At 41.5% G+C, this 144,179-nt stretch overlaps 7 protein-coding genes across 10 annotated transcripts in view; 3 read left to right on the forward strand and 4 right to left on the reverse strand.

Annotated features, from left to right (window-relative positions):
• The first annotated feature begins 14,837 nt into the window (after positions 1–14,837).
• LOC137298282 (cartilage matrix protein-like) lies at positions 14,838–60,957 on the forward strand. Of its 2 annotated transcripts, XM_067830470.1 has the most exons (11): positions 14,838–15,036; positions 43,028–43,049; positions 51,058–51,343; positions 52,735–53,027; positions 54,719–54,781; positions 54,923–54,973; positions 55,654–56,088; positions 57,027–57,155; positions 57,887–57,919; positions 58,770–59,327; positions 60,072–60,957. In XM_067830470.1, the coding sequence occupies exons 1-11, from the start codon at positions 14,992–14,994 to the stop codon at positions 60,077–60,079; spliced, it is 1,923 nt and encodes a 640-aa protein (XP_067686571.1). In that variant the 5' UTR covers positions 14,838–14,991; the 3' UTR covers positions 60,080–60,957. The 2 variants fall into 2 exon arrangements, with proteins under 2 accessions (XP_067686571.1, XP_067686579.1); XM_067830478.1 differs by lacking the exon at positions 60,072–60,957 and having other exon boundaries at positions 14,868–15,036; positions 58,770–59,335.
• A 2,381-nt stretch (positions 60,958–63,338) lies between these two features.
• LOC137298293 (uncharacterized) lies at positions 63,339–66,705 on the forward strand. Its single transcript, XM_067830490.1, has one exon. The coding sequence runs from the start codon at positions 63,374–63,376 to the stop codon at positions 64,802–64,804; it is 1,431 nt and encodes a 476-aa protein (XP_067686591.1). The 5' UTR covers positions 63,339–63,373; the 3' UTR covers positions 64,805–66,705.
• On the reverse strand, positions 66,292–93,642 carry LOC137298261 (eukaryotic translation initiation factor 3 subunit C-like). 3 transcript variants are annotated; one of them, XM_067830441.1, is made up of 24 exons: positions 93,475–93,642; positions 88,453–88,552; positions 87,919–87,987; positions 87,129–87,205; positions 86,551–86,663; positions 85,841–86,086; positions 85,355–85,485; positions 84,551–84,686; positions 83,590–83,852; positions 82,281–82,377; positions 82,053–82,165; positions 81,596–81,719; positions 80,983–81,222; positions 80,565–80,690; positions 79,977–80,130; positions 79,191–79,384; positions 78,296–78,499; positions 77,410–77,572; positions 73,388–73,420; positions 72,021–72,059; positions 69,971–70,006; positions 68,698–68,739; positions 67,826–67,861; positions 66,292–67,171 (listed from the first exon to the last, which is right to left on the reverse strand). In XM_067830441.1, exons 2-24 carry the CDS (start codon positions 88,542–88,544, stop codon positions 67,140–67,142), a joined length of 2,760 nt encoding a protein of 919 aa, XP_067686542.1. In that variant the 5' UTR covers positions 88,545–88,552; positions 93,475–93,642; the 3' UTR covers positions 66,292–67,139. The 3 variants fall into 3 exon arrangements, with proteins under 3 accessions (XP_067686542.1, XP_067686551.1, XP_067686559.1); XM_067830450.1 differs by lacking the exon at positions 72,021–72,059; XM_067830458.1 differs by lacking the exons at positions 68,698–68,739; positions 69,971–70,006.
• A 222-nt stretch (positions 93,643–93,864) lies between these two features.
• On the forward strand, positions 93,865–116,211 carry LOC137298311 (pre-rRNA 2'-O-ribose RNA methyltransferase FTSJ3-like). The gene is made up of 19 exons (XM_067830514.1): positions 93,865–93,991; positions 94,337–94,489; positions 95,196–95,275; positions 95,663–95,762; positions 96,758–97,070; positions 97,879–97,987; positions 98,416–98,516; positions 98,734–98,820; positions 101,243–101,344; positions 102,402–102,537; positions 102,873–103,084; positions 103,616–103,697; positions 103,855–103,948; positions 110,721–110,933; positions 111,483–111,573; positions 112,177–112,261; positions 113,337–113,429; positions 113,823–113,917; positions 115,109–116,211. The coding sequence occupies exons 1-19, from the start codon at positions 93,925–93,927 to the stop codon at positions 115,308–115,310; spliced, it is 2,415 nt and encodes an 804-aa protein (XP_067686615.1). The 5' UTR covers positions 93,865–93,924; the 3' UTR covers positions 115,311–116,211.
• Positions 116,212–126,528: 10,317 nt separating this feature from the next.
• Positions 126,529–129,619, reverse strand: LOC137276542 (A disintegrin and metalloproteinase with thrombospondin motifs 9-like). Its single transcript, XM_067808230.1, has 4 exons — positions 129,337–129,619; positions 128,292–128,579; positions 127,550–127,728; positions 126,529–126,820 (listed from the first exon to the last, which is right to left on the reverse strand). The coding sequence occupies exons 1-4, from the start codon at positions 129,617–129,619 to the stop codon at positions 126,674–126,676; spliced, it is 897 nt and encodes a 298-aa protein (XP_067664331.1). The 3' UTR covers positions 126,529–126,673.
• A 7,562-nt stretch (positions 129,620–137,181) lies between these two features.
• Positions 137,182–138,699, reverse strand: LOC137276558 (uncharacterized). Its single transcript, XM_067808231.1, has one exon. The coding sequence runs from the start codon at positions 138,697–138,699 to the stop codon at positions 137,182–137,184; it is 1,518 nt and encodes a 505-aa protein (XP_067664332.1).
• A 4,329-nt stretch (positions 138,700–143,028) lies between these two features.
• The window catches only part of LOC137276574 (uncharacterized), a 1,548-nt gene continuing 397 nt past the window's right edge, over positions 143,029–144,179 (reverse strand). The window contains exon 1 of the mRNA XM_067808232.1: positions 143,029–144,179. This exon is cut by the window's right edge and continues 397 nt beyond it. Within this exon, the coding sequence (XP_067664333.1) occupies positions 143,029–144,179 (1,151 nt within the window).

Genomic DNA, 144,179 nt, shown 5'->3' on the forward strand with positions numbered 1-144,179 from the left:
AAGAGCAGTGAAAGCATTGTCTGCTACAACTAAGTGCAGTGAAAGTATTGTCCACTTAAAGTACGTGTAGTGAAAGTATTGATTAATAAAACTAAGTGTAGTGACAGTAGTTTTGAACAGAACGTAGTTAAGTGAAAGTATCGTCCTCTGGATTTAAGTGTAGTGAAAGTATTCTCTACTACAACTAAGTGTAGTAAAAGTAGTGTCGAATAGAACTAAGTTAAGTGAAAGTATCGTCCTCTAGATTCAAGTGTAGTGACAGTTGTGTCTGCTACAACTTCATATGTGGTTAGCCTTCTCTATTACAACACAGTGTGTTGAATATCAAGAATGAAATATGACTGTGTAGTGAAAGTGCAGTCTAATACAACATTGTCGCTTCAACACTTATAGTGACAGTCTCATCTACGGAGCGTATTGCGAGATTTGCCTACTACAACACAGAGTGGAGATATACTCTCGTCTACTGAGTGTAGTGCGAAAATTGCCTACTACAACACAACACCTGTCTCCTACAACACAGTGTAGTGTATTTACAATCCTGTATCTAACGGGCCCTCGGTTAGCCCTATAGTTCAAGCGTTTGCTCAAAACACGAAATGTTCAATCCCATATACAAACCCAATATATTAATCCCACTTTGGTCATCCTTCCGTACTAATACGGGTACATTGTTAAAGCAGTACAAATGCAATCTGTAGGGCTTAATTCGTAAAATACCCATAGAAAGTTTTCGACTGGTCTAAAACCGATACTGGAAATCAAGTCAGCCGGCGTATGTAAACCAGTGCCCCAGAACCATGTAGTTACTTGATATCCAGGAATACAGCATGACGAGCGAACTGCCCTAGACAGAACAGTTAACGCCCATGAGCCAAAACGTTTTTTGCTTATGGACGAGATTTTTTTTTAAAATCGCACTATATTAGCCTAATCAAATCAACATAAATTAACATTTGTGTCATGATACTTATAAACATATTTTCATTCATCCACAACCTCCAAAACATAGGAAAAACATGTACTTCGAAGTAAAAGTAAATATTCATTCCCATCCCATGATGGCTCATGGGCGAGATTTCTTTTGAAATCACATGATACTTATAAACATACTTTCATTCATGCAAAACCTCCAAAAGATGGAAAAGCATGTATTTGGGTAAAAATATTTTTTCTATCGAGCAAATGTAAATTATGAGGTTTCAAACATTTTGTTTCAGTTTTTCGTCGTTAGCATATATTCATAACAAATGCATGCATAATTTTGTCCAATCCCTTGTCAGAAAGTGACCATAGTGCGGAGAGTTACTGGACTTTTTTGTGAGTCTAGATTTAAATTGTGAAGTGTTTAATCTTTATAAAGAATTACAGTGATAATGTTATTAAGCCTTTACCAAACTAACGGTCACAGGGAACTGATTTGATTCTTGACACCTACTGTAAATGTTGTCCAACCTACTGGTTCTTTTATGCTTGTTATGACATGTTTACATGTAACTGTGGAGTTGGACATTCCAGGATATTTTGGTCTACATACTCACGTGGGGAGAGTAAGCTGTGTTACTACATTATTACACAGAAGAGATTCCCGCACAACCTCTCTTCATAACGTATGATTCCCTGCAATGTTATTTGGGAATCACTTACAATCTTTATTACACATCTATCATCTATCGTTACCGGAAGATATTCCTGTTCAGTCTAAAATCATTATATAGGACTGCTCGCACTATGCCCGAAATAAGTAACTTACAATCTTGTGTTATTACACAATACAGGTTTTCGTATAATCTAATATTATCATAGAAGATTACCTTTCTATCATTAAGTTATTTACGAGTAACCTGTAGTCTCGTTTTATTACAACGTAGTGGTTGCCGAGCAACTCACATCATAATTTAAGATTACTCTTCAAGGATATTTAAGAATACCGTGCATCGGTGTATTGTTACACGGCAGAGCTTCTCGTACAATCTCTCAGATTGCCGTCAAATGTTATATATCGGATGAGTTTCCGCACAGTCTCTGACAAATTACCTTGACTAAGTCATACACCATGACATTATGTTAATCACAGGAATGTCTTCAATTTAACTGTATCAGGATGGTCCGGGAAAGAATTCGTCTTCAGCAAACCATGCTTGTCGTAGGAGGTCACTAACGGGATGGGACCCGTGAAGATCCCACGGTGGAATAGGCCTTCAGCAACCCATGCTTGCCATAAAAGGCGACTGTGCTTGTCGCAAGAGGCGACTAACGTGATCGGGTGGTCAGGCTCGCTGACTTGGTGGACACATGTCATCGGTTCCCCGTTGCGCAGATCGATGTTCATGTTGTTGATCAATGGAATGTCTGGTCCAGACACTATTATTTACAGATCGCCGCAATATAGCTGGAATATTGCTGAGTGCGGCGTAAAACTAAACTCACTCACTCACTCACTCACTAACGGGTGTTCAACCTAGCTTGCTGATTTGATTGACTCACTAACGGCATCGGGTGTTTAGCCTCGCTGACTTGATTGACTCGTGTCATCGTATCTCAACTCAAACTCACGATGTTGATCACAGCACTGGCTGGTCCAGACGATTATCTACAGACTCGAATGTGTGAAATATGATTGTGTGCGGCGTAAAACAAAAACAAACAAACAAGAAACAAAACAACAATACAAGGTCACTGCCACAGTTCAGTTACAGTACAATATTGTTCACTCTAAACTTGGCAATAGATCGTATATGATTAATGAAGATCTGAGTTAGAACTGATCTTCAGTAACCCATGCTTGTAGTAACTGGCCAATAAGGGGATCGGGTGGACAGAATCGCTGACTTTCTTGACACATATTATATCCTAATTGCGTAGATCGACGGTCATGCTGTTGATCACTGGATTGTCCGGTCTATTTGTGGACCGCCGCAAAACAGCTGAAATACTGCCGAGTGCGGCGTTAAACAACAAATCAACCAAATACATTATAATACAACATTTCCCACACAGTGTATCGGTGTTACACAGAAGAAGTCGCCGTACAATATTACACCATTACTCTGATAAGGGTAAGTCTTATCATCTTGTTTATTAGCAATATATAGGAGTGATCAAATACACAGTCTGGCACCATAATGACTGCTATACCTCCAGGGTGAAACTCTATGCTTTATGTTGCACTTCCAGATGAGTTCTCTCAGCACAAAAACATCCCAGAGGTTTAATTTCATCGAAGTCGGTGCTCGAGGGGATTAATTCCAAACCTACTGCTTTAATTAAGAGATGTTTTGATAGAGGCTTGCCTACAATAGCGGTATGTGACTTTGACATGGGTGCTGCATCACTGCACTAATCGGGCGTGAAACATCGTGGCCCAAGTCCCGCATAGGGTTCCCAGTCTGAATAGAGCGAAATGGGTATGAAATATGTCCCACAGAGCAGACAGGAAATGATCTGCACGCTACTGAGCCACCGCGGTCGCGCAGCGTACTTTAAGCTCCTTAAAGGGATGATCTCCCGGGTATCAATACTTAACTTGAGATCTTATTTCATTTGATGTTGTTTGTCAGGCCACCGTGACAGTCCCGCCTTGTCTTCTTTGTGACCTGGGCTAAGATTAGAGGGCATATCACAAGAATGTCAATGTTATCAAAATTTCAGTGGACAATAGATCTATTAAGAACATGTTATGCTTAACGCCGGGCTTTTTTTTTCGTTCTTTCATAGTGATACTAAAACCCTTTATGTGTACCTGCGAATGTTTATACCCTATTTTCTTCGAATTGTAAGAAAACAGGAAAGGATCGAGAATGTTAACTACAAACGCGCATAGTCAGGGGAAACGGAAGAGCAGTATCACTTGAAATTCACTTACCTTTTAAAATTAGATCGTACACATCTGTTTAACGGTTTAGAATTTTCTTGAGACTTGCTGAGAAGCAAGAAAGTAAAATGAAACGCCACGTGTGGAGATCCTTTGGGCGGGGAGCGATATAAACTCAGATATGTTTCATTTGCAACTGAAAATATGAGGGGTGGTGGGGTAGCCTAGTGGTTAAAGCGTTCGCGCGTCACGCCGAAGACCCGGGTTCGAATCTCCATATGGGTACAATGTGTGAGGCCCATTTTCTGGTATCCCCCGCCGTGATATCGCTGGAATATAGCTAAAAGCGGCGTAAAACCAAACTCACTCACTGAATATATGAATTGAATGCTATCCGTCTATTGTCAGATAATGATAATGATGGTGATAATGATGACGTTGGTGATTATCATGCTGTAGATAATGATGGTGTTGACAATCATAGCAATGACGACGACGACGATGATGATAATAATGACGGCCCAATAGATGCACACTCTGTGCCTCGAACCATGTTTTGTGTGTAGTGTGATGCACGGCTCTGTAGATAGATAGTCTGTAACCATGTTTGGTGTGTAGTGTGATTTGCGTCTCATTAGATGTACACTGTGTAATTATGTTTGATGTGTAAGGTGTTGCACGACTCGTTAGATGCACATTGAGTCACCATCTTTGGTATGTAGTGTGATGCACGGCCCAATAGATACACACTGTGCAATCATGTTTTGTGTGTAGTGTGATGCACAACTCATTAGATGCACACTGTGCATTAATGTTTTGTGTGTAGTATGATGCACGGTTCATTAGATGCACATTATGTGATCATGTTTGGTGTGTAGTGTGATGCACGGCTCACTAGATGCACACTGTGGAGCTATGTTTTGTGTTTAGTGTGAGCACGGCTCTCTAGACAGACGCTCTGTAACCATGTTTTGTCTGTAATGTGATGCACGATTCTCTAGACAGACACTCTGTAACCATGTTTGGTGTGTAGTGTGATGCACGAGTCTCTAGACAGACACTCTGTCACCATGTTTGGTGTGTAGTGTGATGCACGATTCTCTAGACAGACACTCTGTAACCATGTTTTGTGTGTAGTGTGATGCACGAGGCTCTAGACAGACACTCTGTAACCATGTTTGGTGTGTAGTGTGATGCACGATTCTCTAGACAGACACCCTGTCACCATGTTTGGTGTGTAATGTGATGCACGAGTCTCTAGACAGACACCCTGTAACCATGTCTGGTGTGTAGTGTGATGCACGAGTCTCTAGACAGACACTCTGTAACCATGTTTTGTGTGTAGTGTGATGCACAACTCATTAGATGCACACTGTGCATTAATGTTTTGTCTGTAGTATGATGCACGGTTCATTAGATGCACATTATGTGATCATGTTTGGTGTGTAGTGTGATGCACGGCTCACTAGATACACACTGTGGAGCCATGTTTTGTGTGTAGTGTGAGCACGGCTCTCTAGGCAGACCCTCTGTAACCATGTTTTGTTTGTAATGTGATGCACGATTCCCCAGACAGACACCCTGTAACCATGTTTGGTGTGTAGTGTGATGCACGGCTCACTGGATGCACACTGTGGAGCTATGTTTTGTGTGTAGTGTGAGCACGGCTCTCTAGACAGACGCTCTGTAACCATGTTTTATTTGTAATGTGATGCACGATTCTCTAGACAGACACTCTGTAACCATGTTTTGTGTGTAGTGTGAGCGCGGCTCTCTAGACAGACGCTCTGTCACCATGTTTTGTTTGTAATGTGATGCACGATTCTCTAGACAGACACTCTATAACCATGTTTTGTTTGTAATGTGATGCACGAGTCTCTAGACAGACACTCTGTAACCATGTTTGGTGTGTAGTGTGATGCACGATTCTCTAGACAGACACTCTGTCACCATGTTTGGTGTGTAGTGTGATGCACGAGTCTCTAGACAGACGCTCTGTAACCATGTTTTGTTTGTAATGTGATGCACGAGTCTCTAGACAGACACTCTGTAACCATGTTTTGTTTGTAATGTGATGCACGATTCTCTAGACAGACACTCTGTAACCATGTTTGGTGTGTAGTGTGATGCACGAGTCTCTAGACAGACACTCTGTCACCATGTTTGGTGTGTAGTGTGATGCACGATTCTCTAGACAGACGCTCTGTAACCATGTTTGGTGTGTAGTGTGATGCACGAGTCTCTAGACAGACGCTCTGTAACCATGTTTGGTGTGTAGTGTGATGCACGAGTCTCTAGACAGACGCTCTGTAACCATGTTTGGTGTGTAGTGTGATGCACGAGTCTCTAGACAGACACTCTGTCACCATGTTTGGTGTGTAGTGTGATGCACGAGTCTCTAGACAGACACTCTGTAACCATGTTTGGTGTGTAGTGTGATGCACGAGTCTCTAGACAGACACTCTGTCACCATGTTTGGTGTGTAATGTGATGCACGATTCTCTAGACAGACACTCTGTAGCCATGTTTGGTGTGTAGTGTGATGCACGAGTCTCTAGACAGACACTCTGTAACCATGTTTGGTGTGTAGTGTGATGCACGATTCTCTAGACAGACACCCTGTAACCATGTTTGGTGTGTAGTGTGATGCACGAGTCTCTAGACAGACACTCTGTAACCATGTTTGGTGTGTAGTGTGATGCACGAGTCTCTAGACAGACACTCTGTAACCATGTTTGGTGTGTAGTGTGATGCACGAGTCTCTAGACAGACTCTCTATAACCATGTTTGGTGTGTAGTGTGATGCACGAGTCTCTAGACAGACACTCTGTAACCATGTTTGGTGTGTAGTGTGATGCACGAGTCTCTAGACAGACACTCTGTAGCCATGTTTGGTGTGTAGTGTGATGAACGATTCTCTAGACAGACACTCTGTAACCATGTTTGGTGTGTAGTGTGATGCACGATTCTCTAGACAGACACTCTGTAGCCATGTTTGGTGTGTAGTGTGATGCACGAGTCTCTAGACAGACACTCTGTAACCATGTTTGGTGTGTAGTGTGATGCACGATTCTCTAGACAGACACTCTGTAACCATGTTTGGTGTGTAGTGTGATGCACGAGTCTCTAGACAGACACTCTGTCACCATGTTTGGTGTGTAGTGTGATGCACGATTCTCTAGACAGACGCTCTGTAACCATGTTTGGTGTGTAGTGTGATGCACGAGTCTCTAGACAGACGCTCTGTAACCATGTTTGGTGTGTAGTGTGATGCACGAGTCTCTAGACAGACGCTCTGTAACCATGTTTGGTGTGTAGTGTGATGCACGAGTCTCTAGACAGACACTCTGTCACCATGTTTGGTGTGTAGTGTGATGCACGAGTCTCTAGACAGACACTCTGTAACCATGTTTGGTGTGTAGTGTGATGCACGAGTCTCTAGACAGACACTCTGTCACCATGTTTGGTGTGTAATGTGATGCACGATTCTCTAGACAGACACTCTGTAGCCATGTTTGGTGTGTAGTGTGATGCACGAGTCTCTAGACAGACACTCTGTAACCATGTTTGGTGTGTAGTGTGATGCACGATTCTCTAGACAGACACCCTGTAACCATGTTTGGTGTGTAGTGTGATGCACGAGTCTCTAGACAGACACTCTGTAACCATGTTTGGTGTGTAGTGTGATGCACGAGTCTCTAGACAGACACTCTGTAACCATGTTTGGTGTGTAGTGTGATGCACGAGTCTCTAGACAGACTCTCTATAACCATGTTTGGTGTGTAGTGTGATGCACGATTCTCTAGACAGACACTCTGTAACCATGTTTGGTGTGTAGTGTGATGCACGAGTCTCTAGACAGACGCTCTGTAACCATGTTTGGTGTGTAGTGTGATGCACGAGTCTCTAGACAGACACTCTATAACCATGTTTGGTGTGTAGTGTGATGCACGAGTCTCTAGACAGACACTCTGTAACCATGTTTGGTGTGTAGTGTGATGCACGAGTCTCTAGACAGACACTCTGTAGCCATGTTTGGTGTGTAGTGTGATGCAAGACTGATTAGATGCACACATACTGTTTAAGCATGTTTGTTATGTTGTGACATGTACGGCTTACAGGATGCACGTGAAGTTACCTGTTTGTGAGTCACCAACTCATCTTTTCTTTTCACAACAGCCATTCTTAGCCTAATTAAAGAATCCCGATGGTAATCACTCTTGAGAAGGAAGTGCAGGGTTTTGAATAAAGTATTAAATGCCCAAGTTCGTGCACAAGACGAAGTGCAGGCCTCGTCATGCATCTGGAACTGCCAATCACTGCCATGGTGTTGACAAAATACAGTGCTTTCAAGTCAGTGGCCACGGCTTCACGGATGTGAAACTTCGTATAAGAAAGTTAACCAGTTGCCGCATCACGAAACAGAGATACAGTTACTTGCTTATTTTGTTTTGCTGTGGAATGCTGAAAAATGTTCTTTCACTTACACGCCACTCCTGAAGTTCTCGGCGGTGACGTGCCTCAGACAACTTTCACGTGCATTGCCCGTGCACCACAAACCATATTGAGCAGAGCGGTGTGATAGTGAGGCTATGTTGTCTACATGCCACGCTGGACTGACATTCATGCAGAGTTTAAGGCCAAATACAAACTGAAGTAGGCTTATGTCTCTCTCGCTGACAGTGGGAACGCAGACGCTGAATGTGCAGTGGACATGCATTGTGTGTCTGCGTCTGTACAGATGACATGCAGACAGTATCTTTGTACTGGGGACATGCAGTTAGACATTATCATTGTACAGAGGGCATGCATACTGCGTCTGTGATTGTACAGAGGGCATGCTTACAGTGTCCCTGTACAGAAAAAATGCAGACAGTGTTCTTGTTTAAGTTGACATGAATTAAGACGACGTTATTTAGGCAAACATGAAGATATCGTCTAAGGTGTTTAAAGTGTGCACGAAACCGGTGTAATTCTGCAGAGGACATTCACCGCTATTTAAGGGCACATGGAGATTCTGTCATTGTTTACGGGGGCATGCGGACAGTGTCATTGTAGAGGAGGACAGGCAGGCAGTGTCATTGTGAAGAAAACATGCAGTCTTATTGTTTACGGGGACGTGAAGACAGTATTTATGTAAGGGGTCATGCTGATACTGTCATTGTGCGGAACACACAGACAGTGTCGTACTAGTTGTCACGTCTACGGTGACACTTATACAGTGTCACCGAGCAGGAGACATTCAGATACTAGTTGTCATTTCCAGGGTGACACTAATACAGTGTCACTGAGCAAGAGACATTCAGATATTAGTTGTCTTTTTCAGGGTGACACTAACACAGTGTCACTGAGCAGGAGACATTCAGATATTAGTTGTCTTTTCCAGGGTGACACATGCAGTGTCATTGACCAGGAGACATTCAGATACTAAATGTCATTTCCAGGATGACACTAACATGGTGTCATTGAGCAGGAGACATTCAGATACTAGTTGCCATTTCTAGGGTGAGGGGCGGTGGGGTATCCTAGTGGTTAAAGCGTTCGCTCGTCACGCCGACGACCCACGTTCGATTCCTTCACAATGTGTGAAACCCATTTTCTTGTGTCCTCCGCCGTGATATCGCTGGAATATTGCTAAAAGCGGCGTAAAACTAAACTTCAGATACTAGTTGTCTTTTCCAGGGTGACACTAACACAGTGTCACTGAGCAGGAGACATTCAGATATTAGTTGTCTTTTCCAGGGTGACACTACCACAGTGTCATTGAGCAGGAGACATTCAGACACTAGTTGTTTTTCAGGGTGACACTAATACATAGAGGATACCAAACGACCTTCCGTGTAATACCATTTTTATTAAACGAGTTAATGATTTGGTATCAAACGAGAGAAAGCGAGTTTGATACTAAATCTTTAACGAGTTTTATAAAAATGATGTTTCACGGAAGCGAGTTTAGTATTCTGTTTATTACTCGCAAACATAAATTGACAGAAACAACCGTGAAATTGCCTACAGTGTGAGGACTCTCAGCTTTCCGCGAGTCAACCAAGGTCTAGTAAAATTGCGACATCGGCATTAGCATTGTGACGTCACAACTTTAAACCATTTTGACGTCATACGCCAAGCGGTATTACACTAGTGCAATATTGCCGTAAATATATTACACTGCAGTATTTTCAACGGGCGAGTAGTAAAGTGTCATTGAGCAGGAGACATTCAGATACTAGCTGTCATTTCCAGGGTGACACTAACACAGTGTCATTGAACAGGAGACATTAAGATACTAGTTGTCATTTCTAGGGTGACACTAATACGGTGTCATTGAGCAGGAGACATTAAGATACTAGTTGTCATTTCTAGGGTGACACTAACATGGTGTCATTGAGCAGGAGACATTAAGATACTAGTTGTCATTTCTAGGGTGACACACACAGTGTCATTGAGCAGGAGACATTAAGATACTAGTTGTCATTTCTAGGGTGACACTAATACGGTGTCATTGAGCAGGAGACATTAAGATACTAGTTGTCATTTCTAGGGTGACACTAACACAGTGTCATTGAGCAGGAGACTTTAAGATACTAGTTGTCATTTCTAGGGTGACACTAACATGGTGTCATTGAGCAGGAGACATTGAGATACTAGTTGTCATTTCTAGGGTGACACTAACACAGTGTCATTGAGCAGGAGACATTAAGATACTAGTTGTCATTTCTAGGGTGACACTAACACGGTGTCATTGAGCAGGAGACATTAAGATACTAGTTGTCATTTCTAGGGTGACACTAACACAGTGTCACTGAGCAAGAGACATTAAGATACTAGTTGTCATTTCTAGGGTGACACTAATACGGTGTCATTGAGCAGGAGACATTAAGATACTAGTTGTCATTTCTAGGGTGACACTAATACGGTGTCATTGAGCAGGAGACATTAAGATACTAGTTGTCATTTCTAGGGTGACACTAACACAGTGTCATTGAGCAGGAGACATTAAGATACTAGTTGTCATTTCTAGGGTGACACTAACACAGTGTCACTGAGCAGGAGACTTTAAGATACTAGTTGTCATTTCTAGGGTGACACTAATACGGTGTCATTGAGCAGGAGACATTAAGATACTAGTTGTCATTTCTAGGGTGACACTAACATGGTGTCATTGAGCAGGAGACATTAAGATACTAGTTGTCATTTCTAGGGTGACACTAACATGGTGTCATTGAGCAGGAGACATTGAGATACTAGTTGTCATTTCTAGGGTGACACTAACACAGTGTCATTGAGCAGGAGACATTAAGATACTAGTTGTCATTTCTAGGGTGACACTAATACGGTGTCATTGAGCAGGAGACATTAAGATACTAGTTGTCATTTCTAGGGTGACACTAACACAGTGTCATTGAGCAGGAAACATGCAGATACTAGTTGTCTTTTCCAGGGTGACACTAACACAGTGTCATTGAGCAGGAAACATGCATATACACTCATTGTTATAATGTAGACTGGGACAGTGTAAGGGGACATTGTTTAATGGGATACGAAGGCAGTGTTGGTGTCACCATTATTTCAGGGGATATGGTAGAGAATGGCTAATATGTCAGTGTAAAACATTTCACATTGACTGCCTTATGTCGTAGCAACATTAATAACAATGACATTCTGATGTCATAGTATGATTAATCGTCGTATGTCATCGATCATGATATCGTGGTTTCACTTTTTCATTTTGATGCTGTCCCGATACACATATACTGGATGGCACCTTTCGCAGACAGACTGATACTTGTGAAGTCGCATGTGCTCAAAAATATTAACGGGTACTTCTCTCTTAGCACTGTGACCCTACAACGTAAACAGAACCACACAATGTGTCGTAATCATGACAAATTTGTACGATGCATCGGCCAGACGAGGCACTCACACCCAATAACAGTCAGTATTTCTTAATGGCACAGATACTGACACAGATGTTGAGTGTCTGCCATTAGCATCTGACTGATCTTAGTGCTCGCTACAATGCACTTACACGTGATACAGAGCAGTAACGCGCCCTGTATCAGAAACAGACATTGTATAGTTATGCCGCCATCTAAAAACACAGCAACAACGACATAAACTCCATCCCACTCAGACGGCCCCCATGCCCTCAAAGACACTCCTCGCTCGTATCTAACTTGTTTGTTTTAACCTTTTTTAGCTGTATAACTGAATTATTAAAACAGATTTTGACATGACACATTTCCACCCATGCGCACCTCTGATGCTCGCATACTTTACTTGCGAGACGACACACAGATTCGTCACAGTCATGATATTTTGGAGCAAGAAAATCCGACAATCCTCTTCAAGCATTTTTCCTATACAGGGTAATTTTAATTTGTTTTTAGTTCATCACTGATGCAAGAATGGGACACGTATTTCTCTCTGTATAATGTTTCCATGCCTCATTAAATTGTTTTTATTCAGAATGTATTCATTCTTGCTAAATATATCATTTCGAAATGTATAAACACTTTACTTATATCTTAATGATACGGTACGAAAAGTACCCCAGTTATGTCGTAGTGCATATTCTTTGCTCGCTCAATGGATACAAAAGAAACGTTCTGGTAAATGTCACCAGCTGGGCAATATCATGGCTAGACATAATGGCGTCATTTGTACATGACTGAGACAACGTCGACACTACCATGTTGTTGTGCCGATGTCATTGATGTCTTCTTTGCTGTTGACATAGCTGTTACGAGACTGAAAGTAAGTCCAATGTTTGCAAAGAGAAATGAGTGCTTTTGATTATCCGTCAGGTGGCTATTTGGGGAATTTCCTTTAACCGTCGAATAACATTCCGCCCACAGTCAAAATATATAACTGTGAATTTTCATCTTAAATTACAAATAAATTTTAATTAAATTCCGCGTCTTTGTTAAGTCATGTGTGTACATTAATGGGTAGGGTTTGACGTCGGTATAAGTGATTGAAGGAGGTTAGTTCAGATCAGGACGTTTCTAGTGAGGTGGAGGGTGTGATATCACTATTAGTTTGTCTAGTGATGCAGTGGGTGTGATATCAGTGTGTGTGTCTTGTGATGTTGAGGATGTGATATCAGTGTGTAAATGTGTGTGTGTGTTTGTGTGTGTGTGTGTGTTTAGTGATCTCTAGGGCGTGAAATTGGTATGTGTGTGTCTAGCGATGTGGAGGGTGTGATATCAGTATGTGCATGTCCAGTGATGTGGTGGTTGTGATATCTGTATGTGTGTGTCTAGTGATGTGGAGCATGCGATATTGGGATGTGTGTCTGTGTGTGTGTGTGTGTGTGTCTGTGTGTGTGTGTGTGTGTGTGTAGTGATGTATAGGGTGTGACATGGGTATGCGTGTGTCTAGTGATGTGGAGCGTGTGATATCAGTATGTATGTATCTCGTGATGTGGAGGGGGTGGTATCGGGGTGTGTGTGTGTGTGTGTATGTGTGTAGTGACGTATAGGGTGTGACATGGGTATGCGTGTGTCTAGTGATGTGGAGCGTGTGATATCAGTATGTATGTATCTCGTGATGTGCAGGGGGTGGTATCGGTGTGTGTGTGTGTGTGTGTGTGTGTGTGTAGTGACGTATAGGGTGTGACATGGGTATGCGTGTGTCTAGTGATGTGGAGCGTGTGATATCAGTATGTATGTATCTCGTGATGTGGAGGGGGGGGGGGGGGGGGGTATCGGTATGTGTGTATGTGTGTGTAGTGACGTATAGGGTGTGACATGGGTATGCGTGTGTCTAGTGATGTGGAGCGTGTGATATCAGTATGTATGTATCTCGTGATGTGGAGGAGGGGGTATCGGTGTGTGTGTGTGTGTGTGTAGTGACGTATAGGGTGTGACATGGGTATGCGTGTGTCTAGTGATGTGGAGCGTGTGATATCAGTATGTATGTATCTCGTGATGTGGAGGGGGTGGTATCGGGGTGTGTGTGTGTGTGTGTGTGTGTGTGTGTGTGTGTGTAGTGACGTATAGGGTGTGACATGGGTATGCGTGTGTCTAGTGATGTGGAGCGTGTGATATCAGTATGTATGTATCTCGTGATGTGGAGGGGTGGTATCGGTGTGTGTGTGTGTGTGTGTGTGTGTGTGTTTAGTGATGTGTAGGGTGTGATATCGGTATGTGTGTGTCTAGTGATTTGGAGGATGACATATTGGTATGCACGTGTCTATTGATGTAGAAGACGTGATATCGGTATGCGTGTGTCTAGTGATGCGGAGCGTGCGATATATGTGAGTGTAAGTGTGTGTATGTGTCCGCCTCACACATGAATGCACCTAGCGTCTGTCGAACAACTAGCTGCTAGTTATCACGCAACCGTAATTCCCAGTGTGCTAACCACATCACCAGGATAGATTCACGCCTAAAGATAAGCTTTATTATTCTTGAAAGTCAAGTGCAACAATAACCTCATCGTCTCGGCCAGAGGGAAGTAATCACCGCGTTAGCTCCGTTTATTAACACACACGACCCTCGCAGTTGCCTTATCCATTCACACATAGGCCCAGCACACGAAGGAGTCGAGTTTCCCATAGAACAACCACGCACTATATCGTTTTGCTTTTACCGGTACAATTCCTAGCGTGGATTAATTTCATATGTATATGTAGTCATAAATTGATACCATTGATCCGTGTAAGCCCTGACGTGGTGGGTATTCCACTTGAACAACGTGTAGCTTGTTCAAGCCTCTCTCTGTTATGCCATATATTGCACATTTCAATTATGAGAGAGTATCTCACAGATTCGTGAATAGCTCTGACCACGTTTCAATGCATTATGCGGTCCGTGAATGATTCTATTGTAGCCAGTCCCTCATAGGTCTGGACGAATGCCCGCTTGCAACTCTGCCTCGCATTAGGCAGATATAAATAGATTGTTCACCGAATGATGAATGAACGAAAAGCGAATATTGTATGTTCCATATTAAGGAAGGCCAACAGCCAATCAGCGACGCGTAAACTTTTAGCCACGCCCACCCAAGTCCGCCGGGAGAAGACAGTCTCCCCGTGTACGCTACAAAGTGTAGTCAGTGAGTTGGATTGAGCTAGACCTCGCTCGCGTCTGATACTGGTCGCCAAATCTTCGGATACCTTGCGACAGGATTACCAGAGCTGTGGTTTCCCGTGTGATATCTCGGATAACTTCAACATGATCAGGATAGCTACGTGTATAGTGTTGTGTGTTGCGCTGACGGTAAGTGTTCCTTTGGACTTAATTAACACTTTTACCTTTCAAACATTAATATCTGTATCCTGGAAATCCATCTGTGTTCATTAGAATTATGGCTGATACGATATATGCATTAGAAAACGGAGAAGAAATAATATGCCGACAAACACGTCCCCTTCTGTCGAAGTTGAAGGGACCTACTTTCATACTTCGGGTTATCCGATGTTTTCGGATTTGCATGTCAAATAAATCTGTATGTATTTCAAATGTGACTAAAACGAAATAAGCAAGAGAAAAACATGAAAATAATAATATACAGTCAAACATCCTTCTGTCGAAGTTGAACTAATCTTCATACGTTCTTCGAGTTATCCATTATTTTCAAATGTACATGTCAAATATATGTATCCTCGAAGTCTATGTATAGATATTGGAAATATGGCTGATACGAACTAAGCACAAGATAACAGGATAGTAACGATTAATGATCTGCATTGAAACACCGATCTGTTGCAGGGACCTTCATCAATACTTCGAGTTATGCTTTAATATTTACATTTCAAGCTTCCATAACTTATGTTTTTCTTCACAATCCATGTGCATATAACCGAAATGTGTTTGGTAAAACAGAAAAGAAATTATACAGTCAAACAGCGCTCTGTCGAAGTGGAATAGGCATTCACAAAATACTTCGAGTTATCCAATGTTCGTCACATCCGCACCACGACTAAAGAAAGACGAGAAAGGAACCATACCTCAACGAACTAACCTAAAATGAGAGTACGTCATCTAAAACGCAGGGAACTCACTTTTAGTTTCCATTTAGATCGTGTCAGCAATATATTAAAACATATTTAACCAGTACTACTTTAAAACACTTTAAAGTTTAAGAGAGCAATCCTTGTTAAACCTCATTTTGATCGAGCAACATTAACGAGCTACTTAACAACTGTCACCTTTGCAAATCGTTGACGATGGAAAAAATCTCTTCTTTTTACGCATACGAACTTTACACGGAGTAACAGAAATTGATTGAGTTGAAAACTCCGAGGGCTTACGTTAGAGATAATATCTGCCCCTTGATGACGGCAGATGGAGTCGCTGACCGGACTCGCCCTGCACTTAAACAACAATCGTCAGTAATTTCCGCGGGGATTCTACATCTATCAACTTTCGGGTTAATATTTGATAAGCTCTCCTGCTCCCTATTCCATTATTTATGATGAATATCATTGTGATGAGCCCCCTCTTCTCGCCCTTCTGTTCCTTGTCAAAATATTTCACTCCGTTATCTCCGTGATGGCAATATGCGGCTGAACAAAACCATAGTTTGAGTGCTCTCCTCATCACCTAGGTGTTTGTTGACGTGTCGCCTCATCAGATGTAACGATTTATCACCTGGTCGGTGAAATATACCCACCTACAGGGGTATTGAGTTGTCTTGGAACAAGCATTGATGAATCAGTTCTTGCACAGAGGCCAAACGTCTCTTTCAGTTAATGTAATACGCACGAGCCTGTCACTCCAAGCTTGAAACACACACGCTGATATATACATCAGGTGTGGGATGATACATACATATATATATCCTCATGAAAAACACAGGTAAATATCAACATGTAATTGGTACTCCTAAGAATATTCTTGATATGCATTCATAAAGCAAAAAGGGGTGAGTGAGTTAAGTTTTATGCCGCTTTTTAGCGTTATTCCAGTAATACCACAACGTGGAACACGGCGGAGATGAAGTTTACACATGGTACATTATATGTGGGGAATAGAACTTTGGACTTAGGCTTGACAAGCGGAAACATTAACCACTTAACTACCCTATCACTCCCCCCCCCCCCCCACCCTCCCCTCCCCCCTGTAACAAGGAAGACGTGTGATAAGTTGTACAAGTAGTATATCTATCAATTATGGCGTCTAGTGTATAATATTATACAGTATAGCACAGCACAGCATAGAACAGCACATCACGGCATAGAACATAGTACACTACACCACAGTGCACTACAGTGTGAGATGTATAATATGATATATATGATCATATCCTATGATCAAACTGGACAGGAAATGTCCATCCGGGCCAGCTGTTAATGCTTCAGTTTAAAATTGATATTTACATTACGTGTGTTCCAATCTCAAACATTACTCAGACTGTTCAATCTTTTTGAAAACAGCTATCGTTTATTATAGTATAGTATGGTGGGGAATAATTACGAATATACAGTATGACTACGTATTATACATTCAAGTATGATACGAATATGCACCATCATGGAATATACAAAATGGTGTATACATGTACATCAAGAAGGGTATAAAAACAACAACACGCATGACACGTTTTAGAATGGTATACACATATCTACATGAAATAAGACGAGTGTACCAAACATGCACCAAATGTACCACTGTGATAAAACACAATATGATATGTACATCAAAAAGATACAAAAACATATATACACATCTCCATGAAATGAACAATATATACACATCAAGTATGGTTTAAAATACACATCACCATGAAATAATGTGATATGATAGTATGAATCACGTATAGTATAAATGTCAAATCACCATGCATTAAGCGAGTATAAATCTCACATCACCATGAAATAAGCAAGTATAATTCACACATTATCATGGGTGAAATAGACGAGTCTTATCAAACATGGTGTAAAATACACACCACCATGAAATATAGAAGAAGATATATACAGCAAGGGTGGATTGAAATACACATGACCGTGAGATATGAAAGGCGTGTATCACATCCAATATTTAATAAGCACATGAAGTAAGCATCGGATATGCTGTAATCTGCACGTAATGAAAGCAACTTCTCAATGCAGATAAAGCTGTGATATGTAGGATTTACACCTGAAACGAAAGTTGAAGGATGTGGGATTTCTCCCCGAAGATGAAGCTGAAACATGAAATATTTCCACCTGAAGATAATGTTGGAAAATATAGGATTTCACCCTGAAGATAAAGTTTCAGCAAGTAGGATTTCTCCCCGAAGACATAGTTGAAACATGTAGGACGTTCCCCATGAAGATAAAGTTGGAAAATGTAGGCTTTCTACCTGCAGACAAAGTTGGAAAATGTAGGCTTTCACTCTGAAGATAAAGTTGAAACATAAAGGATATCTCCCCGAAGATAAAGTTGAAACGTCAAATTTCACCCAAAGATACAGTGGAAACAAGTTGAATTTCTCCCCGAAGATAAAGTTGGAACGTGTAGGAGGAAAACCGTGTGGTATCTTACTTTTGCGAATTTGAACAAATTGACACGTACGCAAAAACCGACACGTACATGCATGCACGTGTCTGTCAGTACCGCTCAGTTTACTGCCTGTACTCCGCCTACAGATGGTGGAGCTCTCTGAAGTCAGACAAAAACGTGTCTTGACAGAACATGAAATTAGAAACAGACAAGATAGATGGTGGTGAAATAAAAAAAATACAACGTCCACGTCCATCCGGAGTTAGTCACAAAACAGCAAAACACGCCGATGTTAAAACTAGATGTTCTCATTTTGTGCTTCAACACACCACATTTAAACACTTACCCAAGTCCTTTAGTGGTCAAAAAATGTTAAATTACTTGAAGTTATAGCTAAGGATATCGCTTACTGTCTGTAACTTTAGATAGTTAAGTTCCATCTCTGAACAAGGGCGTTCTACCAGCAGACCGGGTTTTAAATTTTTCAGTTACAGATTTTCCTCTAGTCCCCGTGCTTTGATAGACGTGGCCAGACAATCGTTGAAACTGGAATTTACTTTGGTAGAGGAACATTACATGTTTTTATAATGCCTTTATCTACACAGTGTGTTTATCAGTTCCCTGATTATCTCACAGCAATAACCTCAAATTTTCTTTTCTTCTCTTCAAAGTGAAGTGTCGTGAGATTTAGAGCACCAGATTGGATTGCTTGGATACTATCTCACCGACAAATGCGAAAAAAGTTGGGTTTTTCTTAAATTTAAAACTTCAAAAACATCAATCGTAACATTTCCGTTTAGACCGACATCGCATGAAACGTCCGATTCATTTCTCATCACCAGTATGGGGAAACCAGGGTTAAATTCATGCATGAGCTGTCAGTTTCCGTTTGTAAAATATTAAAGCAAATATATCTTTCATTCTTGTAGGATGAAACCTTCTGGAATCTGTTCTGGTGATGATTGAGGGTGTACGTGCGTCGTTCGGGAAGCTCTTTTAGTGTTTCTATTGAAATACCACATCAGAAAAGCGTTGTGACCAGGAAGTTCTTACATGTTTCTGTTTGGGCATGTACTTGTTGACGATGAAGCAACGCGTACAACGTCACTGACTGCATGCTTAAAATAATACCCGGAACAGCAACATAATGCTGGTCAGTTAGTATTATTGGACCTGTGGGTTAGCCTAGTGGTTAAAGCTGTCGCTCGTCTCGCCGAATAAACGAGTTCGATTCCCCACGTGGGTACAATGTGTCCTTGGAATACTGCTAAAAGTGGCGTAAAGTCATACTCATGCACTCATTCACTCTCTAGTTTCACTCACCATACGACGTGATTCGAATGACTTTAGTGAGTTTATAATACAAGACTGAGGTGTTAGTGGGTTGACGTCAGACCGACGGTTAGTGACCGAAATATAGAATTCTAGGGAACCAAAAAACTCCATTTAAAACAGAAATAAGCTCCCGAATTGAGAAGCTGAGGACTAGAATCTAGACTTCGCTCACATAGGGCTTTTGTATAATAAATACTGATAGGACTCGGGGAAAATAGATTGGGTCATGGACATGGAGACCCAAAAAGTTGACCGTACTTTACGTCTCTCCAAATATGACGTCAATCAACGGATATCAGACTGGAATTTATTTAACATTTACCTTGATATCTAATCAGACAACAAGGGGTAATTTTCCAAACACGGGCCATGCAACACGTTATGTATACTTTAATTGCATATATACCCCCTGATTTTATATGCACATTATCATGATGTGAAAATCGGTGTATCCAAAAACCCGTCCACATCAGACGTTGACCTTCACCTTGATGTTTTCTCGCCCAGAAGCATTCTGACAACTTTGAAGGTATTCGAAACAGCTTTCATCACAGAGCCTGGATTGAGCTGAAAGAACTCGCTCCAACAATCTAGATAGAATACATCGACGATCTTTCACCAAGTATGTCAGCCTACTCGTGAAACAGGACTCTACCACCTGTATGTCGAGTATACAGGAGTAGCTGGTCCACAGATACAGTACTCATGACCTATCTCATAAACACTAATGGACATTTTCCCTGCTGTGTAACTGAACATTCTCTCAAAGATGAAAAGAACTTGGCTTGACCCTCAGTGGCAGGATTAACACTTAGTCTCTGAAAAAGCATATTTTTCTCAGAACGTAGGAACCATATACATCGATAAGCAGGCCTCCTGGGATAATGATATTATTAATATTCTCCGGAACGTTCATGGTAGTTTAGACTAGGCAGCGCTTCCTGGTAGAAGTCTAACTGCCTGGACTGCGTTTAGAGGCGGCGAAGGGTCCCGTTTCACAACGCTACCGTAGCGCTACGATTGTCGTACCTCCTATACTGTAACACAGACTTACGACAGTCGTAAAGCTGCGATGGCTTTCTGAAACGGGTCCTGAGCTTATGATGAACCTTACCCGCCTGAATGTGGAGGATCACCCGAACCATTTTCTGCTGCATTCTATTTTTAACCTGTAAAACATAATAATATTAATAATTTATATTTATGTAGCGTGTGATTCCAGTCCCTGAAAGTCTTATCAAAGGCTCTTGACAAGAAAAACACCTCTTACATTCAGTATTCAGAGTAGAGTGGAAGCTGTCTAAACCGGCATCTGTCCAATTCGGCAAGTTGTCAACACCAGTATAAAGTCTCAGTCCTACCGCTGACTTGTACACTTAGCATCAGTTGTACAATCCAGCACGCTGTCTTAACCGTACTATTTCTTCAGTCCCAACGAGACAGCTTCCACTGTATGTGGTCCTGGAGGAGCACACTGCATTTTGAGCGTTTGTATTACAGAAGGTCGGGGCCTGGAGGGAGGGAAAATAACATTGAGACGATGGAACAGAGTTGGGGTGTCCTGCCATGGTCACTATCACCATTCTATGAAACCTGCGACATTAATTGTTGCTGTAGAGCTGTACTGTTTAAGCGACCAGGCGAGTAGTGTATGGAGGTGTTAATTATTTCCTGACGGCGAAGTACAGAGGGAGTAACGGCGTGTTGTCGAGTGCTGGCCTTTGATGGTGGTGTTAAGTGGTGCAGATGTTGTCATCGATGTCACCACCGTTACGGGAGTAATGTTTGGACGACTGACAGGACAAATTGCTCTGAACTTTGAACGTTTTCACACAGAACTTGGCAAATAATCTACGTAAGTTGGTAGAAACGTGCGAAATAATGCCAACAAATGGTGAACCTCTGACCTTCCGATCGAGGTGTTTCATGGTTAAAAACTTTCTGTTTGTTCGTAAGTATGGGACGGTTGGTTAGCCTTGTGGTTGAAGGGTTCGCTTGTCATATCGAAGGCCTGGTTTGGATTCTCAAATACAGTGGATGCTCGCAAAACCGGCATCTGTCAAATCCGACAAGTGTCAACACTAACATAAAGTCTCAGTCCAGTCTGAGGGTTGTACATTTATCGTCAGCTCTGCAATCCGGCACGTTGTCTAAACCGGATTAATTCTTCAGTCCCAATGAGTCACGGTTTAGACAGCTTCCACAGTAGGTTAACATTTAGCTCCGAAACCGGTGTCACTATGACATTACTGGAATATTTGCGAGTGAATTCATATCATACAACGCATCGGCAATGTTGCAGCCATATATAGCTGTAGACAACGGTGTAACCATCGGAACGTTTTACCGCAGACCCAAATTCAGTTATAATTGTTGAATTGCGTCTATTCCGTATTTCCCAATGCGTGAGCAATACTTATGCGCAACAGACAATGTCCTGTAAAACGGAATGTTTGTGGAAACGTCGTAAAAAAACATATGTTTGCTCATTTATGTAGTCTTTATACCCATGGACGTAGAACTCGAAGCAAAGTAAGCTCTGGTTCTGTGCAGCTTGGCTGTATAAAGAGACCACTTATCCACAGTGCCACTTGACGTTCAGATGAAGTCTTAAATATCAGCGTGAAGCTCATTCCTAAAGAAACCTAATCTCACTCACTCACTCACTTAGATGTCAAGTACACCGTGGGAAGCCTATGTTTGGTGTCCTAATGAAATTGCGCTAAAAGCGGAGTAAAACACATTCACTCTTTCACTCACTCACCTGCATATCACCACTTCTATTCAAACCTAAAAATCAATTTTGGATTAACAAAGTTTCATAGTTGCATTTTGAGCTTTTATTGCAGTGTTTTCCGCAAAAGAAGCCGACCTCAAGTATACGACAGGCCCAAGTTAAAATAGAAACGGTCATTTGCGTTTATCTCGCATTTCCCAGCGTGTGAGAAATACTTTTGAGCAGCAAACAACAACCAGTTAGTTACGGGTTATTACTTTTAAACGATAACGGTTGTGCGCGCGACCTTCGCTAAGGTGATAAATCGCTAAATGATTTACGAATCTAAGGAAATGGTGACTGTTTATCTCTTCACCTATTTCTGAAATATAAAAAACAACGTTCCTGACTCATAACACACCACAAAGTCATAATGGCTATCTCTTTACGACCCTAGGTCCCGAGCCACAAAGCGTTCGTAACTTTACGACTTGTCGTAACTCTATAGTTTACCAGAGGCTCACGGAAGTCGCGGCGCTACGAATGCTTGATGGCTCGCGGCCAGGTTTTACGGAATCTGTTTGAGAAATCTCACAAATCAGGAAGTACAAGACTCCCATCTCGGGTGTAAGTTCACACACGTGTGACTTGGAATTGTGTTGTTATTACACCGTTGAGATGGGAGGTGAAGATCTCACCTGGAGACAGGTGTGTTTCAGTAGGGCAGTTGAAAATGCTCGGTATGCTCCCTCAGCGTGTGGAGAGGAGGCTGGGGAGAAACGGGCCCTAGAATTAGTTTGTGATGGAGAGAGAGTGTGTAGCTCGTTATATAACTGCTGATGGCAATGGCAGAACGCTGTGATGGAGGTGAGTGGAAGAGTGGATGTGTTACACAGCCCCCTGTCGGGTTTGTCATAACACCGGCAACAGAGGATGGAGATTGGTAAAGGAGAAGGAAGCCTTGGATGTTGTAGAGATGAGATGCAGTTGGTTACAATGCTTGCAGCATCTACACGGGACTCCTTCGGCTCGTGTGGTTTCGGTGATTTGAAAATAATAGCTGTCGTCTTGTGTAATGAGAGGCGAAAAGAGGGAGAAAGGTGATAGCAAAGAGAGAGAGAGACAGAGCGGGTGAAGGAGGGAAAGAGCGGGAGAGAGAGAGGGTACAGAGAGACAGAGGGGGAGCAGAGAGGGGGACAGAAAGAGGGAGAGAGAGGAAGAGAGAGAGATACCCAACACATCGTGATGGAGAGGGCCAAATATAGGGGAGAGAAAATATATGTATGATAAAAAAGGATAGATAAAAAGATTGAGGAACCACTGGAGATGTACATGTACATCCTGAGGCCGAGGTAAGATAAAGAAAAAATAGGGCGAAAAAGAAAAGAAAATATGATTAGATTGTTCTGATAACAACGAGTGATAGAGAGATAGCTGAAAGATAGTCGATAGAGCGGGGAAATAAGCGAATACAGGAGTAGTATGTAAATGAAGAGATAAGCGAAGTGAGACCAATCACACATAGAAACCGGGTTAAAAATATACAGAGAAATACAGAGAAAAATAATATGACAGAAAAAAAGATTATCGGCGATATATAAGGTTCCGAGGTGACGAAGTGATGACAGACAGACAGATAGATAGATCGATAGATAGATAGATAGTAAATAGACAGACACACGGATATATACAGACTAATACCACGTAAAATGTTTCTTATTTTGTTCATTATTAGCCACAATCAGACACTGCTAAGCAGTATCGTGTCACCCGCAGTGTAACATATCAACATATTCCGAACGCTACCTTCGCTTACAAGGAAGTCCCTCAGGGACTCCTATCGTATAGCCTTGGTCCAAGACTGTTATGGAAAGTCCATGGGTGTGTCGCAAATCTATCTTAATATATGTTCAGATAAGCCGATCTCAGGGACACCTTGTTCGTTAAGTGTATGCAAGAGGTTTTGAAAGTCAAGAATACAAGTAAACAATTTTGTTGTTTAACCGTGTGCCCAGCAATATGACAGCGGTCTGTAAGCAATCGAGTCTTAAACCAGAAAATCAAGTGATCAGCACCATACTTATCGAGGTACCTATTTGACATACCCTTTTCCAACCCGAATCTTCAGGGAGATGCAGTCGGGTTATACATATAATATCAGTTTCTTAGTTCTTTTTCATTCACGATCCGACACGGTGCTTGCCCTGTTTTGTCCCGTGGACTAGGTGTGAGCACGCCTTTGTTTACGAGAATATGAGAATCTGGCTCACTGGAGGGTATCAACACAGAGGAAGCGAAACGTCATAAAAGCTTATATTTCAACTCCGAACGTCCAGCTATGTCAAGTATGCTCTCCACTTGTCCCTTGGGAATTATATCGTACTTAAAATAATTAATACATAAAGGGACTTTCTAAGCAGAATTACCAACTCGGGCGGTGGGAGCTCTAGAGCCTCAACATTTGTATCTAGTTACAACCGTCTGTTTCGACGTTTCGCCGACCAGATCCACCGACTATAGATATCACACATGTACCTCGTAAGTGTAACCCGTATCTATAGAGAATTGATGCGTGAAGACGCACAGATACAAACACGTCAGGTGTTGCCGAGATTTAGCATTAAACTCTGAAAATAATATCTCCAATAAGGATTGAGTGAGTGCAGTTCTCGAGATAGCCACTCATGTCGTTTTGGTTCGTGAAATGTAGACTGGTTGTGATTATTTACTTCGTGTTATGAGATCAAGTGCTTAAATCACACCGTCAAGCACCGAGCAGAACGAACTCAGCGCATGATGAATGTGAGCAATGAATCTATGCGATGCCAAGTGCCGTTTCCTGTGATTGTCAGCGCCAGATTCAGTCAGGATTTCCCTTTCTCTGATCTCTCTTCCTTATCGGTTGATCTGTTTATATCGGGAATTTCATATTTGGTGAAAATAACTAACAAAAGGAAGATGAGTGATGATGGACGTCGAAAAGTGTAATTTCACGCTGGTGAAGATCCAGGTTGTAACTGATCTTCAGCATCCGTGCTTGTCATAAGAGGCGAATGATATGATGAACATGGTCGATGTATATTATCGTATCCCAATAAAGTAGATCGATGTTCATGTTGTAGGTCACTGGATTGTCACTTTATTATTTGCAGACCGCTGCTATTTAGCTGGAATATTGCTGAGTGCAATGTAACATTCAGTCACTCACACTTACACAGATTGATGCTCATGCTGTTGATCACTAGATTGTCTGGTCCAGACTCGATTGTTTACAGACTACCGCCATTTGGCTGGAGTATTGCTGAGTGCGGCGTACCACTAAACCTACTCACTCACTCTTACACAGATTGGTGCTCATGCTGTTGGTCACTAGATTGTCTAGAATATTGCTGCGTGCAGCGTTAAACAACAACCAACTAGCCAACCTGTTTCCCACGGTACAGGCCATGTGACACTTGTCCGCTCAAGTGCATAATAAAAACTGTTTCAGTAGGCGCCCCTGAATCATCAAAACAAGTTTGAACTTTACAATGGATAACATTTTTTAAATTCAGTGCACATAACGACCCTGTTCTCCTTGCGCCTGTCTCAGTAGGTCAGGTCACATTGCCTGCCGGAAGTTCATTCTTTGTAGATTTGTACCCTCTCCGCTTCAAAGGGTTTCGACTGTTTGCTTATTACATTGACATGCACTTTGTAATGGTGATATCATTTACAGATCACACTGGAGATATTATAAGTGCCTTGTGAATCACTTAATTATAAGAGACACCTTATTACTGAGATCGGCTATGGCAACACAGACAAATAAAAAACAGCGTTATCTATTTATTACATGCAGAGGTATTTACATAAGCAGGTTTTGTTTGTTTACTGATCGGGATTTTTTAACAAAATATAACCAATATAGTCACCATAATTGAAACCACCCACTTTAAGGTCGTTTCTGACACATTGCAGAGAGTGTGAACAGATGAGTCTTTGAATCTGTCAAAGGTAATGAGGTTCATAAACATCTTGCTGTTTTATGCCGCTCTCAGCAATATTTCACCTACAGTTGAGTTTTGACCAGTCAGTCAAGTGATCGACAACATGAGCACGAATCTACGCAACTGGGATACGATATATGTCAAATATTTCAGCGAGCCTGCCCGCCCGGTCCCGCTAGTTGCCTCTTGCCACAACATGGGTTTGCTGAAAACAAATTCTAACTGGTTCTTCACGGGTCTGTTTTTAAACAACCGATACCAGTCTGACAGTCTCCAAGTTCATTGTCGGCTGAAACTGTTTTCAAAACCGTCATAAAATTTACAACATTAAGAGCATTTTCAAGTTAAGATCAGGAATGTTTTTCGAATACTCACGTTTTATTTCTATTGAAGTCGAGGGAACACACACATGTATAATAAGTAAGTAGCCGTTTGGTTAAAGTGTTTGCTCGTCATACCGAAGGCACGGGTTTGATTCCCCACATGGATGCAGTGTGTAAAGTCCGTTTCTTGTGTACCCCGTCGTTATATTACTGGAATATTGCTAAAAGCGACGTAAAACCATACACACTAACCTTCTCACTCACTCTAGCCTTTCAAGATGTAAGCGGAAAGTACATCTGAAGACGCCAATGTGTCAAAGAGACAATTTGCTTTTCTAGTCCTGTTCCTTGAAAGTTCTTAAAAGCCATTTAAACTATTACAGATTACCTAGGAGACTTGTACAAATCCAATTTTGACTCTGCTGTGTCTCATACGTCGGTCCCAATTACGTATGACGATGCTCATGCCGTTGATCACTGTATTGCCTGGTCCAAATTCATTTATTTACAGACCACCGCCATGTAGATGGAATTAACATTGCGTTAAATATGCTACCAACCTAAAAAGAACCTCAGACATCGAATGCTTTGTGGAAGGGTTGGAGCTATAGAAAGTCCATCTGGTTAAACCATTCTATAATCACCGTCTGAACATACTTTCAACTCTTTAGACTAAGAAACAGTATTTTAAGTCTCTCTGATATTTCTCTGTTCCAGTTTTCTCTGAGGTACATTCCAGACTTAGAATGTTGGTCTGTCTCACAACTCCTTAAATATATTATTTCCTTCCCACCAGCCATAGCTTTCAAACGAAGCAAGTATAGATTCATCTCGTGTACAGAAATATGAATGTCACACCACACGGAAGTTCCTCTTAATGTTAAATGGGGCTACGTATTACCACCGTATTAAGAGACTAGTGGATTTCGCCACGTGCAGTTGTTTTATTTTATTATCAGGGATGGAACAAGATTAATTCATATATCGTAAAAGTTAACAACAGTTTTCCGGTTTTCCAATCCGAATAAAACCAAATTGACTAGAAACAAAGTCATACCCTGTACATATAAGCGCTAATGTTTACAGCCGTGATATTGATAAAACAGGGTATTAAAGACAGTTATATCACCAAACAGGAGTCTTAAATTGCATCTTCATCTCAAAATAGCGCAGACTGAAGCACAGCAAGTAGAGCCCCTTAAAAACCTAGCATCATAAACGTTGCAGTTGTCACGACCTACATCTGACAAAAGTACTTGATGTCGATGGGTGTTTGATAAGTGTACTGAGGAAATCTGCTTTGAAACCCGGGGATTAGTCATACTGTGAATGCATGGACGGATCTTTGACGTGTGTGGGAAATGTTTCAGATCTTACACAGTCATAAAGTAACATATATCCAGATATTCAGTCCGGTGAAGCGTGTGATTTCGTGCTACTTTTAACAAGCAGGTATCTCTGCACAGAGACATACCCCGACAAAGAACCCTATGATTACTATCGTATCTTTACCTATGTTTAGCTGCTTTTTACGTGGAATGACGATCGGACCCTAATCTGTCGCCATAATGCCTGTTTGTATATATATTCTACTGGCGAGCTGTCTGTATAATAAACGTTATTTAAAGAGGGGGTTGAATTTGCAAAATATCGTAGAGGAGTTGACGCCGCTGTTTAACATGCCACTGTTCACCCGATCGTGAATGGGTACCCGGTGGGGATGGTGGTGCCGTACTGTTAAGTCTTGGAATCTCAGGCAGCTTCCCATCATCGTCGTCGTCGTCGTCGTCGTCGTCGTCGTCGTCATAATAATAATAATCTCCCATTTGTAAATGGTCAGATTGATCTGAATAAGTGTTTCTCATTCAGACGCTTTAATGACAAATATATTCGAATGCAAACCTCAGGCAAGTATACACTACTTGGATAGGTCAAGATTTTTTCCCCATAACGGGCAGTTTTGATAAAAGCGTATTGTATATCAAAACAGACTTTAATTTTAAAATATTTTCTTTCAAGAGACCAAACGTTAGTACTCTGAGGCCAATGCGTACCTTTGCCTGTGATCATTGTTAAAAAAATGAAACGTCACTCGAGGCGCTTTAGCGAACCGTATAGAAAGGTGAACGTTCTGTCATAAATACACAGCACAAAGAATACCACGGTAGCTGCGAAAGAAAAATTGCGTTTAATATTTTAAACGTGTCACAAGAAATGCATAAGATATATGTGCATTTGTGTAGCAGCACTATGGGTACAATGACATAGGGTACACACCGCAAAGCGCCATATTGTTGCACCGTAGTCCATAGGAACATTACCTGACACAGAACTTGAAGAAAGTGTTTGTGTGCTTGTATAAAACAGCGTGTGGCGGCTTTCATCCTATTTAAACTTTCTGTCATTGATCTGATTGAAGTGGAAAATGAATGTTTTTCCAAACATATGTTCATGCAATATTCATGTTGGTTGATATAATCAACATATCTCACGTCACATACTAGGTGTTGATACCAGATCAACAGTTTTCGATCTTCGCTTTTGAGTACATCGTCGTTAGATTGAGGGGTTGGGCGTTTCGGCACGGGAGTTGGCTTTGGTCGGATAGAAACATTCTCATTCATATGTCATTAACGTCATACAGAAGGAATATGTCCTGATTGATATTTGAACTGTAAAGATATTGCTTTGAACGAAGGCTGAATGTGCAGATTTCAGGAATATTCCATTTCATTTGGTTTGGGTTATCTCCCCTCTGAACCGAATTTCAGTCTCGTCATAACATTAGACCCTGGTCACAAAGGAAACCCTTAAATAAATCGTAGAAAGTGTGAGTGAGTTTATGTTTATCCCAATTTTAGCAATATTCCAGCAATATTACGGCGGGGATACCAGAAATGGGCTTCACACATTTTTCCCACGTGATAAATCTAACTCGGGTCATCGGCGTGAAGAAAGAACTTGGATACCCGTTCGTCCCATCAAAGTTTGGATGTTAAACGATTTTGAACTCGGGAATGTGTATAGTCCGGTCAAGCGAAGACACATAATGATGACAGGTGACTTGGTGACATAGTGACATGGTGACATAGACGACTCGACCTACTGTGCCAGTTGTGGAACTAATGACATGAAAAGATAACAGATGCGAGTCAGAACCAGCTCATACTTTTGTCATCTCCACATTGGTATGACTCATTGTAAACAAATTAGTCTAATGCTTAGTTTATGAAAATCTATAATTTTCAAGAAAATACAGCTAAGTTGAAAATGACTTCCACTGAGATGGAAGGTTCAGATTTAACGTGACACAAATGGGACTCGAGTCATATAGAGCTTTTATATTAAGGAAAGTCTAGGGGAGAAAAGAATGTAGTTCAATGACTTGAACGACAGACCAAACTCTTTATAACAGTGACAATGTGGGTATTTGTATAGCGCTACATCCAGGTACTGATACCCGTTCATGGCGCTACAAATATATGCAGGAGAAAATAGTCAAAACTATACACAGACAAAGAATAAGAAAACATAGAAAGTGTAATAATAGGCGAGACAGAAAAAGTGGAATTCTGGAGACGATTTAAATGTGGCCAAAGATTTAACATTCTTGATGTAAGCGAGCAGGTTGTTCCAGAGGCCGGTAGCCGCGTGTTGGAATTAGGCTGTCCTGCAGACCCTGAAGCAAATATATCCAAGAAAACCCACGCAAGTCTAGAAAATGTGTCAAGTCTAGATTTCCCTAGCTTAACTTCTAAAAATGAAGAAAGCCTCAGGACCCCATTTCATTACATATTTTTAATTATGAACTTTTGTCAGAGACTAGCTGTTAGTCTATGTTGGAATGATCGTTTCCAACAGGATGACAGTCGAACTTTAGGCATGACAAGTACCTTGTGCTCCAAGACAATCACGTATCTGGAGAGCAAGTCTCTTCGGGAATGGTTCCACAGGGTACGATACGACTTGGGAGGTAAAATAATTCATCATCACGTCTAGTGATTTATCATAGTTAAACGTGCAGGTAACGTACGTCTGAACACATCAGTCACCGTGACATACAACAAAGGATGAGGCAGCGGAACCATCATTTGTTCCAATGTTTCTTCCGGAAGAAACGTAGCTCATAAAACTAATACTGCTCCCAAAAATGTTTTTAGCAATTAAACTGTCACTTTGGACAATAACAAGTCTCCCCATCGTTAGGTCTGCTGCTTGACTACAAGCGCCTGAGACAGACACAAGGCCTTCACTTCACCCTTACCCCTCTCTGAATGGCTTTACGAAGGGAGCTAGCTTCACGCTCGGTGAGTTTGAAAACCGTGGTAGGTGGCACTCCGCCACAATATAGAGCACACATAGTTCCCCGAACGTGTATAGAAGATAAAACCACATGTCTAAACTGTTAAACAAGACTTGCTTGGTTTGAGGTCGTCAAAACTTGGCCAAAACGTAAATACGAGATTTCCCCACAGACTGGTGTACTTTCTTATTTTACAAGCCTGGCACTTGGCCTGGCCTGGCCTGACTGATGTTTAAAAACAGTTGTTTAAAACTTTATACCTATAATAAATAAAATAAAATCTAATCCAAAAGGAACAACGAATAATTCTTAATTACAGGAAACGAGACAAGTTAAACGTCTCAGTCCGGTCAGACTGGAGTTAGACATTTTGAAGTTGTTATCAATGTTTTGGAAAGAGACTGTAGCGCTGGCGAAGCTGTTCGCAATATATTTTTTTTCGATATGGCTATTCTTAGCACAATCCTGTCAAAACTTAGTTTGATAATATTTCATGAACCAAGTTTGTAGCTCTATTGGCAACCTATCTGAAATTGTTTGTTTAAACACTCATTATCTGTCAGCGGTATGTATATTTATACATATCTAGAACGTTCAATGTCAGGGGCTAAGGTTTAACCATTTTAAAATGAAGTTTTTAGTAGATGAAAGAGCGTCTATAAGCCCTCCAAAGTCCTTTCCATATGTATGCATAACCTCGAGATTAAGACAGCACGTTTTCAGGAAGAGATGTGAATATGTTGCCATATTACTGGTGGCATCATTTGAAACAGTTCATCGATAACTTGCTTATTCCAGAGACGTTCACCTGAATAAGTTACTTTCTGCATTAATATCGCCAAATTGATGTGGCACGTGGGATAGCCTAGGGATTAAAGCGTTCGTTTGGCACGTCGAAGACCAGGGTACAAAGTGTGAAGACATTCCTATTATGCTGTTTCTGACCTCCGTCGGAGTATCCCCTGGGATGTAGATATGCCATTAAATGTGACCGTGATTTTTCAGCCTTTGTTGTGATTTATTTACTTTCGGCAATTTTCTTTTAAAATCAGGAACAAAATAACTTCTGAGAGTGTGCCTCAGATTTATAGGTTTGCTAACTTCTTCAACATAAACAAGCTAAGAAGCAATAGAGATACAACAGCGAACAACCCCATCTGTGAATATAACCTTAATGAGGACATGAATCCATGTATTTTTGGTTTGCGACAAATATAATCCAGACAGAACTCTATATATACAGTCAGTCTACACAGGTCCACTAACCATTCGTCGCAACACATGCACAGCATCTAACAGCTCTCTATCTGAAATATGTAAAATAAGATCGGTATGAAACTCAGATGTTTATGATCACTTGTAATTCGTATCGTATTTGTTAACTACACGATAGGCTTTGTGGGCCAAATACTACTGAATGTACTTCTGTTCTGTACTCTATTTTGTTTCATGATGAACCATGTAAGAAGTTCATCATAAGGGCTTTATGAGAACAATACATCAAGGTATATTGTCATGGCGTCAAGTAGTGGTGCCCGCCTTGTTGTTACGTACTACATTTTCTTTCATGATGAACCATGTAAGAAGTTCATCATAAGGGCTTTATGAGAACAATACATCAAGGTACTAGTACATTGTCATGACGTCAGGTACTGGTGCACACTTTGTTGTTATGCACTTTCTTTTCTTTCATGATGAACTATGTAAGAAGTTCATCATAAGCGCTTTATGACAACAATACATCAGGGTATATTGTCGTGGCGTCAGGTAGTGGTGTACACCTTGTTGTTGTGTACTGTGTTTTCTGATAATGGTTTCATTGTAGACAAGAGACGTTTGGGAACATTCCTGTGTCCCTCTTCCCAGTAACAGTTAGATATGCACCTTTATCTTTTATATGACAATTAGTACCAGAGTAAAGTTAAATGTTTGAAATTTAGATATTGTGAAAATGAAAAAATGGATGAATGAATTGATGGATGAAGGAATGACGTTATTGATGAGAATGAACAAAATGTTGGATGATAATGAATGACTAAACAGAGGGATGACAATGAATGAATTTATTGATGGGAATAAATGCACTGGTTGATGAGAGTAAATAAACAAATGTATGATAATGAATAAGTGAACGATTTTTCATGAGAATGAATGAATGAACTGATCAGAATGAATGAACTGACGGATATGAGTGAATGAATGAATGAATGAATGAATAAATGAATGAACAGATACCAGGGTAGTTCTTCATTTCTGGCAAGAGGTGAGGCAAGCTCTTTCATTCTAGATGAGCTGAACCCGTTTTCTAAAATATTCTCAAGGATCTAATAAAAAGACTAGCATTTCCCATTAAAGACCATGAACAACAAAAACCAGTCTACGAAGGGGATATACCAGGATTACCTTAAGAAGCGAAGTTAAGCAAGCATTGCTGCAGAGAATGTCAGGGCGGACACGGAGTATCTGGAAAGAAAGGAAAGCTTTGCACAGTTCGAGGAATATAATAAATAGCCAGGCATTTCACTATTAAATCTTAATGGAATCCCACGTTGTGTTGTATACAAACCACTGAAGTGTTACAGGGCTGCACTGAGTGTCCGTGGGGTTTGAGTCTATGCTAGTAGATGTATCAACTCATGGCCCACATTTTCTGGAGTATTAGAGCCATAAGGATAATCCTTACAAAGAATGGATGCGACCTCATAAATAGTGCATTATCGACGAAATGGGGGCAATAGTACAAGGGCAATAGGTGGAACGTATTTTTTTAAATTTCGAAAATTTTCCACTTAGAAACACCAAATACACGTTACCATTCACAGCAAACTGATATTATAACGGACTCGAAGAAACCGTTTATTGCAGTTCGTTGTTACTGTCAGTGTAATCATAATCAATATGCTTCAGTCATTTCATGGAACTTAATCTACAAAAGTGGATCAGAATTTCGACTTAATGTTACTAAGAGTTAAAACTATTGTGCCATCGGCTGTTGTACTTCAGCTTGACTTTAAAGCATTTACAGCTGCTTGTGTGACACTTGCTGTGTCCAGGGTAGCCACCCTGTCCGTCTCACATACATGAAATGAAATTTCATGAAATGATTGAAATAAATTGATTGTTGTTACACAAAATAAAGACAAATGGCTAAACCTCTTAGTAATGTCACGAAATGACTGACATTTGAGTCATTACACAAAGTGACTGTATCATAAGCAATTCAGCGAAAATAATCAGCGAATGACATGGACCGAACAAACAGTTCGTTATATTCGTAATGTCGTTATCAGTGGGTCATGGTAAACGCTGTTTACTGAGTATGATCCACGTGACCTGTTCATTTAAAGATCAATACATATCAGATTAAATCACACCTACAATAATACTGAAGTTTTTGTAAAACATAAATACGCTATATAATTGTTTATTAATTATGTGAGCGTTACGTATTCATTATATTAATTGTGTGAGCTTTACGTATTCATTATATTAATTGTGTGAGCTTTACGTATTCACATCTGTAAAGTTATTGTATAAAATGCATATGATTATGAACTGTGTAAACCACATTAGATTATCTGTAGTAGTACATATGCCACCTCTGACGTTGTTGATAAATACGCTTAAAAGTGCATAAATCGCAAGGGATTATGCCATCTTCTGAGCATTAAAATGTGAAGTGTAATTAATTGATTAAGTTTTAAATCATATATTAACTCAAAAATTCAACATCATAAACAGCTGCTCATGTTTTAAAAAATCATCAACGTAAGCACACACACACACACAAACACACACACATACATACATACATACATACATACATACATACATACATACATACATACATACATACATACATACATACATACATACATACATACATACATACATACATACATACATACATACATACATACATACATACATACATAGTGTAAGTATTCTGAAAGAACGGTATGGAGCGAATACGCTGACGTGACAGAATATGTTGTTGTTTAATAATGAAATGTATTAACTGTTGTAAAGCTGCATTCAACACTGCAAACAATGGTCCCGAACTCCATGAACAGTGTGAATGGAAAGACCATTAAAGGTACTAATCTGTGCTAATCCAGCTTAATGGATTACCCTACAGCACGACGCTGAACGCACAGGCCAATTGTCGCCTCGTAAGTCCTTTATTGCCCTATAAACCTTAGAGAGGAATATGATGTTATGCATATATACTGCTGTATTATATCTACAAATTTTCTTCTGTGTGAATACGGTTAACATATGCCAAGCTGTTCAATAAGAACTGCTGCCGAAAGGTAAAATGTGTGTGCGAAAAGCGTGTGGAAGCGTTCGTCATCATTTCAGCAAGGTAACACGGGTGTTGTTTTCGTGTACTGTTCTACAAAGACATTCACGTGCTTCAATAATCACCAGTCTATGTTAAAGAAAGTGCGTAACCTCAGCTCTGAGCGTTTTGTGAAGCGGGCATCCGGCATGTAAATCCATCCCTCCATTGGCCCACTCATGCACCCTTAAACATCTATCCATCACGCACCAACAATTCACCCATCCACCATTCATCCATCCAGCATCTATCCATCAAATATCCAACCATCCATCCATTCCTTAATCCATCCCATAATTCATCCATCACCCAAGTACTTGTATAGCACCCATATCCGTAAACAGCTCAAAAGCCCTTCAGCTCTAAGATGATATTGATGTGACATTGAGGTAGATGCTTCAGTACAGAGACATGTCCTTAGATTTGATTTATAAACACTTAAATCTGGTTGTGTTCTGAGGTGAGATGGAAGATTGTAGTTGTAGGCTGTCAGCAGTTCAAGGTGGCCCCGTTCAAATGGGCGATGGTCATACGTTTGTGTTACAGTCTGAGCGTCACACGATCCTTGGCCCTATTACATCGAGCGATCTCAGAACAACGAGTGAGTGAGTTTAGTTTTACGCCGCACTCAGCAATATTCCAACTATATGGCGGCGGTCTGTAAATAATCGAGTCTGGACCAGTCAATCCAGTGATCAACAACATGAGCATCGACTGTAGGAATTCACTGACGAAATTCCAATGCAATTCACTATTTTGATCTGTACATACATACCGAGTTTTTCCAGGTGAACAATTGACTAGACGGTGCTTATGTTTAGGAAGACGCGACAGGATACGCTCACCTTTTCAAAAACACCTGGACCCTTATTCTCCAAACGTTCGTAGCCCTAAGAATTCTTAACCTTGATGTGTTAGCCAATGTGTTAAGAATGGGCTTAAGAAGTTCGTTGGGCTACGAACGTTTCGAGAATAGCTAGTCAGGTATCATCGCACATTTGATAGTGATTCATAAAGACATGCTCTGTCATGGTGTTAGTCACTGAATTGTCTGGTCCAAGCTCGATTGTTAACAAACTAGATCCTTTACTCTAATACTGATGAAACAAATACATTCTCATGACATAGTCAGAAGACTGACTCTCAGGTATTGGCAGAGCTTCTGTTGGATGCTGAAAGGATCTGGGTGCTTCTATTTACAGTTACGATAAAAATTGTGAGCACAGTGTTATGATCATTAAGTCGAAACGGGCCGTGTTTCATGAGGCCTCACAATGGTGTCCTAAATGCAGCGCCTAGAACCCGACTCCAGTTGCCATCGAAACCTACGGCTGATTTCAGCGTCTTCACCATCTACAAGCCTGCTCAATTAACTTCTTTTTACCATTCACTTCATTTGACACTTTCTGTTTTTCTAAGTTCCTTCCTACTTGTGTTCCACTCTTCGTTTTGTATTTTTAAAGACAGCAGTCAGACAGTTTGCCAAATACCGCGTGTTTTCTCCCAAACTTTAGGTAGAGATGGAATGTTTTCGAGCACAGCAATGTTCCTTCAAGTATAGCAACAGGAACGTTCCATGTACTCAACCTATTTGGTGTGTTTTCGTTGCCAGAATGAAATAACAAAACCCCTTACGTGATTTCAGTTACATAGTTTTTTATTTCTTCCTTGGTACTGGAAAAACGTTTCTCAGTCACGTTTATTGTCCCAGAAAATGCAAGTGACATTTCTGGAGCTTTAGAAAACACGAAAAGTTGTTATATTTTAGCATTTTATTTTCAGTAAATCAGATTCAGTGATACTCCGTCACTTCCCTTACTTTGTCTACCATGAATTATGTACAAATTATCAGAAGTATGGCAGACTGTTTTGTTTGAAAGGGAATATATTTCTGACAGGTCTTCAAGATATACAGTTTTTCTCTTAAAGAAGGTGAGGTGAGAAGCGACATATAGAGGGAGACACAGTATTTTTTACAGCATGTTGTCTTTACAGGTCTGTTTAACTGAAATATACCGCCCGATGTTCTCGACACAAGTGTCACCCATTACATGATAGTACATCTCGCGGTCGTGTTGAGGGCCCGCAGGCAAAGACGTCAGAACAGCTATATGATTGATGGTCTCCCAGTAGGTTACAGAGAGCTGATATTGTAGGGACGGGGGTCTTAGGATTTTGTGTGGAGAGTAAATATTGTATAAGCCACATCTGCAAAATCGCATTTGAAAAAAATAACATCAAGGAGCCTATATGTGTTTTACAAATAAAAACTCTAAAGTTATATTTTTTGTAGCAGTCGATATTTTTCTTTTTATATTTCAACAGTCTTAAGCGTGATCATTTTTTTTCAAATATTTTTGTAACACGAATATCGAAAAGTGTGTGAGTCTCCAAACCGACGTGTTATGTCTTTGTGAAGTCATTTGGACGTGTGTGAGTCTCAATGCAATGTTTCACCAGCAGGTGAAGTACATACGTGTGTGAATCTCAATGCAATGTTTCACCAGCAGATGAAGTACATACGTGTGTGAGTCTCAATGCAATGTTTCACCAGCAGGTGACGTATATACATGTGTGAGTCTCAATGCAATGTTTCACCATCTGGTGAAGTCGTATCTACGTGTGTGAGTCTTCCCACCAATGTGCGTGTGTGATTCCCCATACAGCGTTATACCAGCTGTTGTAGTCTTACGTACCTGCTTGTGTCTCCCAACTAATACGTTACAGTGTGGTGATGTTGGGTGGATATCTGCATGCTCACAACATGATTAATACATAATCCCATTACTGGGAGGCAGTCAAACTGGCAATCTGCATTACCTGGGATAACACATTGCTCAGGCTGTCTATCACAGTTGCAAACATCATGAACCGGGAGTAAGCATTAACTAGTACTGGTCGACATGTTTTTAAACAGCAGGGTCAGTGAGTAATTCATTTCACCGAACACACTGCATCATCGAAGTGTAGCTCACTACTCGGGTAGATGTATGCACAATGTCACCATACAGTAAATACAAGCAGTAAAACCCTTTTCACCTTCGTAAGAAATCTCGATTGTACAATTGTGACTATATCATGAACAGATATGTTTCAACAGTATTACAACTGTATGATGTGGTTTTTTTTGTAAACAAATCGGGTCTGAACCAGACAATACACTGATTGATACGATCTATACTCACAAAAATATACGACTTTAGTTATAAATGTGCTCATGTAACCACGATTCTACGACAGGTCTGAAATGTTAAAAAACCCCAAATAACCCAGGGCTGAAAAGAAGTTAAGATGGAATAGAAATAGTGGATTATTAACCTCTGCCCTTGACTATTCTCGACGAACTATATTGATATGCAGATTTTCTCTCTCTATCTCACAACGTGTGAAGAATTTTTAAATGCGTGGAGTTAAAGATGACATTTGACCTTGTATATATCATTATGCATTAAACAAATAATCTAAAACTGTTCACATCAAGTGTTTATTAACTGGCATTAAATCAAATTATCATAAGATGAATAATATTGGAATTAGGTCCAAAGTAAACTGCATATAGGTAGGGCTAAGATGTTAAATGTCTCCTTAAGAACAATCTAAGTAAAATGTGACTGGCAAACACTGTTGTTTGAGATGATTCTGTTGTCTATTTGACTTCGTATCCTGCCGATTTTCGCAATAGTTTTGTGTTCTTAAAAGTACTGTCACCATTTGACGTATTCCACGCTCCTGTGAAATTGAATTCAAAGACACTCGCATATGATACAGATTGCCAGGCCTAACAGCGAAGATGGAAGGGTGTTGCTCTAACAATGAACAAACAAAGCAATTAAATGTGAAAAAAATTGGTATTAGCTTCATAGGCTCAGACGGCTTCGCTCCCCCTGCTGACATTTTGATAGGACTATGTTCATAAATACGGTGTGGTCCTTTCATACAAGAACGGCCAGCTGGCAATGACTGTATATCTGATAACAACTTTTAACTTACCCACATTCAAGGAGCTTTGTCTCCAGTTAACCCCCAAGGGTTCATTTTGTAAATTACGTACAGTAAACTTCTAGCGGGTATACGGATTTTTCCAAACATTACATGATAATCTCGTATAACTTCCACCACAATCCTTAACGTGTTATGGCCTTTCACTGTGACACGAGTCTTTAGCTTTGTGTTCATGGTGTGACCACGTTTTCATGAAGGTTTACATACAGACATTGCATTGTTCTTGATACAACAGTAAAGAGCTGAATTGAAGTTTTACTTTACGTTATGATGTGAACATACTTTTTATGTCTATACACAGGCATTGCGTTGTTCTTGATACAACATGAAAGAGTTGAGTTGAAGTTTAACATAATTAAATGAACACATTTTGAAAGTCTTTGTACGGGCATTGTGCTGGTTTTCATACAATATGCAAAGAGCTGAGTTGAAGTTTTGCGTATGTGAAGACATTTTGAAGGCTTATTCACAGGCATTACGCTGTTCTTGATGATGCAACATGTAAACTGCTGAGTTCAAGTTTTGCATATAATGTGAACATTTTGAATATATATATATACAAGCGTTGAGTGAGTGAGTGAGTGAGTGAGCTTAGTCTTACGCGGCATACAACAATATTCCAGCTATATGGCAGCGGTCTATAACTAACCGTGCCTAGGCCAATATTCCAGTGACCTCATAAGCACTGTACTACGCAGTTGACAAGCCGTCGTATCCTAATTACGTCGGTCGATGTTCATGCTGTTACTCACCGGTTTGCCTGGTCCAGGCTTGATTTAGAGACTGTCGCCATGTAGCTGAAATATTGTAGCTGAGTGAGGGTGGGAGGGAGGGAGGGAAGGAGGGAGGGAGGGAGGGAGTGACTTAAAACAACCATCTAGTCTATTCTAGGTTGTATCTACTCGAGTTGTTGTGGTGAAGTTAACAGTTAAGTGTATCGAAAGTTGTGCTCTTAACCTTGTATAGAATGCAAGTTATGTGATTGTTTTGTTTCAAAAGTAAGCAAATAGGAGTTAGGCACTCCACCGTTGCTTAGAACAGTGGCGTAAACATACACTGGGTTGTGAGTGGGAATTGATTTATATGTTGTAAAGTGCATTTAAAAATCCTCACAAGGCCCGGCGTTGTCTCGAAATGACAGGACACACTTGACAAGATGTATAGCAGGTTGTGCGGAGGAGTAACGTAACAGAACAAGACCGCTTCAATCTCGATACGGGGCATGACATCTCTGTAGAACAGCGTTTGACAGCACGTACGAGCTGAATACAAAACATATATCTCTGCAGGAAACACACGTTGTCAGGAAAAGGAGTCAAGGACTTCAGTGTTGCGTAAACATCTTAAATCTCATGTGTGTTTTGTCTGATCAGTCTGAATATTCAGCTGGGATCTTGCATGTTTCAGTAAAGGGTCAGGATGACCTCCATAAATTGTGTCTGATTCAGGCAGACCAGTGATAAGTAACCTTAGGATTGAACTCGACTTAAGGTAACGGTGACTTACAACTGTTCAAGGGAGAACGTGGCTGTTTGGAGGAATGGGTACTTGACGTCCATACATCACGTCATGGATTATACTCACGTCATCCAGTATACGATCCAGTCTGAGACACCAGATCTCCTCATGGAAGATCCGTACCCGCCCTGATGCCCGTGACAACAGATCGCGTCATGGAACGTAAGAATTCCACTACGAGATCGGCTAGATCAGCTATGGGCTATGGCGTCCGACATTGCTTTTTACGTCATGAAATGCAATGTATGACGCCCGAGACTGCTGATCACGTCTTGCAAGCTCAGCTACAAGCCATCACGTCCGGACTACAGAAGATCGGTTCCTGCTATGATGTCCTAGAATGCAGATCATGTCATGACTGCAGATTGCAGATACCGTCATGGAAGATCAGTACCCGCCATGACGTCCGAGGCAGCAGGTCATGTCGCGGGATCGTCAATTCTAAACACTTAACATCTTCCTCTGGTAGTGTGCAGGTAGCCGTGTGATCCCAAGGCAGACATCTTTCAGGGAAAAAAGAAATGCTGTTTTCACGCTTCCTTCTATACTTTAACAGGCTCTGTTGCTCCCCTACCTGACCTTCATGAATATTTAGGCATCCCAGCCTGACAGGTGAAAACATCTTCGTGTTAACTGACCTTAAATTATAACATGATTTATAGCTGTTAAGGCAGAGTCTGTAACAGACGCGCGTACCGGATTAACGTCAGTCGTGCACTGGATTAATCATCTTTAAATCACATGTGGATTAATAGTTAATCAGGGGATGTTCCGTTCGTTAAGGACACATCACATGTAGTGTCAAATTCCATACTGAATGGCTTGACAATTTGTTTACTTTAATTTGTTGTCAGATACCCTTTTCCCAGGGCAAACTGTTCCGATGTGTCTTCTCATTCTTTTCACAAGACAACGTGTAATAACATGCCCTGACAAATGCTATTTCTGATTTTTTCTGATGTTTTCGAGGTAACTTGTCCGATTTGTCAGCTGGTGATATGTTCTGGGTCACATGTCCCGATGTGTCTACTTGTGACATTTTCTAGGTAACAGGTCCCGATTTGTGTGCTGGTAATATTTTCTGGGTATCATGCACCGATTTGTCTGCAGGTGGTATTTGCTGGATAACATGTTCCGATCTATCAAACACGTCTACTGGTGCTATATTTTGGGTAAGATATCCCGACGTGTCTACTGGTGGGATGTTCTGGGTAACATGCCTAGATGTGTCTACTGGTGGCATTTTCTGGGTATCATGCACCGATTTGTCTGCAGGTGGTATTTGCTGGATAACATGCCCCGATTCGTCTATACTGGTGGTATTTTCTGGGTAACATGTTCCGATCTATCAAACACGTCTACTGGTGCTATATTTTGGGTAAGATATCCCGACGTGTCTACTGGTGGGATGTTCTTGGTAACATGCCTAGATGTGTCTACTGGTGGCATTTTCTGGGTAACATGCCCTGATTTGTCTACTGGTGGTATGTTCTGGGTATCATATCCCGATGTGTCTACAGGTTGTGTATTCTAGGTAACATGCCCAGATGTGTCTACTGGTGGTATTTTCTGGGTAACATGCCTAGATGTGTCTACTGGTGGCATTTTCTGGGTAACATGCCCTGATTTGTCTACTGGTGGTATGTTCTGGGTATCATATCCCGATGTGTCTACAGGTTGTGTATTCTGGGTAACATGCCCAGATGTGTCTACTGGTGGTATTTTCTGGGTCACCAATTTCAGTTCACTTCTGATGATCGCTCACCTTGTCACATGTCCACAGATCAACATTCACAAAGTTATACATGTGCACAATGTATTAACAATGTTTTGTCATATATATTTGTCATCATATATAATATGTAAAAGTATTTCAGTGTTTGAATGTGTTGACTAAGCAAAATGAATACTAAAGTTAGCCTAAAAATCACTTGCCTGAAGCCAAAAAAGTACTGAGGCAAAAAATTTGCAAAATTCATGAATAATTCCACTTTATCCAGATCATTTCAAGTATTCACAGTTCACATGATGCAGCAATTTCACCCAAAATAATGTTAGTGAAACACGAAGCAACTGCCAGTGTACATGGTTATTCTGGAATTCACTGCAAATATGCGTGCATTGCAACAGTTACAAAAATAATTGGCTCCGGCAAAAACTCAGAGAATTTTTGTGTATGCTGGCAATGTTAGTACTGAACAGGAATTCCCTCCCGACATGTTTCAATGGCAATATTTTTTCTTCTCTTTCCAGGGATGCAATGGAGTCCTACAGGGTGAGTAGTGTTTACCAGCCTGCGGGGAACTTTCACGACCTTGTGAGGCCACGGTTATATAGCTAGAATATTCTGAGGGTGGCGTTTGCCAATAAACACATATCAACTATCAAAACTTCAGAGCTAACTCAACTGGAGGGTGCGATACACCGCTCTATGAGTCCCGTGAAGATCCTGGTTGGAAATGGCCGTTAGTAGCCCATGCTTGTAGTAAAAGTCGAATCTGAATAAATCGATGCTCATACTGCTGATCACTGGTTTGTCCGGTCCAGAGTAGAATAATTACAGATTGGTGCCATTTACCTCCAGTGTTACTGAGTTCGGTGTTAAGCAACGAACAAACAAGCAAAATCATTCCTCAGCACCATATCATCCAGGTATGTCTACTCTTCCCGACATTCTAACTGTGTCGTAAAAAAATGTAACGGTTCTTTTATTTATACCGTTCCTCATGTCACGAGACGCCAATATTCACATGACTGCAAGGGCAGAGTTGATGGTAGTGTGGTACGGAAAGAGCTTAAGAGTTTGTTAGCTGTGCCGCTCTACATTCGGAGACTGCGTGCATCAGTCACGACTCACGCTGTTGGCGGCGTTCCTCGCCACGAAAAAACGTCAGCCCCGATGCCCGAGGTTGTGTCTACAGAAAGTGGGCGCATCATGTGAATAATGTTTACCTAAGAACAGTTTTGACAACAGTATTACAAAACAACTCACCCACCAAAAGATTGTTCTGATAACGAATCCACGTCTTTTTAAGTGAAGGCCCACTCAAGAGAATCAATTAAAAACACAAGTCGAATCCAAGGTACACAGGCAGTTTAATGATTTAGCTTATCACCTCTCAATCTATCGTCGGACGTGCGGCTGATAATACTGTCATAAACAAATAAAGACGGCATAGTTTGGATTGTAAAACGTACCTAGGAGCATCAATTATATGCTAAAACGGAAGTAATATATTACACTACAATAACTGTAGCTGTACACTAGCTCACACTTTGAAACTGCACATTGTAATGCTTACCAGTGTCTGTCCTTCCTGCATTTGGAATACAATAACTGACGACAATGTTCTGACCCACCTTCATTGTACTGTAACTATACACCAGTATCTGGCCCACCGCCACTGTACTGTAACTATACGCCTGTATTTAGGCCACTCTCGCTGTACTGTCACTAAACATTGTATCTGGGCCACCCTCACTGTGCTGTAACTATACACCAGTATCTAGGCCACCCTCGCTGTACTGTAACTATACCCCAGTATCTGGGCCACCCTCACTGTACTGTAACTATACATTGTGCCTGGCCCACCCTCACTGTACTGTAACTATACACCAGTATATGGCCCACCTTCACTATACTGTAACTATACACCTGTGCCTGGCCCACCTTCACTGTACTGTAACTATACACCAGCATCTGGCCCACCCTCACTATACTGTAACGCCCACGGTGAGTGTGCTGTAACTACACACAAATATCTGTCCCACCCTTACTGTACTGTAACTATCCACCAGTATCTGTCCTTCCTGCATTTGGAATACAATAACTAACGACAATGTTCTGACCCACCTTCATGGTACTGTAACTATTCACCAGTATCTGGTCCACACTCGCTGTACTGTAACTATACACCTGTTTCTAGGCCACCCTCACTGTACTGTAACTATAACTAGTATCTGGCCCACACTCGCTGTACTGTAACTATACACCTGTTTCTAGGCCACCCTCACTGTACTGTAACTATAACTAGTATCTGGCCCACCCTCGCTGTACTGTTACTATACACCTGTATCTAGGCCACCCTCACTGTACTGTAACTATACACCTGTTTCTAGGCCATCATCACTGTACTGTAACTATACACCTGTTCCTAGGCCACCCTCACTGTACTGTAACTATACACCTGTTCCTAGGCCATCCTCGCTGTACTGTAACTATACACCTGTATCTAGGCCACCCTCACTGTACTGTAACTATAACTAGTATCTGGCCCACCCTCACTGTACTGTAACTATACACCAGTATCTGGGCCACCCTCACTGTATTGTAACTATACACCTGTATCTAGGCCACCCTCACTGTACTGTAACTATTCACCAGTATCTGGCCCACCCTCACTGTACTGTAACTATAACTAGTATCTGGCCCACTCTCACTGTACTGTTACTATACACCTGTATCTAGGCCACCCTCACTGTACTGTAACTATACACCTGTTTCTAGACCACCCTCACTGTATTGTAACTATACACCTGTTTCTAGACCACCCTCACTGTACTGTAACTATACACCTGTTCCTAGGCCACCCTCACTGTACTGTAACTATAACTAGTATCTGGCCCACTCTCACTGTACTGTTACTATACACCTGTATCTAGGCCACCCTCACTGTACTGTAACTATACACCTGTTCCTAGGCCACCCTCACTGTACTGTAACTATACACCTGTTTCTAGGCCACCCTCACTGTACTGTAACTATACACCTGTTCCTAGGCCACCCTCACTGTACTGTAACTATAACTAGTATCTGGCCCACCCTCACTGTACTGTAACTATACACCTGTATCTAGGCCACCCTCACTGTACTGTAACTATACACCAGTATCTAGGCCACCCTCACTGTATTGTAACTATACACCAGTATCCGGTCCACCCTCACTAACTGTACCGTAACCTGCATCTGATCCGCCGGTCATTGACTCTATGTGTACCTCACTATCTCAACCACAGATCGCGCCCACTGAAGCAAACTTCATGTTATTGGTGCAATATGTCAAGAATGTTCTGCACAACTTAAAACATGTGTTGTTGAATTTATGCCGCTTTGCTATTTTAGGTCAAAGAGATAAGATTTGCTGAAAAATGGTTTCCTGATAGTGAGTACAGCATACGGCCCGTGGGACGGGACTTTTTTTTAATAGAACAGCCATAAAATGTACCACCTGAATACTTGAGTATACCTTACCCTGCCTGTACCATGTCTAAGAACCAGTGATCATTGCGTTTCCAACCGTTCACGTATGATGACTGGAATTACGATATTTCCAGGCTGATGTGATTAATGTAAAGCACCATTTAAGAAGAAATTATTCAGACGAGCGCGCTGTATCGCCAGAGGCCAATATATCGCAGACAGATAGCAATAAACGGCCAAAACTCTGAGTCACTCTTTCTATGGTCAAATTAAACCTGGTTCAAATCCCGGGTGGGTCACCCCATATGAATACTATTTCTGTTACCCCGCAGAGTTAGATATTCAGGCGAAAAAGGGGCATGGGCTAATGGTTAAGATATGAAAATATATGATTTTAAGAAATGACCCAATTTGATTTGAAAAGGAACCTACAAATTAACCTCGGTGCTGAGGTCCGAAGCCAACTGAAAACTTGGACAGCTTTTGCTTCCTGCAGGACCTTTGGGTTGACAGCTGTTTCATCCTCAATAACTAGCATTATTTATGTATCAAAATATATGGCCTACACATTCTGATCAGGACCCACAACTTTTTATGGTTACAGTTATCTGCCCTTAAGACTTAAGCTTTTCGGGGTTAAGGACAAGCATCAGTGAGAGCGAACATGAAGAAAATTTGGACTTTACAGAGCATTGGCGTTACTGAAAGATCTGGCGGCTGGGCAGATGATGTCATTCAGTGACTTTGAGACAGATTAGTCGGCTCAGTCACACGTGGGGTGTTCATGTTTCCTGCGGCGTGTCCCAGGGGAATAGTTCTACATAACCGGTTCGGACCAGTGTACAATACTAAAAAGTCCATGGTGTGCGTAACATAGTACGGACATTGACAAGAATAAAATACTTCACTGTGCTTCACCTGATCGCTAATTAGGTCGTTCATTGACAGTCTAGGGTTACATTGATGAGTCAACAAATGAGTCAACACGAAGTTTGCTTGAATTCATGGGTGCTCATTTCGTAAGGAAGGAAAGCGGTTTGTAGTAATGATAACAAAATTGAAAGTGAAACTCATGAAACTCATACAGTTTCAGAAGATATCGTGGTTGGGTTACATTTCAGATGCAGAAATCTTCACCCTGTGATGTTATTTTAGGAAATATTTTAAATAATAGCTCTGGAAAGCATAGAACCTGGAACCCAGTACCTAGTACCCGAGGAGTTACCTCCCTTGTATCGAACGCCTGGTCATGTTTTGTTCCACGTGATTATTCGTGGCCATTTCGTCATCATTTTTGTATATCCACAATAAACATGCAAACAACTGCACTGTTACATCTAAATAGATACAAATTGCCAATTCATGTTTATGCAATGTTTGCATGGAATTTTCAGCCGAAAGACGCCGAAAGACATTTCGTTGAGAATTCCGCAAGCAATTATATTTCAGAACAATCCAGTTGGAACGTCCCGAAAACTGTTTTAGTGCATGAGTTTCTCTGTGTGCGCGCGCGCGTGAGTGAGTGAGTGAGCGTGGGCGTACTTGCGTGCCTTCGTGCGTGTGTGTAAATGCATGTGTGGAAACTTTAGTTTTTATCGTTTTCAGGTAAAGGTTTCATGTTGCGAAAACACAGGTACATACATACGTACGTAATCTCTCAAACAAACGAAAACCACAGCAAATGCGTCTCGATCAGTTGTTGTGCCAAGAGAGTGGCGAGCGGAACATTATGAGCAATATGTGTAATCCCGATTTAATATGTATTAATTTGTTTGTGTTCACGTATGTTTGTTTGTTTGTTTGTTTATCTATTTGTTTGTCCTAATTCTTTGTATATATTTATTTCAGGGCTGTCAGGTAATGTTGAGAAACTTAGAGATTTAGTTTCACACCCTCAGAGTTTGCTTTTACTGCATTCGAGTGAATGTCCACATTGATTGGCTTTGTAATTAGTTCGGCTAGTTATTTTCGACTTCGGCGACGTAAGTCGACTACAGCAGAAGATACTACACGGAACAATGCCACGAAACAAACGTCACAAAGTCTCCAGTATATGCACGTGAATACGTCCACAGAAGGAATGTATATCACTACACTGACCATTGTCACAAGGTCTCCAGTATATGCACGTAAAAACATCCACAAAAGGAATGTGCATGTTCCAAATACACCTCGAGTACACCTCACATGTACACTACAATACATGTGCCATATGTGTGACTACACTCTTCAAAAAAAGAAACGCACAAGTCGTTCGACGACAATGCATTACACTAAAGGATTCGCTTTGTAACAATTTGAACAGGCGTGTCACGTTTTTATGTTTGTTCACATAACAAATTTTCTTCTCGGTTTAGGATTTAATGGAATATGTATAAAAACCACGATATAATTCATGATATTGCTGAATGTCTCTCTGCAGACAATTACAGTTGCAATAAACAAGTAGTTGGAAAACTTTAAAAGGGACAGAAATGATAACTTGATGTGGACATTAACTTGGGATAATTTATATGATCTTTTTGTCCGTTGTATATACGTCTATCACTAACAGTGACAGGACGATAACCGTCCGACGTTACAAACGTCTTCACATAGCCGGAACATTGCTGTCTGCGGCTGTAACAGCACTCACTCACTATATCTAGCGTTATTAGCCAGCCATGACTTTGTTCTTTATTGTAGATATAACACGTTCATACAACAGTAGGGGCGTTGGGGTAACCTAGAGGTGAAAACGTTCGTCCATCACGCCGAAAACTCGGTTTCGATTCCTAATATGGGCACAATGTATGAAACCCGATTCTGGTGTTCACCATGATATTGCTAAAACTAAACTCCCTCACTCACCCACTCATATAAGAAACCATATGTATGGTTATAACAAAGCCATGGTTAACACAAATTCTCCTCTGGATCTCTGGGGTAGTCTACTGGTTAAAATTTTGCTTGTCACACCGAAGGACCGGGTTCGAGGTCCAAAATGGGTACACTGTTTGAAGCCCATTTGTGGTGTTCTCTGCCGTGATGTTGCTGCAATATTGCTAAAAGTGGCGTAAAACCCATACCCACTCACTCACTAATGTCGGTCTAAATGTAAACACTAACACTAAAATTTTAGTCCTACCAGTTGTATTGAGTATATAGTTGCATTTCTAGTCCTGGAATATATGTCTCTGGCATATTTGCTGTGCCTGAAAAGCTTCAGGTTTCAGCAGTCAATTCCATTTTCAACAAAAACACACGTTTACAGTGTTGATATTTCGCATTGTCGACATGTGTATGTTATCTTTACATCTACAAACGCAACACGCACAGCACATTGACGTCAAACCAGACAGAAACAAAGATGGCGAGCCTCCAATACATACACTGCGCATGTCACAAAATGGCGGCATGGCATAGTGTGTTATGTCCTTAGTGTGCTGTCTGTGCGGGTCGGTGGCAAAGGAAGACACAAAAAATGTATATTATCATAGTCTAAGGTCGCTAGGTCGACCCTACCAGCAGTACTACCCGTTAAACTTTAGAGTACAGTTTCATATTGTTTGGCTTCTAACCAATTAATATTTTTCCAGTATATTTAGAGGGTAATAATACAATAGATCCCAACAAACACATGACGTCATTGTGTTTTTTATTCTGTTTTTATTCTCTTTTGCCACCCCTGTCGTGTTCTGTGTTTTGTGAATGTTGTGGAGATGTAGTGATGTAGCGCGTCCCAAAATGTCGTGGAAAGCCATGTAGTGTTCTGAGAGTATGTCCAAGTTGCTATGCCAAGATCTGTGCATAACATCATGCGACAGTCTATCTCATACACTGGGAATCTATAGACAAGACGTTAGACAGGATAGAGACATCTCCAACGGAATTAGGCAAAGGGCACTACATATTTGACAGGTCTTTTTGTGCACAGTGACACTATCTGAAAATAGGTTGCTTTAACAGAAATATTCCATCTGTCAGTTAATGATTTTTTAAGCAAGGGTAGACAAATATCATATAAGTATTATTTTTAAATATCGAAATTCCCTAGCAGACTTTGTTATTCGTTATTTTATTCAATAGCTATACACAGACTATCTAACTCATCTGGTGACGGTCACCTCGATATTCAAAATGATGTATCTTTATATACGGAATTCTCCTGTATTTCCATTTTTGGAATCACTACAGATATCTCTTTCATTTTAATCCTAATTTCAGTTATCGACTCACACATTATTTTTACATATTTACCGCTGTTCGTTGTATATTACGTAGAGAATTGGTCGGGGAATTTCAAATAGTTATAACCGACACTGTTCGTTCATTCATTCAATCATTCATTCTTTCATGTATTATTCATTCATTCATTCATTCATTCATTCATTCATTCATTCATTCATTTATTTATTTATTTTTATTATTTTTTTATCAACACATGTATCTGGGTTCGGGTATCTGGATTTACTGTAAGGTGTTCTGCACAGACCGTGTGTGTGTGTTAGCCGCTGCGTTAGCACCTATACATAACACGTACTTCCGAATATTAAACGGCTATTGAATTTAAGATACAGCTGGTGAATCTGGTGATGATTCCAGTATTGCAAACTGCATATAACGTAACTTGCACTATTATCTCTGTAACGTAAAGGACCCAGTACTGTATTCAGCATCGTAATGTTCTAAAGGAATGAGCTCTGCGATTTTAACAGCGCAAAAATGCGAATATAATATTTCTGTTGCAAATGCTATAACTGTGCGTCATTGTATCTACGTTGTCCCAAATATGTTATGTCCAGGGTCAGTTTCGTAAAGCAATCTTAGTGTTACGACGTCTTAAGTCTGTGATAGGTACTTGGGTTACGACATCGTAAGCTTGTGACAAATACCTGGGGATATGACGTCGTAACTCTGTGATATGTAGTTGGGCTTACGAACGTCGTAAGTCTGTGATATGTAATTAGGCTTACGAACGTCGTAAGTCTGTTATAAATATTTGGGCTTACGAAGGTCGTTGCGCTAAGATGGCTTTGTGAAAAGGAGCTGTGGTGGGACAGCTGAGAATTGTCAGTCTATATCGTGTCTTACCATGTTGTAGAGGCTGTGTGTCAACGTGGTGTTCCCGCCGACGTCGTATTCCTGCTCGACTCCTCCAACAGCATCTGGGGCCCTGACTTCACCAAACAGCTGGAGTTTGTCGGCAATGTCGTCAGCATGTTTCAGATAGGCGAGCGATTTACCCGCGTTGCCATAGCAACGTTTGGCCGTTACACGGAAACGCAGTTTCATCTAGATGACTATTTCAATAAGCAGGACATGATTGATGCCATTCTGAATATCAGGGAGACGAATGGTGATGCAACAAATACTGCCCAAGCTATCAGGTACGGCTCATTCACACAAATGCATCACGTCAAGAAATATTGTACAAACATCCATGCATCACGTCAAGAAATATTATACTTACATTCGTTCATCACGTCAAGAGACTATTGTACCTGCATTCGTGCATCGCGTCAACAAAAAAAACTTACTGTCGTTCATCACGTCAAGAAATATTGTACTTACATTCGTACATTACCTCAAGAAATATTGTACCTTCATTCGTGCATCACGTCAAAAAATATTGTACTTACTCCCGTTCATCGGGTCAAGAAATATTGCACTCACATTCATGCATCACCTCAAGAAATATTGTACATTCGTGCATCACGTCAAAAACAGTTTACTTACTCTCGTGCATCACGTCAAGAAATATCATAGTCACACTGATACATCACGTCAAGGAATGTTATAGCCACACTGATACATCACGTCAAGGAATGTTATAGTCACACTGATGCACCACGTCAAGAAATATTATAGCCACACTGATACATCACGTCAAGGAATGTTATAGCCACACTGATACATCACGTCAAGGAATGTTATAGTCACACTGATACACCACGTCGAGAAATATTATAGCCACACTGATACATCACGTCAAGGAATGTTATAGTCACACTGATACACCACGTCAAGAAATATTATAGCCACACTGATACATCACGTCAAGGAATGTTATAGCCACACTGATACATCACGTCGAGGAATGTTATAGCCACACTGATACATCACGTCGAGGAATGTTATAGCCACACTGATACATCACGTCAAGGAATGTTATAGCCACACTGATACATCACGTCAAGGAATGTTATAGCCACACTGAAACATCACGTCAAGAAATGTTATAGCCACACTGATACATCACGTCAAGAAATGTTATAGCCACACTGAAACATCACGTCAAGAAATATTATAGCCACACTGATACATCACGTCAAGGAATGTTATAGCCACACTGATACATCACGTCAAGGAATGGTATAGCCACACTGATACATCACGTCAAGGAATGTTATAGCCACACTGATACATCACGTCAAGGAATATTATAGCCATGGGTTCTTTTAAGTGCATGGGGTTGTGTACTGTACACTAGGGGTCGTGTCAACACTGAAAGAGTCAACATACAAAGTTGACTCCAAGGTTTTCACACCCAGTCACATGTGGGGTCGATCCCGACACCTCAACTTCGCTGGATCACTAGCATTAGCCAGCTCACCCTCCGCGTCCCATGTCTTACAATGAGGGGCAGTGGTGTTGCCTTGTGTCTGAATCGTTTGATCGTCACGCCTAACATCCAAATTGGACTCACTCACTCACTCATAAAAAAAGAACCAGTAATTAGTCTTTTTTGTAGGTAAACCTAATCTCTATTATGGTACAGGTACATGCGGAGAAAGATGTTCAACCCCAGGCACGGCGCAAGAAGAGGCGTGTCCAGGGTCGGCATCGTTGTGACCGACGGACAGTCTCACAACATCCTCAAGACCGTGTGGGAGGCTTCCAAAGCTAAGAAGCAGAACATCAATATGTTTGCACTTGGCGTGGGGTCGATGACCAACCTGCGGGAGTTGAAAGGGATCTCCAGCAAACCGTCCATAGACTACTTTTTCCAGGTCGGGGGATACTCCGCACTCGACCACCTCAAGGAGAAGCTTGCACTTAGAACTTGTCAAGGTGAGTGCTTAGCGGCCGAACCAGGAAACATCCGGGTTAGAACGGATTTTCAGCAACCCATCTTTGTCGTAAAAGGCGACTACCGGGATCAGGTGGTCAGTCTCACAGACTTCATTGACACATGGCATCGTATCATATTTGCATATATGGATGTTCATGATGTTGAGCAGTCTGGTCCATACTCGGTTAGGGTGCGACATTAAACGGCAAACAAACAAAGAAAAATAAACTTATATTGTTAAACATTGTACAACGCCTAACACCGATGGCACACGCTGTACACGACTAACTGTTCAGACCCTTACATTGAAAACATGCGTTGTACAAGGCTGACTGAATAACATTTCATGAGAGACGCATGGTGGTATATTGTCTTTCATGGTGGTATATAGCAATATTCATTGAGAATACATTTAGGCCGATAACATTATTTCACAAAATGTAACTAAATGAGATTTGATATAATCGTTCACGTTGATGTATCTAACGAATGGATATTATTTGGTTATTTTTGTTGGTTCCCAGTGTTGTTCCACACAACCATAGACGATATGTTTATGTTATTTCTGTTGGTTCTCAGTATTGTTCCACACAACCATAGAAGATATGTTTATGTTATTTCTGTTGGTTCCCAGTATTGTTCCACACAACCATAGACAATATGGTTATGTTATTTCTGTTGGTTCCCAGTATTGTTCCACACAACCATAGACAATATGTTTATGTTTTTATCTGTTGGTTCCCAGTATTGTTCCACACAACCATAGACAATATGTTTATGTTTTTATCTGGTGGTTCCCAGTATTGTTCCACACAACCATAGACAATATGTTTATGTTTTTATCTGGTGGTTCCCAGTATTGTTCCACACAACCATAGACAATATGTTTATGTTATTTCTGGTGGTTCCCAGTATTGTTCCACACAACCATAGACAATATGTTTATGTTTTTATCTGGTGGTTCTCAGTATTGTTCCACACAACCATAGACAATATGTTTATGTTATTTCTGTTGGTTCCCAGCATTGTTCCACACAACCATAGACGATATGTTTATGTTATTTCTGTTGGTTCCCAGTATTGTTCCACACAACCATAGACAATATGTTTATGTTTTTATCTGGTGGTTCCCAGTATTGTTCCACACAACCATAGACAATATGTTTATGTTTTTATCTGTTGGTTCCCAGTATTGTTCCACACAACCATAGACAACATGTTTATGTTTTTATCTGGTGGTTCCCAGTATTGTTCCACACTACCATAGACAATATGTTTATGTTATTTCTGTTGGTTCCCAGTATTGTTCCACACAACCATAGACGATATGTTTATGTTATTTCTGTTGGTTCCCAGTATTGTTCCACACAACCATAGACAATATGTTTATGTTTTTATCTGGTGGTTCCCAGTATTGTTCCACACAACCATAGACAACATGTTTATGTTTTTATCTGTTGGTTCCCAGTATTGTTCCACACAACCATAGACAACATGTTTATGTTTTTATCTGGTGGTTCCCAGTATTGTTCCACACTACCATAGACAATATGTTTATGTTATTTCTGTTGGTTCCCAGTATTGTTCCACACAACCATAGACAATATGTTTATGTTATTTCTGTTGGTTCCCAGTATTGTTCCACACAACCATAGACAATATGTTCATGCTGTTTCTGTTTGCGTCGCAGTGACTGGGCCCCCGGAGAAAACGACACGGGCTGTGCCGAAGGCTCCCACTACGATCAGGACAAGTAAGTTAAACATAGCTCTTTAACGTTTTCACAAATCCGCCAAGTCCTATCTACAGTAATGGCCGAGTTCTTCGGATTTAGGATAACGTCTTTCTTATGTCTGATCCCGGATGATGTAATAATGTTTCCACTTTCTTCCAGCTACGACAACGCCGTCAACAACAACTACATACTTGGACACGCTGCAGAGATGTGAGTTTGGTTTGGTAGTTAAATATGAATCACACCGAAGTATTTGTGTATTAGGCTGTCTTTCAATACAATTTACTGATGTTTGTAACTGAGATAAAAGGCAAGTAGTATATACTATCTAGAATATGGAATTGTATCCAAAAGATTACTAGCACAATACTGTAATTTGCGTCTACCGTTCCGTTTTTTTAGCAAGGGTAGGTCAGTTTATTGGTATAAACTTACCTGATAGTTGAATGTTATACATAGCAGCCAATCAAACTCTGATATCTACCAGACTCGAGTTAGAAGTAATCTTCAGCAAACAATGCTTGTCGTAGCAAGTGACTAACGGGAATGGGTGGGCAAGCTTGCTGATCATCGTGTCCCAATTGCGAAGAGTAATACTCTTGCTGATCACGGGAATGTCTGGTCTAGACTCGATTTTTACTGACGGTGGCATATAGCTGTAATGTTGCTGAATGCGGCCCTAAACAATAATCAAAGAATATGTTTAAGTACCACATGACCCTTGGTATATTCAGAGACTCAACTACTCCTGGTCTCTGAACCATGTCAGAAACGACAGACTCACCTTCACGAATGTGGTTCCAGTTCTCGTGTCTATATTGATTTGAGTGCGATATTAAAAAACAAATGACACAGAAATAAACTCAAAACTAACCACCTTCTCTCTTCAGTGTGTTTGAACAAGAAAGCAGACATTGTGTTTGCCCTGGACTCCTCCAACCAGATTAGCACTCAGGACTTCTGGAACCAGATCCGGTTTGTTCGCGAGTTCGCAAAGAACCTGGACATCGGTCCGAACAAAACAAGAGTTGGCCTCATCGTCTACACCGACCAGGTCCTTGAGGGATTCGAACTCAACACGTACCAGGATGTACATGACGTCACTACCGGTCTCCTGGCTGTGGAGAGAAGCGCTGGAGGAACCCGAATTGGGGAGGCTGTTCGATATATCAGGACCAAAAGCTTTCGGAGGAGTCTTGCTCGACGCAATGTCGCGCAAATCGGAGTCATCCTGGCAGCGAGTCAGTCCTACAATATCGGCAGGACTAAGAAGGAGGCGGACATGGCCAGAAAGAGTGGTATCAAACTGTTCGCCATTGGTGCAGGTAAAATATAGAATATATAACCCAGTCTCGACTATCAGTAAAGTATATACATAGGGATGCATCAAGGATTTTGGAAAAGAGGGGGTGCACAAAGATAATTAATTCCAAAGATTAGTTCGATTAAAGATTAATGCTTCTTGGGGATTTTTCCGGGGAAGAGTGGTGCGCCCATGAATTCAGTTTGGTGTAAAGGAAAGAGTAGCTTTTGAATTGAAAGAAATGATCTCAGAAAATCAGTGATGACACCACGTGTTTGCGTCACGGTTAAGCATGTTCTGTCCTACCCTGCCTGTAGCACCAACCATTCAAGTTCTGCCTAAAATGGAAGTAGTTTTCCGGTACTCCTGCCTTGCGGACGGTTTATTTTATAAACGGACTGTTTATTTGTCTGATATACATTGTCCCCTCAAATGTTATTTTCCTACCTTATAAATGAATTCAGAATCCTGGCTGTAAAGTCCTGATTGCTGATTGGACACTTCCAAAATCTCGATCAAATCGTTTGACGTTGTCCGTTTGTCATACAGATCCCGAAACAGATGTATCCAAGAAATCCCATGCAAGTCTAGAATATGTGGCAAGTCTATACTTCCACAGTTTCAGGCTGAACATGAAGAAATTCTAGTGGCTCCTTTTCATTAAATTTTATTAATATTTTTACGAATAGTATTTTTGTGTGAAAACATGTTCTTTTCAGAAACAAAATGCTGCTCTGGGTTTTACCTCACAAAAATAATTACGAATACTTTGACTGTCTTTTCTCCTAAGAAACACTGGCCTCCTTTATTTTCTTTTTGTAACAAGAGGAGTTAAAAATATCAAAACTCTCCGCAGGTTTAAAAGTTTGGGTAATTTGTTTATTGTTGCGTGGTTATTTGGCCGTTTATAATCATCCCTGACCTGTCTGAATGTGTCCTAATTTCGTGGTGACGTTGCAGGTCATGACGTGAACGATGAAGAAATGCAAGTATTGACTAATGGTCAGGATGGACGGAGTTTGTTCAGACTGGACAGCTTCGAGAATCTGCAGGACATAATTCCCGAGTTTACAACCGATGCCTGTACAGGTGAGAGCAGCTTTGAGTGAGTGAGTGAGTGAGTGAGTGAGTGAGTGCGTGAGTGAGTGAGTGAGTGAGTGAGTGAGTGAGTGGGTTTAAAGCCGTATTAGATAGCGTTATAGTTATATCACAGGGAGGCAGTTTGATTTGAAAGGAAAACAGGAAGTGATAAATGCCTCAGTCGAGCACTACTGCGATGGAACCCACGATGATATAAGGTGCTGGCAGTCCTAGAACCACAAGCAGAACGAATCAGGGGCTCCGTCATAGTTCCCCAGTACGTCCAACCCAGGTAGCATTCAGACGTTAGCCCAGTGTTTACCAATGTCTGCCAATGTTGGCCCAGCTCTGAATGCTATCTGGGCGTGACGCAACTCCCCATATTTACTTATAGCGCCGCTGAAGACTGCGTTGCAATCCCTTAATGTTCAAGAAGCACAAACATCAAAATCTTCGAGTAAACATTTTCGCTTCAACATGGAAGCGAAGATCTTGGGCCTAAGTACAATACGGTCTTAACTTTATGTCATACGTAAGCATGTGGTAAAGGATAGAGTAACGATGTATCGTAACGTTGCGAACGGTTTTTTGAGGATCGGGACTATGGACCGATAAAGTTAAAGTTACAGACTGTTGCCCTAGACTTATATTAACGCATAATAAGGTTGTTTTTTTCTTAAAGACTATTCTGGCGCCATTCAACTCGGAACTGTAATGAATTTTATTGTTTCATTTTTCAGTTGAACCATCCATTCTTCCTGTTGCTGATCAACGTAAGTGTAAATGCTTGTCCTAGGTACATTCTTGATTACACCATTTTCATATCAGAATCAAACATATCTGCTCTAGGGTAATTAGTCTACGAGCTAACTGTCCATCACTTAAACGTTAGGTCTGCATGCAGACAACAGTCTGGTGATACAGCTGTGTGACCCGATTTTGCATGTTACGTGGGGTCTTTTAACGTGTAACCTTGGTCTCTGAACCCGTACTGCTGCTGACCAAGGGTCTTTTCAATGACCCTGTTTCTGTGACAAGTTTTTTTTCTTGTGACATTACAGTAAACTATAACGGATGTACAGTGGTCCCTTATTTTAGTACCTTATCTTTGAAGTTACTTCGTTATAACTGTAGATAGTGACCCTTGAAGATCCGGGCAAGAATTAGTCTTCAGCAGCCCATACTTGTAGGAGACGACGTACGGGATGGGGTGGTTCGGGTCGCTGACCTGGGTGTCATCGTTGCTCATGCTGTTGTTCACTGAATTGTCTCGTCCAGGCTCGATTATTTACAGTCCGCCACCATAAAGATGGAATATTGCTGAGTGTGGCGTGAACAACGAGCAACCAACCATTGTAGGCATGTCTACCCAAATATACCATTACCCATTTGAGTCTGTTTGGCCTGTTTCTGAGATATACAGAAGGTTTCCGGGATGGGTAAAACACTTCGTTTTATCCATCAGTTCGTTATATCCAACAGTTCGTTTTATCCATCAGTACGTTATATCCAATAGTTCCAGCGTGCTTGTTAAAACGTAGTGCACTGTGCATATTTTGACATATACCTAGGGTAAACTATAACCCGTGTCACCTTGTAACTAACGAATGTCTTTTTTCACAGCGTGCGGCTTCAGACAGGAAGCAGATCTCATGTTTGTCCTGGACAGTGTGAATGCTGGACGGACCAACACCAAGAAGTCTTTAGAGTTTATCAAGTCCATAGCAAGAGCAGTTGACATTGACAAAGACAAGGTACAGATAGGCCTCATGTCCGCGGAGTGTCAGACACCTACAGAAGGGTTCTCACTCAACCGACACGGAAACAAGAAATCTCTTGTTAATGCCCTGTCAGAAATGAAAGGAACAGACTTTTCCAGCCTGTTGAAAGACATGAGGCGGTCGTCATTTAACAAGAAGAAGGGCGGGCGTTACGATGCAAAGAAGGTAGCGGTGCTGCTTGTTGACGGAAATCTGGAGCAGCCTCTGAAGGCCCTGAGGGAGGCCCGGCACGCCCGGGTGAGGGGGGTGGAGGTGTATGTGGTCCAAGTGGGCAATGGGAGACCACAGAAAGAGATGAAGATGATGTGTGATGCCCCCTCGCAGCAGCACTTCTTCCAGGTGGAGAACTACGACGAGCTGAAGGGTCTGCAGAACCAACTGCTGGATATGCTCTGTGACGGTGTGTAGCATGTTGTGCAGCATGTCGTCTTGAGGAATGTATTAGTAGTTCAGTTCATGCCACACAGGGTGGGCTAGCATCGGCCAGGCCAGTGATCCAATGAGCTTATGGTGCCGGGATCGAGCCCACCTGTGACCAGATGTAGAACAAACAACCTTGGAGTCAACTTTGTGTGCAGACTCTTTCAGTGTTGTCACATCCCCTGGGGTACAGTATACAACCCTGTGCACTTAAAAGAACTCACCAATCCGTTGGAATATGACCAGATGGTGGCCACATGAATACATGCAAACACCTGGTTGTGGGTACGGCATCGTGCAGTAAATTACTGTGACTATGTGTCCCAGTCCATTCAACTGTTAATTGATACCTAGTGGCTGCGAGAGTTGTATGAACCGCAGGGAGTTGAGATTGAAAATGTGATGCAGTGTTGAGATTGACATCCAATGCTCCAGGGAACACAAAGCATGTCGTTGGAGCGGTCGTAAAAGTACCAGGATCTGTGTCATTTCGCACAGTCGTCTAAGAACTGGGATGCATATTATAGGAACCTAGTCTAAGAAGTGGGATGTATGTAATTACAGCACTCGAATGAGGGAGCGCTATGATTGTCCCTTAGAAGTTTCGAGAAGGTAGAGAGCACAACTTTATCGTAATTGTTAAAGACATGAAATTGTTAAACATAATATTTCAAATACAATTGAAATATAAATATACACTAATGTACTCCTTCTTACGTTACAGAATTATAGTGGCCGTATTTAACCTGTCCACCACGTCCGGAGCACAGGGACCAGCCATGGCTAGAATGGACATTTAGCGCTCAGATCTTCTAGGAAATCCAAAGATTGGGAAAACGAAAAAACTGCTTCGATGGAGATTTCCAAATTCCACTTCTCTTCACATTGTGATACTTCCGGGTCTGAGTTGGCCATCAAATACACGGAATTGTGATGGGCCAGTACATTCACCATTAAATGCCCAATCCTCTACGTTAGCGCTAAAAGGGATGCCGTGCAATATAAGACAGTGCCGAAAGTCAGATAGTTCAGATCATATGATTGGCTGCATCTGGTGGACTGGCGGGAGTGATCTAACATGCGCCTGCTCTCGGCCAATCAGCACAGAGAACATTGTGACTAGGCAACACTCATCCGGTGTAACCTTGGTCTCTGAACCCGTACTGCTTCTGACAAATACCCAAGGGTCTTTTCAATGACCCTGAATGAGTGGAGCGTGAATGTGTGAGTGAGTGCGAGTCCTGGTTCGAATCCTGATACTACATGCTGTTGATGCTTTCTACTGCTGCATGCAGACCTTTTTTTCTGCTGCATGCAAATACCTTTTTTTCTGCTGCATGCAGATGATTTATTCTGCTGCATGTAGACGATTTTATTCTGCTGCACAGATGGGTTACTTGTTTGCAAATATGACTTGTTACCTGCGTGACATTAGTCACATAATTTGTAAATTGTTGAGAAAATGTATATACGTTGAGTAATGTGTATATATGTATATTACTGTAAATATTAAAGTAAAATGTTCAGCTACAATAAACAATGTTGCTATCTCACAGTTATATTTCAAAAGTAAGTTGCGAGTAGAGATAAAATTAAATTATAATACTTAATCGGTTTTGTGTAGTCTATACTGACGCCCGCTATGACCTTTGTCAAAAGAGAGTGAATGTGGTTTTATGCCGCTTACCGCAATACTATAGCAATACGACAGCGAGGGACACCAGACATAGGCTTCGCACTTTGTACGAAAGGAAATTTCTGAGTGTGTTTAACAAACAAACAAACAGATTTCGGCACACCTTCTTCGCCTGAAATAAAATATTGATTAAAAATGAGAATTTCAAATATGGGACTTATATATAATAAGGAGCTTCCAATACTTTCTACAAGTATTTTGCCACATGAAATTTATAAATGACCATGAATTTAGTATCAGTGAAGTCCTTCAGATCGCACTTCAATTCCTAGGACTGAGTCCCTGGTCACATTGAACAATAATCAAGGATCATTTTTCTTTGGTATTAAAAAAAATAAAAACAACGCACAACGATACGGCAAAGGCGCATTTTGATCCAATGTCATGATGTCGCATTATAATTGAGGTTACCAACATATTTCAAGTTTGGTCAGTTTTGGTTATCAATACATTTTTACAAGGAAGCTTAAAAGAAATTGTCGTTGCTTAACAATTACTGCATGGTTAGAACAGTATCAATGAGGAAAGAACATCTTCGTTCAGACTTTGAAGGTTACCAGGTTCCAGTATATGTAAGCATAGAATGTGTAAAACATTGTCAGTCTAAGTAAACTTAGTCTCAGTGTTATTCGTTACACACCACCCCAGAGTCTCAGTAGTGGGGTGTAACGAAAAGTACAGAGGCTAAGTTTACTTAGACTGAATATATTGTTCAAATCTACACCTTGTCACAAACCCAATACCTTCAACTCAGCATCAACAATAACTCGATGAGTGCGTATCCATATCACAATATGAACAGCGTGACCTCTCTTTCCAACATAGCAAAGACAAACAAACTTCTGATGGGATCATCCGACCCCCTTCAGATAGTGTCATCAACCCTGGATACAAATCACGTGACGGTACTGACGGAAGGGACACATGCAACAAGCATGACAGTGGATAACGACCGGGACATATCCACTTATCAACCACGAATCTCAATCAGCCGAACATCTACACATCTACACTTTACTTTTATCGCTGACTTATCTAGGCATGGGGGCACTTCTAGGCAAATTGGATATATTGGTGCAACTACCAGAAGCTGTTCTCACTAACCTATGATGGTCAAGGTCTGACAGCATTAGTCACACGACGTTCATTGGTTTGTGTAGCCCTGGATCAGACAGCCAGTGTGTTGTATTATAATGATGACATGAAACCGATGAAGATGACAACGTCCAGTAACATGACCACAGTGGTGACCACGCTGAACGCAATGCCCTACGACATGCTACTGTACAGAGGCATCATCTACTTTAGTGGCATTTTAGATGCACACTATAGGGGCAGTTAATGTTATCAATAACACAGTAGCGTATGTTCTCCAGTATATCTGGATGGATAAAGTTTTACTGTGTTTGACTCCTTGAAGTGAGGTATTGATCTGAAGAAGTCAGATTTTCCATCTTTCCTTATCTGACGACCACAAGAATCTGGGAACCGATATCTACAGAGAGAATCCATGTTTCAGTCTTTGACGAGGGCATCGTCGTAACATACGTTACCGTATGTACCGTTACAGTAGACCTGTTTGTCCAGAAACAAATATGGCATTATATTAGGGTGACAGTATAATCAGCGAGGACTGTTCGAAGTCCAATGCATTGAACAAGGACATTGCGCTGATGTCGCCTGTAAAATGCAGCCAGTGTAATTGATATTCTAACCAGATTAAAATGACTTTTGTTCCAAATACCATGGAGGTTGACTGTTATTGCAGTGATGAACATGCAGCGTTAGTTTTGAAATTTAACACGTCAAACTTGCCGGTAATCTTGCTTTACATTTTAAACTCAGTTGATTCAACACGAGTGAGGACAACACTACGTCTTGATCCAAGGTCATGACATCGCACTGTAGTCAGGGTATTTAATTAGTTTCGGCAACAAGACAAAGAAATTGTAGATGATAACATGTACTAAGAGGTCGTCTTTCGCTAGGTGCTGTTAAAATTGTGCAGGATATGGAGCAAAACCAAGCATAGATGAAGTTATTTTCTTTATGGAGACCAGCTGATGTTTGCCAACCTCCAATCTATGTAAAGTACCTGTAAAAAGCACTGTTTGAGTTTGCACGATGCATAGATCACAACGTGATGAACCAGTTTAAAAGTGATAGCCGAGTGTTCACCCTGGGTGACCTGCAACACTGATTACATCGTGATAACCTAGTAAATGCAGTTTTGAACCTTACGCCAGCGAAAGATTAGCAGAACACGTTGCATCACAATGACCTCACTCTAGCGGACAAAAGCACCTTACTGGATGTGAACAGTTTCAAAGATGGATGAAGTAAAATTCTGGGTGCTGGCTTTGACATGTATCTCCATAGTCAATGTTTGTAACTGCCATGCCAGTATTGTGTCAGTCATCAAAAGACTGGACCAGTTCCAGGAGGATCTGCTTGATAACAAGGTGAACATGACCCGTCTGGAGAAGAGGATGCTTAACATCATAGATGTCGCAACGACAGAATTGAGAGCTGAACTGAAAGAAACCATACGGGATCAGGTAAGGAGCACCATGGCTGAGATTCTGCAAAGCGATTCTCTTCAGGACATGGTGAAGCGTGAGGTTGTTACTGAAATGAGGCATCTGACACATGAGCACCATCAGATGAAGAGACAGCTGCATCATGTCTCACGATCACTCAAAGACTTTCAGGATGAGACTGATGCGTTCCAAGAGTCTGTCTTTGAGAAGGCAGATGTTTGGAAACGACACAATAAAAGTGTTTTCTGTATCGGAGACAAACGCAGATTGAAAAAAGTGTGCAAGGATCGAGCCGCTGGTCTCAAGACAGATATTGAACGAATCGTATCAAATGCGAATGCTCAGTCCCACATTTTACAACTAAACGCAACTCCTGCTTCTTCCGAAGCAACTAAAACTTTTACCTCTCCACCCAGCTCGCCAGCGTTCACGATGTCAGAGACGACGCCAACACCAAATGAGGAGAGTAGCAGGATCTTGATTCTGCTCTCCGCGTCACGAACCCATCATCGGTTCCATCAACTCAACATCCACACTAACTCTTTGAGTGCATATCCGTATCACAACAGTAAGAGAGTGACCTCTCTTGCTTACACTGCCAAGACGAAGAGTCTTCTGATAGGCTTATACGAACCTACTAAGATAGTGTCGTCTGCCCTGGATACAAGTCACATGACGGAAATGATAGACGATGTTTTTGCAACGGCCATGGCAGTGGATGAAGGACGGGACTTGGTATTTATAGTCAGAAAGCAACCACGATACTCTCTGTGCCGCATGCCAACACTTGGGGGTTACTTTAATACCATCAAATATTTATCGTACGGGAACATTCCAAGGCAGATAACTCTTGATACAAAGAGAAAGAGGATATATGGGTGTAACAAAGCGAGGCTGTTCATGATGAAATATAATGGGCATGGTCTGGCAACATTAGCCAGAGGAAGAATATATGCAGTAACCATGGATCAGGCAGCTGGTGTATTGTATTATAACGATGAGGAGACGCTAAAGAAGATGACACTGTCCAATAAATTGAGTACAGAGGTGACCACACTGACCGCTTGGCCCGGTAGCATGATATTCTACACAGGTATTATCTACTACGGTGGTATCTTTTCTCCTATTGTAGGTGTAGTTGATGTTGCCAATGACACTGGAGCATATACTCTCCAGACAATGAAGGATGTTCGTTTCCATCAACTGTGTTTGATACCCTGAAATCTATTATGGACATACTACAAAGAACTGGGTACGTTCTGACTGAACAGTCAGATAACTCCTTTGACAGACATTTAGAAGTTCGGGCAGTAAGGGAAGGTAGCAATAGATATGAACACATTCGTTATTGCTATGAGAATGACGTGTCGTAGGTTCTAACACTGTATCAAGCAAGTGATGAAGAGCATAGTGAGCGAGTTTAATTTTACGCCGCTCTCAGCAGTATTCCAGCTATATGGCGGTGGTCTGTAAAGCATCAAGTCTGGACCTGACAATCTAGTGATCAACAGCATCATCATCGATCTGTGCTATTGGAAACCGAAGACATGTTTAAACCAATTTGAGGTCATTTTCCAAATAAAATATAGTAAATATGAATTAAAAACACGCGTTGAAATAGTTTCATCTCTTTTAATAACTGTTAAGAGACTTGAAACCAACATCAAGTTTGTTTAAGAGGTAACAGATTCAGATAGCTCTGCATCAAAGAAGGAATCTGTTACTTCCTGTATTGTGCGCTGAGCATTTATCAATGGAAGTAAATTACTAAACCATCAATTGTCAAGCATACTGTCTATAGTTTTTCGTTTCTAGAATCGATCAATTGCTGTTGGAGACTCAAGCATAAAGTTGCTCATCCACATTTTGTTGTCATTCCTTCCTGACTTGTCAGACCTGATTTGTTGACAACGAATTGGAAACAAAACTTCCTACTCTCATGATTAATAAAATAGAAATGATATGAACATCCAGAGATATGTCCCAAACAGTATATCTGGTTAGATGTTGTGGAAGTGGTGTGTAGATGTTCTGGCGCTGTGGTAGCTCCTGAAAAAATATGGTCCGATGTTGTAATGTTGGAACAGCATCACTGATGTTCAATCATGTGTGATATGACATGGTGCTGCTGGATCAAGTCTGGATTAAAGGGCCGTCCTAACAGCATGATGGATTAGTGATAGGACCAATAACTTGTCACTATCAACTGGTGTAAAGAGAGAGTGTCTGTTCTGACTCTAAAATCTGTTCTGGTACACAAGGAGAGGGTTTATTCTGACTCTAGAATGTATTCTGTTACATGGAGAGAGGATCTGTTCTGATTGTTGAACATGTACACAGAGGGTCTGTTCCGACGCTTGACTGTGGTCTGGTACACACAATGATGGTCCAGTACACAGAGATAATGTCTGTTGTGAATCTAAAATGTGTTCTGTTAATGCATACAGGGAATATTCTGACTCACAGAGACATTCTGAAACACGATGATGCGTTTTCTTTGACTCTTATCTGACTGTTGAACATCATACTCTGGTCAGACTCCATAAAATTGTGGTTCGAAAAGATTGGCTGTTCTGTCCCTCAAGGTGTGATGCAGAACATTGTAGACAGATAGCTGCCTGACACAATTCCACCTTCAGCACATCAAGCTAATGTAACAAGAAGAAGGCTTCCGATCCACCTTACTGACATATATCACACCAACTTCCTTGATAGGTTTACAATAGTTTATTAGTATGTTTCATATTTCACCTTACTTGCTTTCAGCTTCATTTTTGCACATCCATAACTGGCAGGATGAGATAATTGAATCATTGTAGACATGTACAAACTGTGATTACATAACGTATCTAACAACAGCAAAATGTCATAAAAAGATGACTGAGTAGAAACGCATGTGGAATTTATATTTTACAATTGTCTTCATAAACATAAAAATTATGGCTATTGTTCTCAATCTTAAGATCATAAAAATATTCCTCCATCTGATGACAATCGAGTCCTGATTTCTCGAAACAAACTTTAGCCTTTTACTCATATTTCCAAAAGACTTCTACAATTTTTAACAGCTGAATTTTTAACTCAACTGCATTTTTTACCAAAAAAGAAAAAAAACAAAGAAATTAAGTAATCTATTTCTCCAACTCAAATTGTCTACTATGATTGAGTTTATTATCGATTTCAGTTTGTTTTGGGAAATGGATTTTCCTGCATTTCTCTGATTTGAGGAAAAACTGTAACGTATGTAAAAACTCGGGCTTAAGTTTGTTTTGAGAAATCGGCATCAGGAAACATCAAAGGATTTGAAAATATCTATTAACCCTAAATCCATGTGGACTGGTTTCTGACAAACCAACAACCAGAGTTGTCAGAGTCTTCATAAATAGTCAGATGGGCAACTGAGGCAAGTTGATGAAGAGTCTAAGACTCTGCAAAGACTCTAAAGTCTATGTGACTGACTTGCCCCCAAGATTGCAGCACAAGGAACATAGTGCAGATAGCACATCAGGGACATACCAGAGGATGTCCAGATCAAGTCCTCCCCCAGAGTTCTGTCTTAGTAAGCTCTTTGTTGACGGCCCCTACGGTCTGAAAACAAGATGGGAGAACTGAATGTTTGTTCATTTTGGGGTTGGTTGCTTTACTCCTTTAGCTAACAAGCACTGGCTGAGGAATAATTCTTTCACAGATCTTTCCCGATGAGCGTGTGAATATAGTTTTATGCCATTGTTAGCAATATTCCAGCAACGCCACAGCAAAGGATATGAGAAATGGGTTTCACACACTGTAACCACGTGAAAAACCCTGGTCTTTGGTGTGACAAACAAATGATTAAATCACAAGGATACCCCACCACGACTTACAGAAAAGAGATACATTCCAACAATAGAGAAATATATTTCATAAATCTAATTTTACATGTCACCTAATTCTGTTCTTTTTTGTTCTGTGTTGTTTTACTGTTTTGTTTTGGTTTAATTTGAATGACAAGTGAAATTCATGACTCCCAGCATCCCAGCAGTCATGGGTACTACTCAGTAAATAGCTCCTAGAACAAAGATCAATACAGCTCCCATACGTTAACATGGATTACTGCAGTCGCAGCACTGACAGTGCCTTGTGGAATAAGTCATGGAGAGACTGCTTCTCCTGGCATGTCTGGTAGTAATCATACGGACTGAACTGAAAGTTTGGCAGCCAGATTCGGTGCACAGACAAATCAACAATAAAGCTTTGACTTACTCCAATTATTCTGTCCACGATCTCGATCCTGGCGGTCTGAAAATAACAAGGGTCATTTTGTTATCTTTCATGTCATATAAAACTTTCCCACAAGATAAGAAATGTTTTGAAGAAGTTGCCACCGGCCTGCAGCTTCAACCCTAGAGGTCTAACCAACATGAATGGTCAGACAAATGGGGAAACTAGAGGTCCACAAATATGACTTGTCAGATAACTGGGGAAACTAGATGCCCACAAGCATGACTGGCCACACGACTAGGGAAACCAGAGGTTCTTGAACATGACTAGCCACACAACTGGGAAACTAGATGTCTACCAAACTGACTGGTCAGTAAACTAGGGAAACTAAAGGTCCACCAACATGACTGGTCAGACAACTGGGGAAACTTGGGGTTCACAAACATAACTGGCCACACAACTGGGGACACAAGGGGTCTACCAACATGACTGGCTGGACAACTGGGGAAACCAGAGGTTCACCATCAAGACTGGCCGTACTACTGGGGAAACTACAGGTCCACCAACATGACTGGTCAGACAACTGGGGAAACTAGAGGTCCACCAACATGACTGGTCAGACAACTGGGGGGGGAAAAAGTGGTTCACAAGCATGACTGGCCACACAACTGAGGAAACTAGGGATCCACCAACATGACTGGCCACAAAAATGGAAAAACTAGAGGTTCACAAACATAACTGGCCACATAATTGGGGAAAATAGAGGTCCACCAATATGACTGGCCACACAACTGGGGAAAATATAGGACCACCAACATGATTGGTCAGACAACTATGGAAGATAGAGCTCCACCAACATGACTGACCACACATAGAGGAAACTAGAAGTCTACCACAACAGAAGTAACACTTACTCCAACCTCCACCACCTTGTTTGTGTTCCCCATCACGCCGATCTGTAACATATGACAAATATTTGTGGGTCAATGTTAAACAGATGTAATCTTCAATGTTTTTCCACTCAGGTGAAGCAATATGCTTGGCACGTTAATGCTCCTACAAATACTTGAAACATTCAAACCAATGATAACAGGGTTCAGTAACTCTGAAGAACAACTGCTCTGCAAAAATTACGCTGGGTATCCTTTTGTCCACGAAATACATTCAAGTACAGGACAACAATCAGTTATCTATGAACAAATGGCTCTCTGCTGAACATTTCTAATTCAGTTTGAGTTTAAAGTGTTCAACAACTACTGATGCCTCTTGCCATTTGAGTTTAAAGTGTTCAACAAGAACTACTGATGCCTCTTGCCAGGACTTGAACAGAATGATGGCCCAGTTGTCTGAGAGATGTCAGTCATAACAACACAAAAGCTACTAGGTTGTGTTTCAATGCTGCTCTTTTGCTGTGTCAGTGTGAGACCGAATGGCACAGATTGGGGTTAGACACTGGTTTAGGCAACTCATGATCATTGGAGAAAACAACTAATGGGGTTTGCTGATTTGGTCGCAGCATCTTATCATATACCAGGCCCCGAGTTCATGAATAGTTTGTCCTAATTCTTAAAATTTAGACTCAAACCTAATTTGTGTCTTAAATTTGGATAACGAAGCTCCATCTGTGGGAAAATCTACAGCCCGAAGACTGCAGTTTTATGGACATAAGACAGATTTCATCCTAAGCATTTTTTCAGACTTAAGACACTGTCATGATCCCGGGGCCAATTGCACAGATTGATGCTCATAGCGTTGATAACTGGAATGTCTGGTCCAGACTCCATTGTTTACAGATTGCCATCACATAGACGGAATACTGCTGAAACAACCATGAGACCAAGTGCTGACTACAATAACAAGCAATCAGGGCCTAGATTTTCGAAGCTCTATTAGTGCTAAGATAGCCATGTGCCATACATTAACATATGACTATCACAGAGCCAACAGATCTTCGAAAATCTATGCCCTGTTAGGCAATGTCATCAACACAACATCAGCTAAGAAAACTTAAACAATCACCAGTATTTCAGTTACTGAGTGTTCCCTCACCTTCCAGCTCCCTGTACAAGGAAAGCCTAAAGTGATTTGGGATTAAATGTGGGTGACAACCACAGGAACAGAATCAGAGCAAACTAACTGAACCATCACTGGTGGCATTTCATGCATGAATATGGACAGAGAACTTACTCCAGCCACCTTGTTTCTGATCCCCATCTCGTCGATCTGAAACATGAAGACAATTCTCAATTCTGGACAGGGCAGAGATCCAACAACACAACAGAAATCCTTTCATATCTACCAGGGGCAATCATAAAGTAGTCCGCTTAAAAATATTCTTGATGTCCAATGCTTGAAAAGCTTTTACTGGGTATTTTATTTTGAAGGAATCATTAGCAAAGCCATATCCGAAATTTCACGAATGAGGGTAATAAAGTCACAACACATTATTATTTCTTAAAAATTGCATATAACAAAAAATGATCTATCATCTGAACCTCCTGAATAATGGTATGCCCTCAGACAATATCATGTAAAATATGTTCTGTATAATATTGGATGACTACCCGTCATAATCAGCATTTCAAAGAATTGGATCGCTTGATATACAGTGGAAGCTGTCTAAACCTGCATTCATCGGGGCAGAAGAAATAATCCAGTTTACATCACGTGACAGATTGTAGAGGTGATAAAGTATGTACAAGCCACAGACAGGACTGAAGTTTTATGTCCTTGATGACAGCCTACCGGATTGGACAGATGCCGGTTTTGACAGCTTCCACTGTACATTTAGGTGTGGTGTTTTTGAAGGACATAGCCATTTCAATCTTTCAAAAACACTGTGTCCAGATATTCAAGCTCATACTGTTTACAATATACTGAGAGCTGACACGTGTGAGCATCCAGTATTTAGTTTGAACCCTGGAAAACATTAGAATCAGTTATGTCCTGATTACATCTTCTAAAAAGGGGCTAGGTAGTGTCTCCAAAACAAGCTTTTTCAAAAAACATGAATGGGGAGTCACTTTAACAAGCAATTGTAGTTTCAATAGCTTTTTCATGCACTTTTGCCTAAATGAAACACTCACAATGTTTCTTGCATATTTTGTTTCCTGAAGTTTGTGATGCATTTACTGCAGATTTTGTGCATTTCCAGGTATTAAGATAAAAAGTCAAACAAACTGAGAGAAGCAAAATCAATTTGTTTGATGTTGACAGATATTATGTAGAAAAATAACATAACTTGCATTTGTATCATTGTCACGGTGAGGCTGACTACTGTTTGAAAGCCCCTAGTACGGCTAGTGGACAAACATAACGTACACCTGTAGCAAGCACTAGCTACAGGTTAAAACTGGTTTTGAGCATCCCATGCTTGTTGAAGATGACTTACAGGGTTGGGTGGTCAGATTCGTTGAAACATGTCATCCTATCCCAACAAGCATAGGCTCCAGAAGACCAATTCTAACCCAAATCTTCACAAGTATGTCTAACAGAGCATTAATGTCACTGACTGAAGTTTGGTTTATTCACAAAAGTCGGTACACTGGTGACCCTCCCTGATTCCCTTTGACCTTCATCTGTATTAACAAGTCTTTTTTTTTGCCCAGTCTCTCATCTAATCCTTTTACCTTGCACACAATGTCCTCACTGTATGTCACCTACCAATGATGCCCTTTACACAATGTCCTCATGACATATCAACCAAAGATTATTCCTTGTACACGATGTCCCAATTATATACATCAACCAACACTTGTACCCTGTACACAATGTCCTAAAGTATTATCATCCAATACTTACACCTTGGACAAGATGTCTTCACTTTGTATCACCTTCTAATGATGTCCTGTACAAAATGTCCTCACCATATATCATCCAATTACTATACCCTGTACACGATGTCTTCACGATATATATCAACCAATACATACCATGTAGAGGATGTCCTCACTATATGTCATCAAATATTTATACCTTGTACACAGCGTCTTCACTATATGTCATCCAATATTTATACCCTGTGCACGATGTCCTCAGCGTATATCACTTATCAATGATGCATGCAATGCACACAATGTCCGCACCATATATAATCCAATATTTATACCATGTACATGATGTCCTGACGATATATTCTCCAACACTTATATCCTATACACAATGTCACAAAGCAATATCATCAAATACTTATACCATTTCAACAACAAGTACAAACAAACAACGTCCTTTAACTTACTCCAACCACCTTGTTTATGATGATCCCCGTCACGCCGGTCTACAATGAGAAGAACACACTCATACATAGCTTAAACAACAGGAAATTCAAACTTATCAACTGACTTCTTTCCGTACATTTGTGGCCAGCTTGAACTCTACGAGCTAGCTCTGATCCCCTAATCAAAAGGATATCATCCTTCAATGATACCCTGATGTAATCACTACATATCATGTATACCTTATACATGATGTCCATACATGATGTCCACACAATATATCATCCAATATATATACCCTGTACATGGACTCCTCATCTGATATCAGCTACCAATAATGCCATGTACACAATGTCCTCACTATAAATTACCCACCAGTGATGCCCTGTACACAATGTCCGCACTATGTACCATTCAATGCTTACACCCTGTACACGATAGATAGATCACCCACAAACGATGTCCTCACTGTAAATCACCCACAAATGATGTCCTCTACACGATGTCCACACTATAAATCACCTAACAATGATGCCCTATACACGATGTCCTCATTACAAAACACCTACCAATGTCCTCACTGTATTTCGCCTACCAGTGATGCCATGTACACAATGTCCTCACTATATATCATTCAACACTATACCCTGTGCACAATATATCACCTACCAATGACACACTATACAAATGTCCTCACTACATACCAACCAACACTTAAACCCTGTGCACGATGGCCTCACTATGCATCACCTACTAATGATGCCCATACACAATGTCCTCACTACATACCAACCAACACTTAAACCCTGTGCACGAAGGCCTCACTATGCATCACCTACTAATGATGCCCATACACGATGTCCTCACTATATATAACCTATATAACCATGGGCAAATGAAATAGTGGCAACCTACTCATAGGCAATATACACCAGGAGCAAACTACACAGGAAGCAATCAACTCAATGGCAACCTGCACAGGAGCCAACCTGCACAGGAGGCAACCTGCACAGGAGGCAACCTATTCAAGGGCAACTTGAACAGGAGGTAGGCTGCACATGGGTGACAAACACAGGGGTAAACTACCATGGTCAACCGACAGTGTCATCCCTCACATGGGCAACTTATAACGCTCCTAATAGGCAACCTAATCAGAAGCAACCTACAGTAGTATAATTAATGGGGGTATGGGACTGATTATACCACTTACACAAGAGCAACCTATACATGTAGGCAAGCTGCACATGGGCAACCTGCATGGGCAACTCACAGAGGTAGAACCCTAACAGTGGGTGGCCTACTCATGATAACCTATGCAGGGGCATCCTAGACAGGATTCCATTCTGGAGGAGCTTCAGTGCTCACACAAGACCTGTGTTCCCATACTTACTCCAGTTCTGGTTTTGCTGGTAGCCTTGATTAGCTGCAAAAGAAAAATCAGCAGTGAAAGACAAGATACAGACACAGCAAAGGGGAGAAAATAGTAGTTCATGTCAAGGTCGCGATCATTCTACACAGGCACTACTTGTTGCCATACACCCATCCTTCTTTTCTCAGGGTGTAGTACTTTGGACTCATGTAGATTTGAGTGGAAATTGGTCTTCAGCGACCCTTGCTTCAAGTAAGAGGCAACTAACACGATCAGGTGGTCAGGATCACTGACTTGGTTGACACATGTGATCATGTGCCATTTGCATAGATCGATGCTCAAAATGTCAAAAGCTGGGTTGTCTTAAATTGTCTTAACAGATTCATTTATTTACAGACCAACGTAAAAGAACTGGAAAAATGCTGTTACAAAACAAACTAGTGAGTAAGGTTTTATGCTGCTGTTAGCACTATTCCAGCAACAAAATGGCAGGGAACACCAGAAATGGGCTTCACATATTGTACCTATGTTTGGAATTGAACCCGGATCTTTGGCGTGATGAGCCAATGCTTTAACCCCTAGGCTACCCCCTTGCCCCTGTAACAGTGTGAGGAATCGAGCCAATTCAAGGGAACATATAACTACTGACCTACCCCCAACATCCCTCATTCATGCTTATGATGTGGCATTCCATATGAGTGAGTGAGTGAGTGAGTGAGTGAGTGAGTGAGTGAGTGAGTGAGTGAGTGAGTGAGTGAGTGAGTGAGTGAGTGAGTGAGTCAGTCAGTCAGTCAGTCAGTCAGTCAGTCAGTCAGTCAGTCAGTCCAACCCGGGTCTTAGGCGTGATGAACAAACGATTCAGACACAAGGCAACACCACTGCCATTGATTTTTCCGTCTGGTAAGACATGGGGCACAGAGGGTGAGCTGGCTAAATCAAGTGATCCACCGAAGTTGAGGTGTCTGGATCAAACCCACATGTGACTGGATGTGAAAACCTTGGAGTCAACTTTGTATGTTGACTCTTGGAGTGAGTATGGTTCTCCATGTTAGAAGTGATTCCCTTCAACCATGGTTTTCATAACTGATCAAATGATAAGGTAGTCAGACTTGTAACTTAATTTTCTTTTTGTCATTTTACCCTAACATGAGTGAGTACGGTTTAACGCTGCTTTTAGCAATATTCCAACAATATGACAGCAAGGATACCAGAAATGGGTTTCACATTTTGTGCCCATGTGGGGAATTGAACCCAGGGCTTCAGCAAAAGGAGCGAACACCTTTACCACTATGCTACTCCACCACGGATACCATATACAGGAGAATCATTGCTCAAAATAACAATCACTGGATTGTCAAGTCCAGAATTCCTACTGGAGCTGGATTATTGCTAAAAGTGACAATTAAAAATATATTGCTCACTTTGTATAAAATGTATTGCAGATGGAAAATTATATACGAAAGGCAACAAAAAGAATAAACTTAGAAAATCTGTGTTCATATTTTTTTTTATAAAATAAATACATTTTGTGATTCACACTTACAGCTTTAACCTGTGATAAGAATAAAACAACAGTACACAAGACAAGATGGAGACATCAAACACACCAACATTAGTCGCATGTGCAATTACAATAGTACTACACCACAAAAAGCATTACACATCCTACAAGATCCAGAATTAGTCAAGATCCTACTCCATAACAAAAGCAACTATTTTCAGTACAATCTAGATGTGTATCAGAGCAAGGTGACCATAGGCTACTTTTGAAGAGTCTTCTCGGTACTGTAAATCATAAAATTAATGCCAGCATTCTATTCATGCAAAGAAATGTGTCTTCACTCTTCTCACGTTATTATAATGACACATTTCAGTCATGTCAACTATTGAGAACTTAAAAGACCTTGACTTCAGGTTAGCATTCATCATAACAGTATAGAATACAACAATTTAGACCTCTCTTATAAAATCAATTGACAAACTTGCACTAATTTCCATGCCATGATAACTCATATCTATTGGAGGTATCTCAAGTCACATGCCACTATGACCAGTTAAAGCACTGGTCAGTCAAGCATATCAGCTAGACCCGTCAACTACGCAGAATCAAAACTTCGTCAGTTGGTTTCCATTCATTGCTTAACAAGCTCTATTCAGGTTATTTGGTAAATAACAAGTGTGAATGCTCATGGGCGAGTAATGATTTTACGCGCGCTTTAATCAAGGAAACTTCAATGGATTCAAGTGTTCCACCATAGTCTGATAGAAGGAGACAAGCATAATAAGCATGAGTCAGGATAAGGAAAAATATAAAAAATTCGAGGTGTCACATATTATGAACACAGACTCCTGAGCTCGCATTAATTTCGCAACGCATCTGAGACTAGACCTTGCACTTGCATTAAATTTGTGATGCATTAATTTCATGATTTACAGTATATCATGGCATGATAACTTGATGTGGGTGGACACAGTGTGCGAACTGGCCACTGGCCCAATAGCCCCTGACTAGTAGAACTCCAGTCGGGCCAGAAATCTTCACAGCCACTGGCCCTACTGGCTAGTGAATCTTCATGGGGTCATTTTGCAAACAGATCACTTTCTCTGACTTGTTGAATTATACTACACTTCAATCATGCAAGATTGAGTGGAATCCATCCCAGGTCTTCGGCGGGACGAGGGAACACTTTAACCAGCAGGCTACCCAACCACCCTTCTCACACCCCTATCCCCCCCACCCATGAAGACAGCAGGGTAAAACACAGTCACAAGATTCTCAGATTGTAAAACCCAAAGAAATCATTTGTCTTATAACACACTAACTTTGGACTAATGCTTTGACTGATGGTCTCTCCCAGGTCACAGACACAGCAACAATGAGGGGCACCTCACCCATCCCCCCCTCTCATCCATCACCACAACCATCAACCACCCTGCACCACAAACAAGCTTACCAGTCAAATAAATAGCTCTGTGCAAAAATTAGTACAAGTTATGGCTAAACAACACACAGAAATAAATATCATGCAAAACTTGAGCAAGGGCAAGCCTGTACTTGCATCACAGGCATGTTAGTTCTATCTATCACATGGAAGTTACACTGTGCATGGTCATGGTAACAGGAACTTGAATAATCCACCAAATTATTCTGACAAACTGTCAAAACGTCGTTTTACATCATATCAGAAACATCAGATATAAAACTTCTTGCTTCAAGGTAATGATTTCAAAATCCAAGATATTATTGCGGTTCATGTATAATTATCATCAATATAGGAATCAGAAATTTGTAACAGGTAAAATCATGCTTCTTGCAATAAAAGACAACCTGATATACTACAGGTAGAGTAGCTTGATGTCCCTAAAGTGGAACCCTGATTATCTGGACATCAGACATCAAGGAACCTTGCGTACTGGACAACATATTAGTGCAACCTATCCCCAAAATGCAGCAAAAAAATATATATTTATTTCCAGAAATGAATTTAACAATGGACAAGACACATTAACCTGTCCAAGTTCCGAAACACTGCACATTTATTGAGTTTAGATGTACAAGTACTACAATGTATGGGTAAAAAGACATGATGCATAAAATCATAGAGGTGTTTCAGGGAAATATAAGTAGGGGAGGTATACCTCAAGTCAATGACAGAACGCTTTTGGAGACCATGGAATAGATTTTCGAAGCTCTCTTAGCACTAAGGCAGTTGTAAGTTAATGTTAATGAATGGCACTAACGACTATCTTAGCGCTAAGAGAGTTTTGAAAATCTAGGCCCTTGTCCATCTGGGCAATGTCTAAGAAAACAAGTGTTCATATAAGCAAGGTTTGACTGTTTACACTATTTGTCCAGGGCCAACTTGCACAAAATGATCTAACAATAATCATATCACTCCCATACTCTATCATAGATTTAAGATGTTCTTAGTGCCAAGATTGCTTTGCACAAGCGGATCTGGTTTTGTGAATGTCCTGTGATGCGTTTAGTAGAGCATGTATCCCAACATGGCTCTATGAAGCATGGCAGACAAAGTACTTACTGGACTTCTGGAAGTAGAAGTTGCCCTGCTTCATCTCCATGATGCGCTCGTTGTTCTCCACTAGCGTTGCCACCTTCTCCGACAGCTGCAGTGCCAGGGACTGCAGACGGCTAGGCTCTGTCCGGTGCATCACTACCGTCTGTGTTGGCTCATCCAGGGATGCCTGCAGTACAGTAACACACCCTGATCCCTTATTTATGATTGGATATGATTACTGATTGTCTGTAACTAACTAAACATGCAACTAAACTCAAGCTTTGTGATGTCAGTCTGTAAAAATAATAGAATCCAGACAAGGCAGCCCATGTTGAAACCATGAGTATTTATCTATGCCAAATGCAAATTAGCATTAGCAACATCAAGAATCTGATCTACAGTTCTGCTGGCTTGTTGAGGATCAATTCTAATCTGGATCTTGACAGGACAAACAAGAATACTATTTAGTTTTGTGGGTGAATGTGTAAGTTCAGTTGTTTTCACACAACTTTTAGATGTGGTCCAGCAATATCATGGCCATGGCCTCTACAAATGGGCTTCACACACGACCCATATGGCAAATCAAACCTTGGTCTTGGGTGGTACGAACGAACGCATTAACCAATAAGCAACCCGACTTTCCCTATTTCTTTCAGTTGCAAATGTATAGGTGACAAATTTTCCTTTATAAGTTGCCCTTGCACAAAATTACAAAATGCAATTTGCTGCTGACACACTATTATCACTGTCATAATTCTAGCATGATTTTGATGAATTACTCCTTCTTGACCCACTACAAAGTACATTAATAAATTCATAATGGTCCACATCAGAAAATGATTCGATGTTAAAAGGACACAAAAGTTTGGACTATCATGACAAGATCCACCATCTTGTGCAAGGATCATACCATAAGTTCCTCATTGATGATCATCTTGCTGATGATGGAGTGCACAACTGGCTTGTTCAGCTCAAACATCTCTGACAGTGTGTCCATGGAGAGTGAGTCGTACACGCTGCTGTAGGTGAACAAGTATGTCCTTAGACTCTCCTCCTGAATCTTGTTGGTGATCATGTCCCGCACCTGATCCTTGTTGTAGAACAGATCCCAAACCTGTAACACAGACAACAACCCATACCTTTCAATTGATGTACTCTGGTATACTGTATATTACAATAATTTTCGTGAAGATGATATTTTTGCAGAAATTCCAAGGGACCTCAGTTCGCAAAAAAAGATGTAATTTATTATTCACCAGTTCATATCATCAACAGATCTAGACAGTACAACAATTACATAATGACGACAACTTTGGGGAACATTAATTACTAGCAATACTGACTGACTGAGTTTAGTTTTATGCCTCTTTTTTAGCAATATTCCAGCAACATCATGACAGGGAACACAAGAAATGGGCTTCACACACAGTACCCATGTAGGGATTCAAACCCAGATCTTCAGCATGACTAGTCAATGTTTTAACCACCAGTCTACCCGTCACACGTAAAATAAGTGATACTCTGACAAGATAGGCCTCCCAGGCGCCAACCCCTCAACATACAATGTGCTTCATTATAGACCATTTGATAGGCCAACATCATCAAATGAGTTCGGACAGGATATCGCAAAAATGTCATGATTCAAAAACGTCTGCAGGTCAGCACTCGTAAAAATACTGTCACACAATCCTGCTTGAAAATATACTTCCCTTCAATCACTGCATGTGAGGAGTATAAGAAAACAGTGTTGTATTGCTTCACATGAACAATCAACTGAAGATATGCCCAGGACATACGGTTCATACCTTGGCGTTCATCTTCTCATTGATGATGAAGTTCTTACAGGCCTTCCAATCCCCGGTCTTCATGGACTTTGACGCTGCAACCACATGTTCCCTCATACTCTCTGGTGGTCCTGTCAGGTTCTGCCTCTCACTCATCTTCATCACATGGTGGAAGTTTTTGCTAATCATACGACGGCGGACATCAAGCTCATGTGCTGAAAACAAATCACTGGCTGTAGTGTCTGTGAGTGAGTTAGGGAGTGAATTCAGTTTACTCAGCACTCAGCAATATTCCAGCTATTTGGCACCTGTCTGTAAATAACTGAGTCTGAAGCACATAACCCAGTGATCAACAGCATGAGCATTGATCTGCCCAACTGAGAACAGATGACATGTCAACTGAGTAAGCGTCTTGACCAATGAATCCTGTTCATTGCCTCTTACGACAATGATGGGTTATGGGAGATCAACTCTGAACTTTACGAGGGTCTAATCTGCAATGTAACATATCTCACAGGTTTGACTTGGTTTGCTTGTTTAACGCCACCCTCAGCAACATTCCAGCTATATGAAGGCAGCCTGAATATACTAAAGTCTTGACCAGAAAATCCAGTGATCAACAGCATGAGCATCATTCTATCCAAATGGGATACAATGACATGTGTTAACCAAGTCAAGTGAGCCTGACCACCCGATCCTGTTAGTTGCCTCATATATAGGTTGCTGAAGACAATTCCAATCCAGATCTTCACATGTAGATCTCACAGGAAAGGTACATCTCAGGGTAGACACCATTCAGTGACTCACCTGCCATGTATGGGATCTCCAGCAGCATGGCTGACACTAGGTACACACACTCCAGCAGCTCAAGGTTGATGTGTTTGTGATACGGCAACAGACGGCGCTTCTCTATCTTCTCCTGCTCGGCACTACGTTCATGTTGGCGTTGAGGAAGCAGGCCCTGAAACAGTTCCAAGACATGTCACAGAACCTCATGACAGAACCTGGTTTAAACACAATGACTGACATCATGAGTACCAAAAAACAAATGGGGTAAGAGGACTGCAATCAAGCACCAAGCCTGGCCACCATATTCATCATGTTGCCTCTATATGGGCGAGTATGGTTTAACACTGATTTTAGCACTAGTCCAGCAATAACAAGGCAAGGGACACCAGAAATGAATTTCACATGTTGTACCCATGTGGAGAATCGAACCCTGGTCTTCAGAATGACGAGCCAATGCTTTGACCACTAAGCTTCATCAGAAGCCCTGCTTCCGTATGACCAGCGAGTACCTGAACTAACCATCAATACTTACAGACTTGTAATGGACTTATCAACATTAGCAAAGACAAGCGTTGCATACTAGGATAGCAGCCTCTCTTCCCTCACCTGTGCAAGCAGCTCCTTGGCTCTGTTGCTGCTCTGTATGTCAACCAGGGCATTGTGAGCATCTCTGATGAATCCTCGCCGGAACCCACATAGACCAAGCTGCACAAGGGTGCGATTGTACAGGATCTGAAGCCATCATCATTAATCATCATCATCGTCTGGTATTATCATCATGCTTGCATCTATTGACACTGACAAATATCATCATCATCATCATCATCATCATCATCATCAATCCTGTGCATCTACTACAGGTGACCCTTCACCTATGTCCCCCCTCTTTTTTTGTACGGACTTTTGCAGAACTATCATGCAAACTGGTCTCCTACCACAGGATGCTAAGAATCAATGTAAACCAGTACTTAAGTGGATATAAACAAGAGAGTAAAGACTTAGGTGACAGTGTGTTACGTCTCACCTGTGTGTGGACATCGGAGTGATGGATGGTGTCCTGTAGGTGAGACATGAGCATAAGGTCCCGAGCCTGATACCAGCGATCATGCAGAGCGTGGTGGTAAATGTGACACAGCATGGAGCGGGTGCGCAGTCGGTCGGTGCTGTCCTTGGCGTAGATGTACTTGCACAGTCGGTCCATCATCTGCTCAGGGCTCTCCTCGGACGCATCTGTCTTCACACCCTCCATGGCTTTGTAATCAAACTGTTGAACAACAACACAGACTTGTGAGGAGAGAAAGAAACAAAACTAAGGAATCGGGACTCAAAAGTACAATCAATTTTCTGCCAAGGAGGCACTACTCGGCTTGTGGCACCATGACAGCTTACATTCAAAAGTAGTTCATAACATTTATGGGGCAAAATAGCTTGATAGAAGGCTGTGTTATACTTTCAGACAGCAACTTTATATCTGATGTGCTGGTAACACTTTTTAATTTGAAATGATCATGGGAGATGGGTGAGTTTTTGAGCCTGATGCATTAATAGTACCCTGTAAGCACTACTCGATAGCTGTAAGCACACTACAACAGCCTTTGAGTGCAACAAGAGCTTTTCAGGGATGATGTTCAACATACTTTATAGTACGTCTGCTCAATGCGCCGCAGGTACACCCGACACATCTCGTCTGTGGTGGCGCGAGACTCCAGGTATTTCTCCAGCTGCTTGGTCAGGTCAGCCACACGTGCCTCATCCTTCAACCTGTCAACACCATTACATCATATTATGACAACCAAAAGGAGACATAACAACATTTGCAGAAAACAATAACACTTACAATAATACATCATAATTAGATCACCCTGCAATCAATAGTAAACTTTGTTCACTCAAGACAGATCACAATTATCCGATTTGAACCCAGGAATTTCTGAATTTTGCTCACCCAAGAATAGGGGATTTCCCCTATAATCCCCCATTGTCTAAGGATTAGCATGCCTCATAGCTTTGTCAACTTTAGACAATACCTGCCCACATTCAAGTAAGTACCTACTGTACTGTCTCTATCCTGTCTAGGCCAAACACTGTACCCACCTGTCGACATACTCTGTACTGTGGGCATCACAGGCCTGCAGCATCTTGGTGAACTCTTCATCCATCCGTTCCACCATAGTGAGGATACAGCCACGGATGCGGAACGGAGGTTTCTGTCAACAAATAAAACACCATCAAACCCCCACTCCAGGTGAAAGCAGCAAGGTACTGAATCAGCCTGACTCATACCTGACCGATAATTTAGCAGTTGTGGTTTCCCATACTTACATCAAATACCTGTGTGTCGTCTGGGATGTTCTCGCCGATAACAATATCATCATTATCTTTCAACATGTTCAGCAGGATCTGCAGGTTATCTAGGCAGCTGAAACATACACAGTAATTGCTTCAAAATGAAGGTCCACCTGCTGCTCAATTTAAAGTTACATATGGCACTAGAAACTGGTTTCACACATTGCACCCATGCAGGGAGTCGAATCCAGGTCTTCGGTGTGATGAGCGATGTCACGCTAGGACACATAGTCAAGTCTGGGCCAGACAATCCAATGATCAACAGCATGAGCATTGATCAACACAACTGGGATATGATGACGTGTCAACCAAGTCAGCTAGCCTGAAGACCCTTTAGTCGTCTCTTACGACAAGCATGGGTTACTGAAGACCAGGTCCAGTGCCATAGAGCAGAGTGAACACAGCGGTGTTGGGAATTGGTTGAAATCTTACAGATGATGACTGCATCATTACCAACAAACAATCATCGAAAAAATAGGTTAGCATCATTTTTCAGATTATCCTATCCAGGTTGTAACTGCAGATATGTATAACATGATGCAACTTGCTACTTTTTAGTGATGACTGATATGTCATGAACAAACACTTCCTGGAGTCTTATAAAGAAAGATTTCATGACTTTTCAGTTAGTGAAGTAAAATTTCTAAGAATTAAACACATTTTCAGGCCCTCTCAACATCAGATGAAGACTGTTGTGGATAGACAACTTCCTTCTTGCAATGGATGTGTTGTTTCAGTGTAGATTCTAACACCGTTATCAAGCAAAGACGCAAATTTTATGCACAGGGAGAAATATATATACATGGCAGGAATATGAGTTTATACAGAGGAGGGGGATGATATGACAACATCGAAGATATGTTCCACTGACAAGTGTTTCAAAGAGTATAACAAATAGTTCCAAATCGTTTGTGTTTGATTTTGAGAAAGGTACAGTGATTGACTGCTTGGTCCTTTGTTCACTGTGATCAATCTTTGATTATTCCAATTTACTTGAACACCACTATATCAAAGATAACAGAATATGCAAATACTAGCACAAAGCATGGCAGCAGTCTGTAAGTAATTGAGTCTGGAGCAGGCAATCAGTGATCAACAGCATGAGCAACAATCTATACAATTGGTATACGATGAGGTGTCAACCAAGTCAGCAAGTCTGACCACCCCTTAGTTGCCTCTTATGACAAGCAGGGGTTACTGAAAAACAATTCTAACCCTGATCTTCATGGGTCCAGTATAGAGAATAGTGAACACAGCACAAAGCAAGAAATCACAAATTGCTCACCTTTCCCACACCTCAGTCCTCATGCAGGTGGCAATGTTAGGATTGTAGTCAAAGATGGCTGACACAATGTTAAACATGATCTTGACAGCGATGCCAGGTCCGAGATTGGCCGAATCAGACACCGTCAGCAGCTCCTTAAACAGCTCAATCTGCTCCGAGCGGTCCGTGCTCTTCTTGCCACGGGCTGACAGGATCTCGGTTTGCTTCTTCAGCACAGCCTCATGGGTAATTTCCTCGTCCTTACGGAACATTTTGGGCTTCTCCTGCAAAAGAGTGAGTGATCTGACATTGCTTTGATGCTCAATGGTGGTGATGGCAAACAGTGTTTAACATATGTTTAGAATCTGTGCATAAACATCCATGCATGACTGCTTTGAGTGTGAGTGACTGGCTTTGTTTTCTGCCACAGTCAGCAATATTCCACTACAGTGAGGGCAGTCTATAAATAATCAAGTCTTGACCAGAAAGTCCAGTGATCAACAACATAACAATCAATCAACATAAGAATCACTTGGGAGTGAGCGAGTTCTTTTTTACACCACTCATAGCAATATTCTGCCACTATCACTGTCGGGTAAACCAGAAATGGACTACACAGATTGAATTGAATTGAAATGGGGAATTGAACCAATGTCTCTGGTATGACTAGTGAAGACTAGTGCATGCTTTACCACTTTGCTACCCAACCACCCCTAGCAGACCTTGAACAAACATCTAGGCAAAACCAAAAAAACAATGACTTATGTCAGGGGGACACAACTCTGAATATTTTTGCCGAGGCACTGAGGGGAAACATTTGTCAGGTATTTCTACCTCTTGTGATGAGGGACACTCAAAATACATTTACGTACTGTCACAGGATTACTCAACAGACATGAAGATCTACATACTGTTATGACTGACAGTCACTGTACATTCTACATTTTGACACAGGGAATACCAAACATGAAGATCTACGTACGGTCATGAGTGGCACTCCTCCTACAACCTCTTGCCATTCTCCATCTTCTTCATCTTTTGTCTTTTTCTTCGACTCTTTCTCCTTCTTTCTCTCTCGTTTCCTCTCTTCTCGCTTCTGGCGTTCATCTTCTGTTGTCCTGAAAATTCCATCAATCACATTGTCATTTGCTGCAAAAGCAATCTTTAAATATAAGGGAAAGCATAAGAGAAAATAACATATCTCCATCATCTAGTGAACACTATGATTCTATGCAGCTTCCTAGCAATATTCCAGCAATATCAGACACCAGAAATTTGTGTAATCAAACCTGAGTCTTCAGGGTGTGGCCAGCAAGAATCATGAATATCATGAAACACTGATCATTGTCATGCCCACAAGTTTCTTTGTTGTTCAATGCTGCACTTCGCAATATTCCAATTATATGGCAACAGCTGAGTCTAGACCAGCCAATCCAGTGACTGATATCATGAGCATCAATCTACACAATTGAGATTCAATGACATCGAGCCTTGAGTGAGTGAATGAGTTTAATTTTAAGCCACACTCAGCAATATTCCAGCCATATGGCGGCGGTCTGTAAATAATCGAGTCTGGACAAGACAATCCAGTGATCGACAGCATGAGCATCGATCTGTGCATTTGAGGACCATTGACATGTGCCAACCAAGTCAGTGAACCTGACCACCCAATCCTGTTAGTCACCTCTTACGACAAGCATAGTCGCCTCATTGAGCCTTGAAGAGCCATAAAGTTAAATGTATTCAACCACAAGTTAACAGGAAATGGGTGCACATGACTGTTTACTTTTTCAAGAAGTACTCTGCTGTGAGTTTCATTGTGTCAAGTTTCTCGTCCCCAGAGTCTGACTCCGTCTCAGTAGTGGAACTGTCCCAGGAATCACTATCATCACTTTCCATGTCATCTTCGTCCAGCATCTGCAACAGATTAAACACATTCATAGGGAACTATGTGATGTTTTATGCAGCATGGACTGGGAAAGGTAGTTTCCATGAGCCATTTTGCACATTAGAATGAAAAATTGCCCATTAAACTTTTGAAGTGTACTATTGATACAAGGTAGAGGCTCATTCTAAATTCAGATAATGGCTAATAGTCCTGAAAATGGCCCAACATGAAACAATGATGCAATCCTGAGTTCAGAACAAACAATGAGACAATATCAAGCAGCAAACATCCATGTTATGAGGGCAAAATGATGAAGAAAGTCCCTATAAAATTAGCCCACTGTGAGTTACCTAGGGATGGCATTAACTAGATTGACATACTTACTTTCTTCACTGGTCGCCGAGGGATACTGGATATGTCCTCATCATCCTCATCCTCATCTTCATCTGATTCCATTTCCTTTGCTGGGGCGGTGACTTCTTCATCATCCCCGGCATCTGGGTTTTCACGATACTTAGTGACCTCGTCTGTGAAGTCACGTAGGTACTTCTTCAGCTTCTGTCGGAGTGTGGTCAGCCCCCGGGCATTGCTCTTGCTGATCTGTTTCCTCCAGTCTTTGTCTTCCCAGCACTGCAACAAACATACGGCAACCTGAATACTTGCTTCAAGGTAATCAGGGCAAAATGACCTTTTGTTTAAAATTTTTATACAAAAAAATTGACAAGGGAGGAACACATTTCTATTTTTTCGCTCATAAATACAGATTAGAAAGTTTAGCATGTGTTAATGAGTTGTAGATTGAGTCACACTCGTTCCTACAGAGACTCGTTCTTATTGTGGACAAATGGATGATCAAAAAATTGTAACGTGCACAAATAAAAGTGATGTGCTGATGCCCAAGACAGATTTCACTTGTTTTAATTGGCCTAATAGAGCAATTGAAACCTCTAATGGGCATCCTTGACCTTTGATGAGTATGTATCAGTTTAGGTGGAAAACATGACCTTTGACAGGCCTGATCAGTAGCAATGTCAGTCATGACTAGTCAAGGGTATGTATGAATGCCTTGACCTCCCCCCTGCATCTATACTGACCTCATTGACAAAGTCCTCCAGCTCCACCAAGCAGCGGATATAGAACCGTGGGATTCCCTCCTTGTCTATTACTTTTTTGGCCTTCTCATATGCCTTGCCCAGACCCTCAAAGTCTGAAACACCACAACACCGTTCACAATGAAGTCCATGGCAGTAAACAGTGCATGTCACAGTCCACCGAGCTACACCTTACCGATGTGGATATGACACACATGTGACACACATCATGTGATAATATAGGTTGTAAGTATAATTGACAAGTGTAATTGACAAGTGGTCTGTCTACATACCCAGTCAAATTTAATCTTTAACTGTCTTTAAACTTCCTCATAGTGACCAGAGTGGAAATCTGCATCAACATACTTCAACGTATGTTGTGTGAGAGAGGGAGAGAGGGAGAGAGCGAGCGAGTGAGTGAGCGTTTTACATCGCTGTTAGCAATACTGTGGTGGTGGTCATCAGAAATGGCCTTCATGCATTGTACGACACGGGACAAATTGAACCAGATGATGAACAAAGATTTGTACCACCGGCCTTCCCCACTGCCCCTACTGAGCAAATAACCCAGAGTAACCAACCTGTGAGGACATTTGACATGTCCTTGATTTTCTTGTGGTTCTTCAGCTGTTTGATGACATTATTGATCTCTTCAAACCTGGAAACAGAAGCGGAAATTGATGGTGACACTAACAACAGTAACTGACAAATGTGTGTCACACTAACAACAGTAGCTGACAAATGTGTGACACTAGTGAGTGAATGAGTTTAGTTTTACGCTGCACTCAGCAATATTCCAGCTATATGGCAGCGTGTGTGACACTCACAACAGTAGTGGAATAATGTGTGACACTAATAACAGCAGCTGACAAATGTGTGTGACACTAATAACAGCAGCTGACAAAAGTGACATCAAAACCACTGTAATACTTGTGTTATGACCAGTGTTTGCCACACATTAATTTGACAGCTAGTCATCATGGTCTGCTGCCAACTGCAGGCTTTAAAATCTACTTCCCTGAATGAATGTTTGTTGAAGTAAAACCAACAAAAACAAATCAATTAGCAAAGCCTATGGCGCAAAGAGAAGCTGTATTTGTTAACAATTGGTCTGCCAATGTGCATAATGCTCACATCCAGGAAAAGAAACAGTAGGTTATCATAACATGAAGGATCATAGTTGATTCTCGAATGTTCATTAAGAAAACAATTATGGGGAAAAAGTCCAGCTGAAAAAAAAACAACCATCAGATAATTTTTCCAAAGGACTCAAGGGCCTGCACATATTTGAAACTCCTGGCCCAGTGCAATAACAGTGCAGGGCCTTCGGGTCGGCAATTATGATGACCACTAGTTGTGACCCTGACTCACCTCTTATCCTTCTCACTGCGTACAACTCTCTTTGTGTCCTCTTCATCATCACTCATCTGAAACACAGCTCTGGAACACAAACATAGTTGCATCACTTCTCAGTTGCATTCCAGCAGACAAGCAGAAACTTCAGAGTGAAAGCAATCCAAACAATGTTCTTTCCAATAATGTCAAACATGTCTGCCATGATGTACTGTGAAATAGTGGTAGCAGTGAGTTTAGTTTTCCAGCAATAGGGCAGCTGTCTTAACATAATCATGCCTGGACAACTGATCAATAGCATGAGCACCAATCCACAGAACTGGGATATATTGACATGTTAAGTCAACAAGCTTCACCAACCAATCCCGTTACTTGCTTCTTACAACAAGCATGGGTTAGTGAAGATACATTCTCCTCAAAATCTTCACAAGTCAACTGAATGATTATTTGACTGATCATTTCTGCACTAATTAGGAATGGTCTGTTGTATATATACTGACTGTGATAGATCCTACTGCAGATCAGTCAAAGGTACAGCAACGGAACACAAACCTGGTAGCTGCTGGACGCTGCGGTTGCAACTCCTCCCCACTCGACTCACTCTCAGATTCCGATTCGGAACCCGCACGAAAGAAACGCGACATCTTTGATTCTGAAACAAAGGTAATGGAAATCACTTCATTGCACCAAGGTTTATCATAACTGAAAGTACAACAGACATCCTGGAAAATGTTCTCACTGGTCCTCAACAAGCATAATAGGTTTTCGGACACGCCCCTGAATTAGGAAAATGCTGATGAACTAACCTAGTCTGTCATACAGGCCCTGACATAAACATATCCATGACAGCCCAAGTAAATCTTGAATATATGGCAAGTTTAGACTTCCACAGTTCCTGAAAATGAAGAAAGTCTACATGCTCATTTCATCATATTTTCTTATCATAATTTAGGAATTATTTTTTTCTGTAAGATATGTTCTTTTCGGGGACTAAATGTTAGTCAAGCAATAATCTTGCTTTAAGAACATCATTCAACCTTTACGGTAGTGATGGTCCAATTAATTCAAATAATTGATAAATGGTCGCAGTGACCAAACGACCAAGGGACTGATCACATGTTCTTGTAATTGAACACAAACGATTTTGAAACTACTGTTTTGGTGTTTGAACACTTGGCAATGGAATATATTTTCAAAATTGCCTGAAAACATGTTTAATTCCATTAAACTCACTTCACTACTTTAACTTAAAGTCATGAGATAACATTTCATAAAGTGAGTGAGTGAGTTTGGTCTTACGCTGCTTTTAGCAATATTCCAGCGATATCTCAGCGGGGGACACCAGAAAATGGGCTTCACACATTGTACCCATTTGGGGAATCGAACCCGGGTATTCTGCGTGACGAGCGAATGCTTTAACCACTAGGCTAGCCCACCGCCCCTATTTCATGAAGAAGGAAGTTTATGCCCGTGATATATATTTAGTCATCACTTTAAAGTAACAAGATGCATCATATTAAAGTCATCATATTAATGTCCAGATTCTAGGACTTCCAGCTGGGATTTCAAACCCAAACTCTCAAACTCAGGCACGTTATCAAAGCAGACCAAGATAAACAGTGTGTACCAATCCACACACAATAATTGTCACTGCACCTACAACACATCAATATCAGATATGGACTTGTGAATTTTCATTCATTATGCATGATTGTTGACCACATGATAATGATATTTAATGGCGATTTCTTCAGTCACCTTAGTCAGCACAGGCACTTCAGAGATGTACCCTGTACAAAGTCAAATTACCGAAACATTACCAGTATCAGCAAGTTCAGCTGATTGCACATGGTATATTCTTTTAATACTGTATATGCTTGTTTCTTATATGATGCAATCACATGCAATGATGTCTACACAATGCCATTTAGAAAGTGGTCAAATGTAACATGTCATATCTGGTATTACACTCTGTTCGTACAAATTCTAGCTGTTTGTGAGTTCAGCTCCATGCGGGATTCTAACCCGCACCCTCAGAGTCAGGCACCTAATCGCAGGCCTACCATACAAATGGTGAACAAATCCTCAAAACTGAACTCATATACACCAAAACTGAACACTTAGATACCAGAACAAAACAAAAATCACCAGAAACTGCCACAATATCATCTAAAACCGAAACAAAGGCCCTGTAACTGAAAACTTATCGTTTAAAATGGAAACAAAACTCGCAAATCAGCTACAAATGCGCCCGAGAACGGTCGCTGAGCGCACAAAACAGCAGTCACAGCATCCAAAAACGGCAACCATAGCATCCTGAAATGGCATAAATATCATCAAAGATGGCAGCGAGGGGAGACGAACAGGCTGTGGTCAATGATATTTTTCATCACTATGAGTCTAATCTTGAAAATCTGATATCGGGATGTAGCTCATCAACCCTCTATTGTATTAAGCTTCAAACCAATGTTCAGAGTCGGGCTTCCAATTCTGCACAATTTGGTCCCCAGTTTGACCAAATAGGGTTTGTTTCGAAAATGTCAACTTCTGCATGTATTCAGTGTGAAAAGAAGTTAAAACTCGGACAACATTGCATTACCATCAGAGAAGGAAACAGAAACTTGCTAATAATTTTAACTGTGAAGTGTGTATCAGGATGGTTTTCCATTCTGCAATGTTATCTCCATGTTCTTCAAAATTTTCCACACATCCAAATATTTTCTATTTTGGTGGATATGAGTTCAGTTTTGGTGTATGGTGTAAACGTACTTATATTTGCTTGGTGCAACAGTTTAGACCACATTGTGCGGTTAATTATTCACGGAATCATCAATTGCGTCACTAATTTCGCCGTCACTAATAAAAACAACCAGAGTGGCTTAACCTGACATGCGGCATAGATTGCTAAGTCGCAGGAAATCCCTGCCTGTCCGATATATACAGTAATACGGTTACTCACAGAAGTATTAACTTAGGAAGTGACACATTGTGATGGTATACTATATAAAGAGCTGAAAAACACATCAGTGTTATGTTTCGAATTCTGACGATTTGATGATGGCATTGCGAATGTGCCTAATTGACTATCAATTAAAAGTATTTCAAACATCCGAGTTGTTGAGAATGTGCTGATATGTTAAATGACTATCAATTACGAGTAGTAATGAACTTCTGTAAAGTTTTAATGAATAAATAAAATGTTACTGTATTATTTCTTTCCGAGCTGTTTCATGGTAATCTGTTTTGTATCAAACCATCTCTATGATTGGTCAAATGGAACACATGACCAATTTCAATGGCGGCCTCAAAACACATTACTGGTGTCGCTATAGTTCGTAATTCTGCTACAGGAATGGGCTCATTAATTATTTTCGATGTGCGATATGGGAAATCCATTTCAGCGACAGTAAGTTTGATTCTTTTTTATTCTATCAGTCACCATTTTAAAGGTCACGTGCAACCAAAAAATCAAACATAATTAAAACACATTTATCACTTATTCATGACATATAATATACATTGCTGCTTTTAAAAAAACAAACAAAATTATAAGCGTACAATCGCGATTCAAAATGCAATATTTTGTACTTGGGCTTACTTCCCCCGAAACGAAGCCCTCGGGAGACCGAACCCAGTCGTAACGGGTGGATCTACACTCAAGTGTAGCGACAGCTTCCGATTGGCTGTTTCATTTGCTGATATGCTGAGGGTTCATTGCGTGTACAGAAAGATGATCTGTTTGATGGGCATCTGTTTGATGGCGAGTCACAAGAAAGTAAGATTCTTTATGGATAACAACTTGATGCGTCGTTTCAGTATGGATTCATATACTGTTGTCAAACAAAAAATCATATACACTGAAAGAAGTTGTTATCCATGAAGAATCTGTCACTCGTCCAAGTACAAAGCAGGACTTGGAACTGACAAGAGTTTGCACCAGTTTCCGTCAGATCCAGCCATCCGAAAAAAATGAATGTAGTTTGTTTGCAACCCACAGACATAAAAAACATGTCATGTGTATCACACCTGCCTAATTACATAGTGTGGCAGAGACGGGACTCGGGTGCACGAGACATAAATCAATTTATTTTCTTTATGTCGTATAGTCTGATAGGTGTTAAGTTCAAATTGTGTGTGGTCAATGATTGAAGCTGTGTACTGCATGTTGTCTTTAGCAGACCAGCAGGCAGACATATAGGTGTGAATAAACCAGACATTGAGCTTTCTCTGAGGCAGAGACTGCTTACCACAATCAACAAGTATTTTTGACGAAACGAGAAGATTATTTACTTGTTTGTGTACACAACCAAGACTAGACTACTGCTCACAACCTCAGACTCTAGGCATGCATACGTTTCAAGCTCCACGAACCTATTCACTGCGCATGTGTTATGGACGTAGCACAGCACAGCTGTTGAAACCAGTTTTCCCCCCAGCGCTGGGGGGAAGTTAGTGAAACGTTTGAACTCCGATTTCGCTGGCTTTTTTTTCATCGCGGTTTTTCCACTTTATAGGTTGAATTGGCATTTTTTATTATTTGTTTCGGTAAGTGCATACCGAAAGGTACCAGAATCTGCAAAGTTGTGTTTTACGTTGCATGTGACCTTTAACATTCCCATAGATTCCGGTCCTCAAACTTGATGTGTTATGGCAACAACTCAGAGGCAAGCATGTGTATAGTTAACGAACGAAAGGTTTATTTCGCGGTGTACAATTTTTCGCGACAAAATATTTTGCACGAAAAGCGCGAAAATAAAACCAGCGCAATATATAATACGTTTACAGTATGAGTTCAGTTTTGAGGATTTGTTCACTGTTTGTATGGTAAGCCTGTCATCGCCATCACACAAAGTCAGCCATATAACCCTCTCAGCCACCGTGACTTCCACAATACAATATAATGACAGTTCCAATCAAGAAAACGGCACAATGTTGAAAGCATTCATCTAAGGGTACATTTCTGTATTTTGGATTTTGTCCAGGGTATATTTCAGCATTAGTCATGTCTTAGCAAATTAGTGATCTCTGTTACCAACAGCTTATCAAACGAAAAGTGAAAAACAAGCTACTGGTGAAGTCACATCTCGCAAAACATCACTGTGATTCGAAGAGTCTTTGCTGAAATTTATGTCCAATAAACGCAGTGTGATGAAATAATGGTATCACAAGCCTTGATCATTTGTTCATAAGAAAGTTTGGATTATGTTAAACAAGTCATGTGTTCTAGTTCTCACAAGGTATGAATATAAACATAAATCTTTTCAAAACTGCAGCCATAAAAATCCCAGAATGAAAACTCTTTCCCGCTTCACAACAGTCAGGAAATCTTAAGGGAGAATCTAAGTCATGTCCTCGTCATGCAAACATTCCGTACACATTCCATCAGTCAAGGGCACATGCAATAACATCATTAGCACTAAAGGATCATCAAACCACGTTACTGTTTCACAACTATCCAACGATCTTGCCATATGTTCCCGATCGGAGACACTTCAGTAATGAACCATACGCATATGCCGGTTGTTTCGGCCCATGAAATTACTTTAATCTGATGCCATAGTGGAAACTAATTACCTGTTTTATGGAAACCGATAACATACGCTGACAGTTTTCTTGCAGACCGTACAGGATGAGGCTATATTAATCCCTCAACTGCAAATAATATTGCAGCAAATGTCGCGATAAACTCTCAGAATTTACCACATGGGATATTCGACGTCACGCTTTTCTGCGCAATATGACGTAGTTCACGAACAAATCATTCTAGCATCTAACCGAACCAGACCAGTATTTGTTTTTCCATAAAATTCTAAAAACATGACGGATTATAAATTAAAAGTCTTTCATATCTTTAAAACGACTTTCTTAATCAGTCAAACAATTGCTGAGAAAACTGTACACGCTTTTCTGCTTGTTTCGTCTGTACGTGAGAAAAATATGTCTTCCCCGGGCTTTAAAAACTTCCGGTAATTCACCGGAAGCGTTTGACGAAGACGTACACATGTGCTTTTCCTACATAGAAATATGGGGAAAAAGGCCAAAGTTGGAAAAGCTAGGAAGGACAAGTTTTACAAACTAGCGAAAGAGACAGGTATGTGTTTTAAATCCAGTAAAAAAGGTTTTTGATGTTTATGTAACTTTGTCATTCATTGACTTGTTCAATAGGTGAAAACATTGCATTAATTTAGTGACCATGCTAGACCAAGCGACGAGTGGAATATTGGTAACAGTGTAAAGATAAACTCACTAGCACCTAAACTGTTGTCTATGCATAATCAGTAGTGCTTCACCTTATCTGTCACAGTGATTAATGCAGACATACAACATTATGTTTTACCCTCATTGAAAGTTTCATTGAGACACCATGGTTCTTAGGTTAATATTATATTAAATGTATCTGAACAGTTCCTGGTGAATGATCATTTGATTGTTTCAGGATATCGAGCTCGATCTGCCTTCAAATTGATTCAACTTAACAGAAAGTTTGAATTTTTGGACAAAGCTCGTGTAGTGGTGGACCTATGTGCAGCCCCAGGGGGTTGGCTGCAGGTTGCCTCTCAGAACACACCTATCTCCAGTCTCATAATTGGTAAGTCAGCAGCCACTGCAGAACTACCTCATCTCCATTCTCATTGGTACATGGGCCTCCAATACAGAACACACCCATCTCCAGTATCATTGTCAGTTAGTCGGCACACACTACAGAACGCACCCATCTCCAGCCTCGTTTTCAAGTGCAACACCCATTACAAAACACATTCCGGACGATTGGGTGGTGGAGTGGTTAAAGCATTTCCTACTCACACTAAAGATCTGGGTTTGATACCTCACAAGGGTACAGTGTATGATGTGTTTCTGGTGTCCCCCGTCGTGACATTGCGGGAATATTGCTAAAAGTGTAAAACAGAAAATCACTCACTCTCTCAGAACACACCCATCTCCAGTCTCATAGTCAGCAAGTTGTCCCATTATCAGTTTGTCAGCATCCACTATTTCGGAAAGATATCTACCCATAACCCCCGTTTTTTAAAATCATTCTATGTCTAGTACTAGATGGTTTTATAGAAAACCTACCCTAAGCCAAACCCTGATCCTAAACCTAACATTTAAATCTAAACCTAAACTTAAACCCTCACCCCTAGAAATAATCATAGTAAATAGAATACATTTCAAACAGGAGTTACGGGTGGAACTCTTGCCTCTAATTCTTCCCATAATTTTTCCAGTTATCAGTTCATCAAGCCAGCTCTTCATGACATTCCCCATATCAACATCACTGTTTGTTTGTTTGACAGGGATTGACTTGGTCTCCATTCGTCCAATTCCTAAGTGTACAACCTTCCAAGCTGACATCACAACAGACAAATGTCGCCAGGTACGTATTGCAGGAATAGCTGAAACCTCTACTGGAATATTAGATAAATGCTAGACATTACTTGTATTTGTCAAGGGTAATTCTGGTCAGAAAAAGATGAATTGTATAGATGTGCCAGATGAAAGTTGGATTCATGCCAAGTTGCAGTAATGTGGTCAAGTTGTTAAAGCGTTAGTTCGCCATGTCAAAAGACCAAGGTTTGATCTTTTAATTGGGTACTATGTGTGAAATCCATATCTGTGTCTCTGCCATGATATTGCTGGAACACTGATAAAAGTGACATAAAACTAAAGTGACATAAAACTAAACTCACTAACGGCACAACCCAAACTGTGAAGGAGTTACGTTAACACTTATTTGAAACCAAAGCATTCCTGCCATCTCCAGATGCTGAAGCAGGAGCTGAAGACATGGAAGGCTGATGTCTTTCTCAATGATGGCGCTCCTAATGTGGGAAAGAACTGGGTCCATGATGCGTACCAACAAGGTAATACTTATCATGCTGACATCATCTCTTAGGCTAAGAATGGTCTTGGTTCTCAGGCGCTGCAACATCTTCATAATGCCTAATATTTCAGTACACAATGCCATATAGAAAGTGGTCAAATGTATGTTCTTATAGTTGGGATTACATTATCTTGGTAAAGTACTGATTCAAGTACTTTTGTTGGATTGAGTCACATCCAAGATTTGAACCCAGAGTCCGGCACCTAATGGCTAGAGTGGAAGCCACAGTCCCTGAGCAGATTAGGTAGCTGGCTTGGTGTGATAGCAATTAGGTGCCTGACTCACTAATTGGACTCAAATCCCATGTACTAGAATCTGTCCTTTGCTGAGAGAGTGTAATTCCTAATAGAAAGTGGGATACACCTAATATTAGGTTTTATTTCCGTTTGAAAAAAATCTGTGAAAAATTTGCATCTCGAACACATGGCTCCTGCTGTAGAATGAAGGTCTGTTGTGACTGCTGCAGTTACATGCACATTGCTACATGGCATGTATTTGAGATGGGGAGGTTGTAATTGCAAGAACCATAAATATTGACTCAAGGGTTAATAGTCCTGGGATAAAGAGGAATGTAATAACTGTACCCGGGTGTTATTTGGTTACTTGCTAGTTTACATATCTGGAAAAAGAAGATCAACAACAGTAATGTGATTTGCAAGTGTACCTGCTGGAATCTTGTGTAATATCCTTCACATGTCGTTAGAGGCAGTGAGGTAGCTGGTGTGGTTAAAGTGTTTGTTCGTGTCAATAAAAACCTGGATTATTTAATGGTAGCTTAATGGTTAAAGCATTTATTCATCACACCAAATACAGGGGTTTGTCTATCCACATATTGTGAAGCTCATTTGTGTTGTCCCTTGCCCTGATATTGCTTGAATATTTATGCAGGCCGTGCACGAGTCTGCTTACTCTAAACTAAACTCCCTCACTCATGTTGAATTTCATCAGCACTGCATGTTGTTTGTTCTGTTACAGCTGAATTAACTTTGTATGCTGTGAAGCTGGCAACTGACTTCTTACGGAAGGGGGGATCATTTGTGACAAAAGTTTTCCGTTCAAAGGACTACTACTCGCTGCTGTGGGTACTCCAGCAGCTGTTCCAGAGCGTTAATGCCACCAAACCACAGGCGTCCAGGAATGAGTCTGCAGAGATTTTTGTGGTGTGTCAAGGGTTCCTGGCACCGGACAAGATAGATCCCAAGTTCTTGAACCCAAAGCATGTGTTTCAGGAAGTGGAGCAAGGAGGTCGTCAACTCCTCAACTTGGTTCATCCCGAGAAAAAGAAGAGGTAATGTAGCTTTTGTCACAGGGTCAAGGTCAAATTTGGTCACATGGTTGTGATCTTTTATCATTTTCTGTGTGTGTGTAGAGTGAGTGAGTTTACTTTTACACCGCACTCAGCAATATTCCAGCTATATGGCGGCGGTTTGTAAATAATCGAGTGTGAACCAGGCAATCCAGTGATCAACAACATGAGCATGAATCTGCACAGTTTGGAACCAATGACATGTGTCCACCAAGTCAGCAAGCCTGACCACCCGATCCCATTAGTCGCCTCTTACGACAAACATAGCTTCCTTGAGGATCAGACAAGGCAAGCTGCCTGTGAGGCGTAAGAAGGTTGTTATTCATGTTACCATCTACTCCTATCAGGTACCCAATCTCTACTGGGTAAACAGAGCTATGTTTCAAAGAAACTGTTACATATACAGTTGGTGTTCAGCAAATGCTTTTCAGAACCATGTCAATGTGTTTTGAGATTGCTTTTCAGCAACCTATGCTTGTCGTAAAAGGCTGCTAAATGGATTGAGTGGCCTGGTTCACTGATTTGGTTGACACATGGCATTGTATTGCAATTGCGTGATCACTATTCATGCTGGTCATCCATCGATTGTCTGGTCCAGTTTTGATAATTTCCAGACAGCTGTCACTTAGCTGGAATGTTGTTGACTGCAGTATTGAACAACAAACCAAGAACTAAGCTAAACAGTGGAGTCAGTTATGCTTGTTAGAGGAAAATAGCAGGATCAGGTAGTTTTTGGTTGGTGAATGTCATCTATGAGATACCATGATACTAACCCTTGTGTTCTGTGCAGACATCGGGAGGGGTACGCAGATGGAGACTATTCTCTGTTCCACACTCTGTCAGCATCAAAGTTCCTGGCTGCTGATAACTTCCTCGAACTCTTGGCAGGAGCCAATCAGGTTAGTTCTGTGTAACTATGGTTATCACAGATCCTGTAGTTGCTGGCACATTGCTAAAGGCGGCATAAAAGCATGCTCAGTCACTCACGAATCCTGTATGACGATCAACACATAGTAGACTACAGGTTTGCATTGGTCTTCAGCAACCCATGCATGTAAGCTGCAGCTGTCAAACAAGGTACTAACTGTCCAGTGTTGTGATTTCACATGGAGAATCAAGAGTACAATGAATAATTCACAGCATTTGTCTATAAACTTTCATTCTGAACCTCTAGTAGAATTTATAATTTTGTCAACCCAAGGTATTTTCTACTAGCCTTGGACCTTCAGGCAAGCATGTATTTTCATCCCTGTTTATTATTGTAACACCATCCTTTCTGCCTTGCCATGAAGTGTGCTACTGTAACATGTGTCATAACTTTGTGCAGGTGACAATTGAAGATGAGCGGATTGCGAACCACCGTCTAACAACGGCAGAGGTGAAGGAATGTCTGAAGGACATCAAAGTGCTGGGCAAGAAGGACATCAAGTAAGACACATTTGTAAGGAGTTGAATTGCCCAATTCTAATGTTCTATACAGCCTTGGCAAGAAGGACATCAAGTAAGACAGTTTTGTGGCAGTTGAATTGTCGAATTGTCAAAATTTTTACTTCTGCCTGACCAAGTGTGATATATGTTTGTTATTTTTTGACTAGACCAAATGGTGAATATTGGTGCTGATAGTTTACTCACCTTGGTGTTGCAGGGGCTTGCTGACATGGAGGAAGAAGCTGCGAGATGATCTAGGGGTGGAGGCTGTCACTGTCACGGAGGATGCAGCAGAAGCAGACAGGTGATCTTGACTTTCCATGCTATCTCTGTACTGCATGGTGTAAAGCTGGGGATATACTGGGGATTTGACAGGTGTAGTGATTGTCTTAGGTGATGTGATGCCAGCTATTATTGTGTTATAATAGAGGTAGCACTATCATGGTGTTTGTAGTAAAGTCATGCCTCTAGTATTGGTTGTGTAAAACATTAGGCATGTTGTGTTCGAAGTGTAATAACACTAGGTCTGTTGTGTTGTGTATGTGATAACACTGGGCGTGTTGTGTTGAATGTGGGTTGGAACACTAAGCCTGTTGTGTTGTGCATGAATTAACACTGGGCCTGTTGTGTTGGGTGTGTAATAACACTAAGTCTGCTGTGTTGGGTGTGTAATAACACTAGAACTGTTGTGTTGGGTGTGTAATAAAACAAGATTTGTTGTGTTGGGTGTGTAATAACACTCGGTCTGCTGTGCTGAGTATATAGTAACACTCGGTCTGTTGTGCTGAGTATATAGTAACACTCGGTCTGTTGTGCTGAGTATATAATAACACTAAAACTGTTGTGTTGGGTGTGTAATAAAACCAGATTTGTTGTGTTGAGTGTCTAATAACACTAGATTTGTTGTGCTGAGTATATAATAACACTAAGCCTGCTGTGTTGGGTGTGTAATAACACTAGAACTGTTGTGTTGGGTGTGTAATAACACTCAATCTGTTGTGCTGTGCATATAATAACACTAAGTCTGCTGTGTTGGGTGTGTAATAACACTCGGTCTGTTGTGCTGAGTACATAATACCACTAAACCTGTTGTGTTGTGCATGAATTAACACTTGGCCTGTTGTGTTGGGTGTGTAATTACACAAGAGCTGTTGTGTTGGGTGTGTAATAAAACCAGATCTGCTGTGTTTGGTGTGTAATAACACTAGGTTTGTTGTGCTGAGTATATGATAACACTAAGCCTGCTGTGTTGGGTGTGTAATAACACTAGAACTGTTGTGTTGGGTGTGTAATAACACTCGGTCTGTTGTGCTGTGCATATAGTAACACTAATTCTGCTGTGTTGGGTGTGTAATAACACTAGAACTGTTGTGTTGGGTGTGTAATAAAACCAGATTTGTTGTGTTGGGTGTGTAATAACACTCGGTCTGTTGTGCTGAGTATATAATAACACTAAGTCTGCTGTGTTGGGTGTGTAATAACACTCGGTCTGTTGTGCTGAGTATATAATAACACTAAGTCTGCTGTGTTGGGTGTGTAATAACACTCGGTCTGTTGTGCTGAGTATATAATAACACTAAGTCTGCTGTGTTGGGTGTGTAATAACACCAGAACTGTTGTGTTGGGTGTGTAGTAAAACCAGATCTGTTGTGTTGAGTGTGTAATAACACTAAGTTTGTTGTGCTGAGTATATCCCAAAGTGAGCTGAATTCGACGTTCTGGTGATTTCGACGATTGCATTGCTAGTGCTATATTGAGGAAGAATGTGCGCAATCGCAGTGCACAAACAGTTTCATTGGTAGGGCGGATGCATGGGTGGGACGTTTTATTGACAATTGAAATCAAGAAATTAAGTTATGTAAGAGCAAATAAACAAGGATATTATTGACCCTCGATCGTTAATACCACTTCAGATGCAAAATCAATTTTCCTGTATAGCAAAATATAAGGAGCAAAATTCAACAAGATCAGTTGTCTGTTAGTGACAGGTTAAGTATGAAACAGGAAGCCACGTGATCAAAACACTCTCTCGCAGTGCAGAGGGAAAAGTATGGCTCACTGTCAAAAACACGTACAAAAATACCCGGATGTGACAAGCAACTGCAGTTTCGCCGATACGATGTTATAAACGTTATTTTTGTTGGAAACATGATACTTTTTTGTGAAATAGATTAATATACCTTTATCACTCAAGGTTAGCAAAATCAAAACGTAAAATGATATTAAAGATAAATATTATGTTTTTGTCTTATACCGTCAAAAACCCCTAACACTGGCATGTAATAACACTAAGTCTGCTGTGTTAGGTGTGTAATAACACTAGAACTGTTGTGTTGGGTGTGTAATAACACTCGGTCCGTTGTGCTGAGTATATAATAACACTAAGTCTGCTGTGTTGGGTGTGTAATAACACTAGAACTGTTGTGTTGGGTGTGTAATAAAACAAGATTTGTTGTGTTGGGTGTGTAATAACACTCGGTCTGTTGTGCTGAGTATATAATAACACTAAGTCTGCTGTGTTGGGTGTGTAATAACAGTAGAACCGTTGTTCTGTGTGTGATAACACTGGGCCTAACGTGTTAGGTATGTAAACACACAAGGCCTGTTCTCTTGATTTTTAATTCATTTTGACATGTTTTTAATTGTGTATTAAATCAATGCCTATTATGTTCACCGTGTAATTATCTGTTGTGTAGTTGTATAAAGGCAGATAGTTTCATTGACAGGCCTAATGGCAGCAAGGATGTTGAAGCTAGTGAAGAAGAGGACTTGGAGGTAGAGAAGATGTTGGTGAAGATGGAGGATGATGAGAGGAAGGCCCTCAAGAGGTAAACACTCATGACGATATCTTTTGTGCAAAAAATTCACTCTATATATGTTTCTGTGTGTTATTACCCACATGGTCAATAGTTGCATGCTAATCTCGTACACCACATGAATGTTATATTGTGTTGACCTGTGCCGTAATGACTATGCCTATCAATTTGATTGTATAACCGATGGCCTTCCCAATTAGGTCACGTTGTGACAGAACTACTTTTTCATTCGTAACAAAGATGTGACTTCATTCATTCTGCAACTTATATACATTGATGGTATGTAAACATTGCGAACATTGCCGTGTCACTGTTTTATTTTGAGTCTGAGACATTATATCTGTGGAAAAACGTAAACGTAATGTTTCCACCAGTGATGTTGGCTGAGTGAAACAACTGAAAAGTAAGAAATGGAGTGCAGGAGTGTAGGAGGCAGTAAGAGGCAATGACAAGTGATGTGACATAGTTACCAAGGGTTAGATGAGAAATGGATTAGTGACGTCATTACAGTTTGACGTCATTCAGAAAGTGTTCTGCAGCGAAGAATTCTTCCACAACATCTTTAGGAGTAACAAAAATATGCTGTTTTGTCAAATTTATGCATGTAAGATGTGTAATAAATAAAATACCACACCTGGTCTCGTTACATTTGAATTATTGGAAAATCCTTTCCATGGCATCTAGTCAGATTCTTTAGGAAGAACAATTGTTTCAAATAATTTGTATATAATGAAACCTCGTGTAATATTCAACACATGAAAGTCTGAGGTAGAATAGGCCTCCAGCAACCCATGCTTGCCATGAAAGTCGACTGTGCTGGTCGTAAGCAAGGTAAGAGGTGACTAACGGGATCAGGTGGACAGGCTCACAGACTTGGTTGACATGCCATCAGTTGCCAGTTGCACAGATCAATGCTCATGCTACTTTGTATGTGTGTAAGACCTTTTCAATCTGTGCATCATCTGTGAGATGTGTTCACTCGGCAAGTTGTCTTTGTTAGCGACAGTTTCACTTTGTAAGGTTTTCTTCATGTGAGATCTTTTCACTCAGTAAGTGTGTGTTTCTGTAGGAAATTGAAGAAGATTCGTAAAGAAAAGTCCAAGTTACGACACAAGATGGATATGAAAATGGTGCTGCCCAATGACAAACCAGACATGACTGATGATGTGGACATATTTGATTTAAAGAAGATAAAGAGTAAGAAGGTGAGTGTCTTTGCTCATGTTGAAACACTTAAAAATCCAGGTAAGAATTGATCTTCAGCAACTCATGTTGGAACCCTTAAAAATCCAGGTAAGAATTGATCTTCAGCAACAGATGAAGATCCAGGAAAGAACTGATCAAAATAGGTAGAGCAAACAAACATCTCCAAGCTTGCTTCTTATGCCTCTTTGCCAACGTGCGAATCTCGTTTTAAACTATCACTGATATAGCTATGAGATAACTCGTAGTGGCAAATTTGAACAGACATTGATACTACGAGTATACTCGTGGAAGTCAACATTTTAAATGTTGCATGTATGATGCGTGTGTGTTGCAGCACCTGAAGGCTGTGGACGAAGATGACCAGGAAATGCAAGGGGAGGAGCTGGAATGGGAGGATGACCCACTGCCTCCGCCCTCAAAGCGACCAACACTGTCGTACGACCGATACACCAAGGACCACCTGGACAGGGAGGATGCTTCAGAGGAGGAGTACGATTCTGACCCTGACCTTGAGGATGACGACAGGCCAGGACCTGATGATGAGATGTAGGTAGATTTTGGAAGAGCGTGTAAGCTGTGTTCCAAAGTGTTTTTTGAAGGGGACTTAGAAACGATGAACAGGAGTCATAGATTTTCGGGGGACATTATCTTCTTGGTTGTTGTCTTAATGCCCATACTTGGCCAGGTGTGGTTGTAAATAACTGTTATGTGATTGGGTGAAATTAAGGTCAAGGTCACTTTGTGAATTGAATCCAAAGTACTAATGTACATGTAATCATGCTGTAATTCTCCTAACCCTGTCTGACCAATGAAGACAGCGGTTAGAATCAGTTGTCACTAATCCATGCTTGTCGTAAGAAGCAACTAACAGGACCGGGCGGTCAGTTTTGCGGATTTTTTGACACGGCAGTGTTTCCCATTTGTGTACTTTGATGCTTATGTTGTTGATCACTTGATGTTTTTATCCAGATTCAGTTATTTACAAACTGACAATATACAGCTGGAATATTGCCGAGTGAGGCATAAAACAACAAACCAATCAAAATCCTAATTGGACATTTGTGCATTTGCTTGCAGTGAAGAAGAAAACCCTCTCCTTGTAGACTTGCAGAAGCCAGGGGTGAAGACCAGCAATAGGACCAACAGCTGGTTCAGTAAGGTAGGTGGTTGACCAACACCTGATTCCCTGAAATAGGGTGGATAAAAATATGTTTCATGAAGGTTAGAAGCTGTGCATGTTTGGTAGATCAAACAGTTTTTCATTGTTGCATCATGAGTTTTGAAGGGAACAATCATGACTGTGTGGAATATTTCAGAGTGCCTTTGCTGACATTGAGGATGAGGCAGACGAAGATGCGGAGATTGAGAAGATAGCTGACAGGTACAGAAGTCAGGGAGGAGAGATCACAGGTATGCAGCAGGAGACATGGATAAGAGTAACTACCATAGAGAGCTGCCAGACGTTGATATAGTCTGTTTGCTCCAATATCATCCTGATGAAATACTAATTATATGAAGTTACAAGTAAAATTCGTCAACAATTTTCACACCTGTTTGAATTGTTTTCCCATACCAACTCATGATGGCACATTGATATGAAATAATGAAAAAGTTGTTTAACAAATTATCATGTAACTGCTTTTGTTTTAAGACGTTTAGTGACACGGTAGTCAGTATAATCACTGCACGGTTGACAGTCCTGGGGACAGTCTGAAAACATTACTCTGAAGATTCACTTTCACTGTGGTCACTAACATCACTTTACCTGCAACTCCTTATAATTAGTAATTCATCAGTATGAATTTTTAACTTACCTTACCATAGGTCTTATGCATATTACCTCAAGCTTCGCTAGAAGAGATCAGACAGTCGTTGATTCGCCATTCCCTAGATGGCTACCTCATGTAATCTACGAATGTAGTCACGGAAGTGACGTGATCTCCCCACTCGCGCAAGCGCGAACAATCCAAAATTCACTTTTACTTCTAGCGTTCGTCTGTTCGGACGTTTTTGGTTCGCTTAGTTTACCTACTTTGTGGTTCAATAAAGTTGTTTCCTCACGGGTAGGTATGGTTTGTATCCCTTAGGTGTGCGTGTTAAGGTAAGTTATCTTTTTACTGCTACCTCGTGTTGTTTTTTCTCTCACTTCGGGGTGGGTTCGCCCGTGTCGTGTGTGAGTGCGGCATGGCGTCCGTGGGGGTATTATATCTTGCTGGTTTTCTCCCTCCATGTGGTTTTCCATGTCGATTAGTATTTTTGCCAGGTTTCACTGCATTTATATGTTTTTTCGTGCCACGTTGCTTCGCTGTCACGAGCTTACGGGCGTGCCTACTTTATAGTGGGGGTGCGTTGGTGCTGCATTTCTGGTATAGGGGTGTTTTTTCTACCGCCTAGCGTTGGTTTCAACGCATTGTTTTGTTTTGTATGTTGCACTTAACTGTGTATGTCTCGCCAGTTTAGCACCGTCTGCTAGGGGCAGGAATCGGCGAATTTCCCCACCCTTGGTGCCCGGATTGTGCGTCTCTGGCCTGCTCTTTTGACGGACGCTGCCAGTGCTGCGAGGCGTTGTTGGTTGCTGGTTTCAAGGCTTCTTTTGCGGCTAAGAGGAAGCATTTTTCACAGCGGAAGAGAAGGTTGTCGTCTCCAGCGTCGTCGTTGGGATCTCTGCCGGACGACCCTGACTTACAACCGCCTTCAGCGCCTGTGCCGACGCCTGGGATGGGGCGTTCGTCCATGACGCCTGTACGTTTGTCCCCGGAACCACCTCGCTCGGATTCCATCGTGGATCTGTTTTCGTCCGGAGGCTTGTCTCATCCGGAGGTCCAGAGGTTCCTGCGCTCCCTCCTCACGCCCGGTGCTGCTGCGATGCCAGCGTCTGTCTCGACACCAGCGCCTATGCCGACACCAGCGCCTATGCCGACACCAGCGCCTGTGCTTACGCCAGCACCTATGTCTGCGCCAGCGCCTAAGCCTACGCCGGCGCTTACGCCAGCGCCTGTGCCTGCGCCAGCGCTTACGCCAGTGCCTATGCCTGCGCGAGTACCTATGCCTACGCCAGCGTCTATGTCTACGTCAGCGCCTGTCCCGACACCAGCGCCGACGCCGGACCCTGTGCCAGCGCCAGCACCTGCGTCTTACCGTATACCCAGGGTGTTGCATACGTTGTCCAGGGAAGAGGTTTTGCAACGACAGTTGGATGAAGCGCGCGCTCGGCGCTTGGAGGCAGAGAGCTCTCGGCGCAGATCGCGCTCCAGGTTCCCTGGGAGTCGGTGATCCTGTACCCTCCACAGTAGTCTTTGTCGGAGTTCTCGGTCCCCGCGACGCCCTTTGAATGTGGACTCTCGCTTTACTACCAGGTGAAGATGTTACTTGCTCTCCCAGTCCATATCACCTCGACGTTCCTCTAGAACTCGGCGTTTGCGGTCACCGGAACCACCTTGGATCCCGTCCAAGGAATCTACTGCTCATGCATCGACTCCGTCTCTTACACTGCGGCGTGATTCGAATTCCATGTCCTGGGAGGTTTTTGCCCGGACTTCGACGAGGAAGTAGGAGGCGACGGAGATGGTGATGGCACTTGACTACCCTTATCAGTCGTCTTCGAGTGGATTGCTGACAGGTTACCGGACTGCCCTTCGCCTTCGGCTGATTCCAGCAACCCTGCAGCAATTCATTTATCACCGGAACTACTCATCCCGCCTCATCCTATGTGGCGGACGCCATGGTTGTATTACATGCGGTCTATGCGAAATTGTCAACTAATCCGAATTTCTAAGTGTGTAAGTCGAGGAAGTCAGATTACAAGATGGACAGCCTGGTTTTCGCGGGCAGCGTGGCTGTCTTGGTTGTATCTCTGTAGCGGTTATTGGGCTCCTCGCGGCTCTCTCATAGAGTGCAGGATTCTAAGCAGGTGACCATTGAGACTGAACTCAAGCGGATGCTTAAGCCGTTGTCTGCGCTGGCGTCAGCTACCTCGGCGGCGGCGATGGACTTGTCTGAAGACAACGCCTCGAGGATCGATCACCGTACCAGATATTCCTACGCCGGTAGGTGGGAGGGACTGGTCGCATCCCCGTAGATCCTTACGTTACAATTTGTCTACATATACTTCAAGCGGAGAAAGTTTTCTTTCACGTGCTTTACTCATTTCGTCACGAAGATTTTTCGAGACAACAACAAAGTGACACGCCTAACTACACCTCTTATTACAAGAGAGTACGGCATTTATCTTCGGGGAAAATTCCAACACATCTATCTGAAAAACAATTTGTCTACGTCAGTTTCAAGCGGCGGAAGGGTTTTCGCGCGCTTTACTCATTTGGACACGTGCTCGCAAACAGCATGGTTACGGTCAAGCCTATAGGCTAGCAGGGTATCACCGTTTACAAGATTTCATGATGATCAGTTACCTGCTACACCGATGACGTCACGTCTACATTTTGATTGGTGCCCGAGAGACAACACCCTGCAAAGGATCCCAGGGTCGTTACATCTACAATTTGATTGGTCATCGAGGGACAACGCCCTGCGCAGAATGTGTTGTTATGATTCTAGTGTAAGGAAGTTGTCTGCAGTGACTTACAGTCATTTTACAATGGAAAGATGTCGTTTACACTCTAGACTAGCAGTCTACAGCGGCATTGGATTTCTCTAGTCGGCATAGAAATCCTCTAACAGTAGTCTCAACGCTGCTTATCAGGAGGCGTGCAGCGATGTATGGCAGTTTCTGATCGGACAGACGGCCAGTTATAAGTAGACTTCTTGAAATGTCAACACATTCATAATGTACAGCGTGGTTGTTCTGAAGTCGAAGAATGACGCATTTTTATGGCATACAAGCTTATCTTGAGAGAGTTGTACTTCATTATCAGGCTGTTAAGTCAGCTTCAACTAACTCCGCGGGATTTGATTCATCACATCGCCGTCTCAGGTTCGGGGGTCGAAGTTCAAGGCGATGTTAAAAGCAAGCTGTACTCTGTCCGTTATCACTATGTCAGTGATAATGTCTACTCGATTTGCTCACGTCACCTTAGGATATGATCAGACGTAGACGTCTACTCTTACGTCTATGACAGCGTTTTCTTGATCATGATTTCAAGACAGGTTTACGACATTGGACGTCTTGACTCCCCACCAGTGGTAGACTCGCTGGTCAATGTTTGGAACTTGGATATTAGAGCCGTCATTCAACAACCATCTTTAGGTTGACACGTCTCTACCAGGATTGAGTGCCTATCTAGTCAAGGAGGTTGCAGCAGGATTCTGGGGGAGTGGAGCTCTATCTCTTCACATCACCCAGTTGAAGATAAAAGCGGTGATGCATGTCTATTGTTGGTTGACAGCACCGAGAGACAAGCTGCTGCTGATCCATACGGTCAACTCAATAGTAGCCCTCTAGGTAACAAGGGTCAAGGAGGCCTCGACCTCTACTACACTTGTCGTTTCTACCCTTCGACGTGGTCGAGTCTGATCCTCCAAATAAAAGTATCTCACATACCAGGAGCCTGCATCTTCATGGCAGACGCCTTATCTTGCCCCCTACGTCTATCTCCAACAAAGAATATGTTGTGTCGAGAGACGTTTCAAATAATCGGCTTCCAGAGTGGGACCAATTGTTGTACCATCCTCACAATTGGACACTGCACCTGGATCCGTCACGGTTTCATCTTTGCGCCTGGACCATCTGTGATAGTCTTGAGGGCCAAGGGGTACTCATCTCAAGTGGCGAAATTAATCACCCTGGAACACAGGGTTTCCACTCAGTCACTTTATGGACCTGCAGGCGTGGGCGATCGACACGATCCTGCGAATGCTTTTGGTCGCACCTTGGTGGCCAGCCAGGCCATGGTTCCTCGCCAGCGGAGAGTCATACCAGCTCCCAGATTAGTTACGTCTGCTTCGACATCCGCACAGTCGGCAGCTGCATCCGGACCCACTGAGATTTCATCTTCACAGTTGGGTCATCTGCAGAAGGCAATAAGAGTTAAGGGCTACTCCTCGTGCGCGGCAAGCGTCCTAGCTTGTACGCATCGAATGTCCACTAGGTCCTTATATGACGACAAGTGGCGCTCATTTGAGAGTTTTTGCGCTCAAAGATCACAAGACCCTATGACAGCTTCTCCACAGTATTTAGCGAACTTCCTCCTGTTCCTGCATAACTGCAAGCATCTTAGAGGCAGTACCTTGGGGACTTATCTGTCGGCTTTGAACTCTATTCGATTAAAGCAGATAAACAGATTTCCAAGGTACCAGATCCTATTGCGCTACTCTAGGCCTGCAAATTGGAGGACCGGAAAGTTAAGCTTCGTCCTCCAGTTTGGGACCTCAACATCGTCCTACAACATCTTAGAGGACCTCCGTATAAGCCTTTAGAGGAAGCCTCCTTCATGTATTTGGGACAGTCTTCATTCTAGCGTTAGCTACCGCAGATAGAGCTAGTGAAATTCATGCCCTGGACGTCACGCAGGTTCGCTTGGATCAGTCGAGGCATGGACCAGCCCACTTGGGTCTCCTGTGAGATTTTGTGGCGAAGAATCAGCTCCCTGGACAGCCAGACAGGCTGTTCTCCATTCCTCTGTCATCTGCAGTCTTGGGACAACATGACTTGGAGGAGGAGCTGCTGTGTCTCGTTAGAGCCCTCAGATGTTACATCCGGAAGTTGGCTTCTAAGGGACGTTCCCCTAAAAGACGGTTCATCCCGCTTTCGACTACCTGCAAAGGGGAGGTGAACAGGAACACAGTCACCTTATGGCTTCGATCTACGATCCTGGCGGCTTTTGATGCCAAGCGTCTACCTCATCCAGTGGCGAACAACCCACACGAGATCAGAGCGTTGGCGTCTACCATGGCCCTCCATAGAAATTGCACAGTGCCACAAACTATGGAAGGCTGCTTTTGGAAGTCGTCGTCTACTGCCTTCGTTTCCCACTACCTGAGGGACTTGGCAGTTGAGGACATGGAGGGGGAGCTGCTGTGTCTCGTTAGAGCCCTCAGATGTTACATCCGGAAGTTGGCTTCTAAGAGACGTTCCCCTAAAAGACTGTTCATCCCGCTTTCGACTACCTGCAAGGGGAGGTGAACAGGAACACAGTCGCCTTATGGCTTCGATCTACGATCCTGGCGGCTTTTGATGCCAAGCGTCTACCTCATCCGGTGGCGGACAACCCACACGAGATCAGAGCGTTGGCATCTACCATGGCCCTCCATAGAAATTGCACAGTGCCACAAACTATGGAAGGCTGCTTTTGGAAGTCGTCGTCTACTGCCTTCGCTTCCCACTACCTGAGGGACTTGGCAGTTGAGGACATGGAGGGACTACAGTCTTTCAGTCCGTTGGTGGTTGCCCAGCAACTTACCCGGACGTCCGCCCATTAGGTAATAACACTGTTACTTACCGTTGGTCTTAAGATTAACCTCACCCTCAGGGTGCGTCGGTTTTTCTTTGGAGTTCCCTTGGGTTACTCTTTGTCCTGCTTCCAGGTTTGTCCTGTGACTGTTGGCATTGGTCTCCCAGGTTCTCCTAATGCATGTGCACTGGTTGCTGAGGGATGGTCCTCCGGAGTCCACACCACCATCCATCTGTCGAAGCCATATGCATAAGACCTATGGTAAGGTAAGTTAAAAATTTATTAAAATCTAAATATTTTAGATATTTAAATACTTACCTTACCATAGGGCGGTGACTCCCTCCCAACGCTGGATGCTCCTCCCCACTCTGGACTCTTCGGACCTTCCTGTTGCCAGTAAAAGTGAATTTTGGATTGTTCGCGCTTGCGCGAGTGGGGAGATCACGTCACTTCCGTGACTACATTCGTAGATTACATGAGGTAGCCATCTAGGGAATGGCGAATCAACGACTGTCTGATCTCTTCTAGCGAAGCTTGAGGTAATATGCATAAGACCTATGGTAAGGTAAGTATTTAAATATCTAAAATATTTAGATTTTAATAATTTTGGAGCAAACTTACTATACAATACTACTGCGTAACTACCACATGTACCTACCATAGATAACCACCATACAAATACCATGTATAACTACCTTTTAAAACCAACGTGCATAGCAACCATACAAAAGCCATACCTAACTAACATTCAAAACCAACATACACAAGCTACTATGTGTAAATGCTACACATTACTACGATGTGCACTCACTCACTCACTCACTCACTCTTAACAGAAAAGTCAGCTGAGAAGACTGAGGTTCCACGTAAGAAGAAAACACTTGCAGATGATGATGATGATGATGATGATGATTCGGATGACTCGGAATCTGACAGTGACTATGACACCAGCGAACTTCAAGCAGGTCCCGGACACCAGGAGGTTCCCACCAACAAGAAGCAGAACAGCAGTAATAAGGACACTTTTGAGATAGTACCCTCAGACACAGGCAAGTATCTTAAAGTTCTCGTCTCTGACAATGGGCAGCCGAGTAAACAAACCTGTGGGCAAAATGTGTGAAGCCCATTTCTGGTGTCCAATGTTAAACTTTACAATCTCTGTAAATTCTCCACTGCAAGTTAGACAGACGTAAATGCATCTTTTCCTGCAATGAGGTTTCTAAGGGCTTCCTGTTTGTGTTAGTCAGTACTGAATTTCTCACAAACTTGATCATATCGGTTGGATTACACCATACTGCTGATATTGCCAACCCAAATTTCAGCCTCCTTGAAAACTCACATGCTGATTGAGTACATATTTAGGCCAACCACAGCAATCAAATCAGTACATATTTAGGCCAACCACAGCAATCAAATCAGTATTGGAAATCAAGGGTAAGTTGTGTTATGTCTCAAGAACCACAGGAATGCATCAGGGGTTTCGTGTAGGTATACAGAAATATTGCAGAAATGTGAGTTCTGTAGATGTTGGACCTGGAGAGTTCCGTTTATTCCCCATTCCTCCAACAACGTCTTTATGAATGCTTGTGTTACTACAGTCAAGCTGGATGCAGTGGGCATGGCTCTTGGTTCAGCACTGATCCAGTCCCGAAAGAGGAAGAGAGACATCATTGACAGTGCTTACCATAGGTCAGTAGACCCAACAGAATCATTAGACTCACATGACTCACTAGACACAGTAGAGACACTAGACTCACTAGACTTTCTCACCTCACTAGAAACACGTGACTCACTTGAAACACTAGACTCGCTTGACTTACCAGACTTCCTTGACTCACTCACTAGACTTGCTCAGCTCACAAGACTTGCTAGACTTACTTGACTCCCTCAACTCGGTCAACTCACTATACTCGCCAGACCTACTCAACTCACAAGACTCGCACCACACACTAGACTCACATGACTCACTAGACTCGCTCCACTCACTAGGCACACTTGCTCGACTCACTAAGCATGCTAAACTCACTAAACATGCTCAACTCACTAGGTACAGTTGACACAAAACGATTGTAATAAGCTCTGGCAGGTTTCATTATCCATGGAAACCTGGAACTATCAGTGAATTAGTCTATGGATATTTGATTTCCGTTGCATAATGATACATCGTTATGTTTCAGTTTTTCCCAAATTCACTCGCCTCACAGTAACACAATCTGTGGTAAATCATAATACAACCTCCAAGCTTTTTGACTTGACATGTGACATGAGAGCTGTGTTGTTTGTTTGTTGTAGATACATGTTTGATGATGAAGGTTTGCCAGACTGGTTTGTGAAGGATGAATGTCGACACAATCGGATCCAGCTTCCTGTCACCAAGGTATGTGTTTGAAGCCAGGCAGATAGATAGCTTCCTTTCACAAAACAATCACATAAGGTGATGGGAACTCCCATTTTTAAACAACCTTTTGAAGATCCAGGCTACAAGTAGCCTTCAGTCACTCATGCTTGTCGAAAGAGATGACCAACAGGCTTAGATAGTCTTACTCGCTGACTTGGTGTGACACATGTCATCCTATCCCCAATTCTGTAAATTGATGCTCATGCTGTTGATCACTGGATTCTCCGATCCAGACTTCATTATGACCATCGCCATATAGTTGTAATATTGCTGTATGTGGTGTTAAACAACTAACCAACCAAACATATTGATAGAAATCGAAACATTGATATTGTGAAAAATATGTCCTAATTTGAGGAGATGCCCAACTTTCACTGAAATTAATGCAGTCAGAACTCAATGATTCTTGTATACAACAGACTACAAACATAGGCGCAGATATTCAATGCACAGTTTTTACAACCAGATGATTCAAACAGCAAAGAAAAGAGATCGAAACACATTCACACAGGTATTATATGCACCACTCCACCACAGAGCTGTGGGTGGGCTATATAGGTGTGTGCTATTTGTCATACAAATACACAGCATGGCATGTGATTTTTGACTGTAGGACTGCCTGTAAACATTGATGATTAGAAATATTGTCGACAAAGTTTGGTCATTATTCAGGGTCTGCTGCTAAAGTGTTCAGACAGCTGGTAATTCAAGCTTCAATAACTCCTCGCTCACCACTGATTTGAAATATGTTAATTTCTCTCATATATTTTAGTCAGTTTTGCCCAAGGTTACTTTTCAAGTGTTTAACGATCTATATGACTAGACTCTCTGAACTCACTAGACACACTCCACTCCCTTGACTTCAGACTCGCTCAACTCACTATGCACACAATTCAGTAGACTCACTCGGCTTGCTTGACTCACTAGATACTTAGCCTCGTTCAACTCACTAAACTCACGCTCGACTCACTAGGTACACTCAACCCACTAGACTATCATCTGTATGATCAACATCTATAGCCAGCCCTAACATGTGTGTTGTGGATGACTTCAGGGTGACATCCAGGAGTACCGAGACAAGCTCAAGTCGGTGGATGCACGGCCCATCAAGAAGATAGCAGAGGCAAAGGCAAGAAAGAAGAAGAAGGTATGCAATTGTTCAGTGACTCTTTTGTAATTTACACCGGTGAAGATTTGGGTTACAGTAGGTCTTTAGTATCCCATGATTGTCATAAGATGCGGATAAAGGGATCGGGTGGTCAGACTTGCTGACTTGACACTTGTTGTTGACACTTGACACTTGTTGTTGTATCCCAATTGCATAGATCGATGTTCATACTGTTGATCACTGGATTGTCTGGTCTAGACTTGATCATTTACAGACCACCACCACATGGCTGGAATATTGATGAGTGTTGAACAGCAAACAGTTATAATTATCTTTGTTTTTGAACATTGATAACTGATGAAAAGAAATAAATACTAAAGATTTAATCCAGCTCTGTCTTTTTTCTGTTGAGGTGTGTTTTATAATAAACAGGAAATGAGGAGGCTGGACCGAGCTCGGAAGCGAGCAGAAGTTGTCACAGAATCCACGGAAGTGTCTGACAAAGAGAAATGGCAGCAGATAAAACAGTCAGTATACTCAAAATTTTATCAAACCTTGTCCGTAGTTTACTCTTTGGAACAATGTGTGTTTCATATCTTGTTGATAATATACTATCCAACAAAATGTCTCCATCCAGTCCAGTTAGTTTACTCTCAAACCCAGTGTTTCCATTGAGTCTAGTTCATTTACTCTCCAACACAGTATCTCCATCCAGTCTACTCTAACAGTTTACTCTCTAACCAGTGTATCAGCCAGTCTAGTTAGTTTACTCTCTAAGACAGTATTTGCATCAGTCTAGCTAGTTTACCCACAAACCCAGTGTTACATAATGTTTTCTTGATCATTTTCTCACTATCCAATCTTGTTGGTAGTTGTTTTCTAACACACTGCATCCATTAAGTCTGTTTGGTATCTTATTCTCTAGCACAATGTCCCTATCCAGGATAGTTGGTTAACGTGTGCAGTTTATTCTCTAAGACAGTGTTTCTATTGAGTCTTTTTGATAGTTAACTTGCTAAGACACTTTTTATAATCCCATCTTGCAGAGTTGCCAACCCCAACGATTTTGTATTCAGTAACACAAAATATGTGACTAGCAGTGAGAATATACAAATGTTTAAAAAGAAATACATTAGATTAAATTATGAAATAGCATACATTCCCATTCACAATGAATTCTAACCACATGATATTCAGTGTCAAGCTATGATTTCACAATGCCATTTAGGAAGTGGTCAAATGCAACGTATGTCATATTTGGGATTTCACTTCCTCATAAAGTACAAATGGTAGTATTTTTGGGGTTGAATCCCATCCGGGATTCGAACCCGCACCCTCAGAGTCAGGCACCTAATTGCTAAATGCTAAATGCTAAATGCTAAACTGAACCTGACACTTGAAGGTCCCATGGTAGAATAGGCCTTCAGCAACCCATGCTTGCCATAAAAGGCGACTATGCTTGTTGTAAGAGGCGACTAACGGGATCGGGCGGTCATGCTCGCTGACTTGGTTGACACATGTCATCGGTTCCCAATTGCACAGATCAATGTTCATGATGTTGATCACTGGATTGTGTGGTCCAGACTGCCAACATATAGCTGGAATATTGCTGAATGCAGCATAAAACTAAAGTCACTCACTCACTCTAACTGTACCTGATGAAGTCTGCTTGGTGCTCACAATATCTCTCTGTCTGGACATTATTGTGATTGTTCCAGGATCTACAAGAAGGCAGGACTGCTCCACAAGAAAAAGAAAGAAGTGACTTACGTTGTGGCAAAGAAGGGAGGGGGCAAGCGACCCACTCGTCCTGCAGGGGTCAGCGGCCATTACAAGGTCGTTGACAGACGCATGAAGAAAGAAAAACGTGCAGCGAAAAGGAAAGCAAAAAAGGAAGGAAAGAAGAAAGGGAAGAGATAAAAGCTGGTGCAGCATCTGCCAGACTCGGGGATATTAATATAGGAAGGGGGACTTCGTATCCAGACTGAGAATGGCTTGTCACTCAAGCTATATAGGTGCATGGTCTGATCACTGTGTTTGTTTAGGGTATATGCTGGCCCCTGGAATACATGCTGACCCAAGGAATATAGATGGGTCATTAAGAGTGGCTAGTCACTCCAGCCGCGTATGTGCACGACCTGATCACTGTGTTTGTGTGGGGATATGCTGACCCCCATGGAATGCATACTTGCCCTCACAGAAGATATGGTGACCCTCTGGAATATTTGCTGACCCTATAATTGCTGACCCTCATTGAATATATATACATCATGACATTTTCAGGATTCCCAGCAACCAGTGTGTGTTGCAAGAGTGACTAATTGGACGAGGTGACCTTTAAAGTGTTTCCAAGTGCTCTAAGTTCCTGGACCTTTGATCGCAATATCAATCAGGTGAGTTTTTAATGGTGATTTATCTGGTTGGAATATGGATGTGTTAATGAACAGATAGGAAAAGCATGAATATGAAGGCGTTTCATTCTTCCTGTTGTGAGCAGAGGGTCCAGCAAGATCTGATAGACGCAGTTACACCACCCACTGCATGTCATCACTCAATGAACATCTTCATCATTCATCCCATCTGAAATGGAAGGCCAGTTACACTACTGATTGTATTATGGTGTACCACATCCAAACTTGCAGACTCTGTGCTGGATCATGGCAGCCTGTGGAAGGAAATATTTTGTTTATTGTTTTGTTGTGCAGATTATTGAGAGTAGCGTAGTGGCTATGTGTACAGATGTATATGTGTTACAATGTGATACATTCTGACATGTTAATACCTGGATCATGTACATGTACAATACAAACAGTGAAACTCACCTTCTTTGAGTCGTGTTTCAACTACTCTCCTGGAGTGTGTATGATTTTATACCACTTTTAGCAATATTCCAGCAATATTCCAGCAATATCACAGCAGGGTACACCAGAAAGGGGCTCACATTCTACCTATGTGGGGAATCAGGGGAACTTCCGAGAGATCAGAGGAACTAGGCCTTCAGATGACTGCAAGTTGTCTACACTGCACAGAAGGTAGCCATCTATAGTAGTGTTCATGTTCAGACAATCTACAAAATGCAGGAGCGGTATGATGCCATTAACAGCATACAAACTGCCCACACAGTCAACACTATTCAGTAACATCACAGCATCAAGGCTGACAGATCCTCAGCAACCATCTGCAGGATCGCTTCACCAGAGCGACAGACCATATTGTGGTCCTGTTCCACCTGCCTCTCATAGTCCGAGCTGCCTACAGTGGAAACTCAGCATCGAAATTGCTGTTGTGGTCCCTTTGGCTCAAAAGCGAGCCTTTGAATTGCAATGTTAATCGAAAACCAATAAACAGAAATTAACGTTTTTCTTGCAAGAGTGTGTCGCATTCATTGTGTGTCAAGATGTCTGTGTTTCACATTGAGTGTCACTATGTTAGTGTCACCATGGCTCTGTGTGTCACATTCAGTGTGTCACTATCTCTGTGTCACTTTCAGTGTGTCAGCATGTCTCTGTGTGTCACTTTCAGTGTGTCAGCATGTCTATGTATGTCACTTTCAGTGTGTCAGTGTGTCTGTATGTCACTTTCAGTGTGACAATGTTTCTGTATGTCACTGTCAGTGTGTCTGTATGTCACTTTCAGTGTGTAAATGTGTCACTTTCAGTGTGTCAGTGTGTCTGTATGTCACTTTCATTGTGTCAATGTGTCTGTCACTTTCAGTGTGTCAGCTTGTCACTGTGTCACTTTCAGTGTATCAGCATGTTACTGTATATCATTTTCAGTGTGTCACTATCACTCTGTCACATCCAATGTGTCACCACACTGAATGCTTATCCCTGGAATGTGAGACTGTACAGAGGCATCTGCGGGTTTTATCCTCGCAAAATAGATGAAGTTAACGTTTCGAACAGAATATACTCTCCTGTCCATAGACGCTGGGTGAAAGACATGATAGAAAACGCCTTATGTGTTAACGATGGTTATTCTAGGTGGCGTGCAGGGAGAACTCACAACCTTGTCACTGACAAAACAGTTGGTCATTGAGATGTCTTATCTTTATGGGGCGGTGGGGTAGTCTAGTGGTTAAAGCGTTCGCTCGTCACGCCCACGACCCGGGTTCGATTCCCCATATGGGTACAATGTGTGAGGCCCATTTTCTGGTGTCCCCCGCCGTGATATCGCTGGGCTATTGCTAAAAGCGACGTAAAACCAAACTCACTCACTCGCTCACTTATCGTTATTCCATCCTCTTATATATAACCAATTATTTCCATTAAAAATAATATCTATAATTGTCAAATAATGGTTGGACTAGTTACTGAAAAACCAGCAGCTTGTTATCCTGACCATCGGCACAGCCATGTACTTGTCAGCTGCCTGCGTGTAATTAACCCTTATGAACCTTAGAGTATGGCCATTGTGAATGAGGTGTTGATACTGATGGTGATACAGAGTGGCCACACATGGTTCGCAGTGTGATACGGAGCAGCCTGACAGTCAGTAGTATATAGACAATGAACTCTACATGTAACGGCACTTGACCCTTGGACAACAGCAAGGCAGGAGGGCTAACAGTCGCCTGTGGGACGTTGCCTGGCCGTTGCTGCACAATCATGCAATTGCATATTTAGACCACGAATGAAGTGTTGTAGAACCACTGATGGACTTTTGTTTCAAGAGACAGATATTCCGCAAAACCTTTTAAAACAGCCCGAGATACAAATAATTCATACCAGATATTCGAATGGTTCACCGTTCACAGTTCAATAATATATTTTAAATTTCCAAAATTGTTTTTTGCGTGGTTGATCCAAACCATTAAAGCTAATTGATATGACCGAACGATCAGATTTATAGCGTGGTGGCTTTACCACATCAGTCACTGATATGATCATATTGTGTATGCTCAGAGATGTGTAAAATGCAACAAACATAAACACAATGAAAGTAAGTAAACGTAACTTCATATAGTCACATGTCTCGTTCGAGTGAGTGAGTGAGTTTAGTTTTACGCCGCACTCGTTAATATTCCAGCTAAATGGCGGCGGTCTGTAAATAATCAAGTCTGGACCAGACAATGCAGTGATCAACAACATGAGAATCGATCTGCGCAATTGGGAACCGATGACATGTGTCAACCATGTCAGCGAGCCTGACCACCCGATCCCGTTAGTCGCCTCTTACGACAAGCATTTGTCTCGTTCGAAGTTTAATAGTACTGACACTCATTGTCAGTGATATGTACAAAGGCTACTACTTGCGTAAATGTAAAGTGGCAAATAGAGATATGCTATTGTACTGAATAAGACATATGGAGGCATGCTATTGTACTGAGTGAGGCATATGGAGACATGTTATTATACTGATTATATCATTTGGAGACGTATTTATTGTACTAAATGTGACACACTGGAACGTGTTATACTGAAAGTTATTGCACTGTGATATATGGAGACAAGCTAATGTACTGAAACACATTTGCATCACGTCTAAAGGTTATATTACTCCTTCGTTGTTGGCAATGTATTCAATGTTAAACCATACTGACACTCGTCAGTGTGTATTTTGAAACGAAGACAGAAATGAAATGGTCAATCCAGGCCATTCTCGACGTCCATATCGCAGGCGAATATTGACGCCGTTTCATCAACGTCAGCGTCTGTTGTGGGCCCAACGTCACCTCCGATGGACCCAGAGAGACTGGAATCGTGTCGTCTTTAGGAATCCAGGTTTACCCTCAGATTCCCGGACGGCAGACACTCAGTCTGAAGACAACGTCGTGAAATGGTATGCACAACAGGAAGTTGACAGATTCGGGGGTGGAAGTTGCATGGTGTGAGGTGCATTCGGTGGGAACAGCCGTTCCCGACTTCTGGTCATTCCGTGGTCAGCTGCTGCTTACCGAGACCAGATGCTCAGCCCTGAACTCGTTCTTTTCATGGCGGCTCATGGCCCAGGTCTACAGTTCCAGCATCATTATGCTCGGCCGCATACCGCGATGTTGACACGAAATTTTCTTCAAAACGCTGGAATCAACGTCATGGACTGACCATCGAGGTCCCTGGGCCTTAATCCAATAGAACACGTTTGGGATGCACTTGGGAGAAGGCTTCGTGGTCTTGGGAACCAACCTCGGAATTTGCAGGAACTTGGCGCTGCCTCATCCACCTGACGAAGGGGCAAGAATTAGCCTTGAAACGTCGTGTTAAAAGAATTAAAGAAGTTGTCATCCATAATAGTGTCTTGTATTGTCACCAAGGAGACCCACTCTCGCCATATTTTATTCATATTGTGGGTTGAAATTTTAGCTGTGATGATTGGCATCAATGCTCATTTTGAAGGGATGTGTGACGTAGAATACATTAAATCAGTTCTCTGACTACATAGATCGTAACGAATGATACTTATAATCAATGCCACAAGTAGTAACTGTTTTCACTCCATTTCGGGAATAAATATAAATACTGATGACACTAGACTCACTTGAACAGGATCAATGACGTGATTGACTTTAACTAAACGAAATTGTGAAACTCATGTCCAGGTGATCATGCTTCAAACTATATCAACTTTGAAAAAAATGCTCAAGCCTAATAAATTAAACTCTTTACTAGCACAAAGTAAAGTAAGTCAGTTCTACTACAATTCTTTGTATACATGTTGGTAGTAAGCAACACTGTTGAAAATGGGTCCAAATGCTAGAAAATGATGTACATTTAGAATCTTTTATAACCATATACCATTTCTTTGATCAACAGATAAAGATCTAAATGGTTTCAGTATAAACTCGTCTTTGTTTATCCACACCAGTAGTCTTTATAAGATGTAGTACGTTGACCATGATACGCATGTTACATTCAATACGTATGTATTGACACGCGACCGTGTATCTTGTATCCTTGTTATGTAGATGGGTGCCGATGCTGTCAATCACTGCATTGTCTTCTGCACACAATAAGATACCGACAGCTGTCCTATAGCTGCAAAATTGTTAAAAAACAAACAAACCAACACTTTGTCCTTTTTTGTCTATTCTTGACAACAGACAACGCTGCTCTCTAAGATGTTTGGACCACACATCCATCACCTCATTCAAGGCCATAGACGCCATGACATCTCCAAACCTGCCTGACTTAGAGCGTTGATCTCTTGCCTCTCGAAGATAATTGTTCCCATCAGCCTTTTTCTAAAAGTGTGTTCAGCCGACAAGCTGACTTCCTCCATGCCCACGTCGAGATCTATGAGTCATTCTCCAGATGTTTACGTGGCGGTTGTGTAGCCCAGCGGTTAAAACATTTCGCTCTTCACGCTGAAGACCTGTGTTCAATTCCCCACCCGCCCTAATGTTGCCAGAATATTGCTTTAGAAAGGCGAAAAACTAGACTCACTTACTCACTCCAGATGGTTATTTCCTTTAGAACTCAAACCATCTTATCTCAACACACAACCCAACAGACGTCTGCTACATCAATAAGACTGACTTGAACCTGTTTGTAACATACCTCAATACGCATCTCCCACTGCCGAACTAACGAGAGTTGGCTTAAGACTCTTCGTCTCAGTCAATGTGCTGATGAGGACTCACATACATATGTTTCAACAGTTCCTTATAACAGCGAGCTTCCAGCAGAAGGCAGTTGCAGCATCAAGCCACTCTGGACAAGCACCTCAAGGAGTTCCACAACCTAACAACTGGATAACGTCAGAGCCCCATTGTAAAAGGCAAGACATTCAGCTTACAGTGGCTTCTCCTCAGTTCGTGGCTGACCCCCTCATTCTCGTTCCTACCAACGGACATATTAAAGGATGCACCATCGCCATTGGCTACCAAATGCGCCACCGCCATTGGCTGTCAGAAAATCCATATTTCCATATGGAGGTCACGGCATCAGTAACTTATTTCACGATTGGCAGCTTTAAAGAAGACTTGCACCACCTACTATATAGATAAGCATGTTACACCTATTTAAAAACAAAAAAAGGCATTCTTGATTGCTACCTAGAATATAAAAAAACACCAAACAACTGTCATCTCTCAACCTGCACGTATGCAAATCGTAACCCTAGCTTCGGCAGAACTCGGCATGTGACGTGACATTAATGGGACTTCAGTGAGTTTTCCGTTATTAACGTGATATGGGATACTGTGTCCACGTGCTCGTGTGTTCATGGTGGTGAATGAAGGTACCAAGTGTCTCTGAGACTGAAGAAAAACACGAATTGCCAACAGAAAAGCCTCTTTAATTAGATTCACAAAACTTGCAGGGTGAACTTCTCGACTATAATTTTGAAGTATCGAATAAATTATCGTCTTGAGAAAATTAATGTTTCGTTACGACTTACAGCTAATTCATTTCTCTTTCAAACATTACTCTATCAGTGCTACATGCACATAACCATGTACATTTTCAAAAAATCAGCAGAAATTCTGTCAACAGAGATGACAATACCAACCACTGAGATTCCTACATTTATCAATGTAATATATGTCACAGAAGCTATTTAAAAAGGAAGTTATAAATAAACCAGCCGTGACTAGACAGTTGATAGATAACATTGTTTTGTGTGGATACAAATGTAGTTATCATCGCGATAAACACAAAGGAAATGGCAAGCTGCTATCTACTCCCTGAACAAACGAGGATAAGAGTTACTATCTTTACCACATCAGGCTGTTTTTCATCCAGCGTCTATAGCAGTTTGTAAACTACAATGATCAAGCATAAATGAGAAAGAAATATTTTTTGAAATAATAGAATCTTCGGCGATGTGGTCATCAAACCACCTGTTCCAGTCCAAATCCAGCGCTTTCCAAATCCATTCTATAATCTCCAAAATAGAATTCAAGGAATCAAACACATAGTTATCTGACTAACACCAAACAGTTCTGTGGACTGTAGGGTATGTGCTCCAGTGTTGTCCGAAACGTTAACTGCACCTATATAGGGAGGATGCATCCCGCTGATGTAGATGATGCCACGGTACAGGAAGATGTTGTAAGGTGTTGTATTCAGTCTGGTCACCTGTGTTGTCATATTATTGGACAAACTCATCTTCATTAGTTTCTTCGCATCGCAATAATACAACACACCAGCTGTCTGATCCAGGGCTACACCATATATTGCTGTTCCTGTGGTTAATGTTGCCAGATCTTGACCATCATATGTCATAGTGAACACCTTCTCTTCAGTGCAACTATATATCATCTTTCTCCCTGTGTCGAGAGTTATCTGCCCTGGGATGCCTCCATACCCAGATACGTCAGCAATGATGGTAAAATTCTCCCCTTCCGTCGACATTCGACTGATTGAGTATCGCGGTTGATACGTCGACATGAAGATGATGTCACGCCCTTCATCCACTGCCATGCCCGTTGTATGCACACCTTCCATCAGTACCCTCACGTTACTTGTGTCCAGGGTAGACGACAGAATTCTGTTAGGGTAGTACCGTCCTATCAGAAGTTCGTTTGTCTTTGCCATGTAGGCCAGAGCTGTCACCCAGTTCATGGCGAGTTACTTATAGGTACTTAGGGTGTTGTTGGCGATGCTGAGTTGGCGGAACTGATGCTCGCTGATAGACTCGAGAGGCGAAATCAGGATCCTACTGTTATCCTGAGACGTCAATGACGTTGCTGATAACACTGATGGCCTGGGTGTCGTCACTGACGTTGTCGACCCTGTTAACATGGGTGAGGCGTGGTATATCTGCCTCTTTATCTGACTGTAGCCCTGTTTCAGATGTCTCAGTTCAGAGACAACCTCACCCTTTACCATGTCCTGAAGAGAATCTCCCTGTAAAATCTCAGCCATGGCTTCCCGCACTTGTATATTTTCTTTCGGTTCAGCTCTCAACGATGCCTTAACCATACCGATGGTGTTAAGCACCCTCTTGTCAATACGGAGCACATCAGCCTTGGTATCAAGCAGGTCTTCCTCAAACTGGTCCAATTTGCGTATCACAGACGCAAGACTGTCCTGACAGTTACAAAAGCAGATGAGGGAGGTACATGTCAGCAGCCAGGAGAGACATGTAAACATGTTCATCTTGGAATTGTACAAAATCCTTGAAAAACGTTTGTCCGCTAGACAGATGTAAATGTCCACCACTCTGTACGATGCGATACTTAATACTACTGACTGACTGGTCAAATACAAGTTAACATTTATTGGCCAATTACTGTGTAATTAGTGTTGGGGGTCAGCCGAGCCCGGGAATGTACAGAACACTCGATTATCAACCATGTGTGCCTCCAAACAAAAGTAGGACAAAACCGTCAGTCAGCCTGGAATGCAAACCACTATTACGAGCTCAATGTGGGTTGTCCGAAACGTATCAACATTGCATTTTCTATCATATTGTAATAAAAATGTACTGCCACATATATTTGACTATATCAGTACAATCAATCCTGCATTATATAGTCGACCTTTATATACATTCGTCTTTGATGATGTCTAACGCCAATGAGTGTAGTGTTTAACAAACTTTTAACAAACTACCAACAACGAAAAAGAAGCAAGAATAAAAGTCAGCAAAACAAAAAGCCATTTGACACTCTGAATTATACACACAAAGACATACTGACATTACCTTAGATTTGTGACTCATTGCATAGTATTAGACATCTGTATTATGTTTCATTGACACTTTGTTTGTCAATATATTATTGAATATTTTAGATTTGTCTGTGCTATATTTTGCTGGTTTAGAGGGGGACTACCTTTTGTCCCGGCAATTATTTAACCGTAACAATGATGACACACTGAATGGGACACACAGAGACACGTTGACACACCGAATGTGACACACAGAGACACGTTGACACACCGAATGTGACACGGGGACATGTTGACACACTCAAGGTGACACACGGAAACAAGGTGACAGACAATGTGACACTCAGTGACAGGTTCACACAATGAATATGACACACCGAGCCATAATGAAACAATGAATCTAAGACAAGGAGATACGCTGTCACACTTAGAGTGACACACGGAAATATGTTGACATACTAAATGTGACACTCAAAGACATGATGACACACTGAATGTGACACACTGTTATGTGTCACATTAACTACGCCGACTAAAGGAAAACGGGAGTCACTGATGTAGATGGTGTCCCTGTACAAAACCATGTCGTAGGACCTTGTGTCAAGTGTGGCCAACTCGGAACTCATATTATTGGGCACCGTCATCTTCATCCAGCCAAATCCTCTTTAACGACACGAAACGAAAATGAAACAAATGTGTTTCTGTAATCAGCACCGAATCAAAACAATCACCAGAGCTAAACAGGCTACCGACTGCGTCACAATCAACTTACCCTAAACGTAGATTTGTCATTTGTGCTTATCATTAGAATCTAGTCCTCAGTCGAAGTCCTAGCGACCCAAGGCAAACAGTTGTCTCATTCGGTCACATCTTACGTCCGGCAATACGGTGTTGAGGACCTATGCTACGCGGTATCCTCACATGGAAAGAACTATTAGCGGTGCCTGACACTCACACCAAGGAGGCCACTCGACACGAGTGCCACACTACAAAATAGTCAATCCTTCCCCATGCTTTTTTAAATTGTTATTATTATTAATAAACTACACACTTCAGTCCTTTCCGTGGTACCAGATGTCATTTATCTTCTGGGTCAACTTACCAACATTTTAATTTATACTATTAGCAGCTTGGTACCATGTGTGAGGAGGGAGTTTAGCTTTGCATCGCTAACAGCAATATGTCACCAATAATCACGGCGCCAAAAATGTGTCTCACATTGTATCCATGTGGGGAATCGAACCCGGATCTTCTTTGTGACGAACGCTTTAACCACTTGGCTGGGCTAACCCTGGTGCCATAAAACATACCATGTGTTTCCTTAATCGTTTCCATTTGTATTCCATGAGGAGCTACCATCTTATAATATACCCAATGAAGTGTGCTAAAGAGATGACTCTGTCATGATGTTTTAAGCAAATGTTATTGATATTGCAAAGTAAACAATAGGTAGTCTGACACAGTGAGTACATCTATTCATTGTGTATAAAAGTGGTTGAGAGTTTCAATGCGCAGTGCTGCATATTTAATGGTTCCAGTTAACTAGATTCGCTTTACTGATGTTTCTACGTAGATGGAGTTAATAAGTTTTCCTGGTACGAGATGTACATACACTGTTTCCACGTCAGCATCTTATAAACATTTACGTATCCGAAACATGTTCAGCTGGAGACGTGAAGTTCATAACGGCTAAAGCTTGAAAGAAACTGTGCACAAGCTTTTCGCACAAAAACGCTTATAGCTTCATGTTGTCTGACCATGCATCCTAGGATTTCAGGATTTCAGCCACAAAAATAAACAGATATGGAGATATGGGATTCCCTTGCCTACAACCCCTTTGGTTTGGGAAGAAATCAGAGAGATGGCCATTCAGAATAACACATGATGTCATAAGACATCAATCCAACGTATAATCTTTAGAGTGAGTGAGTGAGTTAAGATTTACACTCACATCAGCAATATTTCAGTCTTATCATGATTAAAACCTGTCATCGAAGGACAGTAAAACCAGTTAGAATATCACAGTGTCAAGAAAGAAAACTAGCATCTCTCTCTAAACCTTCAACACAGTATAAAACGGCCTGCAGATCGCCAACAACTGAGGGTAGGTCACCATACTAGCATTCTAGAGACAACATAGAGATATAATCCTTTAGATGACATCATTGACATACACAGCATTTACACAATTACGACCATAACATAACAGATCGATAGATAGATAGATAGATAGACAGATCGATCGATCGATCCATAGATAGATAGATAGATAGATAGATAGAAGATAGGATGTGTTAATGAAGCACTCTCATTTTGTGCCTATAGAAAGTATTTGCGACTAGTGACACCCGTCCAACTCATAAATGGTCTTTCGTATTGTTAGCAGCCAAAGATAAAAAATCGATCTCATTTATTTAAGTTATCGACTGTTTATTAACCCTATGCAGTAAAGATGTAATATCTGACAAATCTGAGGAGAGCAATATCTACATTTCACAGTCCTGACGCTTCGTGATATCCCCTTTAAAGTCTTAATTGAAGAGAGTTCAGTTAGCCAGGCTTAAAACACACATAATAACGATTTATCTTTTTCTAAAGAAAAATAACATCTCTATTTAGGATACAGCTGCCATTCATGGTCAAGTATTGAACAAAGCATTCATGTACTCCTGTACTTCTATTGGGGACACCCATGGTGATGTCATCAGGTATTGTTCTAAGCTTCCTTCTTCAGCTCGGGTAGAGGACCATGTCATCCTTAGGGCGACATCCACCGCACCATCCTCCACAAACAACGTCAATGATGGCGCCGTTCTGTTGACGTGAAATGCTTTGCACAAGAGGCTTGAAGCCATCCAGTTTGACAGTCCATGTCAGCTTGAAAGAAAGAGATATGTCAACATTAAAATGCAACTCGTATTCGTCCGATTAGGAGTGAGCGGGTTGGGTTTTACGCCGCGTCAAGAAATATTTTAGTGATATCATGGCGGGACAAAAGACATCAGAAATGGCTCTCAGACATTATACCCATGTCGAGTATCAAACCCGGGTGTTCGGCGTGACGAGCGAACGCTTTAACGACTGCACTATCCCATGATAGAACTAAACAGAACTAACTTAAACTTACAGCAAGGAGTATATCGCGTGTATTGAACTAAACAAAGTGGCATCTGAATATTGATGGTAACTGAAATGACAGTGTCGTTGCTCATTTCCAGCTGTCTATACCGTTTAATCAGTTCAGTTTACACCTCATTTGATGTTTGTGGGGTTTGTGTGTGTTGGTGGTGGTGGTTGGGGTGGGTGTGTGTGTGTGTGTGGCGAATGGTATCGTAGCTGGATATTTGTTTGCTGCTTCGGTATTTAGAAGCAACCGTCACGCAGAAATGCTTAATGAAGTTTTCAGCTATAGTAACTGAATTCCCCGAATCGCTCAAAGAAAAATCACTTCCCCAACTTCATATTTTCACTTAGAGAATATCTAAAGAATGGAACTTCAGGATAACCTTAGTAAAGGATGCTTCATGAAAGAAGCCTCAGGGCGGAGCACATACGTCTTTGAACATATTGTATCAACATCTATTCTGACACAAACTGAAAACCTACATCGTTCTTGAACTGCATCCCTGTTCCCAGTGTGTTGATGTGAAAAGTTCCTATTTTCTTACAGCCACTTGTATACGAGTAACAATCTTCTGCTTCACCATATTGTAGAGGCGGCGTCTTGTTCCCGCTGGCGAACGTCGTGTCAGTTGTTACAAAGAAGAAAAATGTGAAACATGGCACTACCATTCTCCCACGGCTGTTACGATATGTTAATTACACTGGATTGGTTAAAGATCCACACCTCGGGGGCAGGCTCAAAGAGAGTAATTAACACATAATTACCCCATACAACCCAAGCTGCTTGTTAGGCGTTAGAAGGATAACAGTCATTCCCTACCCCCTCCCCCTCCCCTCCCCCCCTCCCCTCTCTCTCCAAAACACATTCACACACATTCTCTCTCTCTTTCTCTTTCTCTCTCTCTCAAACACTTACACACACATTCTCTCTCAGTCTCTCCCTACCTTTGTACACACTGAACAGTAATTGGTGTGCAACCAACACACTGTTGAAGCAAAAGATGTGTTCTGCGTTGACAACTAGTCGCCGAATAGAACAACATTTCAACACACGTCCAAATTCACTCTGTCACACTCTCCTCAATAAACTCCTTCCGATGCCTCACATGTCCACGATGAAGTCCACGATGAAGTCCATGATGACGTCCATGATGACGTCCATGATGACGTCCACGACAAGAGGTATTCAAGGAAAAAAAACTATGATCTTTAGTCAGTTATTAACTCACTGATGGGTGGATCCTGATCTTTTGGTATTCCGTCACACCATCCTTGTCAACACCAAGCCCTGTCAGAATTGGCACTTCATTCTGACAATCTCTATTGGACCTTTTCGGATAGTTCCCGAAGTTTCTATTGGGCAGAGTGACGTACTCCAGCTGGTGTGTGTCATTCATCAGACAGAAGACCTTCACTGACAAACCCTTGAACTGTGGGGCTGAAGGATAGATGTAGTATTCCCCGCTCTCGGCAGTCGGGTTGTTATGTTTGATCTCAAAGCATGTTTCAGGATCTGGCAAATATGATCGAATAATTCTGCATTTCTGCATGCATCATCAGCTATATCTAGGTTTCATTACCCTCTGTAGTCAATAAATCTATCGTTGTCAGTAACATGGATATGTTATGTTATGTTACGTTATGGATATTTATATTGCGCACATCTCCAGGCAACTGGTACTTGCTCAAAACGCTGACATATATATCCAGAATTAAAAAATGTTGACTGAAATTGTCTCCATAAGGAGATGGCAAAACTGTAACTGATTCTGGTTAACTGTAACTGATTCTGGTTTGGGGTTGGTTCTAGTATTGCCAGTATTAATGTATAGAATTGTGTCATCAATTTTCTGGTAAACAACGTGTCCGTTCAACCCGTAAATATTTTTCTTCACGAACGTTTAATGTCCTGTGGTCATCGCAATTAGGCTGAGCCATTTCCAACCCTGATCTGTATTCCCACGCATTTGACGTATAATTTTCAAATACTATTGAAAATATTAAACGATGGCACAGAGATTTGTTTATGGTTGTATCTCATCATTATCGTCGTATAGTTTGACTAAAACTGAGTGTGACGTAAACATTCACGATACGCTAAATTTTGATGTGATGGATGTTTTGATCTGATCAAATTCCAGGCTCAAATTAATCAGAATTAATTCTGACTGTTCTTCAGATGTCAGTAACATTTACCAGTTTTACTTGCACCTTCGATTTTCCTTCACCTGATATTGTGTTGATTTCGATTACATAAATACATTCTGTACCTTTAAAGAGCCGTTTGTACAAATCAAACGGTCCACTCTGGGAAATTTGGCCTTCAGATACATCCTCTGAGTGTCCAGTGATGCAGAGTCCAGTTGTGTTTGAATACTGCAGGTCAACACAAGATGTGCTACGTGAACACAATCGAGCACAATCTGTTAATTTCAAAACTGTATGCTGTAGAAGACGTTGAGGTCGATCTAAACGGGGTGGAGTCGCAGCTGCTGTCCTCTTGAAAAGTCGTTCTCTTAGACTCTTTGCTGTGGAGCTCAAAATTACGATCATCCAAATTTGAACGATACATGTAACATATACAGTGACAGTATATCTCGCCATGCTCAAGTCTGAATATTAGTTGGTGAGCCTGCAAATCGTCTGGCGCATGTGACAGTCTTGTCATAATCCAACAGCTTAATAACTGTTGAAACAAAATATGAAGAAATTGATTTTGCTCGATCTTGCCATGTGCAATTACAGAACCACGATATTAGTTGTTAAATATTACATGTAATGTGTATTTGCACCATTCAGAATGTACCTAATGAACTGAAGGACATTCAAATTTGTCTTCCGAGTCTGGAACAGAAATTCCGATTCTTGGCACAACACAATAGCTTTATACTCGCAGAACAAATACCGTGATAATCGATTTAGTTCGATACCGCTACCTCCGGTAACTAACACTAACAATACTAAGCTCCACTCTCGTTTGTATCATCTATATTCCCACAGTGTAATATATATATGTACACTCTTCATAAAAAAGAAACGCATATAAAGTGGAAACTTGGTATAACGAACACTGAAAATGTTGTGTTATGGAGCTCACAAAGTGCATTTTAATCGCAAGAATCGTTTGGAAATCGATGCCTTTGTACACAGATGGGTAACAGTTAAAACGTAACTGATGTCATTTGGAGCCATATACGCAAAGACATGATAAGCACGCGCAAAGGGTGCGACAAGCACAATAACAGTGCAGGGATTTGGATGTTGCTTCACTTTCGTAAAAACTGTCAACATAGATTTCATAATGCCAAGACTGAACGAAGCTCAGAAGAACGACATCCGACGATTGCAAGCAGACAAATTCAGGTAAGAGGTTGCGAGGTTCTTTAATGTCAACAGTGGCACCGTATTGAGGTTATGGAACCGTTACCAGCAGCAGGTAAGAGGTTGCGAGGTTCTTTAATGTCAACAGTGGCACCATATTGAGGTTATGGAACCGTTACCAGCAGCAGGAATCAACCTATGACTTCCCAGATTCGTCGCACCAAGTGTCACCACTCCTGCCCAAGACAGCTACAACCGGATGCGCCGCCTAACCCAAAGGACGACAACTGCTGTCTCCACTGCATCCTTAGTGGCTTGAATGGACGGGATCTCGAACCAGACTGTTCGGAACTCTGTCTACAGAGGGAGGATTGCGGCCTGGACGTCCTGCTAGAAGCGTGATTATATTAAGGCAGCATTAACAGCTACAGCTGCAACGGTGTCGAGCGCACAGTGTATGGCCCCACGAACAATGAAGACACGAATGGTTCAGCGATGAATCCCGATTCATGCTCTGCAGACAGGATGGAAGATTCCTTGTCTACCGCAGAAGAGATGCGTGCTTCGCTGCAAATTGCATAGAGGAAGGGAATAGAAAAGGTTTGAGAAAGGAGTGTCCTGATGTGGGCAGACATTTCACAAGGCCAGGATAGACTTGCTGCACATCAGGGGGAACTGAACAGCACAGAGCTATGTTGATGACATCTTGCGTCCGCACACCGTCCCCATCATGACCACGGCCAACGCTGTGTTGTCCAGCAGGACAATGCCCGTCCTCACACAGCACGCATCACCACAACCTTCCAAGCAAACAACATCAACGTTCTGCCATGGCCTTCCAGATCCGCCGGATTTGAACCCAATTAAGAATCTTTGGAATAAAGGGGTTTGCCGTCACACTAATCCGCTTGCGGGCACGACTTTGCTATCGGTCATTGTGACACTAAGCTTGTACTGATTCATCATGGCATGTGAGCGGCGCCAACTCTTCACCAGTCACGGTACAGAACTAGCCGGTATCGAAAGAGGAAGCCAAGCTCGGTTAGAACTGATGCGATATGGCGGCAACATACAATGCGTTCACAATTCAGAAGTTGAAGCAGGAGTTGATCAGGGGATCAGAAAGACTGTCAGAACGACTGGTCTTGTGGAAAGGTACTTATTTTTGCTATGGCGGTGCAGGAACAACACAACAGACCTTGAAAGCATTTCTTATTTGCTTTGTGTTCCTCGCTGATGACTAGTCAATGTCGGTCATTTCACACTTGACATTATTTGGGACATATGCCATTGTCATACATTAATGACATTAATGACATATCATTCAAAGTGTGGGTGTATAACTTTCAGATGATTAATTGGTGGCGTGTGGTCCTGTGAAAAGCGCTCAGGTCACGACTCAGTTGTTGTTAGACAACGTTGAGTGCGGACAGTCATTGGATGGGTGATCGTGCTTGGAGACTTGACTCCTAATAGTTTCTAGGACATCGGCCCTTTCTTACAACGAAGCACATGTGGCACATATGGTCTCACGTTAGGCAAGACGTGAGTTTGTTCAAAATTGCCTCATTTCACCAAGCAGAAAATGGGTACCCGGAGAATGGTCATGAGACAAATAACCTTCTAGCGCATAATAGGTTGTTTGGGTTGTCCGGGGTAATAAAGTCTTATCACTTTGAGCATGCACGAGTGTGTAGAAAAGTCGTGGTATGTATAGTCATTATTATTTAGATTTAGAAGAAATTTCTTCTTCATTGTATGAAACATTGATTTCTGTATGACTCAGTGTCTTGGGTCAATGCATCACAAAATCAATATCAGAAAAACCGATAACTGTGTACTATTTGTATTGTGGGAAATGATTTCTCTCTCTCATCAATAACTTGACCCATTGTGTGAATGTTTGTTGATGTGCTAGGTCTTTTAAGCTTGCTGATTGGTTGGCGTTTTGTTGTCAACTGATCACAAAGCCGTGTACGATCCTCACTGAGATGAAACTGTCATTACTACACTCCAAAATAAGATCATTTTGCATACAAACGCGTTCCTGTGGAAGACAACCAACTTTCACATTAGCACAAGAAGTCGACAACTCCTCAATAAATTGCTAGTGTATTGTTTATACACATACTAATTTTACAATACTTGTGGAAAAGTATAATCTTTACCAAGAAAGTGAAATCCCAAATACGACATATGTTGCATCTGACCACTTTCTAAAATGACATTGTATAATCAAAGCATTATCCCAATTTCACAATTTTTGAAAACTATTTTCCAGTCCTCACTGAATTCTGGAATAAACAGTCTCCAGAAAGAAATATTCAAGAGTGAAAACGTTCTTGTAATGTGTATCTAAATTTTCTTTAGAAATTACAAGTTATATCTTTTATTATATTTTTAGCTTCCACTAGTTGTTTTATTATTTACAATACTGCTAAGAGGCTTAATTTGTATTTTTTAAAAAATCACAATTCAGGTATTCAATGAAATAATTTTCTGTCAGACAATATTTCATCAGTCGTTTAATTAACACAGAAGCATCATCAATCATGATAAACGTCTTCAACACAAGATATTTCTTTTGTAGACCGAGGACATATGCTCAAAATGATGACTTCTGTGGCACCGTCTTCCATCTTCCTGAGCTATCATCAGGATTTAGGGAGCTTCTACCAAAACATCAGCCATCCTACCTATCTCCAAAGAGCTGACAGAGGAATACTTTATTTTCCGCATGGCCGAAGACAATCAGGCTGTCAGTGATTTGAAATATAGGAGTCAAAGATGTTAGCTAAGAGGGTTCTCGCATGCAGTGTGTATTTTGAGGGATCGTCCACTTGTTGGCGCCTCTATCAAAGAATCTATGATCCGTTTCACTTCATTTTAGACTGACTGGACAATGACGCAAAACCTAATTCTTGCAACAGAACCAATTTTCCCCGGTCACATGAAACTCACAGATCAACTCAGAAAAAATGTCTCAAAATTTTGGACACTTAAAAAAGAAAAAAAGTTGTTTAACGAACAATCATTATTTTGTTGTCACTTTTGTCACTTTTCGCTATTTCTTCAGAAGGAGGACCACTTGGTAGTAGAACAGCCACGTGTGCGAGTGGTACCTGTGAAATTGAAAATTCACTGCACATGCTCCTTGTTTACCTGGCTGTTCTACTAGATATTTACGTATCTTCTGTATGATTCCACAGGAAAGATTTGCTTGAATCAAAAAAGTAATATTATTATAATAATCAAGGAAAATTGTACATTGCCAAACAAAAATGTTGGGTTTTTAGTTGTTGTTTACACTTTGTGTGATATGTTTGTTGAACAAATTGATCGTGACAATAACTATTTTCAGCTTTCTATACTCCCAAAACTAGAACTTTACCAGCAGCATCATACATTCTATCAGTTTTGTAAAATCCTGCATCTCACAAATTCACGGAGGAGCCAAGCTCAAATGTCAAAATGTTGGATGAACACTATACTTTTCTGAAACTGAACGATGACAAAACTGAGATTCTTATAATCAGCTCTGAATAGACAAATTCACAGTTCAAGTTCCCTGGAGTTCAACCAGAAAGTCATGCTCGAAGTCTAGGCGTCACTTTTGACTCAGCATTAAAAACATCACGTCAGTAACATCAGCGAACTTGCATATCTTCATCTTAGTAACATCAGACAGATTAGCAGGTGCATGGACACACCATCAATAAAATGCCCAGCCCATATGCATTCGTGACATCACTCCTGGACTACTTCAACCACACAGTCCACTGTATGGAATACAGTAACAGTGGACAAGTTACGGCGTGTTCAAAACAGAGCTACCAGGCTCATAACACGCACACATATGCATGTGTTCATAACACCAGTCCTGAATGACTCACTGTTAAAGACAGAGTCGTATTCAAACTTCATGTGTTCGTTTAGAAGTCCAGTTATGGGCTTGCTCCATTCTATCGCTAGAAACTAGTCAACCTTCACTACCCTGGGAGGTCACTCAGATCACCTAGTCAGGAACGTTTAGATATTCTATATGTCCGAAGCACAACATACGGGGACAGAATATTTAGCAGAGCGGGCGCTGTAATCTGGAATGGATTTCCTGATTTTCGATCATGTCTCCTGGCTACAAAACAAATACCTTGTGATGAAGACATTTATCATGATTGATGATGTCTCTCCGTTAATAAAATGACTGAAGAAATATTATTATTTTACAGAAAACTATTTTCCTAAACTAGAGGGCAAAGGAACATGAACACTTTTTATTTTGAATTTTTATAAAAGTTGATACTAGTAAAATCCTTTTAGGCGGTTCGCCCATATACTGACTAATCATTCAGCATGTTGGCACAAGCACGTGAATTTGCCAAAAGTGGTAAAACGTGCATCCCGGAGATTTTGCTTGACAACTGGTACGAAAAAGGCAGCGAATCGGTGGCCATACATCTCAGCTGACAAAACAACACTGAAATTAAACCACGGCTAACGGTCCAAGAGAGAGAAGGCCATAGGTCTCGTTCCTACCAACATTACAGGATGCATCATTGCCCCAACATTGGGAGAAAATCAACATTTCCATATGAGGTCAAGAACATCGGTCATTTATTTCATGATCACAGACATGCAACACCTGCTAAATGCTCAAACAAAGTATACCTATTTAAAAAAACCCAGAAAAATGCATTTTTTATTTCATTGCTTGTAACATACGTCAATACACAACTCCCAGTGCCAAACCAACCAGAGTTGGCAGTAGATGGCAGTCAATGTACTGGTTCGGACTATTCATATGAGTTTCACAGCATGTTGCAACAACTCCTGCAGCAATCAGCTTCCAACACCACCCGAGGAAGGTCTGCAAAAGACGCGGGCAGCATCAAGATATCCTGGACCTTAGGAAGCCACCAGCGACCTAGGTCAACAACCACCTCGTCGACGTCTCCGAATCCCATTGTTAAAGCCAAGACATTCAAAATACAGTCACTTCAGTTCGTGATCGACGTCATCACTCTCGTTCGTACAAGAACGGACATATTACAGGATACACCACAGGCACGTCCATATCTGCCAGAAATTCCATATGAAGGTCACCATATGAAGGTCACAACATCGGTCACTTCTTTCATGGTCGGCAGCTTTAAAGGAGCTATAGACATCCAACATGTGTTAATTGATAAAAAAAGGTACACGTACTTAAGGACAAGAAATATCATACGGGATACTGTGTTCGTGCGGATGTTCCTGATGTACTAAGTTTCACTAAGACTGAAAACTAAAACTAGACGAACAAGAATTGCCCATAGGTTAGCCTCTTTAATCATGTTCACTTTGCTTTATTTGCACAAATGTAGGCCACTGGACCCTGGTATTGGTCCACATGAAATAACTCACACAATATCAAACACGGACACATCATCAAACCATACTTGAAACAACTGTATTGCACAGATGTGCATGTAGCAAAATTTCAAGACAGTTGTTTGATAGTCATTTATTGCAAAATTTCATTGTCAGGTGCATTCCATAACATATGAATGCAGCAACATGTCTTATTTCGAAAGACGTCAACATATTGAGGTACTGAAGAGTAGTATTTACATAGTATTTATCCGGTAAAAATTGTTTCCAGAGATCTTCATACATCTGACACACTCTTAAAATGAACCCGTGAAGGTCCCGGGGTAGAATAGGCTTCAGCAACACATGCTTGCCATAAAAGGCGACTGTGCCTGTCGTAAGAGGCGACTAACGGGATCGCATGGTCAAGCTCGCTGACTTGGTTGACACGTGTCATCAATTCCCAATTGCCAGATCGATGAGCAAGCTGTTGGTCACTGGATTGTCTGTTCCAGACCCGATTATTTACAGACTGCGGCCATATAGCTGGAATATTGCTGAGTGTTGCGTAAAATTAAACTCACTCACTCACTAGTAAAATGGAATTCAGTCTTGAGGTACCCCTGTTTACAAATACAACATGTTCTCTGACAACGAGAGCTTTTATTACATCATCCAAGAAATTGTTCACGTGCTAATAAGAGATTGAATTTCCTTATTGGGGTCAGTTCTTCTGCGCCATTCCGCAGCCCCAGCAAAACTAATATCCTTAGTTACACCTTAAATGGAATGGGTTTAAGATATACGCGACATTTTGATACAGATTAGCTATATACACAAAACATGCAAAGTGAGCATCTCGACTATGTCAGAAACGTATTAAATAAATGATCGTCTTGATAATCTTATGCATGCACAGTATCTATAAACATTAAAATCAATTCATATTCTCATTCAGATATGGTAAATACAACTAACTATGTACATTTTCATCAGCAAAAAATTCAGTAAATAATAATGATAAAACTATAATATGCAAGTGGTTGGCTTGGGAACCACTTTTTATAAGTGAATGACAAATTAAAAAGCAGGATAAACAATTTTTTTTCGTTGAATGTATGTTTATCATCGATAGATAATCGAATCAGATATAATTATGGATGTTCGTGGATAAGGCCAACTGTTTGACGTTAAGGCATCACAAGCACTGTCATATCAACACCTCAAACAATTCACATAAGAATAACTGTTTGACGAAAAACACGTTTTTCATCCAACTTCTATAACAGTTGAAAACTACAATCTTTCATTTATGAAATAATAAAAATAATAGCCTCTTCGGTGATCTGATCGACCAGTCATCAGTTTTAACGAGAGGTTCCTCCTGATATTTGTACCCTCTGCTTGACATTCAAATCCAAATTGGAGAATCTCCATTTTAGATTTTAAGGAATCACACACATAGTCACCTGACTAAAAACATTCAGTTCTATGGACTGGAGAGTATATTCTCCAGTATAGGAGACTACGTCTATGCTGGAAGGATATAACCCGCTGATGTAGATGGTGCCACTGTGTAGTTCCATATGCCAAGGTAAGACGTTCAGTGTGGTCACCTCGGACTTCCTATTATTGGACAAATTCATCTTCATCAGCTTCTTCTCATGGTTATAATACAACACACCAGCTGTCTGATCCAGGGTTACAGCATGCATATTTGTTCCTCTAACTAGTGTTGCCAGACCATGACCACTATACGTCACTGTGAATAGCTTACCTTCATTACACCCATAGATCATCTTTCTCCTTGTGTCAAGAGTTATCTGCCTTGGGATGCCTCCAAACCCATGTAAGTCAACAATGAAGGTAAGGTTCCCCCCTACCGTCGACATTCGACTGACTGAATATCGTGGTTGAAATGTCGACATGAAGATGATGTCACGCCCTTCATCCACTGCCATTCCCGTTGTGTACACACCTTCCATCAGTACCCTCACGTTACTTGTGTCCAGGGTAGAAGACAGAATTTTGTTAGGGTTGTACAGCCCTATCAGAAGTTCGTTTGTCTTTGCTATGTAGGCAAGAGCTGTCACCCAATTCAGGGCGTGATACTTATAGGTACTTAGGGTGTTACTGGGGATACTGAGTTGATGAAAATAAAGATTAGCGTTAGACTCAAGTGGAGCAATCAGAATCCTGCTTTCACCCTGCGATCTGAACGTCGTTGGTAATGATGGCACAGGTGGTTTGGGTGTCGTCACTGACGTTGTGAACACAGACGGACTTGGTGTTGTCACATATGGCGTAGATCTCGTTACTGACGTTGTCGACCCTGTTGACCCTGGCTGAGGTGTTTGGGAAGAAGAAAGCACAGCAACCGTTCTTTTCAGTCGAGATACTTGGGATTGATACTTCTCGTTAAGTCTGACGAGGCGCTCATTATCAGCCTTGAGATCAACGTTATATGCATCACACTTCTGTAGTACTAATTCCAGGTCTTGCTTTTCTCTAACACACACATCACTTGAGTCCTCTCCGTCTACCTTCTTCATGATGGATTCATGAAATATGTCCGTCTCGTTTAGTATTTCTTTTAAGGATCGCGCGACATGATGTATCTGCCTCTCCATCTGACGGTAGCCCTGTTTCAGATGTCTCAGTTCAGAGACAACCTCACCTTTTACCATATCCTGAAGAGAATCCCTCTGTAAAATCTCAGCCATGGCTTCCCGCACTTGCTCACGTATGTTTTCTTTCAGTTCAGCTCTCAACGATGCCTTAGCCACATCGATGGTGTTAAGCACCCTCTTCTCAATACGGAGCATATCAGCCTTGTTGTCAAGCAACTCTTCCTCAAACCGGTCCAATTTGCGTATGACAGACACAAGACTGTCCTGACAGTTACAAAAGCAGATCAGGAAAGCAAATAAGAGCAGCCATGGGAGACCTGTAAATACGACCATCTTGGAATTGTACAAAATCCTTGAAAAACTATTGTCCGTTAGAGAGATGTGAACGTGCACCTCTCTGTACGACGCGGTGTTATATACTGCTGACTGACTGGAGTAATGTGGACGTATATAGTTACTTAGTTATCAGTGAGTAATCAGTGTTGGGGTCAGCCGAGGCCAACTCGTGAGGGTACAGAACACTCGATTATCAACCATGTGTTTTTCCAAACAAACGTAAGACATAGCCGTCAGTTAGTCTGGACTGTACACCACTATCACGTGCCGAAAAGCACCAACATTGCGTTTTTCAGGAGTTTTATCAAATGCACAGCCGCATACAAATAAATATAGTCAACCCTGTAGTGTGTAACCAACTTTTATACACATATATAGCAAAAGATGCTAAGCGTCAACGAGAAAACTACCAACAAGGAGAAGGTAAGAAGCAGAAATGTGAGTAAAACAGAAAGACACGTTGACACACTGAATGTGACATACAGAGACATGGTGACACCCTGAAAGTGATCCATATTTTATTTTAAACGTTAATTTCTGTCATGTTTTCCATCCTGCACCCATTGTTATAGCTTATGAACATCCGACATCCATTGTTATACGTTATGAACATTCGCCATCCATTGTTATAGGTTATGAACATCCGACATCCATTGTTATAGGTTATGAACATTCGACATCCATTGTTATAGGTTATGAACATTCGACATCCATTGTTATAGGTTATGAACATCCAGCATCTGTTGCCATACGGAATGAACATCTGTCATCAACTGTTATGCGCTAAGAATATCCCTTGCCATACGTTATGAACATCCTGCATCTGTTGCCACACGTTACGAACATCCTCCGTCTGTTGTTATGCGTTATGAACATCCAACATCTATTGTCGTGTGTTATGAACATCGAACATCTATTGTCATACGATATGAACATCCAACATCTGCTGTCACACGTTATGAACATCCTCCATCTGTTGCCACACGTTATGAACATCCAACATCTGTTGCCACACGTTATGAACATCCAACATCTGTTGCCACACGTTATGAACATCCAACATCTGCTGTCGCACGTTACGAACATCCTCCATCTTTTCCCATACGTTATGAACATCCAACATCTGTTGCCACACGTTATGAACATCCTCCATCTGTTGCCACACGTTATGAACATCCTCCATCTGTTGCCACACGTTATGAACATCCTCCATCTATTGCCACACGTTATGAACATCCTCCATCTCTTCCCATACGTCATGAACATCCAACATCTGTTGCCACACGTTATAAACACCCTCCATCTGTTGCCACACGTTATAAACACCCTCCATCTGTTGCCACACGTTATGAACATCCTCCATTTCTTCCCATACGTTATGAACATCCTCAATCTGTTGCCACACGTTATGAACATCCTCCATCTGTTGTTATGCGTTATGAACATCCAACATCTATTGTCGTGTGTTATGAACATCGAACATCTATTGTCATACGATATGAACATCCAACATCTGCTGTCACACGTTATGAACATCCTCCACCTGTTGCCACACGATATGAACATCCAACATCTGCTGCCACACGTCATGAACATCCTCCACCTGTTGCCACACGATATGAACATCCAACATCTGCTGCCACACGTTATGAACATCCTCCACCTGTTGCCACACGTTATGAACATCCAACATCTGTTGCCACACCTTATGAACATCCAACATCTGCTGTCACACGTTATGAACATCCAACATCTGTTGCCACACGTCATGAAAATCCAACATCTGTTGCCACACGTTATGAACATCCTCCACCTGTTGCCACACGTCATGAACATCCTCCATTTCTTCCCATACGTTATGAACATCCTCCATCTGTTGCCACACGTCATGAACATCCTCCATCTGTTGCCACACGTCATGAAAATCCAACATCTGTTGCCACACGTCATGAAAATCCAACATCTGTTGCCACACGTCATGAACATCCTCCATCTGTTGCCACACGTCATGAACATCCTCCATCTGTTGCCACACGTCATGAAAATCCAACATCTGTTGCCACACGTTATAAACATCCTCCATCTGTTGCCACACGTCATGAACATCCTCCATCTGTTGCCACACGTCATGAACATCCTCCATCTGTTGCCACACGTCATGAAAATCCAACATCTGTTGCCACACGTTATAAACATCCTCCATCTGTTGCCACACGTCATGAACATCCTCCATTTCTTCCCATACGTTATGAACATCCTCCATCTGTTGCCACACGTCATGAAGATCCAGCATCTGCTGCCACACGTTATGCACATCCAACATCTATTGTCGTGCGTTATGAACATCCTCCATCTATTGTCATACGATATGAACATCCAACATCTGTTGCCACACGTTATGAACATCCTCCATCTGTTGTCACACGTTATGAACATCCAACATCTTTTGCCACACGTTATGAACATCTTCCATCTTTTGCCACACGTTATGAACATCCTCCATCTCTTCCCATACGTTATGAACATCCTGCATCTGTTGCCACACGTTATGAACATCCTCCATCTGTTGCCACACGTTATGAACATCCTCCATCTGTTGCCACACGTCATGAACATCCTCCATCTGTTGCCACACGTCATGAAAATCCAACATCTGTTGCCACACGTTATAAACATCCTCCATCTGTTGCCACACGTCATGAACATCCTCCATTTCTTCCCATACGTTATGAACATCCTCCATCTGTTGCCACACGTCATGAAGATCCAGCATCTGTTGCCACACGTTACGCACATCCAACATCTATTGTCGTGCGTTATGAACATCCTCCATCTATTGTCATACGATATGAACATCCAACATCTGTTGCCACACGTTATGAACATCCTCCATCTGTTGTCACACGTTATGAACATCCAACATCTTTTGCCACACGTTATGAACATCTTCCATCTTTTGCCACACGTTATGAACATCCAACATCTCTTCCCATACGTTATGAACATTCAACATCTGTTGCCACACGTTATGAACATCCTCCATCTGTTGCCACACGTTATGAACATCCTCCATCTGTTGCCACACGTTATGAACATCCTCCATCTGTTGCCACACGTTATGAACATCCTCCATCTCTTCCCATACGTTATGAACATCCTCCATCTGTTGCCACACGTTATAAACACCCTCCATCTGTTGCCACACGTTATAAACACCCTCCATCTGTTGCCACACGTTATGAACATCCTCCATTTCTTCCCATACGTTATGAACATCCTCAATCTGTTGCCACACGTTATGAACATCCTCCATCTGTTGTTATGCGTTATGAACATCCAACATCTATTGTCGTGTGTTATGAACATCGAACATCTATTGTCATACGATATGAACATCCAACATCTGCTGTCACACGTTATGAACATCCTCCATCTCTTCCCATACGTTATGAACAGCCCCCCCCCCCCCCTCCCATCTGTTGCCACACGTTAGGAACATCTTCCATCTGTTGCCACACGTTATGAACATCCAACATCTGTTGCCACACGTTATGAACATCCTCCATCTCTTCCCATACGTTATGAACATCCTACACCTGTTGCCACACGTTATAAACATCCTCCATCTGTTGCCACACGTTATGAACATCCTCCATCTCTTCCCATACGTTATGAACATCCTACACCTGTTGCCACACGTTATAAACATCCTCCATCTCTTCCCATACGTTATGAACATCCTCCATCTGTTGCCACACGTTATGAACATCCTCCATCTGTTGCCACACGTTATGAACATCCTCCATCTCTTCCCATACGTTATGAACATCCTACACCTGTTGCCACACGTTATAAACACCCTCCATCTGTTGCCACACGTTATGAACATCCTCCATCTCTTCCCATACATTATGAACATCCTCCATCTGTTGCCACACGTTATGAACATCCTCCATCTGTTGCCACACGTTATGAACATCCTCCATCTCTTCCCATACGTTATGAACAGCCCCCCCCCCCCCCCCCCCCCCATCTGTTGCCACACGTTAGGAACATCTTCCATCTGTTGCCACACGTTATGAACATCCTACACCTGTTGTTATAGGTTATGAATATCCTACATCTACAGTTTGTATACTACCATCGAACGCACCATTTCACAATGCCTACCAACAATAATCGAGAATAAAATTACGTGCATCATTAATAATATTCCATAGCAACATGATTGGTAAACCAAATGTTTCAATATGAGGTAATTAGTTGGGATTCGAAGCCTCTGATCAGTAAGCACCAAGTACTTTCCATATTCTTCTATAACACATTTCAAGGAATCACACACAAACATAGCGTATCAACAGCCTTCACGTTTATTGACTGGAGAGTACATGCTCTACTGTTATGTGTCACTTTAACAACGCCTATTAAAGGAAAACGAGAGTCACTGAAGTACATGGTGTCCCTGTACAACACCATGTCCCAGGGCCTTGTGTAAAGTGTGGTCACCTCGGAACTAACATTACTGGACACCGTCATCTTCATCAGTTTCAGATCATTGTTGTAGTACAGCACTCCCGCTGTTTGGTCCAAAGTCACTGCATGCATTCTTTTTCCTCTAACTAGTGTTGCCGGACCTTGACCATCGTATGTCACCGTAAACAGCTTCGTTCTAAGACACCCATATATCCTCTTTGTCCTTGTGTCAAGGGCTATTTGCCTTGAAAACCCTCCAAACTTGAGCAGGTTAGCAATGGTACTGTAGTTTTTCCCTTGTGTAGACATTCGGCTGATTGAGTAACGTGGTCGATACGTCGACATGAAGATGATGTCACGCCCTTCATCCACTGTCATGCCCGTTGTATACACACCTTCCATCAGTACAGTCACGTTGCTTGTGTCCAGGGTAGACGACACTATCTTAGTGGGGTTGTATAATCCTATCAAAAGTTTCTGTGCTTTTGTGATGTAGGTGACAGATGTCACCATCCTCATATAGTGATACGGATAGACACTGAGAGAGTTACTGTCAATGTTGAGCTGACGGAACTTATAATTGAAGCTTGACCCAAGTGGGGAAATCAGGATCCTCCTTCCATCCTGCGACCTGAGCGCCGTTGCTGGTAATACTGATGGCATGGGTGTCGTCAATGACGTTGTCAACACAGGTGACTTTGTAGTTGTCACAGGTCGCTTAGTTCTCGTCACTGAAGTTGTCGACCCTGTTGACCTGGATGTGAAGCTAACGTGTTGAGATGCTTGGGATGAAGAAAGCACAGAAGGCGTTGAGTTCAGTTGTGATATTTGGGATTGACACATCTCGTTTAGCTTCGCCAAGCGCTCATTATCAGCCTTAAGATCAGCAATATACACATTACTCTTCTGTAGTTCTAATTCCAATTTCAGCTTATCGTTAACACACACATCACCTGTGTCCTCTCCGTTCCAGATATCTACCCTTTTCAGGACAGATTCATGAA

Source organism: Haliotis asinina, chromosome 1 (genome assembly GCF_037392515.1).
Source record: "Haliotis asinina isolate JCU_RB_2024 chromosome 1, JCU_Hal_asi_v2, whole genome shotgun sequence".
NCBI lineage: Eukaryota > Metazoa > Mollusca > Gastropoda > Lepetellida > Haliotidae > Haliotis > Haliotis asinina.

Coding starts and splice junctions, on each gene's coding strand:
- LOC137298282 (XM_067830470.1), top strand. CDS start 14,992: ATGATCAGGATAGCTACGTGTATAGTGTTGTGTGTTGCGCTGACG. Junction 53,028..54,718: donor TGCACTTAGAACTTGTCAAG/GTGAGTGCTTAG, acceptor TTTGCGTCGCAG/TGACTGGGCCCCCGGAGAAA. Junction 56,089..57,026: donor ACTGTTCGCCATTGGTGCAG/GTAAAATATAGA, acceptor GTGACGTTGCAG/GTCATGACGTGAACGATGAA.
- LOC137298293 (XM_067830490.1), top strand. CDS start 63,374: ATGGATGAAGTAAAATTCTGGGTGCTGGCTTTGACATGTATCTCCATA.
- LOC137298261 (XM_067830441.1), bottom strand. CDS start 88,544: ATGTCGCGTTTCTTTCGTGCGGGTTCCGAATCGGAATCTGAGAGTGAG. Junction 87,206..87,918: donor CGCAGTGAGAAGGATAAGAG/GTGAGTCAGGGT, acceptor TTCTGTTTCCAG/GTTTGAAGAGATCAATAATG. Junction 84,687..85,354: donor GCAGAGTACTTCTTGAAAAA/GTAAACAGTCAT, acceptor TGGAATTTTCAG/GACAACAGAAGATGAACGCC.
- LOC137298311 (XM_067830514.1), top strand. CDS start 93,925: ATGGGGAAAAAGGCCAAAGTTGGAAAAGCTAGGAAGGACAAGTTTTAC. Junction 95,276..95,662: donor CAACAGACAAATGTCGCCAG/GTACGTATTGCA, acceptor TGCCATCTCCAG/ATGCTGAAGCAGGAGCTGAA. Junction 95,763..96,757: donor CCATGATGCGTACCAACAAG/GTAATACTTATC, acceptor GTTCTGTTACAG/CTGAATTAACTTTGTATGCT.
- LOC137276542 (XM_067808230.1), bottom strand. CDS start 129,619: ATGATCGTAATTTTGAGCTCCACAGCAAAGAGTCTAAGAGAACGACTT. Junction 127,729..128,291: donor CAGGATCCACCCATCAGTGA/GTTAATAACTGA, acceptor GGAGAATGGTAG/TGCCATGTTTCACATTTTTC. Junction 126,821..127,549: donor GGATGCAGTTCAAGAACGAT/GTAGGTTTTCAG, acceptor CTTTCTTTCAAG/CTGACATGGACTGTCAAACT.
- LOC137276558 (XM_067808231.1), bottom strand. CDS start 138,699: ATGGTCGTATTTACAGGTCTCCCATGGCTGCTCTTATTTGCTTTCCTG.